This window comes from Vespa velutina, chromosome 14, assembly GCF_912470025.1.
Source record: "Vespa velutina chromosome 14, iVesVel2.1, whole genome shotgun sequence".
In the NCBI taxonomy this organism is placed as follows: Eukaryota; Metazoa; Arthropoda; class Insecta; order Hymenoptera; family Vespidae; genus Vespa; species Vespa velutina.
This window is the reverse complement of record NC_062201.1, coordinates 4,065,187-4,207,101: the sequence shown is the minus strand read 5'-3', so window position 1 is coordinate 4,207,101 and position 141,915 is coordinate 4,065,187. Positions and strand designations below refer to the sequence as shown.

The 141,915-nt window shown below is 30.5% G+C and overlaps 16 protein-coding genes and 4 long non-coding RNA genes across 69 annotated transcripts; 12 read left to right on the top strand and 8 right to left on the bottom strand.

Moving 5' to 3' along the window:
• Positions 1-1,106: 1,106 nt before the first annotated feature.
• Positions 1,107-10,951, top strand: LOC124954028. 2 transcript variants are annotated; one of them, XR_007102417.1, is made up of 2 exons: positions 1,107-1,422; positions 1,959-10,951. It is a non-coding gene; the product is annotated as an uncharacterized LOC124954028 (long non-coding RNA). The 2 variants fall into 2 exon arrangements; XR_007102416.1 differs by having other exon boundaries at positions 1,650-10,951.
• Positions 9,416-19,104, bottom strand: LOC124954029. The gene is made up of 2 exons (XR_007102418.1): positions 14,470-19,104; positions 9,416-11,818 (listed from the first exon to the last, which is right to left on the bottom strand). It is a non-coding gene; the product is annotated as an uncharacterized LOC124954029 (long non-coding RNA).
• A 5,110-nt stretch (positions 19,105-24,214) lies between these two features.
• Positions 24,215-30,056, bottom strand: LOC124954103 (protein O-mannosyl-transferase Tmtc3-like). Its single transcript, XM_047506492.1, has 15 exons — positions 29,222-30,056; positions 28,518-28,654; positions 28,333-28,414; positions 28,157-28,256; positions 27,958-28,073; positions 27,686-27,858; positions 27,343-27,598; positions 27,120-27,268; positions 26,738-27,050; positions 26,364-26,654; positions 26,054-26,236; positions 25,663-25,947; positions 24,751-25,578; positions 24,316-24,484; positions 24,215-24,240 (listed from the first exon to the last, which is right to left on the bottom strand). The coding sequence occupies exons 1-13, from the start codon at positions 29,411-29,413 to the stop codon at positions 24,907-24,909; spliced, it is 2,949 nt and encodes a 982-aa protein (XP_047362448.1). The 5' UTR covers positions 29,414-30,056; the 3' UTR covers positions 24,215-24,240; positions 24,316-24,484; positions 24,751-24,906.
• A 499-nt stretch (positions 30,057-30,555) lies between these two features.
• On the top strand, positions 30,556-35,609 carry LOC124954109 (ras-related protein Ral-a). Of its 7 annotated transcripts, none has more exons than XR_007102448.1 (6): positions 30,558-30,960; positions 31,394-31,540; positions 31,718-31,926; positions 32,215-32,389; positions 34,023-34,158; positions 35,425-35,609. XR_007102448.1 is itself a non-coding variant. In XM_047506509.1 (6 exons), exons 2-5 carry the CDS (start codon positions 31,436-31,438, stop codon positions 34,156-34,158), a joined length of 606 nt encoding a protein of 201 aa, XP_047362465.1. In that variant the 5' UTR covers positions 30,559-30,960; positions 31,394-31,435; the 3' UTR covers positions 35,425-35,609. The 7 variants fall into 7 exon arrangements, 5 of the variants coding, with proteins under 5 accessions (XP_047362467.1, XP_047362468.1, XP_047362465.1 ...); XR_007102449.1 differs by lacking the exon at positions 35,425-35,609 and adding an exon at positions 32,707-32,882 and having other exon boundaries at positions 34,042-34,164; XM_047506509.1 differs by having other exon boundaries at positions 30,559-30,960; positions 34,042-34,158.
• A 284-nt stretch (positions 35,610-35,893) lies between these two features.
• LOC124954106 (stromal interaction molecule homolog) lies at positions 35,894-44,943 on the top strand. 2 transcript variants are annotated; one of them, XM_047506501.1, is made up of 12 exons: positions 35,894-37,439; positions 37,572-38,307; positions 39,143-39,282; positions 39,370-39,489; positions 39,586-39,698; positions 42,329-42,444; positions 42,538-42,707; positions 42,854-42,997; positions 43,075-43,242; positions 43,308-43,572; positions 43,661-43,735; positions 44,219-44,943. In XM_047506501.1, exons 2-12 carry the CDS (start codon positions 38,100-38,102, stop codon positions 44,668-44,670), a joined length of 1,971 nt encoding a protein of 656 aa, XP_047362457.1. In that variant the 5' UTR covers positions 35,894-37,439; positions 37,572-38,099; the 3' UTR covers positions 44,671-44,943. The 2 variants fall into 2 exon arrangements, with proteins under 2 accessions (XP_047362457.1, XP_047362458.1); XM_047506502.1 differs by lacking the exon at positions 35,894-37,439 and adding an exon at positions 38,866-38,993 and having other exon boundaries at positions 38,169-38,307.
• A 1,342-nt stretch (positions 44,944-46,285) lies between these two features.
• Positions 46,286-47,186, top strand: LOC124954110 (gem-associated protein 6-like). Its single transcript, XM_047506513.1, has 2 exons — positions 46,286-46,673; positions 46,826-47,186. The coding sequence occupies exons 1-2, from the start codon at positions 46,504-46,506 to the stop codon at positions 47,166-47,168; spliced, it is 513 nt and encodes a 170-aa protein (XP_047362469.1). The 5' UTR covers positions 46,286-46,503; the 3' UTR covers positions 47,169-47,186.
• Positions 47,187-48,828: 1,642 nt separating this feature from the next.
• On the bottom strand, positions 48,829-53,125 carry LOC124954107 (serine palmitoyltransferase 2). 3 transcript variants are annotated; one of them, XM_047506504.1, is made up of 11 exons: positions 52,997-53,125; positions 52,540-52,737; positions 51,254-51,433; positions 51,040-51,194; positions 50,798-50,943; positions 50,488-50,706; positions 50,249-50,412; positions 49,801-49,962; positions 49,458-49,720; positions 49,182-49,311; positions 48,829-49,094 (listed from the first exon to the last, which is right to left on the bottom strand). In XM_047506504.1, exons 2-11 carry the CDS (start codon positions 52,729-52,731, stop codon positions 48,987-48,989), a joined length of 1,719 nt encoding a protein of 572 aa, XP_047362460.1. In that variant the 5' UTR covers positions 52,732-52,737; positions 52,997-53,125; the 3' UTR covers positions 48,829-48,986. The 3 variants fall into 3 exon arrangements, with proteins under 3 accessions (XP_047362460.1, XP_047362459.1, XP_047362461.1); XM_047506503.1 differs by having other exon boundaries at positions 52,951-53,108; XM_047506505.1 differs by lacking the exon at positions 52,997-53,125 and having other exon boundaries at positions 52,540-52,763.
• LOC124954111 lies at positions 49,404-50,175 on the top strand. Its single transcript, XR_007102450.1, has 2 exons — positions 49,404-49,675; positions 49,812-50,175. It is a non-coding gene; the product is annotated as an uncharacterized LOC124954111 (long non-coding RNA).
• Positions 53,126-54,981: 1,856 nt separating the features above from the next.
• LOC124954105 (reticulon-1-A) lies at positions 54,982-75,249 on the top strand. Of its 6 annotated transcripts, XM_047506497.1 has the most exons (7): positions 61,224-61,539; positions 62,233-62,387; positions 67,228-67,263; positions 72,793-73,000; positions 73,126-73,334; positions 73,408-73,513; positions 73,625-75,249. In XM_047506497.1, the coding sequence occupies exons 2-7, from the start codon at positions 62,246-62,248 to the stop codon at positions 73,677-73,679; spliced, it is 756 nt and encodes a 251-aa protein (XP_047362453.1). In that variant the 5' UTR covers positions 61,224-61,539; positions 62,233-62,245; the 3' UTR covers positions 73,680-75,249. The 6 variants fall into 6 exon arrangements, with proteins under 6 accessions (XP_047362451.1, XP_047362452.1, XP_047362453.1 ...); XM_047506495.1 differs by lacking the exons at positions 61,224-61,539; positions 62,233-62,387 and adding an exon at positions 54,982-57,276; XM_047506496.1 differs by lacking the exons at positions 61,224-61,539; positions 62,233-62,387; positions 67,228-67,263 and adding an exon at positions 54,982-57,276.
• Positions 75,250-75,547: 298 nt separating this feature from the next.
• LOC124954104 (glycogen phosphorylase) lies at positions 75,548-82,002 on the top strand. Its single transcript, XM_047506493.1, has 11 exons — positions 75,548-76,059; positions 78,421-78,522; positions 78,620-78,934; positions 79,005-79,116; positions 79,215-79,534; positions 79,653-79,963; positions 80,049-80,163; positions 80,264-80,446; positions 80,531-80,878; positions 80,974-81,303; positions 81,410-82,002. Exons 1-11 carry the CDS (start codon positions 75,817-75,819, stop codon positions 81,563-81,565), a joined length of 2,535 nt encoding a protein of 844 aa, XP_047362449.1. The 5' UTR covers positions 75,548-75,816; the 3' UTR covers positions 81,566-82,002.
• A 689-nt stretch (positions 82,003-82,691) lies between these two features.
• On the top strand, positions 82,692-87,106 carry LOC124954108 (32 kDa beta-galactoside-binding lectin lec-3-like). 2 transcript variants are annotated; one of them, XM_047506506.1, is made up of 7 exons: positions 82,692-83,554; positions 84,309-84,394; positions 84,517-84,727; positions 84,808-85,005; positions 85,115-85,203; positions 85,283-85,477; positions 85,742-87,103. In XM_047506506.1, the coding sequence occupies exons 1-7, from the start codon at positions 83,471-83,473 to the stop codon at positions 85,896-85,898; spliced, it is 1,020 nt and encodes a 339-aa protein (XP_047362462.1). In that variant the 5' UTR covers positions 82,692-83,470; the 3' UTR covers positions 85,899-87,103. The 2 variants fall into 2 exon arrangements, with proteins under 2 accessions (XP_047362462.1, XP_047362463.1); XM_047506507.1 differs by lacking the exon at positions 82,692-83,554 and adding an exon at positions 84,067-84,215 and having other exon boundaries at positions 85,742-87,106.
• A 572-nt stretch (positions 87,107-87,678) lies between these two features.
• LOC124954000 (protein Fer3) lies at positions 87,679-89,311 on the bottom strand. Its single transcript, XM_047506168.1, has 4 exons — positions 89,097-89,311; positions 88,542-88,696; positions 88,226-88,385; positions 87,679-88,107 (listed from the first exon to the last, which is right to left on the bottom strand). Exons 1-4 carry the CDS (start codon positions 89,142-89,144, stop codon positions 87,955-87,957), a joined length of 516 nt encoding a protein of 171 aa, XP_047362124.1. The 5' UTR covers positions 89,145-89,311; the 3' UTR covers positions 87,679-87,954.
• Positions 89,312-92,671: 3,360 nt separating this feature from the next.
• On the bottom strand, positions 92,672-111,920 carry LOC124954187 (inositol hexakisphosphate and diphosphoinositol-pentakisphosphate kinase 2). Of its 26 annotated transcripts, none has more exons than XM_047506720.1 (30): positions 111,668-111,920; positions 111,449-111,556; positions 106,639-106,839; positions 106,419-106,559; positions 106,170-106,260; positions 105,827-105,993; positions 105,431-105,723; positions 105,151-105,345; positions 104,993-105,079; positions 104,737-104,925; positions 104,540-104,637; positions 104,080-104,217; positions 103,626-103,655; positions 102,797-103,031; positions 102,524-102,732; positions 102,233-102,459; positions 101,994-102,130; positions 101,774-101,888; positions 101,375-101,614; positions 101,126-101,242; positions 100,786-100,961; positions 100,529-100,677; positions 99,681-99,728; positions 97,007-97,357; positions 95,771-96,001; positions 95,199-95,460; positions 94,815-94,906; positions 94,638-94,749; positions 94,186-94,548; positions 92,672-93,985 (listed from the first exon to the last, which is right to left on the bottom strand). In XM_047506720.1, the coding sequence occupies exons 1-30, from the start codon at positions 111,698-111,700 to the stop codon at positions 93,538-93,540; spliced, it is 5,283 nt and encodes a 1,760-aa protein (XP_047362676.1). In that variant the 5' UTR covers positions 111,701-111,920; the 3' UTR covers positions 92,672-93,537. The 26 variants fall into 26 exon arrangements, with proteins under 26 accessions (XP_047362676.1, XP_047362679.1, XP_047362672.1 ...); XM_047506723.1 differs by having other exon boundaries at positions 95,771-95,959; XM_047506716.1 differs by lacking the exons at positions 111,449-111,556; positions 111,668-111,920 and adding exons at positions 107,171-107,335; positions 110,148-110,322; positions 110,448-110,678 and having other exon boundaries at positions 95,771-97,357.
• LOC124954191 (mitochondrial thiamine pyrophosphate carrier) lies at positions 110,682-113,682 on the top strand. 3 transcript variants are annotated; one of them, XM_047506734.1, is made up of 6 exons: positions 110,682-110,957; positions 111,838-112,110; positions 112,206-112,367; positions 112,488-112,640; positions 112,705-112,907; positions 113,013-113,682. In XM_047506734.1, exons 3-6 carry the CDS (start codon positions 112,248-112,250, stop codon positions 113,458-113,460), a joined length of 924 nt encoding a protein of 307 aa, XP_047362690.1. In that variant the 5' UTR covers positions 110,682-110,957; positions 111,838-112,110; positions 112,206-112,247; the 3' UTR covers positions 113,461-113,682. The 3 variants fall into 3 exon arrangements, with proteins under 3 accessions (XP_047362690.1, XP_047362689.1, XP_047362688.1); XM_047506733.1 differs by lacking the exon at positions 110,682-110,957 and adding an exon at positions 111,321-111,767; XM_047506732.1 differs by lacking the exon at positions 110,682-110,957 and having other exon boundaries at positions 111,321-112,110.
• A 357-nt stretch (positions 113,683-114,039) lies between these two features.
• On the top strand, positions 114,040-121,295 carry LOC124954189 (ATP-dependent RNA helicase p62-like). 5 transcript variants are annotated; one of them, XR_007102473.1, is made up of 9 exons: positions 114,040-114,185; positions 114,321-114,410; positions 114,745-114,786; positions 115,280-116,335; positions 116,567-116,745; positions 116,820-116,879; positions 116,999-117,119; positions 118,745-119,155; positions 119,873-120,020. XR_007102473.1 is itself a non-coding variant. In XM_047506729.1 (8 exons), coding segments are annotated over exons 2-8 (1,671 nt in total). In that variant the 5' UTR covers positions 114,045-114,185; positions 114,321-114,408; the 3' UTR covers positions 120,290-121,295. The 5 variants fall into 5 exon arrangements, 3 of the variants coding, with proteins under 3 accessions (XP_047362687.1, XP_047362685.1, XP_047362686.1); XR_007102472.1 differs by lacking the exon at positions 116,999-117,119; XM_047506729.1 differs by lacking the exons at positions 116,999-117,119; positions 118,745-119,155 and adding an exon at positions 120,198-121,295 and having other exon boundaries at positions 114,045-114,185; positions 119,873-120,112.
• Positions 121,296-121,435: 140 nt separating this feature from the next.
• On the top strand, positions 121,436-124,513 carry LOC124954192 (histidine protein methyltransferase 1 homolog). Its single transcript, XM_047506735.1, has 6 exons — positions 121,436-122,529; positions 122,664-122,909; positions 122,983-123,143; positions 123,229-123,479; positions 123,547-123,662; positions 123,765-124,513. Exons 1-6 carry the CDS (start codon positions 122,490-122,492, stop codon positions 123,800-123,802), a joined length of 852 nt encoding a protein of 283 aa, XP_047362691.1. The 5' UTR covers positions 121,436-122,489; the 3' UTR covers positions 123,803-124,513.
• LOC124954194 lies at positions 121,600-122,190 on the bottom strand. The gene is made up of 2 exons (XM_047506740.1): positions 121,880-122,190; positions 121,600-121,743 (listed from the first exon to the last, which is right to left on the bottom strand). The coding sequence occupies exons 1-2, from the start codon at positions 122,043-122,045 to the stop codon at positions 121,673-121,675; spliced, it is 237 nt and encodes a 78-aa protein (XP_047362696.1). The 5' UTR covers positions 122,046-122,190; the 3' UTR covers positions 121,600-121,672.
• Positions 123,670-125,355, bottom strand: LOC124954193 (pyridoxine/pyridoxamine 5'-phosphate oxidase-like). 3 transcript variants are annotated; one of them, XM_047506737.1, is made up of 7 exons: positions 125,232-125,355; positions 125,021-125,165; positions 124,692-124,848; positions 124,525-124,624; positions 124,393-124,446; positions 124,114-124,313; positions 123,670-124,038 (listed from the first exon to the last, which is right to left on the bottom strand). In XM_047506737.1, exons 1-7 carry the CDS (start codon positions 125,235-125,237, stop codon positions 123,873-123,875), a joined length of 828 nt encoding a protein of 275 aa, XP_047362693.1. In that variant the 5' UTR covers positions 125,238-125,355; the 3' UTR covers positions 123,670-123,872. The 3 variants fall into 3 exon arrangements, with proteins under 3 accessions (XP_047362693.1, XP_047362694.1, XP_047362695.1); XM_047506738.1 differs by having other exon boundaries at positions 125,021-125,183; positions 125,232-125,350; XM_047506739.1 differs by lacking the exon at positions 125,021-125,165 and having other exon boundaries at positions 125,232-125,299.
• Positions 125,356-125,789: 434 nt separating this feature from the next.
• LOC124953997 (signal recognition particle receptor subunit beta) lies at positions 125,790-127,715 on the bottom strand. Its single transcript, XM_047506155.1, has 5 exons — positions 127,519-127,715; positions 126,803-126,969; positions 126,561-126,700; positions 126,131-126,463; positions 125,790-126,023 (listed from the first exon to the last, which is right to left on the bottom strand). The coding sequence occupies exons 1-5, from the start codon at positions 127,610-127,612 to the stop codon at positions 126,017-126,019; spliced, it is 741 nt and encodes a 246-aa protein (XP_047362111.1). The 5' UTR covers positions 127,613-127,715; the 3' UTR covers positions 125,790-126,016.
• Positions 127,716-138,336: 10,621 nt separating this feature from the next.
• On the top strand, positions 138,337-141,797 carry LOC124953994. The gene is made up of 3 exons (XR_007102406.1): positions 138,337-138,673; positions 138,752-139,936; positions 140,074-141,797. It is a non-coding gene; the product is annotated as an uncharacterized LOC124953994 (long non-coding RNA).
• The last annotated feature ends 118 nt before the right edge of the window (positions 141,798-141,915 follow it).

Sequence of the window (141,915 nt, the reverse complement as noted above, 5' to 3'; positions counted from 1 at the left end):
ATATACATTCTTTTTTCTTGTATTTTTTTTTAATTTTCTCTTTTTTTTCTTTTTTCATCGAGCTCACTAGAAAGAAAAACTCATTCGTCGCAAAGCAGGAAAGGGATCGAAGGTCGTCCATACATTGCGAACTCGTGAAAAAATGAAGAATAAGAAGAACGTATACATTCTCTTGTATATAAATGGACTTTAATAAAGTTCAACAAAGATTAGCTTGGAGTAGAGAGAGAGAGAGAGAGAGAGAGAGAGAGAGAGAGAGAAAAGTCGATCGATCTCGTAAACGTATATATATATATATAGAAAGAGAGAGAGAGAGTATGAGTTTCTTGTCTAGTAATCGACGCTCAGTACCTATGGGAAATACCATGAGATCGATCGAAACGCGTTTTCCGTTTTAGATGTGCCGCTCCTTCGTTTGTTCATCTATATGTACTTACGTTCTCATATACTGTTCTCCTCGTAGTGGAATTCTTCGAAAAACTTGTCTATTAATCGGTACGTTTCTATATCTGAGGGAAAAAGGAAAAAAAAGAAAAATCGATCTTGTTCGAAACAAAAGGAAAAACGAACGTGTTCGTATGTGAAACGTAATATCGTAATATATCCGATGACAATTCGATACATCTTTTTTCTTGTTTTTTTTTTTTTCTTTCTATTTTTCTTTTTCATAGAACATATTAACGTTAAAATTATATTCTGCGAAATGGTAATGTGAGCAGGTACATAAAGTTTTCGAGTTACGCGTTTTCCTTTAAAATCATTTTAGAAAGATTGGTGCGTTTCGAGGTAGATAGGATACTATAAAAAAAAAGAGAGAGAGAGAGAGAGAAAAGAAAACAATGAAAAAAAAGAGAAAGAAAAAGGAAAGAGTGAAAACAAAAAGGGAAAAGAAAATATACTCGTTTCGACGCCTATGCATCCGGACGGACGTACCGTACCACGTGTCCCACTCTCGCGTGACTGGGTACTGGAAGCACGTGGCCCCCCACTACGCCTTGCCCAGGCCCCGTCGATCGCCCATGAGAAAGACAGAGAGGTATTAGGTACATAGAAGAAAAGAGAAAGAGAGAAAGAAAAGAGAAAGAGAGAAAGAAAAGAGAGAGAGAGAGAGAGAGAGAGAGAGAGAGAGAGGAAAAAGGAAAGAAAGGAGATGAAAACAGGGAGGAAGTTTGAGGGAAGAAGAAGGATAGTTAGAGAAGGGAGAAATAGAAAGAGAGAGATGGAGAAATATACGTTGGCTAGGGAAAGGGGTGCTTTTGTTAGAGGGAGAAAGAAATAGTGCTAGTGTACGAGAAGGGAATCGGATGGAACACGAAGCATAGGAGGAGATTTTGGTGGGGTCGATAGTAGTTGCTCGAATTGTCGAGAATGCTGTTCGTATATAAGAAAGTGGATAGCTAAGTATTTACTCAAAATATCAAGGTACATTAATTGTCTCTTTCTCTCTCTCTCTTTCTCTCTTGCCATTTATCTATCTATCTATCTATCTATCTCTATCCATCTTTCATCAAAAAAAAGTTTTCTTTATCATAAGTAAGCGAAAAAAAAAAAGAGACGAACAATTTGCATTGCAATACTCAAATTACATGATGCGATAATCAAATCGAATATCAAAATGAATTAACAAGTTACCGCTCTATTATATATAGATATACGTATATGTGTGCGTACGCGTGTGTGTGGGTGTTTTGTTTCATTCCTTAGCTGCTGTCACATGTTATTGGTAATGTTTAAAGAATGCTGATGTATAATTATTCGGACTTAGTTACACATTTTTTCTCTATCTTAATAAATGCATAAGTAGTACATATATATATACACATATATATATATATATATATGATCCATTCCTCTATATGTAAATCGTGGAATATTCCTTAGTAATTCCGCAAAGGAAAAAAACATTTGATTCGAATTTAATCTAATCCGCATTCTACTCTGCAAATCTAACCGCACAGTTTCAACGAACTACGACGATGACTACGATGACGACTACGACAACCATGAACGTACATCCCGATGAGTCGGCTTATCCGTTTTCGCGCGTCACTTCTATACTTAGATCTTATACGTTTATAAAACAGGGTACGACGATGAGCGAGAGTCTTGTACAGGTGCTATGAATTGAGAATGTCATCAGCGACAGACTTCGGCACGCGTCAGAGTGTCTTTTCGAGTAATGACAGTATGACGATTTACGCAATCAAAAGTTTCTAATGTTAATAGTTAAAACGGGACATGAGACTAAATGTATACACTTAGATACATATCGGTCGATTGCAAAATATTTAGCTAAACGTCATTGATTAGTCTTTACAAATGAATTCACATATAGATACTTATACAATAGCAATGAAAATATTTTTTCATGATAACAATAGGATTTCGTTAAATCTCTATTATTAAATTTTTTTTGCGTGAATTAACGAAGAAGTGTATATTAATTTCTCTGCAGTCGTTAATCGCATGAAAAATGAAATTATTCACAATCGTGTTAATTAGTTTTATATAAAAGTATTGTTCCAGTATCAAGATAAATATATCTAAGATTTTATCAATGTTGATTATTTGTACGTAAACACGAATAGAGATTGAAATCATATTTACGATAACGTTCTCGTTTAACGAAATAAACATGGCGCAAACGAGAAAAGAATCGAAATAAAAGGGTAAAACCAAGGAAAGGCGTCCACGTATGTAACTTACATTGATAATTTATATGTATGCATACATACATACATACATACATAGATACTTAGATGCTTACGTAAGCAGGTATGTACGTAGATAAGAAAACACGTTTATTCGAGAAACGACGTGTTTGAAGTTAGCTTACTCGGCAAGAGTACGAATCGAATGAGATTCGCATTACGTTTTCTTTTTTATTTTTCTCTTTTTGTTCTTCTTCTCTTCTTTTTTTTTTAAGAGAGAGAGAGAGAGAGAGAGAGAGAGAGAGGAAGAAAGAGAGAGAAAACAACGAGAATCATTTCGAACATTTTCGAAGACGAAACACACGTCGTAATATTTAATCATTGCCGTAGTTACGATACTCGCAATCGTGGGTCAGAATTGCGGAAGTGATTATCGACGGCCGCGAAAAAAAGCATGACGGTGGAACGATCTGCGTTCAAGGTTCTCGCAAGTGCATGTGTATTCCTGTTGAAGAACTTCCCGACACTTTAGCCTATAGCGAGTGTTATTATATAACCTATTGACCTTTATCGCGTTCGCGTTAGAATATTTACTGTGATGATAAGCGAGAGAGGTAAATCGTTTTACACAGTGTGCGAGAAATATAGAAATATTGAAGAAATATTACATATTGATGAATTCCTAAATGATAGGTTACAACTTAGCTTTCATAAATATATATATATATATATATTTTTTTTTTCTTTTTATATCGTGATGTTTGATTACTTCGCAAAGAGCTAATTCATTGTCGAGTATATTCCACATCACATCGGTGATATAAGAAAATTTTAATGAATCATTAAGCTTCAATAAAAAAAAAAAAAGAAAAAGGAATGTATAAATATTTAATCAAATGCGTTGCCTTTTGAATATACACCTACGTACAAATCTATTAAAGTTTTACATGTACTACTAATTGATGTTTTGATATACGTATCGAAAGAAGTCCTACGTTCATTTGGACAATCAATTAAAAGAAAAGCAATGAAGATAACTGGCTTCGATCATAAAGCTATTAATCGATCGTTAACACTAGACGAACTTTCGATTCCTTTTCTTTCAACGCTTTATTCGATTGGTAGATAAGGGATGAAAGGTGTGGTTAAGAGATTAAGGCGGTGGCGGTTTCCTGGCGAATTCGAGAAATAGGCCGTGATGGTAGCGTGCACGAGCGCGCGCGCATACACACACACACACACATACATTTTGCTGCCAACGGCAGTAACAGTAACAGCAGCAGTAGCAGCAGCAGCAGCAGCAGCAGCAGCAGCAGCAGCAGCAGCAGCAGCTAGCAGGAGGTAGGTCGATCCAATTGGGGTTCGGATAGCAGCTCAGCAGCGCGATACCCTCTCCCCTCTGGAGTTTCCGCGGCGATCAATACCTACGGTGCCAAAGCCGAGCCAGTCTCTACCGATTTCCACGAGGAACAAACAAAACGAAGAGAAGGAGGAGGAGGAGGAAGAAGAAAAAGAAAATGAAAAAGAAAAAAAAGAACGAAAGATCCGATGAAGAAATAATTGATCGATTCGCATGTTTAATCCAAAACATTTATTATCGTAATAATTTACGATGTATTAATCTTAATCGAAAATTAAAACAGTCTTTCTTTTTCTTTTTCCGGCTTTTCAATGTCATAGTTATTATAAATCAAAACAATTCGATCAAAATCATGAATTGGCAATTGTGTGCGTGGGTGCGTGCATCTGTCTGTGTGTTAATGGTGATAATAAAAACGGTGTTAAAAGGCATAAAGAAAATCGAATACACTTGGTTTCCGTCGATACACGTTGGTTTTTCCCCTAAGCAACCGGATCCACGCGTCTCCGTCTTGCGCACGCGTTGCGACAGCGCGTAATTACGTCACGCGATCGAACCTTCGTCGCTACGCGGGTTTACATGTTTGAAATCCCGCTAAGAAAAGAGAAGAAGAAAAGGAAGATGGAATATAAGTACCTACTTATATATCTATGTATGTATGTAACGAAAGAGAGTGGCTTTCACAATAATCTTTCTTTTACTTCTGTATCATAGACGCAACACACCTAAGTATCTTCTCTCGCCTACGCGTATTTAAAAGCACTTAACATTTCGATTAGGCCATAGGCATGATTTCGAAAATAGTACGTCGCATAAATTAATCTCCGAATACATAAAGTCGAAACATCTGTTTTGTTTTAAGATTCAAGATGGTGGCGTAGGGAAAGATTTCTCTTTCTTCCTTTTTTTTGTTTTATTTATTTTTTCTTTTTTTTTTTTTTTCTTCTTTTTTTCCTACATAGACAACTCGATCGATTTAGAACCAACAATAAGTCCAACTAGCTAGTTAGAAGATCGAACGTGGATTCTGTTAACGACGTCGCCGAAGTAAGAAAATAGGTGTATGGCCTACTCGCGAATAGTTAGAAACAACGCGCTTAGGAACCACGAGAGAGCATAGATATGCTTGAGAGGAGAGAGAAAGAGAGAGAGACATATATACATAAGCTTGGAGTGTTAGAGCAGACCCGTAGAGGGGAAGGAACAAAGAAAGAGTCCTAGCGACCAGCAATGCGGCACCGGTGAGCGCCTGCGCGCCTCGCTATGTGAGTCAAGGACGACACGTGCAGCTCGGAACGACCTACTTATATTCCCGTAGCTTCGCGCACAATCGGTGTCGGCACGAACTTTCCCGAGCGCGGAAATAGGACGACCGACGGAGGAGTCGGTGGAGTCCTAATATTTCACCGCGATCACCTCCGCCTCCACCTTTCGCCTTTACCTCATTCTCCTCCTCCTCCCCCTCCTCCTCCTCCTCCTCCTCCTCCTTCTCCTCTTCGTCGGGTTCTAAAAAACTAACCCATAGCAGCAAGCGTTGGCATTCAATCTTAGTAGTACACTACAATGTACTGATCGTTACCTCGTAGTTTTACGTTCTTGTGAATCAGGAAGTAGTTGAAGAGGAAGTACTTCCGGTCTTTCGTGAATCTCTTTCGGGCAAGTTCGCTATCCTTCGTTGTCTATCTTCTCTCTCTCTTTCTCTCTCTCTCTCTCTCTCTCTCTCTCTCTCTCTCTCTCTCTCTCTGTACGATCGAGATCTACGTTACGTAAGTTAGAATGTTAGAAGAAAAAAAAGATAAGAAAAGAAAAGAAAAGAAAAACGTCCGCTCGTTAGATTCTCGTAGGAGCTTCGATTCGCGTCATCAGAGACACGATAAGAGGGAGAAACGGTTGTAGAGAGATAGGAGGGAGTAGAGGGCGGGGATGAGGGCAGAGGAGGGGGAGAGAGTTAAAACTGAAAGAAAAAGCAGGACAGGCGTGGGGTTGGCTAGAATAGAGAGAATAGAGAAGAGGCATATAGGAATCGTGATGGGGAGGGGGAGGGCGGCGGGCGGGTGGAGGGTGGGGAGGATTCGAAAGAGAGGTTTCGACGGCAGGAGGCATCGCGCGCAGTGTCCTAGATGCAGAAACGGCAGGATCGATAGAAAAATGGGTCAAACATTCGAGTAGCATTCGGTTGACGAGAACCAACGGCAGTCTGGCGATCGCGCTCGAGACGATCGCTCTGCTCCGTTAAAATTCACTCTCTCTGTCTCTCTCTCTCTCTCTCCCTCACTCTCTTTCTATATCTCTCTATCTCTGTCTCTACATGACGGATACAGGTGACCGTTGTAGGACGTTGAAACGAGTTCGTGTCGTTTGGAATTGAATTAAATCTCTCGTTCGAATAAATTCCGTCGGAAGAAGAAGGAAAAGATAAGGGAAAAAGAAAAGAAGAAAATAAAAAAAAAAAAAAGAAATAAAAAAAATCGCAAAATTCGCCGGCGTTTGTTACAAGGTGGGAGGGGGGGTCTAACTAAACTAGAAAGGTTTTAAGTCTTTGTGGATTGGCGCGCTCGAGGCGACGTTGTTGGATTGTCGCGCGTCGTTTACGCGCTTCCTTCCCCACCATGAGAGCATAAGTAGCGCGTTTCCGCACGCGGTACGGCCAGTTCTCGTTCGACCTTATCGCCGCGAGCTCGGCACGGGCTTCTTGTTTCTCCTCCTTGGCGGGTTGCTGCCCCACCCTACGGTTTTATAGTCCCACCCCCTCTCTTTTCTCTCTCTCTCATTTCCCCGTTCCTCCCTCTTGCTCGGCTCTACCTCCCCACCCTCATATATTCAGTCTCCCCCTTTTCCCCCGCCATTCTGCCTTTCATCTCTCCCACCTACGGTGACACTCGAAGGAAGCGCGCGTGCTCGTCGCGCGCGCCCAGCTCGACCAATCGCGAAGCGAGTAGCAACGGTCCTCGACCAACGAAACTCGACCGCGGATCCGTGCGAGTGCGCGCTTGCGATCTCGTAGTTTCTCTCACCGGATGCCGCGAGCGCGCGCTCATTGTGGTGGGGATAAAGCTGAGAGAGCGGCACGGGCTTCGCGCTCGAGCGCATCCTCGTTCGTCGTCGCTCGCCCTCGGGGTCGGTCGCGTTCCGCGAGACTCTCTCTCTCTCTTCCCCCTTTTCCCTCTTTCCCTATTTCCCTTTTATATTATCTATCCTTTCGTTATTCCTTATTTCATTCCTTTCTTATCTTCCATTTTTTCCTTTCTACTTAACGTAGTTTTACCTTCTACGTTCATTTCTACGTTCGATTCTACATTCGTTCATTCGTTTGTTCGTTCGTACGCTCGCTCGTACGCTCGCTCGATCGCTTGATCGCTCGCTCGCTTGCTCGCTCGCTCGCTCGCTCGCTTGTTCGTTCGTTCGTTCGTTCGTTCGTTCGTTCGTTCGTTCGTTCGTTCGACGTCCGATAACGTCGACGGCCATCATGGTGTGTCCAATTCAGTTCGCGACAATTCTTCATTGCTTTCACCTTTCGGAAAAGCTCCTTCCTCCTCCTCTTCTTCTTCTTCATCATCATTATCATATCATCGTCGTAGTCATCATCATCATCGTCATTGTTCTCTTTTATATTCCTTTATATTTCAATAATTTTCGATACGTTTCTTTTACTGTGTCGCCCGCAGCTAAAACAACAACGACGATGACGATGACGACGACGACGACGACGTGACCGGAAGCTCGCAACAACTTCGACTCGTTCGACCTCTTCTTCTCTCGATCCGTGCGAGAACGGCGATTAATTCTCACTCGTGTTTTATCTTCTTTTTCTTCAAGAAAAAACAAAGAGAGAGAGAGAGAGAGAGAAAAAAAAATATAATTAACTTCCGCATTCTGAAGAATCCGTTACTGTTAAACGCGTCCGGGATTTCTCGTCATCTCGAGAGATATCGAAAGTGGGTCACCGGTTCTTCTTCCGCTTTCGCACGCTTTCGTTCTTTCGTCGATCGAGTTGTTGTTCGATTTAATATTTATTTTTTTCTCATTCTTTTTCGTGTTCTTTTTTCTTTGGTTTTCTTTCGTTTCTTTTTTCTCTTTTTTTTTCTTTTTTTTTCTTTTTTTTTTTTGCCATCCCCTTTTTTTCGTTCTTTTAATTTATACGCGAAAAGAAGAGAAGAGATACGACCGTACGTGTGAAAAAGTGAGTACGAGTTGAAAGTTTCTATCGTGCGAGAAGAGACGAATGTAAATAATAGTAATAAATAAAAAATAATCATAAAAATTATAATTATCATAATAATAATAATAATAATAATAATAATAATAATAATAATAATAATAATAATAATAATCGTAATAATAATAAAAGGGAAGGTATCGAAAGGGGAAGAGACAGTTGCAAGAGGAGAAAAGCGGTTTGCACGCGAGGGGTTCGAGACCCTTTGTGTGAACGAAAAAAAGATTGAAGAAGAAGAAGAAGAAGTAGAAGAGAAAGAAAAAGAAGAAGGAGCAAGTGAAAGGAAGAGAGAAGAAAAATAAAAGGGTGGAAGGAGAAGTAAAGGGGGAAAAATAAAAGTACCAGAAAGAAAGAAGGAAGGAAAGAAAGAAAGAAAGAAAGAAAGAAAGAAAGAAAGAAAGAAAGAAAGGGAAACCATCGACAATCCCACGTCGTGGTAACTTCGTGTCCGTGCCTTCTGGTCTCTTAGTGGGTAAAGATGGCGGTCTTGTCGCTCGTTGGTTCGTTCGCCGAGTTGTAAGAGGGGAAAATGTGACGCAACCCATCATCACGTGATCGAACCGTGGCTGGCCTCTCTCGCTGGGCCAGTGTGTGATCTAACGTTTGTTACGACGGTCGGTCGTGGATCGATCATATCGACCATAATACATAATAAGTATATTATATGAAGAACGAGAACAACTCTAGTAAGATAATGGTGGTTGGGAGTGCGAAATAATGGAAAGAAAGAAAGGAAGGAATGAAGACACGGAGACTGGTCAACATTATCTGTCTTTCTCTGTTCCACAAGTCGATGCCGCGAGACATAACGGACGTCTTCTTAATCCGCGTACGGACACACGCACGCACACGTACACACAGGGGGTGTTCTTCCAACCGTCGGCTCTCGGTCGCTGGGTCAGTGGGGGTGAGAAACTGGCTTGGCTCTGCGTAACGACAGTCAGTCTTTTTCTCTCTCCTATCGGCCTCGCGAATTAGCTCTCTCTTTCTCTTTCTTTCTTTCTACTCGTTTATCTATCTGTCTATCTTATTTTCATATCCATCTATCTATTTATCTGTCTATCATTCTATCTATCTATCTACCTACCTATCTCTCTCTTTCTCTCTCTCTCTCTCTCTCTCTCCGTCACTCCAAAGAAATAACTCTCTTCGGAGCCAACGTAAGAAAGAATCTTAAAAATTGGAAAATTGGTGATCGTTTTTTATTCCCAAAGATACGGACAACAGTTGTTGTAGGTGTTCTCGGACTCAGCAGTGAGAGCCGTGTTCCCCCAGCTGTAACGTGCTTTGTTTTAGTGGCTCTGGGATCATGGAAGACACTGCGCGAGTACCGAACGTTCTGCGATATATTGTACAAATATTTTATCCTTCTAAGATCATGGACTCTTGCTAGTTTCCTCGATGATTAACAAAAGATCAAAAACGAAAAAGAAAGAAAGGAAGATTTTTGAGGATCGTCATAAATACTTCGTCGTTAATGTTACGTGCCTCATGAAGTAGGACGTTTCATCGATTAGATTTCTCCTAATCGTTCTTTATGTCATGCAATCGAAATTTCATATGTGTGATATGAGAAACTGAAAATGTAAATATATCCATACTCATCGTGAGCAAACGTATACGTGATTAAATCAAAGTCCAAAACGTTTGGAAATGTTTGGTGTCGTTGGCAATATTGCACCTGCCACACGAAATATTGCCGATGGCTCGAAACAACGGCACGGCAACAGCATCGAGCAAGAACGGACCGCTTTTGCTGGTATTATAATCGCCGTTGCAAGATTCCCGACTAAACCGCCGTTCACCTCGACCATTTTATACTTTCTAAAGCCGCTTACTTTCGTAACTTGGCAAATACCGTGGTGGCCTCGTTGTATCTACCATTGCCGAGTTCTACACAGTTAGCATTTATATGTGTGTCCAAGTTGAAGTTTTTTTTCCCTTACTCTATACTAGCGTACAGTAATGCATAATTAACATGCGTAATACATACGTATACGAAGAATTTGTTTTCCTTTTTTTCATTTGTCGTTTCTTTTTTCTATTTGTTTAAACGTTTTTTTCTACTTTTTTCTTCTTCTTTTTTTTTTTTTTTTTTTTTTTTTTTTTTTTTTTTTTTTTCTTTTTTTTTTTTTTTAAGGAAAATCTAACGTTGCATCGTTATTAATTTTTTTCCTCGAACGATAGATCATCTGCGCTTATTCATATCTCTTGCGCAATGACTATTGCGCTGTTGTAATATCACTTAACAAAGTACATACGTTTCAAGAATTCATTTCATCGAGATAATTGCAATTAAAACGATGATTGTCAGAGAGAAGAGGAGGAGGAGAAAAAAAAAAGAAGAAGAAGATATATGTATCTACGTAATTTTGTACAATTCCAAGAATAATAGCGGTAGTTTATAATCGATGACATAGCAAACGTTTCTAAGATAATAACGATCATATAAAAGTTACTTTATATAAAAGTATTAAATGATAAAAGAATAGATAACGATTAAAGTGGCGGGTAACTTTATCTTAATAGAAAAGGAGAGAGAGAGAGAAAGATGAGAGGCTAACAGGACTATGGAGGTAAGTTTGGAAAGTTACGGTTCGTCGTGAGTAAAAAAAAATCAAACGAGCGGAGAGAAAGATAGAAGTGTGTTATGTATCTACGTGCATATACATGAGAAATAGAGAGAGAGAGAGAGAGAGAGAGAGAGAGAGAGAGAGGTGTATACAAGTAGAAAAGGGAAGTGGGACTAGCTTGCCTTGTACTACTTTCTTGCGCAGTTACAGGAACAGCGATAGGCATCGACTCTTAGCGCAAGAACTCACTTACATATAAATTCTAAGATGAATTAGATTAATCTACGACGTATATTTTTATATTATCAAAACTATGAGAAATAATTGAAAATATTAAAAACGATAATAAAAAAGAAAAGAAAAAAAGAAATATGTAAATATATAAGTCAACGTTGAATGATAGATACGAGTTAAAATTACTCTTAAAATGTATCATTTTTTTTCCGTACGTTTAGAAAAAGAATCGTTAAAGAGCTATAAAATTCATTGATCGATTAGATTATTGATATATATATATAATATATACATAATTGTTTGAATCCTATTAATTCCGATCATATTTAATATCTTAACAAGTTTAATTGTACTTCGTTTAATAATCCAATAATCCTCGTATTAACGTTTGCGGATATAATTAACTATAAGGGTATTCTTATACTTAAAACAAAAAATGTGATATGTAAACTTTTCTTACGTACATATATATATATATATATATATATATGTATATGCACGCACACACACGATATGTAAGTAGAATCACATTCGTGATCTTTGCTGAACGAACGAGGGAACGAGCGCGTGCGGGTGGCCTAGCGCCATTTTATAGAAGGCCTCAGTTTGCGGCCATCTTTCGCGTAACAACTCCAAATGTTTCCGCCTTCGTTCGTTTCAGCTTGCGTCTCTACGCTCTCCACCACGTACATATGTAGTAGATTTCGTTTTATCCGGCATGTCTAATTTTACACGGTGACCTCGAAACCGTACTTCGTCCGAAACCCACGTTCCTCTCCTCGTACTTGAAATCGAAAAGAAAAAAAAAAAAAAGAAAAAAAAAAGAATATGAAATGAAATGAATGAAGAATCTCTTCGGAAGAAGGAGAAAGAAAAAGAGAGAGAAAATATATAAGTATATCTAAAGTTTGAAAATTGTATATAAGATTGTGTTGAAATAAATCAATTTTTACTCGTGCTCCATGGCGACTTAAAATTTTTCTCTTCCTTGTCAAGATTTACACAAACGACCTTTCTTCATTCACATTTTACCAAGTTAAACGTTTATTTATCTTCAGCTTCATCCGGTCGCACGTTACAAGGTCATCTATATACTTCCGCCTGTTTGATATAATAATCGAGTATAAAAGTGAAACATATTTTGTAAAAATATCTAAATAGATTTTGAATGGAATAAAATTCCAATTTTACGATTAATATATTATTAATATTAGAACTCGCCGATTTGTTCTTTTTCTTTGCAACAAAATGACTACTCGGGATCCCCTTTTTCTTCTTTTTTTTTTCTAAGTACGAAAATATTCAAAGCACCTCCCTTACGAGAGTATATCTTCTTTCTTTCTTTCGTTCCTTTACATTTATCAAATGGGAGATAAGTTCGTCGGTTCAAGGTTAAAGGTTTCACCTGCCTAATGGGAGAAGAGTAAAGAGGAAAAGGGGGAGACGATGGAGTTATGAGTCGAATTGGTTTTTTTGGGGTGAGATTCTAGGCGTCGACGCCAATGCCGTGGATGACATCATTGCGAAACGGTCGTTTCATTCGTGGGGCCGTGTTGGTGGAGGAGGATGACGATGAAGAGGAAGAAGAGGAGGAGGTGAAGGAGGAGAAGGACGGCGGGTGAAGGGGGGAGGAGTGGTAAAGTCTGCGGATGATTCGTGAGAGGTGAAGAGAGCCGGGAGGCCTTGCGAGAACTATGCGAAAAGAGGAAGAGGATGGGTGGAAGGAGGAATGAGATGCGCGCACGATGACTAGAAAGAGAAGGAGTGAGACAGACAGAGGACGAGGAGGAGGAGGAGGAGGAGGAGGAGGAGGTGGCGGCGAAGAAGAAGAAGGGGGTAAGGGAGGAAGCATGTCTATATATCAGTGTGTCTATATGGGTGCTGTTTGTTGCGCGATTGCGCGTACCTACCAAGCAAGCTTCACGTGTGTGTAAGGAAAGGTGGTGGAAGCGAGAAAGACGAGATTATAGATGGAAGAGAAGAGAAGGGGAGGCGGAAAGGGTTGGGGGGAGGGAAGAGAGCATGATATAAGCATGCCGTGGTCAATCCGCGTAGTGGGGCGAAGCGGGCAACCAGGCCTTGAAGAAGGAAAAGAGAACAAAAGCGCACGCTCTGCGACTATGCGCTGCGTAGCGCGCGCTTCTGTAAGAGTGTGTGTAAAGAGAGAGAGAGAGAGAGAGAGAGAGAGAGAAAGAGAGAAAGAGACAGATCTTCGCGAGAGCTCTGAGGAAGAGTAATATATTTTTTTTCTTGCTCTTTTTTTTCTCCTTTCTTCTTTTTTCTTTTCGTTGAACATCGATATGATTTTTCATTCTTTTATAGATTTTTCTTTCGTTTTCTTCTTCTTCTTCTTTTTCTTTTTGATCTTTGAACGTTTTTATTTTTCTTTGATTTTATGAATTTCCATTCGCAGCCAAGAGAACTATGGATGCCTGAACGGAATATTCCGTTCGGAGGGTGGAACGTTTCTCTCGCTTATGTAGTAGAGAATTATATCATAGTGGTAGTGAACGTAGAAGAGGAAGAAGAATGAGAAACATCGCGACGTAAAGGCCAAGCAGGACGTTCATCGTCGTCGTCGTCGTCGTCGTCGTCGTCGTCGTCGTCGTCGTGTCGCCGTCGTAGTTATCGTAGTCGTCGTCATCGTCGTTGTCATGGTTATCGCTGAACGTACGTATGTACGTATCTACATACAATGCGTATGTACAACACGAGAACGTTCGTACTATGCGTAGAACAGACCGCGTTGCGTAATCGCGACGATATCAATTATTAAGCATAGTCTTTGCTTTGAACTAAGTGAGACACCAGTGGCGACTTTCTGGCCACGTTTTGTATTGCCTAAATTCGATTACTTATTCCTTTCGATTTCTTCTTAACTAGAGGCCATTTTTTTCTTTCATTTTTCTTCTTCTCTTTTCTTCTCTTTCTCTCTCTTTTTTTTTTTTTTAACTCTGCAAACGATCGCTCGCTCGCTCGCTCGCTCGTTCATTAGTTCGTCCTCACACGATCTATCCTCTGGGTATTACGTTTTTCCTTTTTTTTTTTCTTTTTTGACTTCTTTTTCCTCCCACTTTTTTTTTCCTTTTTCTTCTTTTAACTTTTTATCAGTAGATTCACGCTTTTCCGCACCGCATCGCACGCTATCGCGCTGCATTAACCCGCAAAGCCGGACGACAACGGCTACTACATCAGCACCGCAAGCTATCGCGGTTTTATTCTTTCTTTCCTCTCTTACGTACGAATTTAGAATCGTACACTTGCCGAGATAAATACTACGTATGAAAAGAGGAAGTTTGACGGCACGATTTTTTGTAGATGAAAAAAAGAAAAAGAGAGATAGAGAGGATAGGACAATAATCTTGAGCGATAAACGGCAGAAGAATCAGAGTTTACGTGGACACTGGAGCAGGGCTTTAGAAAAATCATACATACATATATGCGTATAGGTGGTTTGAACGTTCCCCGAAGATCTCCAAAGTTAATCTTTCATTTTTGATCGTTTCACCTTTTTCTAAATTCCAAAAGGGAAATAATGTTTAGTTTATTTCGAGGAGTATTAAAGGCTTATAAGAGTATAAATCTTGAAAAAGGTAAAAAAGGAGGATGTAAAGCAAAATGTGGTATTCGTAAAGGCGAGGGCGGAACGTTAAAAGGGAAGGAAGCAGAAAAGATGGAAGTGTAAGTGGTAGGGATGGGTTTACGATGCGGATTCATAATCCGCTTCTTTACCGAAAAACCCACCCTAACTTTCACCCTCGCACCATTCCGAGACGTGGCACTTCCAAAGATGGCTGCCATGGCAGGAGGTCAGCGGGTGTGCGCTTAGACCACGCCCTACGACGCGTCGCAGGCAAACCAAACGAAGCTTTCTAAAGGCGATTAGTTCGCGGTGAATCCGAGTGGAGGCCGTGCGAAGCGAAGCCGACGATGTTGACGCGTCAAGGGCGCTTCAAGGACGAAGAGCGCTCCTCTTTTAGGAAGGACGCGCGCGCACACGCCCGCAATCTTTCTCTGTCTCTCTCTCTCTCTCTCTCTCTCTCTCTCTCTCTCCCCTCCTCACTCTTTCTGTCTCCCTTCTTCCCGGAAATCTTCTTCCCTTTCTATCGTCCGCCATTCTTCTAGGGTCCCTAGAGGCAACGCCGCACCCTACAGCCTTTCTTCTGTATTCCAAAAATATCGACGTGACTTTCAAACGCCAAAATTCAACTAATTTTGTACTTTTCTCTTCTTCTTTTCTTTCTTTCTTTCTTTACTTCTTTATTTTTTTTTTTTTTTTTCTTTGACTTTTGAGGAATATCCTTAAGGAATATCCATACGTTTCATTCGACGATCAATTTGTATCTACATAGAAATGTTGAGTAAAGAATTCTATATTTATCTTCTATCAAATACATATAAATAATAGATGTAACAGAATCAATGAGATAAGTGATTTAATCGTTCGATGCGCATTTGGCAACTCTCCCTTATTTCTTATAATACTTGACGCAAGGATCAAAGGTTTAGTCTAAACATTTTAGATACGATAACAATATGATAATTATTATTGGGTCTTAATAATTTATTGGAATGCATTTTGAGAGACATTGAAATTTATACATAAATTTATTTAACAAAGTGAGAAAGTTATTCAAACAATATATAATTATATGTGTATATTATAACGCACGCTTCTCTCTTTCTTTCTCGTTTTCTCTCTCTTGACCACCCTTTTGATAAAGCCAAATGTATATGACGTATATGACGCAGAAACGAGCGTGTTTCCAACTAATCTATTAACTCGGTGACGCCTCTGATCGTTATTTCACACGCACGTTTCTCTTCATACACCTCGCCTCGCCCCGATGAAATCATCCTATTCGGATCTTGCAAACGATTAATCCTTGTGGCATAATTTTTCGAAGTCAAGGAAGAAGTTCTTAACGTGATCATAAGTAATTACGATGAATACCATTTCTGTGTATCACTGTATGAAATATTTTACAAATCAGTATAAAAGCGTCATAAAATAGTTTTCTTTGTTGTAGAAAACGAAGAAAGTTTCGTTCAGCAGTCATAAATAATTACTCCATAATATACATTGAAATATTTCCAATTTAACATTTTGATCGTCAAAATAATTTTACATAAATCAATATCAACCTATCATTAATTAAAATGTTATCAATAGATAGTTATACAAATGTCACTATTGAATAGATTAACATTTCCTTTGATGGGAAACAATGGAAATGGATGATATGGTGAAACGATATTAGGATTACTCAATTATATCGATGACATATTCGAACTATTAACGGCAGTTGGTGAAAAATAAGTACTACGAAATCCGATCAGAGAGAGAGAGAGAGAGAGAGAGAGAAACGAATGTTGCCACGAGCCGTGAGAAGCATGGCGCTTTTAGGAGGGGCCAGGGTGATGCTGCGAAGAAGGAAGAGGCAAAAGATGGGTAGGTGGAGGTGGAGGAGGAGGAGGAAGAAGAAGAAGAAGAGAAGAGGGTAGAAGAAGAGGATAAAGAAGAAGAAATAGAAGAAGGAGAAGAAAGAGGAGGAGGAGAAGCAGAGGATGGTATTTCCGCTGTTGCATTGCCTATCCATTTGGCAGGTTTGGCTGAGGGCATGCGCACAACATGTGCCCACCTACCTACTTACCTATCTGTCCGCTCGTTTCTCGACCGCTTACCTGCTCGCTTGCCTGCCTTCTTTCCTGCCTGCTTACTTGCCTGCCTGCCTGCCTGTCTGCCTGCCTGCCTGCCTGCCTGCTTGCTTGCTTGCTTGCTTGCTTACTTGCTTGCTTGCTTGCTTGGCCGCTTGCTTGACTGCTCGCCTGCCTACCGGTTTGCCTTGATCCCTTGAATAGCCACACACATATACATACACATATACAGTAGGTGGGTTGGTAGGTAGGTAGGTAGGTACGTCTTTCTTACGTAAGCGCCCGTGAGAGAGCGAGTTATTACCACAGGGACGTCAATATGAAAGAGAGATAGAGAGAGAGAGAGAGAGAGAGGCGGAGAGAGGAACAGAGGGAGAGAGAGAGAGACCAACGGATCCGGTACAAGGGACGTTCGAATTTGACCCGTAGATCGACTCGTTTTTAACCCTTCGTCATCATCATGATCTCTTGTCTTTTTTTCCCTCCCCCCTCGCCACCCTTTTCTATTTTTCTTTTCTTTTCGTTTCATTTTTTTTTCCTTTCCTTATTCTTCACAGAAAGGATCTCCAATTATATTTTTCAAATTGTTTTTTTTTTTCTTTTTCTTTTTCTTTTTTCTTGTAGGTATTACGTCAGAGTTATACTCTATAGTTATGTAAATTTATTGAAAATATGTAGATATGGTGAGTTCGTTCAATTGATCAGGATACGTGCGGTTAACAATACGACGACGGAGTACGGATACATCGAGTATTATTATTTTGCTCGTGCGTTTTTCTTTTTTTCTTCTATTTTTTTTTGTCCTTTTTTTATTTTCTTTTTTTCGGACGTTTTTTTTTTCTATCTTGACTAAACTTATTACGGAAGCGCAGCTGGTGGCGTCGGGCTGCATTGTAAATTTATCACCGAAACATGCCTCTGGGGAATTTCGTTTGTAACAGGACACAAATCGTTGCGAAGGTAATACACTGATGAAAATGAGATTCTACGGGTAAAATATTTTAATCTAGTAATTTTTATTTAAACGATTAATTTCTTTCGGGATTAGAACATTTGGCTTTAAAGAGTTTAATAAAATTTTAATTTTTGATTTGCTAAATTTGAATCGTTGACTAGGGGGATTCATAAACTAAATTCATCTGGATCATATCATCGTATTAGATTTTGACTTTACGACGTAACACTTTAACCTACTCCTCAGCGATACCGTTTTACGATCACTGAAACAATAATCGAAGATTCGTTCGTAGTAATCGATGTTAAAACAACAAAAATTACTTTCGAAGAAAGTAGTCGTATAAGTTAAAAACAGACAATTTCCGATAGCACGAACTCTAAGAAGTTTTACATCAAACGCAATTATATTATATCTAACGATATAGTATATAAGATCTCTCGTATGCTTTTACGATTTCGTGTTAAATATTGTAGATGTGTTACTCGCTTAACGACAGAACTTGAAGAAAAAAAAAAAGGAAAAAAAAGAAGAATTCTTTTTTATTAAATTCTAAAATAAATAGTGAATATATCTCGAATTTGATGACACGTTAGTTATATTTGAACGATCGATCCAAGATGGGAAAAGGAAATAAGAAAATTTAACAAAGAAACGTTGAAACTTCGCAATACTTTGGAAGATATCATGCGAATTTTCTTATTCAACATAATTGTCTCTCTCTCTCTCCTTCTCTTTCTCTTTCTCTCTTTTTCACATATACATATACATATACATATATATGTATATATGCATACACACGTATGAAGATGCAAACCGAAAGCAAAACTTACAAAGCAGTGCTTTCGTAGATGCAGTGGCCCAGTTTATAGAGAGCTACTACGAAGGCAGTCTCTGTTGGAGAGTGGGCGGGGAGGATTCGTATCTGTGTCACAGCACACGCGCTCTGTAATCGGAACTTTTCATCGCCGGCGTTCTCTGTGTTCTTGGCCCGTTTGCACTTTGCACGGACGGAGATCGTTCAAATGGAAGATTCAGAGTCGTGCTTAGATCATCGCCAATACACATCATTATGATAGAAGATAGAAAAACGAGTTAAGAAATCTTTTATACAAATCTCTGTCTATCTACCTCTTTTTCTCTCTCTTTCTCTCTCTCTCTCTCTCTCTTTTTTACTTGAATTTTATTTGAAATATTATGTCAGAAATGATTATTCCGATATTTGTATTCTATCATTGAAATAATCATACCGGCACGATGATTTCGATCAACGAAAGGATATTACGAAACAACGAAGGAATAGTTAGAAACAGCAGGAAACGTGAGAAGAGTGTCGAGTCCGAGGTAAAACGAACCGTAACTTCTTACGTGAATGCAAATTCGTTAAATAAGCATACTTCGTAAGGAGTCGGAGCGAAAACTCGTTTTCAAGCTTACTCTTCCCAAACGAAATAACGTTGAACATTTAACGCACTTATATATATATATATATGTATGTAGTATATAGGTAGATAGAAGTATTATTATCGCGTGACATCTTGGTTCATTCGAAAAATACAGCTGTCTCTCTGATATAATACCTATAAGAGAGAACGTTTAGATTGGAATATATACTCACAATATATGAATACTTTCACCTCGATACGAGCTGGTTCTTATTGATCGTCACAAAGTGGTAGAACCTGCATTCGTTATGTCGAAATCGAACTTCTTGTCCAATGAGAGAGAGAGAAAGAGAGAGAGAGAGAGAGAGAGAGAGAGAGAGAGAGAGAGAGAGAGAGAGAGAGAGAGAGAGAGAGAGAGAGAAAGACCCGTTAGACGACAGAGTATAATATAGAGAGAAAACCGATAGAGAACGCAAGAGCCATACGGTTTCTATCACACCCTTACTCTCTATGCATCTTCTATCTTGTAGATTTATTGGACATTTTACAGAACACCGTGCATGAACACCTAATCGACTTAGATTTTCTATCCTATTTATCGTTAGAATAACGTAAATATATGAAAGGGATAAGTAATAAGTAATACATATTATTATAGATATCTACTTGCATATATATATATATATATATATATATATATATTAGATTCTATCTGTAAGAGTTTCAATAATAATCAACAACATAATAGACTTTAATCTTTATCTTTGTATAATTCTTCGTTAAGCGAGTCGATATTTACGACACACTTTTAACATTTCATCAACGTCAATGTAGAAACTAGGAGTATCATCGAGAAGAGACCAAAGATGACGACGATTCGCATGAATTACCGAGATGTCTACCTTTGTCGGCGAACAATACGATCGTGTCAACCCAACGTTATGTTTCGAACAAAAGCTCTGCTTGCAAAGTGCTCTCTCTCTCTCTCTCTCTCTCTCTCTCTCTCACTCTCTCTCTCTCACTCTTTCAGTGTTATGTGTGAATATGTATGCGTTTATGTCTATGTGTGCCATTTTACTTATACCATACGTGGCGCAGGCGCTAGAAATACGCGAATACTTTCATAGTTATGCGTCTGCAGCATCGTAATCGGGATGTTTCGTGCTGCACACATGCGCACACACATATATATATATATATATATATACACACACACATATATTCGCTGTCCTACATTTAGTGACTATAACCACCAAGCCACGGTATTATGAACTAGGCCGGATGACTCCCTCGCGATTCTATGCACGCGAAATTGCAATTCCACGTCCAAGCATTGTCTGCTTGGCCTCAACACAACTAAGTTTAATAAGAAATTTCGCACGTTGCTTTTTCTTCGCATTATTTCATTATATAATTTTCGCTTATCAAAATTGTCAAAGAGAAAAATGATATATACAGAGAATTACTAAAAATCTTTTCTTAAAATGATATTCGTCGAAGGACGATTTAATCTTATGTTATTTTTCTTTTTTTCTCTTACACTTCGAATATTATTATATCATCGTATTCGTCATTTATCAGAATGAAAAAAGAAAAAAGAAAAAAATGGAAAACAAAAAAAAAAGATATAAAAATTGGGAACGTCGCCGGCCATTTTGGTTTCCACGAGTATAAGTATCCATATCCTGTCTTAAAACGGTACTCGTGGATGGACATTTAATCGTATACGTTACCGTTACATCATGAGGGTAACGTTACGTTATGAAACAGTGAAAAAAAAAAGAAGAAAGAAGAAAAAAAAAGAAAAAGATAGACATCGAGGGAAGTCAATGTCAAGGGACATGTTTTGTTAATGAAACTAAAAAGAAAATTTTTAAATTTTGTCATGAACTACTAATTTGAATTTTAAAACGAACGTAAAATATATAAATCTATTAAAGGATCGTTGTAATATTTAATTATATAAGTAAGGAAATAAAATCGATCAGAAATAATCTTAAAATGGATAGGAAATTATGACTTATTGACTCGACATAGTGTTCCACTTTTATCTAAAGTGGTGTCATACGTCAAAACCTTTCACGCGTGCAATGCGACGATGCTTTATGCTCATTATAAATACATATTTAAATATATATATATATATATATATATATATATATATATTCATGTGAATATATACATAAATACATATGTATCTATATATACAATCTCGTGTTGGCGTAAAAAAAAGGACATCGTTTCGTAGCACGCATACGTTTACGCGTGGGCGCGATCACACGGTAACGCGTGCGGTTTTAACGCGGTCATAGTTACGCATGCACGAACAAGCAACTCTTTAATCCCGGTTTCATATAATTTTTTAATGTTACGTATTATTTCTGTTTATTTCTTTTTTTCTTTTTTAATATTAAAATGAACAGAAAACTATGTTTATTTTATAGTTAACAATTTTTTTTTCTTTTAATTCAAATTTATTTATTAATAATTATTTAGTGAAGTTTGAAATATTTCAAACAAGTCAATGAAAAATTAACACTCTTTAACACCATATAACTTTAAAGTTTTATATATATATATATATGTTTTAATCCTCATTTCATTATCTTGCTAAAAAAATAAACTTTCGCACTATGAAGACATCGCTAAAATGATAAAACTATTTTTCTATAAAACTGTTGAATCACCTCTGACACTTCACTTTTAATTAACGAAACGAATGAATGATAATAATATATAGCAAAGTGTTATTGAAAAATTGCTCTGTAGATATACGTACATACATAACTAAGTATATTATGTATATATATGTATCAAAAGTGAAAAGAATCAAAATTTTATTTTTAATAATTATAGTACAAAGGATTGATTGTTATAAGTCCATTATAATACTTTTGGATATAAAAGAAAGAAAGAAAGAAAAAAACAAAATGACGGAAGTAACTTTGAGTTGAAAAAAAAAAAAAAGAAAAAAGAAAGAACTCGTTGCAAATACAAATAAAATGTGGTAATTTGTTGCTTGTATGGTAGTTTATATATACATATATATGCATCATACACATATACATACATACATACATACAGATATATTATATATATATATATATATATATATATAAACACATACTACTATCTCTGGCGCAATTCCGATGCGTGCGTAGTCGGTCTTAACTTGCGTACTCCAGCGTTCATCCCCACCCTTTACCACGCGAACCGAAAGCTAGCGTTTCTGTACGGTTTGTTGCGTAACGGTGCAGAGTCATGCGATAGGATAGGATGTGTTGTAGAGGCAAAGAAGAGGGAGAGGCAAGACGAGGAAGATCGGGGCATATAGACGATACTCTTGTCGGAAGGGGACCCAAGAGAAGCGAGACACAGAGAAGGAGAGAGAGAGATATATATCTATATATATATATATATGTATATATATATATATATATATAAAGAGGGGGCGGTGTCAGCCTTGAAACGCGTACGCGAGCTGCGTGCGTCGTCACAAAACAGCAAGCTTGCGAATTCACATAGGTTTCTCGTTCCATGTTCGATCGTTTCCACGTCCTCAAAAAATCTCTTTCGTTTTTTCTCAATTCTCGTTGACAATAGTTTTATATTATTTTATAATATCAATTTATTTGATATTATCATGAGTAAAATTATATATCATTCTTAAAATAGCTTGTCGGATATTAATTAAATAGATAAATGAAATTAATGGATTTATAGGAGAGATAAATTTTAAAATAGTTTGGAATCGAATTATATATACACACACACATAATTATATTAGATAGTAGTAGAGATAACAGAATTGTAGAATTATATATATATATCTACACACACACACACACATATATATATATATATATATATATATATAAAAAACACGATACACACAATAGGAACATCCTTCTCTTTGTTAAGAGTAATTAAAAATACAATGCATATCTCATTCGACCTTATCTTGCTAGCGCGTTCTTCTAATCGTCGTTATGGCATGCACCATTCAGACTTATCGAAGAGCTTTTCTTCCTCCATTCTGCCCTTGAATGTTCAACACGTAACTCGTCGACCTTGTAGACTCTAACAATAAGAAACAAAAGAATCCTATTAGCTTATTATATAGATATACATATGTACAAGTTACCGCACATATACTAGCGTTAATCCGCTAGAGTTTATTATTTTTCTTTTTATCTCCATATATATTTGCTTTTTACATTTCATGATTATTATTTAAATATAATGGACATTGTGTAAGAGATATTTTTCTTTTATTCATACAATCGACTAATTCTCTCTTTCTCCGTCTCTGCAAAATACAGACTTAAACATTATCGTATTCCATTCGATTACCGTAATACAGAGTAAAAAGTTTACCTGGAATTAATCGAGCAAGAAGGTAAGATATATAAAAGTTGTGTAAAAATTGGGCCAACGTCGAAGAAAATAAAATAGGGCTGAAGGGTGGAGTCAAGAAAGTGAGAGAGAAAGAAAAAGAAAGGAAGGGTAAAGTGTGTAAAGTGAGTAAAGTAAAGTAAGTAAGTAAGTAAGTAAGTAAGTAAGTAAGTAAGTAAGTAAGAAAGGACGAAAAAGGAAAGCTCTCAGAAGAAAAGGTATAGCCCAGTTCGACTCGTAGAACGACTCGATCGATATCGTTACCATGGTAACATGGACAGTGCCGTAGTGCTCTACTACTGATTATTTATGTCAAGGATTCCCCCCTTGCACCGAAGCTCAAAACGAGGCTGAACACAAGCACAGAGAGAACCACCCCTAAAGAGGAGTTAGAAGGGGTCGATCCGACTTGGCCAACGTGTAGCCTTTACCATCCTCGTAATAAGGATTGGTGGTAGGTAAAAAGGGGTGGTAGGTGTAGATGTAGATGTAGGTGTAAATGTAGGTGTAAGGGTAAGGATAAGGGTAGGGATAGAGAGATAGGGATAGGGATAGGGATAGGGGAAAAGCAGGTAGAAGGGAATGAGTTAAGATATAGAATAGTGTGGATATCGTAGGATTCGGGAGACGAAAGAGGAACGGAATGCTTCACTGGTATAGGCTGTTTTCGACCTAGTTTCACCCTTATAAGGCGGTGGTAGCATCAAGAGCAATCGATACTGCACAGGAGGGGAGAGCCATCGTGCGTACGACCAAGCAAACTGAATGTTTATTATTCGAGACGACGCCTGACGTATCATTCCTTAGAATCATCTAAATGAAAGTAACGAACACATGTATATCATCGAGAAAATTTGATTAATGAACATACATTAAATGAATATATACCTTGACCGATCTCGAGTTGAAAAACCATTATTCTTTAGGACAAATTCGATGTATAATTTCACTATTAGATTTCATCGTGATTTATTTTTAAATTTGAGTTCATCGTCAAAATTAACACCGTTCGGGAAAACGTCAGCTCAAAGGAATATAAGGATTAGGGTGCATCATTCTGAAACATCGTTTGTATCACCAATTTAATATCTTCATTATATTCTAATATCATTCTGAGAGATTGAATGATAATTTTGTATAAATTATTTTTTCTAATAGCTTATGATCTTTCTTTTTTTTTTCTTTGTGATATTGACATACCACAATAAATAACATTTGTAAAAGAATATATATATATATATATATGTATGCATATGTAAAGTTTCAATATATTACAATACTACCAAGAAAGTAAAGTAAATGTGAGAAATAAGTAAACATCACCTTTTTTTAAATATATTTTATAAAACATCCTATTTATACAGCATATAAAACAATACTCTGTATTTATTTTATATTCACATGTTAGCTCTATATGGCTATACCATCATAATCCTTCTTCCTGTGTATATCTGTATAGTCGGCGGATTAACATTTATACTATGACAGCGTACTGTCTTCCGTCTGTTGTAAAGTACCTGTATGCTTGGTGCCAGAGAGCAATGGTGCACTCAGATTGAATTGATTAGCATTCATTAATTCAAGTTTTTGAGCAATATCCAATTCCGTGACATCTCTGCTTATGATCTTATTGAACACTTCGCTTGTAGTAGGTTCTATAATATTAGTTGATTCTACTACCTTTTGCTGCTTACTGTCTTTATTCCTTGCTTTTTCAGAAATACCATTCAATACCTGGACAGATTTAGCCGGATCTTCTAAATTTACAATATGATTTTTCAAAGGATCAGTATTGCTTTGTTTATTTCCTATGTGATTATGAACTATTGCATGATTGGCAAAAATAGTATCTGTTTTCCCTAAAAACTGGTTATTTGATAAATCATTATTGTAACTTCTGTCATTGTCATTACTAGTCCAGAATGAATCATCGAATATTTCAGTGTCCCGTTGCTCACGTGGCAATCGACTAATACGAGCTTTTACTATAGCAAGATGTCTGTGTACATAATCCTGATGGGGAGCCAATCTCGCCGCACGTTCCAAACATTGTGCTGCTAATCCCAATTTACCACGTTCTACCATAACTACACATAAATTATGCAATCCTTGTATATTCGTTGGATCCAATTGTAATATTCTGCGATAACACTAGAAAAATATTTAGAAAAAATGCGTAATTTTAATAGTTATCAATACGATACGAATTATAGATCATATATAAATTGTCTTTACATTCTCTGCAGCGTCCAAGTCCTTGATGTTATTTATATAAATATCTCCTAAAAGAATTAGGCCTTTAACATGATCCGGATGAAATCTAACTAATTGGTTCAAGAAGGGTGCTGCTTCGAGTGGACGTTGCTCGTCTGCTAATAATAAAGCCAAATTGAAAAGAGCTGATCGGAAATCTTCTTTCAAGGCTACAGCATTTCGAAACCAACGCTCGGCGCTGCCGCTGTCATGATCATCCATGGCTAACATTCCAAGATTAAAGTGGACACGTTCATTGTTGGAATCCTATTATAGATACATTCGATACGATACAATAATTATCTTTTATTGTTTTCTATTATTTTTCCAAGTTCCTAAAATAATAAATACAATAATTTATTCAAATACTTACTTTCCTCAGTAGTTTCAAAAGTCTTTCTCGTGCTACTTTACGTAATTCGGCACGTCCTAATTCTTGAAGTAATATAGCTGAATTTAATAATGCTTGCTCGTGTTCTGGATCAAATTCGAGAGCTTTGTCGAGATAAGCTAACGCTTGAGATGCTTTTCCTTGTTCCAAGAACACAACTCCAAGCTGAAACAAATATGAAAATGTCTTAAGAAAAAAATAAATAAAATAATGATTATATAATTAATAAATCTTCGATAGAGTTAAAGGTGTGTAATAAAATATCTCGTATATTTAAAAAATTGGTATTTACGTTATAATAAATATCTGGATTATTACTGTCGTAAAATAATGCTCGTTCATAAACCTCCTGAGCTTCTTTTGTACGATTAAGTTTAATTAAAACATCGCCACGATTAATATAGGCTTGCGTATAATCAGCACGCATACTTATAGCTTGCCGATACAATAAATCGGCCTCTTCTAATCTCGTAGCATTTTTGGCTATTAAATTAGCCAAATTGACAAAGACATTTAAATGATTAGGTGCTATACGTGCTTGATAAGATTCTCCTGGCTTTGCCTTCGGTAATAAAGATTTTGCCTAAGGAACATTTAAAAATATAATTAAATATATAATTGTATATAATTTCGAAATGCAATATAATGGAAATTTATTGTAATTACCTTCAAGTATGCATCTTCTGCTTCCTTAAACATTTTAAGATGATTATACGTCCGACCGACATTAATATGAGCACCGATATCGTCACCTTGAACTTGTACAGCCATATTAAAGAAATTAAGGGCTTCTTTAAATCGACCTTGACTTTCCAGTGCATGACCCACATTATTAAATAGCTTAGCATTCCGATCGTTTACTTTTAAGCCGGACATGAATATAGAATATTCGTCCAACCAATCGTAATTCCTCATAAATGTTTTTGTTGAATGGGCGCCCAAAAGTGTTATTAATAGAAACAATGTCAGTTTTTTAAACCTAAAATAAAGTAAAGATTAAAAATTTATATTGATTAATTTTAGTTAATTATCATTAACAAAATATTACTTTCTCATAGATAAAATACTCCATCCGTATCCTACGAGCATACAAAAACCCATAGAAGGAGCATACAAAACTCTTTCAGCAATGACAAATCCAACAGGGAAGAAAAGATTTGATGCAGGTAGAAATGGTAGAATCATCATTGCTAAACTCTGAAAATATATATTATCAAATAAATTAATCTGAACTGAAAATGTTTCTTATTCTTAAAGATTATTATTATTACCATTATAAGAATAACAGACGTTTGTCTATTTCGCGTTAAAGTGGCTGTTGCCAATAATCCTAAGATAGTACCATGTGTGGCTATAGTTGCGAGATTACGAATATCTGTAAAGCTTTCTACCAATGGTATCGTTCCCATTGTCCAATCACAACATAGATCGCTTGGAAGAAAAAGTAATCTTAAATTAACTGCTGCGAGATAATTGTATGTCAGTTGCCTTGTTGGTGTTGTAGCAACTGATGCTGGATTGTCAAATCTAAAATATATATAAAATATCTGTTATATCGAAATAATTATTCAAATATTTGATATTATCGAATGATCTATAAATATTTGGTCATACCTAGTAAATACAGGTAATTTTGAACCCATTACATGTAATCGTAAAATCAATAAGCTAAATGTAACAGCAGTGAGAGCTGTTAAACGCTTTGTACCTTCGCTGGACCATGTAGGAGATATCTTTTTACCATCAAATGCAGATTTTATTGCTAAACAAATATCTGATGCTTTAACCTGAGAATGAAGTAAGAAATTAATCAACCTATCCAAGTTTAAACCTTTATCAACAATATATATATACATATATATATATATATTTTCTTTTTATTTTACCTTTTGTACAACAAAAATTTCATATAAGACACACACAGCTGTGGCTGTTATTCCTTGTTCTTTACATAACATAGCGGTAAATACAAAAAACATAGATAATATCAATGATTTCCATCCTGAAAAAGTATAACATTTAAGGATAATATTCTACATATATAAAAGATTATCATAAGACATATTAAAGAAAATAAAGTTTTACCTGTAGATTTTTTACTTTTGCAACACTTAGTATATGTGATTAAAGCTGCCAGGTAAAATAGTGAGGAAAGAGTTTCAGCTCTTCCAACCACTCCTGTAACCTAATTAAAACGATAAATATATCTTAAATCTTTGCCATCCTAATAATATATATATTCGATATTTGACGTAACTTACTGCTTCTGTATGTATTGGATGTACAGCAAACAGCAAGGAAGATACAAGACTTGCCAAGTCTGATAAAAACATCAAACAGATTCTGAAATTGAAAAATAATATTATGTAAAGATAATATCATGATGAATCATTTATAAATAGATCCTGAAAGTATAACAAATAGTATTGTGATATTGTAAACAAACCTGAAGTATAATAGACACACTCCAACATGTAGAATGACATTAAGCAAATGATATCCCATAGGATCAAGCTGGTGAATCAGGTAATTCCACCGGAATGTGAGAACACAAAGTGGTCTGTATGACTTGTGTGATTGTTCCTATAAATAGATATTCCAATATACAAACGAAAAATAAAAGGATGATATATATATATATATATATATATATATATATATATATATATTCACAAACAAAACAATAATAGTTATCTTGGATAAACTTTGAATAGTAAAAATATAAAAGGGAATATTTTCTTAAATATTCTTGTTGAGAGAGTATTCCCAATGAGAAGAAAATTAAACTAATACATATGCATTGCCTAAAATAAACATAAAAAAAAAAATTTATAATTTACATTGTAGTTAGAACATAGTTTGCAATATTTCTGAATGTCATATATGACATTATATTTATTTCTGAAGATAAGATTAAAGAAGTAGAATAAAAAGTAAGTCAAAAAAATTGCTTTCCAAATTGCACATTTGGATTGCAATGAAATGAACGGACGCCGCGGATCAATACACGAGACACACGCACGCACACATAGATAGAGAGAGAGAGAGAGAGACAGAGAGAGAGAGAGAAAGAGAGGGGAACGCCGAAACGGAGAGATGAAAGGGGTGACCGGTGCGCGTCCATTGAATGATTCTCCTCTTCTATCTCACCTTGTGCATGGGGGTACCCCAGAAGTCGTTGTAAAAGACATTCTTCAGGGGTGTATGCGGCCTTAAATCCCGATTATCCTTAATCGCTGAAATATCGTCGAAGACGAATCCGCAACCGAGGCTATTTAAATAAACGGCAAACGCGGTAAAGGCTATGATTGCCGCAAGTGCTCCCCGCGCAGGCACTCCCATCACAACTAACACATTAATCGGCCATTCGGTTTCATGCGAATTAACGGAATAATACGTTATTACTATTTTTTTTCTTTTTTTTTTCTTTTTTATTTTTTTTTCTTTTTTTTTTCTTTTTTTTTTTTTTTTTTTTTTTTTTTTTTTTTTTTTTCAATGATGATCGATCACTTATTATTATTTCTCCCTAAATATATATATATATATATATATAAAGATGTATGAGTGTGTATCTTTGATGTATGTGTGTGTGTGTGTGTGTATATATATATATTATATATGTATAGAAGATTCAAGCTATTCTTTGTAAACCGGAGAAAAACCGGTTAAATGTCATATCTACAAATGCCATTCGTACAGAATCGTCGTTTTCATATCGCTAATACTCTTCCACCTTATTTGATATATTTAAACACCGCCATATCTCACGTTCATCGAAATCAAGAAATATTGACGCGAACATTATATCCAATTTAAACTTTCCCGTCTTCTGCTTTCGCCTTGTCTTCTTATTTTTTACGCGATTTCCTCTCTTTTTTTTTACGAGAAAAAAGCTGTCGAAACGAACGAGCAAAAATCAATCGCAGAAGGGTTCGGTACGATCGAACCGTCGCGTCACGGAACAACAATTGAAGAACCCAGAGGCGACACGCGAGGTCGCTCGAGATATCGCGAAACAAGTTGCGCGCAAGCGTTCATTTCTTATCATATTACAATTTCAATCTAATGTGATCATCTTCAAAATTCAAACTTAATATCGATAAATTACAAAATTAATTTGTTATATATTAAGTTCGAATTATTTTTTTATATAACAAAAAAAAAAAAAAATAAATAAATAAATAAAACCGATTTGACACGTAGTTTGGGTTAAATCAAGTTTTCATTATCAGGCCGATTTTCATTCGTAACACGATATTGATTCGTTCGTTGAATTTTTCGACGAATTAAAAATAGCTTACAAAAGTTATATCATCTTTTATAAATGAATTAATATGTGACATTAATTATTGTTACTTCTATTACTATTAATAAACGCAATATTGAATCGACATCAATGTCCCGCCCATTTTGTAGTTGACGCATTCTACATAGGTGGCACTACTATCGATTGTTACGAATGCCCTCTGCTATCGTAACATAGTGTACTCGAAATTAAATACAAGACTTGGCTACGATTCCGACGGAATATCATCCTGAAGATTAAATCCTTTTCTTAAAGGGAATTTAATTGATTTACTATGTTATTTATAATTGTTTAATATTTTACGAAGTAAATCATTGTCGTCTGTCAGAAAAATCGTTTGTGATGAAAATATAGATTTAAATAATTTTATACCGTGATATCTTATTATGTATATATGTATATGAAACACAATAACTGTTGCATTCAGTCAGTGAATATACAGTTATGTGACTACTTCGTGGACGATAATATAAGATTTTTCTCTGACAGTTAACGGTGTAACGTAGCATAAGCCAGTGAATTATCGACTGACAAATAAAATCTGATAATAAATTGATTTTCTTAAGGCCCGGTCGATCTAAAGGTAGTTATATTTCTTTTTAATAAAAATTACAAATATAATACTTTAAGTTAGGTTACTAACCGGTATTTGAAACAAAAAAAAAAAAAAGAAAAAAAAAGGAAAACAAAAAAGAAAGAAAGAGAAAGAAAAAGCGTATATAAAAACATACTTCCTGTTCCTTCCAACCTACAATCATAGAGTAGTGTGGCACCGCCTTTCATTACTGGCGTTTCACTTTTAGCTCGATCTGTCATTCGTTTAATTAAACGTGAATCATCCATGGTTACATTTAGACTTATTGCTTTACGATTATATGTAATCGATTATATATCATAGTATAATATATTAGAAAAAATTTAGATAAGTGCTGAATGTAAGTAGAATATGTTTGAATGTTTAATACTAACAAGACTTATGATTATTTTTTTAACTGCATATCACTTTCCTTTTTTAGATACGCTTTAGTCTACATATAATAAAAGAAAAACTATCAATAATGTCAAAAAAGCCTGGAGCTACTCAAGCCATGCATAAAGTTATTATGGTTGGAAGTGGAGGTGTTGGAAAATCTGCTCTAACTTTACAATTTATGTATGATGAGGTATATAAACAAAGTTTTATAATTTTGAAACTGGATTAAGTATTATTTAGATTATCGTAAAACATATATGAAATAAAATAACACGTATATACGTATGGCGTGTATTACTTTTTCAAATATAAATAAATTGATCTGTAATTAATAGCAATGAACAATGATATTAAATATTGAAATTAGTTTGTTGAAGATTATGAACCAACAAAGGCAGATTCCTATAGGAAAAAAGTTGTATTAGATGGAGAGGAAGTACAAATAGATATCTTAGATACAGCAGGACAAGAAGATTATGCGGCGATTCGAGATAATTATTTTCGCAGTGGAGAAGGATTTCTTTGTGTATTTTCTATAACAGAAGATGACAGTTTTCAAGCAACACAGGAATTTAGGTAGAAAATGTATAATTTTTAATGAAGAATTTTGCTTTCCCTCTCTCTCTCTCTCAGCACAAATGATAGAACTCCAAAGATATATATATATATATATACATATATATATATATATACATATATATATATATATATATATATATATTTATTTATTATATATGTCCCGTTATTTTTATTATATTTCAATAATAATACATTTATAAAAATACTATCAAATTTTATCAATGATGATAAATATGCAGATTAGCTTGGCTAAAATTTGATAGAGGAACTTTTCTTGTTTCATAGAGAACAGATTCTCAGAGTAAAAAATGACGAGAACATTCCATTTTTATTAGTGGGAAATAAAAGTGACCTACAAGAGAAAAGGAAAGTCAGTTTGGCAGAAGCACAAGCCCGGTCACAGCAATGGGGTGTACCTTATGTAGAAACAAGTGCAAAAACAAAGGAAAATGTTGATAAGGTAAGAATTACTGATCCTATTTAAATATATTACACTTCTAGTAAATGATAAAGGATACACGGAAAACAGTTCAAGTAACTGTGATATAATAGTAAAGAAACTATTATTCGCAATGTCTGACTATTTAAAATTGGAAATAAATTACAATGACTATACATTTTATTTTCAATAGGATGATTGCATAAGTTTTAATGCGTAAATATAGTGCTGTTCATTAATTCTGCTCGCTCTACTGCCGTACATTTTGTTTTTATATAAATACATTTCTTGAAGACTTAGAAACATAATTCTTTTGTTTTTGTGCCTTCAATTTCCAGAAGCATTTAACTGACCATAAAATGGGTTTATAACCAAATTAATCATAAGGAAATGGGAAGGGAATATTGCTAAGTTCGCTATCACTTTTGAAACTTTACTTTCACTGGTAATACGGAATACAAAAGAACACTACTTATGAATCTTCATGGTGTATCCTAGAGAAAATAATATGAAGGTACAGTAGAAAAGGGTTGAGGGCGTGCATTGATGGACAGCACTGTAAAGTGTACATGGAATGTTTTGTTTGCTATACAGTGTGAATCATACACATTAACTCTTTTTTGCTAGTAGCTTAATTAAATAATTCATAGTAAATATCTCATTCGCAGAAGTTAAACTAACTTACACAAAATGTAATATAATTATGATATTATAGTTTATGTCATTTCATATGTCATTATATACTATCAATATCCATAACATTTCTTACTATACAATGCCACAGTGGTAAAATCATATATTGTGGATGACTAATATTTTTTGTAGTAGCATATACTTACTATTCATGTATGATGTGTTTTTGTAGTATGCAACAAATGCTGACAAAAAATGCAGAATTATAATAGAATCTTAATCTTCCTAAAGATCTGGAGTAAATTCCTGAGCTAATCGCTGGAAAAACTGTATTAATAACTAAAGATATTGGTTAAGTGAAATAATAAGTAAAATGCATTGCATTGTTAATTTACCTTATTAACCTTTTATGCTTCTACAATTATGTTTTCATTTTGACAAGAAATATGCAAAGAACGAATTTCTTTTAATTAGCACTTTTACTAAACCCCCAATTAATAACCAAAATGTTATATAGGTTAATTCATGTAATGTACTATAACATACAAATTCCACCTTTAATATTTATCATCACTATCTTTATATCATCAGAGGAATGGCATGTAGCTCATGATTCATCATTTCTTAGATTAGGTGACATGGAAATTCCACTTTTCACAGAAAAATTGTCGAGATATGATAAGCCTGACACTTGAATCATTTATGATTAATACAATTAAAAAATATGTATTATAATCTCTTTAATTTAATATACATTATTTGATCATATATTATTAAGAGCATGTAAGCACACCGTAATAAGCTCTGCCTGATTTTATATTTATATTACGTATATTTTTGTGAATGTATTGTGAATGTATTTATTATCATTGTTGTGTACGTGCTTTGTGATAAAAACAAAACAAAAAAAATCATAGTAGTGTGTGACTATATTTATATTATACGCACAAAAGTAATTTCTATCATATATCTCCTATGGTTGAAACATAATAATTGAAATAACATTAAAGCTTTGAGACAGCATCATTGCATATTTGCAGGTGTTTTTCGACTTGATGCGTGAAATAAGGTCACGCAAGATTGAAGACAAGTCAGCAAGTAATGGCCGTGAAAAGGATCGTGCCAAGCGGAAGAAAAAGAAGTGCATTATTCTATAGGTTTGCTATTTTTTTCACAGCGCTTTTTTTAAGTTTGAGAAAAAATCAAAATGAACAATATTATAGATAATTTATAAAAGAAATTTATAAATATGCCTTCGTGCAGTTATATTCGAAAAATAAGATATGTTGAAGATAATTAAAAATGATATTTAATGTTATCATCATTCTGTATATTAATATTAATACTCTCAACTTTGTTTTCTTATACATTACGTTTGTAAATTGAATCAAAAAAAAAAAAAAAAAAAAAAAAAAAAAAAAAAAAGAGAAGAAAGAAAGAGAGAAAAGAAAAAATATTTAAAATTTGATTACACATATATAAGTGATAATAAAATGATAAGTTAGATAATTTTATGTGTCTGTGAAAATAATGTAAGAGAAACATAAAAAATAATTTTTTGTTAGACATGTCTAATTTTTCAACAACATATGCCGCCATTTCTTTAAAAATGATATATGAAACATATGATATAACAAAATATAATTACATTGATGTCGTGCAAGGCCTTAATTAGATTTATAGTAGAATGTGTGCACTTTGCTTTTCTAAGTATTATGATAATATATATATATTGGCATAAAATGACATGCTATTGCACTAATCCTGTAGTTCTATGTTTTGTTTCACAAGGCCTAGATTTGATGTGCTTGAAAAAAAATATCTATTTATATAGCATACTTGCAATATAATGTAGAACATATATTAGGTTTCTGCTCTCACTATAATATATATAAATTTATTCTTTTTCCTTTTAAAACATAGTAATTTCAAATTTATATTTATATTCCATAATTATTCTTCTGTTAATTGATAATGTTTGACTAGCTGTTCAATATTTTAATACCCTCTGTTGTATTTACTCTATGGCTTTTATGCTTTCCAATTCCTGTCACATTTTTCATTGCATGAAACAAATCCGTGTACCATATCTTTATTTATCGCAATAAATAATTTTTTGTTGACAATTCAAGGAACCATTCAGTATTTCCTAATGGATTTTGTTAATAAAATCTCAATTATAAATTATTTTTTTTAGCAATCAACGAGATCCCTATTTTTAGACAGAACAATAGCAGAATTGAAAATAATTCTATCAAATAAATTACAAGAGATTAAGAATATAAAATTACTGAAGTGTATAATAATATAATATTCTAATGTTTTCTGACAAAATTCTAATAATTTCGATTTCAGTATTAATATATGTATAATGTACGAAAAATAATATAATAAGATATGAATATTATTTTCATTTATTACAGGTATTTTTTGATTTAATGCGGGCAATAGCTGCTCGTAAAGCGCAAGAAAATCAAGTGGATGGGGATGAACGTAAGAAAAAGACAAAGTGCTGCATCTTGCTCTAACAAAGTAAAAAAAAAAAAAAAAAAAAAGAAAAAGAAAAGAAAGAAAGAAAGAAAAGAAAAGAAAAGTATATAGCTTATATCTAACGCCCAATTTCTGAAACATGCATAAAAGAACAGTATTTATATACATTTTGTGACACTTTACACAGTAATATGACAATTTATAATTTTTATTATAATCTTTATCACCTATTAAAATGTTAAGAAACTACTGAATGTGTATCAAGCTTTAGCAAAACGTAGATAGGCTTATAATTATACTCTAATACTGAAGAGTGTTACGACAACTTGACCTTATTAAGAGACATAGTTCCTATCTTGAAAGGTTTGCAATATAATTAATAGATTGTAGAATTTGTTTGGCTAGAAGACTCTTATAAGTAGTTTTCTATCGAGTGGGAAAGATAAATGAGGAAGTAATAGTAATACTTGACAGTATGTACACATTTGCAAATAAGCATTTTTCATAATTGCAAGCATATCTTGAAACATTAACCCATTAATGCTTAGCAAAATTTGACGTCTTCTTGTTCTAAGAATATTATGAATTAAATTGCATATTTTTTTTTTTTCTGTATTATTATTGCCATTATATAAAAAAAATCTGGCAGCTAGTGAAATACTTAAGGTCAAAATTAAAATGAAGATTTTGTTTTTATAGCATATTCGTTTCCTCTAATGTATAGTTATGTATTAAGTTATGATGCTATTATCATTATTTTATCACAATACATTTTTCATTATAATATAAAAGCTTTATCATAATTTTATCACATTTATCCATTATGTCATTATGCGATAATGAATATATCGCTCATTTTGAGATAAAGGTCCAATATAAATTTGATCGGAAATAAAAACAAAGGAAAAACACATGCACACGTATTATGAGTGGTGCCTGTTATTAAAAGGATTGCTATATAACTTTACTCGTACAACGAATAATCGCAAAATTTTGCCACAATTTTAATTACAGTACTCGTAAGTTAAGAAAATTGTTTTCACTGGTATTACGATCAAGTGTTTTATCTCATAAGTGTTAAAATTGAAGTTAACTTTATGCTTATTATTTATGACCAATAAAATTTTAGTTGATAATATTTATGGACTGATCGTTTGATGTAATTGTCTTATTACATATATATGTATATATATGTATATATGTATGTGTATATATATATATATGGTAAGTACAGATATAGAAGATTAATGCGCATTACTTAAGATATCATATTGGAAATCAAAAGCCAGATGAGCATTCAATTAATATGACTTACTTTATTGCACCAAATGACCTTTGCTATACAATAACTCAAGAAAGTACATGAATGAGTTATAAATTCATGAGAAAATGTTTTTTAATATTTATAACTTTATTAGATTAAATATATACTTCCTATGTTTAAATGTCTACTTCCAATCTTTTCTTATAAACCTGTGTTCATACATAATTGTAAAAAAATATAAATTTCAAATGTACTTTTTAAATCTATTTAAAACTATGGTAATTTTTGTTTTTTTTATATTGCATTCCTGACTAGTGTGCTAGTTCAAAACAATGGTTAACACATATAAAGAAAATATTGAGGAATACGACGTATAGCTAAATTATAATTATAGCCACACGAAGAGGATATATATATATATATATATATATACGTATGTATGTATGTATATATATATTAAGTATTTCGTTGATGACTAATATATTACATCTTTCTCATGATGTAAATACAATATACGCAAATTATCACGCGCGCTCTTTCATGCGCATGTTTTGGGTAATAATTTATCAAAGAGGGCGCTCTTAAACGTTCAATTTATAAAAATATTTCAATGTAGTCACTTTCTCTAGTAAAAAAAAAAATATTATACTTATCTAAGATGGCTAATATAACTGAGCGATAAATGTACGATTATAAAAAATGATATATTTTTCAATTTCTTAAATAAACATTGCGTTTAATCTTTTGCTTGTAATTAATCCTCGTTGTTTAATTAAATTCAAACTAATTCCCGATATATATTTGTTATTTCTTAAGGAACGATACGCAGTGGAATCCTGGCAATTACCAAAGTAGCAGCAGGTGTTGGGATTATGTGAAGTAGCCATATGTGGTACCAATCCGCAAGTTTAAAATCGCATCTTGGTATAGTGGCGATGAGTGAAGGAGCGTATGTACAATAGCCTTGAGAAAGAATATTTTATTCAGGGACACGCGGTATATACTTAATTTATAAAATAATACGGGTACTTAAATGAGAAGTGATTTTGTAGATATATAAACGTATCGGATATATCACTTGTGATGAAGTTAGTTTAATAACGTATAATCGATTGCACTTGTGGCAACGTACTCAACAAATCATCATCATCATCATCATCATCATCATCTCCGAACGATGCCAACATCCCGGTTGTGATAATTGTAATTTTGAGCACATTCACGACCGCGCGTCGGAATTAGACGGGACACAGGGGATTAATAAAGTTTTGATATTTATATACAAAGGCTAGATAAAGCTTGGTGTGAGATACATATTTAATAATAAGACGAAGTTAACCTAAAATGCGAGGGGTCGTGGACGCTGATGTTATTGTACTGATTAGTGTTCAATTATTGTATTGGTGTTGTGATATTATATCGGCAAGTGGCGGAGCTTTAGATCCAAATACGCACATTCAAACCGGGGCTTCCAGTAGCTCCCACTCAAAAACGCCAACTTTTACAGCATCTCTTGCCGATGGTTTGGCACAAGTCGTTCTTCACGAGCCGAGTAAGTTTCTTGTTTTGATCTGGACGTCTTGCTTCATTTTTATTATTCTTTTTCATCTAATGCCAACGCTAAAACATTCATTGTTACAGCATGACAAATTTCAATTATTAATTTTACCTCTAATATCCTTAAAATAATTAAAATAACTGTCGTGTATAATATAAAATTTTACATACGTAATGAAAGAATATAGGTGTATACGTTCGTTGTATTTTAGATTAGGCATTCTCCCAATTATTCACGTTTAAATATATGTACTTAATGATTCAGTATAACAGCGAAATCGTCTGCATATTCGAGAAATTCTAAAGAAATAACTCCAAGAATAATAACTGCTAGTGCATGCATATATATTAATTATACAATTTTATTATACTTGAAATTTTTTTTTAATTTTTTCTTTTTTTTTTTTTTCTTTTATTTCTGATTTATCCTCTACTATCTCTATTGTCAATATTTTAATGTGAATTTCTAAATGTAGAAAAATATTCATACACAATACTCGACACCATTCATAACAATACATGAATATTTATTATTTCTTGTAATTGCTTCTAGCTTGGGTAGTACTATTTAAGTCATTGATGTACATCATTATTACGAAGAATCATAGTATCTTGATGACCTTGTCACACTGTAATTGACTTAGTGGCGACATAATACTTGCTAGCATTTTTTTAACATAGGTATATTCATTTTTTTATCCAACACTAATGTTACATTGTTTGTTTTGATCATGTTTACTAAATTTCTCCTATTTTTTTTTTTTTCCTTTTTTCTTCTTTTTATTTTCAAATTGATAAATGGATGATAGGATATAAAAAATTTCTTACAGCTACTGAAACTTGCAACGATGATATAACTTGTTTAAGAATGGCTACTCAAGATCGACTGGGTTTAGAAGCAATTAAATTATTGCACAGTCAGTTAGACGACGATGCTAATGGAAATATAGATCTTTCAGAATCAGACGATGTAAGATGATGTATTACTTATATATATTTTTATTCATAATTTAATGTATAGTTAAAGTATATATTTAAACATGTTTATCTGTGACAGTTTTTAAGAGAAGAATTACAATATGAAGCTGGTTATGAGAGAAGACAAAGAGCTTTTCATCATAATGATGATATGCATATTAGTGTACGTGAACTTTGGGAGGCTTGGCTAAGATCAGAGGTATGAATATGCAATATTATTTACTTTATATTCTATAATCGAATATACATATTATATTTGTAGGAATACCATTTATAATAACAACTTTCTAATTAGGTTCATAATTGGACTATAGAACAAACATCAGAATGGTTGACTACAAATGTTGAGCTTCCTCAGTATGTACCTACATTTATACAACATCGTGTGACTGGTGCTACATTGCCAAGGTAGTATAATTACTTATAAGCATTAAACGTGTAGGAATTCAAAATTCCATAACAAATTTTTCTGCTTTCATCATTTTGTTAATAAAAAATGTATCATTGTCATTTATTAAAATATTCTCTTCATCAAACAGAGTTATTAAAACTTATGTATGAAGTGAGTGTAAAAATATCATTATGATTTGTTCATATTCTTATATCAATTAGTATTGATAATTTTACTCATTATTTTAACTCATGTTTTTCTTTCATAATTAGCATTATTTTTTTGGTTAATTAATATAATAAAAGATTGTAATTATATTAAGAAATAATGCGTTGAATAATTTCCATTGCAAAATTAAATTTAAAGACTTTGAAATCAAATTAAAAATATAAATTGAAAAAATTTTTTATATTATTGAAAAAATATTCATTGTTTGATTATATATGTGTAAGATATTACATTATAGTTTCATGTTATATTTTGACTTTTTTTTAGGAGTAAAACAAATTTTTAACCAGAAATGTTCAACTGCCGTATCTTTTCTTCCACCTACTTAGCAATACAATAGTAGGAGATAAATAATCTGCCCTTCCTTGGAATACATGGCTATGATAGAAAAATTTTTTAGTTTCAATCTCTCCTTTGAAGCTTATATATGTGATACTGTTACATAATATGTACAATGTATTCGGTTGAAATTCTAATAATCTGAGATTTTTTAAGGACATTGTTCATGCATAAAATATAAATCATGGAGAGTGACTAGTAATTGAATTTTTATAAAAGCGTTATTATTTAATAAAAATATATATATATATATATATAATAACAGAAAGAGAAAGTTAAAAAGCAACATTATATTTTTTGATGTTATTTTTTTTTCTTTTTTTTTTCTTTTTTTTTTTTTGTTTTTTTTTTTTTAAATATCTTTCATTAATTTTGTTAGTAATACTATCACGTGCTTTATAGCATTGGATTCATTATTAGTTCTATTAGTTATGAAACAAAACTTTGCCACATAACAGATAGCAGGAGAGGTGAGTAAAGGATAAAAAGCAACAAACGGTTTATTTTCACTCACACTCCTTTGTGTTTCAATTATGTTCTTTATAAATATGGTACATATTCGATGAAAGAATCCTTTCTTGATTATTATAGTAAAGAAAGCAAGTCTCTCAAATCCGTCGATACTTTCGCCAATATTATTTGACGACATATTTCCTAGACATAGTCTTTTGATGTTTTTAGACGCATTCCTGAGACACACTCTCAGTCTTGCTTATAATATCTAAAGGATACATGGCTGTACCACGGAATACTAATGGATCTGGCTAAGAGGCAAATTTATATGATCGGGTTCTCTACATCAATATGAAGAAAATTGAGAAATGGGAAAATACAGTGACTTCCTCTATGGGTTGTGCCATTTGTAATCGGGGTATGTAACGAAGTTAATTATAGCGATGAATCTATAATTCAATGAAATCCTGAAAGATATGCAAATGATGTTTAAAAAAATAAGGTATCAAATTAGGATTTAAAACAAATTATTTCTTAAGTGTACTATGCACAATATTCGTATAAAGAACAATTTTTAATAAACTTACGTTTCTACATAAAATATCATAAAATCATATATAGTACGTATATTTCTTTTTATCATCAATAAGATGAAGTTGTACTCTCTCGGCACTACGTCAGAAATAATTAGGCAAATAAAAGAAGTTCTTTGTATAAGAGTTGTAAAATTAAAAATACTTCTTTAAAGATCACCAAATTTTATGTACCAAATGATGAATATATATAACCGAATTATAAATATATGTAACAGTATCATCATTTAATTGAAATTATAAGATAGTGATTAGCCACTACTGTTCCATCGAGAGAGGGACGACAAAAGGTATTGGAAGAAAAGATGCGAACTTCTTCAATTTATGTAATAACAAGTTTATATAGTATAATACAACAACAAATATTTGTAATCATAAATTGACAAATATTTGTTGTGTAAGTTGAATAAATTTTTAAACTATGTAAAATAAAGGATAATGGTAAGAATAATATATATATTTAGGAAGTAGAGATATATTTTAATATTCTTCATTTTGCTTTCTGTTTTGAATAACAAGGTAGAATCATTGATTTATAAAGGACAATCTTTTGGTGTATAATTAGTTTTTATTTTAATTATATAGTACATGCATTTATCACAAATTTCAAAGCCATGCAATTCTACAATTATTCTTAAGTTATGTATACCTTTATATTTTTATCAGGAAATTACTTCATATTATTATCAATTTTCCTATACTTTTTGTAATATTCCTAATTTGTAGGAATATATGTTATTGTTAGATTTAGACCTTTTATATCTGTAGAAGTTCATGGAATTTATAATATAATGTTTATATTTTCTTAAAAAGATAGAGATATTAGTATATGCTTTATTATTTATTACACACACACACACACACACACATATATATATATCATTACTAACAATTCATTTTAATGTGCCATTGATTTTCCTTACATATTTTGTAAAAATATATAACCACTCAATAACAAAGAAATTAACGTAATTGCATGTGTATTATTAATATTTTAGACATTATATATATATTTCCTTTTTTGATGTCATTAGATTGGCTGTCAACAATATGCACTACCTTAGTAATATTTTGGGAGTTAAAGATCCTATACACAAGCAAAAAATTGCTTTGAAAGCAATGGATGTTGTACTTTTTGGTCCTCCAAAAGGTAATATTCCTATTACATTGCTGGATAGATATAGATGTATATATATATAAACATGAAATATATTTTATTTCTTCTTGACAATGATATCAACAGATACTGGACATGGCATTAAAGATTTAATATTGATCACGTTATTATTTGGAGCACTTATTGGGTGCTGGTACGTATATCAACAAAAAAAAAGTTCACAGAAGCACTTGCATAGAATGATGAAAGATATGGAAAGTTTACATAAAGCGGAACTTGCATTGGAAGATTTACAAGTACACCTTTATAATAATAATAATAATAATAATAATAATAATAATAATAATAATAATAATAATAATAATAATAATAATAATTATATATTCAATATAATATATTTATGCCCAAATAATTATTTCTAATAGTATTATATCGCTTGTAGAAAGAATTAGAAAGAGCAAGAATGGAACAGGAGTCTGCGACCACTGAAAAAAAGAATTTAGAAAAACGTTTACAAGATGGCAGTTTGGGATTACATACTTCATATTCTGATGTTGAAGTCTCACAGTTAAAAGCAGAAATTGAAGTTAATACAATAACAATGTATATTTATAAAAATTTAATATTTAATTTCAAGTTTTATATTGCAATATAAATTTGCAGATGTTGAAAGTAGAATTACAAAGAGCAGAAGGTGAACTAGAAGATAGATGTTGGTCGCCACCTGCTGGCCTTCAACATTGGTTGCAATTGACTCATGAAATTGAAAATAAAGCATATACAAAGAAAAAGATTTCAGCCGAAAAACAATTGCAACAAGCACGAGAAGCGGTAAGTGAATTATTAAATGTCATCTTTATATCAACTATTTGTCAATAATATGCATTATCTATTAGTGCGAAAAATTACGAAAAAAACGATCGAGTTTAGTTGGAGCATTTGTTTCTACTCATGGAAAGTCTATCGACGAGGTCGATAAAAGTATAGTCGAAGCAAGAACAGCATTAAACGAAGTTACAGTTGAATTGCAAGAACGTGTGCATCGTTGGAAACAAATTGAACTTTTATGTGGTTTCAACATAATTAATAACAATGGTTTGAACTATTTAGAAACTGTATTATACAGAGGAGCATCTAATGGTAGAGGTTTTGGATTAAGAGGTATTAAATGTGTAACATATTACATATATATTATATTTCATTAAAAAATTTTTATTCTTATATTTTATTTATTATTTATTATTTCTAGGTCGACTCAGTAGTCAAGATGATTTAGATGACGAGACAAGTTCAATATATACATCATCGTCTCCTGGTGCTGCAGGTAAGATAGACATGGAGATGCATGAAAACTTAGACTGATTAATTTTGATTCAACATGCAAGTACTACGTACCTTTAGTGCGTTTCGTAGAAATCATATTTTAATTATTTTGAACTATATAAATACCTGTAGTATTGAAAGTTCAAGTTATTCAAATGTTTGTTCTTTTACTATTACTCATAATTCTATTTTGTTCTTGTACAATATACATTTAATTTATAAATGTACAAAAAAAAATATATATATATATATACACATATACGTCATTTTTATAAAATGCAATTACTGTATGGATAAATTAAGTGGATTGTAGATATATAATATCTCTTTATTAGAATAGAATACTAAAATTGATAACTAAAGAACCTGTGTTATATTTACAACTAAAGAACCTGTGTTATTTTACAGTTATCCCTTTGTTTTGATATTGTTATTTTGTGAATTGATTGTAAGAAGTTATGCCATACGGCATTATTATTCACAGGTATATTGGAGAATATGAATTGGAAGGAATCATCTATACCACCTGACTCGTCGAGTGGTGAAACAGGTAAGGACACTCCACCCGAAGTCGTTCATTTTACGTTGGGCGACGGCAACGAAGAAAGTACTATGGTACCATCGATTAAAGAGAAGACCGGTATGATTCGATCATATAGCCAAGAAACCAACATGGCCATAGTTGACGATAAAACAAATTCATCATTCCTATCAAAGACTTCATATTCGGAAAACTCATTAGATACGTCTGAGAAATCGGGCTATCGTGGTGTCATAGCGAAAAGGCCATTTAAAGAACTACCCACTGTGATGTCGATGGATGATGAAACATTATCGACAGATTCCAATTCGACTGCTGACAATGAAGAATTAAAACGTCGACGCAGAAAACTTCATTTTCCGGCATTCAGGAAGAATAAAACTAAAATTACGTGATGTTCAATAGTCCCAGAATCAAATATGTTACAAATTAATTCAAGACATATCCCAGACATGCACTTAAAAATTATAATTAGGTAATATATTGTGTATGTGCCTATCTTCTTAGGTATAGTTTCGCGTGCGGTGTATGTAGTGGCCTTACCGGCAGAATATCCATGTCCGAACTCCAGTGAAGAAACCTTTTTAAGTAAGCGTACGTGCATGGTCTGTATATCGTGATTGAAAAATATGAAAAATATATTTATGCAGAGTCGGACATACTGTCAACTTACGATGTTTTCAATGCATCGACAATTCATTTTTCTCATCAGACCAAAGAGTGAAGCAGCCGATTGGCAGCGCTTTATCTGCTTGATAATTCCAGTTGCAAGTGTGCATAGTTGTGATTAGCAGAGATGGAGTGCAGCCAAGACGTGTAAGGTGCGATTATCCTTTGGCCTATATTGTGTATTAGACGTTCTGTTAATTTCATTGTCATATAATTAAGTCATTCAGATAATTCACAAATTTCGATTTATTCCTTTCCATAACAAGATCAATGTTAAAGTGATTAGAATTTCATATTTTTCTGCAATATACTATTATTAGTATATATATATATATAAGAATGTCACATTATTAGAAAATAATATATATCGCGCTGTTATTTAAATGTCCAACATTGTTACTTAAAACGTTTGGTATTCCTTTTGTCCTATTCGCCAAGCGTTTTCTGTAGCCATAGAATTATTTTTCAAATACCACTGTGAAAAGTATTCAATGTCTGATCAAAATAGATTTTTACATAAAGAAAATCAATTCAGAATGACAATATATGTACAAACAGTTTTTAAAAAATGTTGGAAATATTTTTCCAATAAATTTTAATTAATTAAAATATTTCTGAAATGATAATAATAATGCAAGCAATTTAAATAATTATAAATAGTATATTTCTTTTCACAATGACATTATTGTTCCTAATGTGATCTGTTATTCTCTGTCATGTACAAGTACTTTTTATACAATGATTTTAGAAATGATTATTAATGTATCAGTATAATACAAATGTTTAAAATTAAGGGAAAAAAAACGAGTATTTTTGCTCAGATATGAATATCAAACAAAATTCTCTTCCATGAGATTTGACTTTAACTTTAAATGTTACTTACATGAAAATATTTGAGGTGTAACATCCTAATTTTGTTTAACAGCTGCTATGTATTTAATATGTTATGTGTTACCCTGTTTACTCTTAACTTCGTGTTATTTCCCGTTTTAAAATAAATTATTAGTGATAGAAATAAAAAAAAACCATACAGATTACTTATTAGGTCAAACCCACTTTTATTAAATGATCAATACTATATGCAACAAATTGAAATATAGTAGAATACCGATAATATTTAGAGTAAACAGAATTAAAAGTAATTACTAAAATTGAATAACATTCTGCAAAGGACGATTTCATTATATAATTCATAATTTTTATGCTTAATAATATAATTACAATGTTCAATACTTAAAATATTAATTTATACTTGGTCTTTGTCATTTGATTTTCGCGGGTATGTAAATGTCGGTGCAGATGGCAGCATCATCGAGTACAGCTGTCGCTCTTTACGATATTTTTTTTATAATATCATAAATATTATAATATCTCATATCCTGATTAGATTTGTCATGTTAGAAGTAAAGTTATTGGATAAGTTTATCGTTAAAAATTATAATCTCTTAATATGATTAGATGCAATTAATTCACGTTTTAATAAAAAATAAATAAAAATATAATTTTAGGAGAAATTATAAATTACACAGTGTAGAGGTTAACGAATATATAATACAGTCATGGTTGATATGTGTTCCACAGAAGAAGATTCAAACAAATTTTCTCATAATATATATAAAAATAATCCTTTACTCTTCAAGAGTTATATAGGAAAAGAAGCCAAAGTTACTACAGACAATGGAAGTATACATACTGGTATTGTGTATACAGTAGATCCAGTTTCAGAAAGGTAAAACAATTTATATATATTTATTATTTAATTGTCTTCATATTTATTTTCTTTACAATTTTATGTAGTAGTAGTAGTTATTCATACAATACATTTTGAATCATAATAAATATTAGCCAATAAAATTTTTTCATTGTAAAATTTTTTTATAGCATAGTACTTTTACAAATTAAAGAAGATGATCATCAAAATTTACAAATAGTATTTGGACATGCAATAAAAAATATTGAATTAACTACACAAACAGAAACATCTTTACCAGAGTTATTCCAAGTGTCAATCAATCAACTTTCTTTATCAGACATAATAAAAAGAAAAAATATTGTGAAACAATATTTATTAGAAAATAGATTTCCAGTTACAGATACTAATGATATTTTATATATTGAAGACAGTGTTTCTATAAAACCACCGTATGATGCAGAACATTGTATATCTACTAATACAATTATATTAAATAGAATACAAAATATTCTTCGTAGTATTAAAGAATAAATATTATTTATATATATATATATAATAATCGTAACTTTTTTATCCTAAATATAATAACATTGTTATTGTTTATCTTTCAAAAATATATAAATAAACTTTGATATATATTAATAATAATCAATAATAAGAAATAAATTTTATTAATAATTTTGATTTTTCATTTATTAAAAAAATAAATTTACAATTATCAAATATTTGTGTAATATTAAAATGATATCAACTTATTTATATATTTGTATAATAAATTAGAGGAACCAAAATAAGCTGTTTATATGGCAACATTAAAAGGTACATAATAAAATCACAACATTTGAAATAGTTGTACAATAAATCATGTGATCTAACAAATATCAGTAGGTCTTATATGCAATTAATGATTATATTCTTTATAAAAACAGTAGATTGATATGGTTCATTTAATTTGCCTTTTATCTAAATAAGAAATAGATCTCCAATCTTATTCCCTTATCAACTTTACTTGTCAAAATTGATGTATTATATATAATATTTATATTTGAGATAAAAAAAAATTCAAATCTAATATAACAAGTTCTATATTAAGCAAAAAAAAAAAAAAAAAAAAGAAAAATTGTATATCTTCTATATGTGCAATACATGTTTAAAGGAATAACAATAATATAATAAAAAAGTTATTAGAAGTACTATAACATACAAAGTAATATAATCTCTTACTTTGTAAATAATTCTTTTCAATCTACTTTTATATATTAAATGTCATGCACTTTTAAAATCATTAAATACATATGGAATATCTATTTAATATAATATAAAACACATATATCTGTTTTTTGCAACTTATAAACAATTATCTTATTGTAAAAATTTGAATGCATTTATAGAACTAGATAAATATTAAGTATGTAAGGCAGATTGTAAAATTGCAGTTTGTAAGTACCGTATTTGTTATAAATTACAACATTAATGAATCATCAGTATCTTTAAATGTGTACAATTTGCTTAAGTAGCTCTTTAAGAATATATTATTATTTTTGGTTTGTTATTCGCAATAATACAATGATTTTGAAAGTAAAATGATAAGGATAATTTTATCACAATAATTTGATAATGTATAAATGTATGACAAATAACATTTTCCTTTTGTCACAATAGAGAGATATTCTCATTCCATATACAACATTTGATAACAAAATAATATTAATAATCTATTATTTTTATCATATAATATTGTGTTGATATAGATATATACTGCGATCATAAATATTAAATTTTACGAGATATTCTTTTGAATATTTTTTACATTTTTTACTGCTTCACTAAGACTTACATTACTGATAGATATATATATATATATATGTATATATATATATATATGTGTGTGTATGTGTGTGTGTGTGTAGTTTGTAAAATTTGTGTTTTTGTGTAAATAACATTATTATTTATAAAAATTAATAATAATATATGTGCTAATGCTGATAAATGCTGAAAATATGATTGTGCTTAAAAAAATCTAATTTCTTATTAACAAAACTGATTTTTAATGCTAACATTATAAAATTCTTTTGTGGAATAAGTAGTTTCATAAGCTTTTTATAGCGATTAAAAATTCTTATTTATTTAAATTGATTTTGTGGATTTGGACTAAAAGAATGCTTGTCAATTGATATCTTAAGTTTCGTAATCTAAGTGACCTAATACTTATATTTTTCATTTTTGGTATATCATACAAGCCTTATATAAAGATATATTGTTGTTGCTTTAAAGCTTTTGGAGATATCCTAATATCTTGGAAAGAAAGAAAACTAAACTAATTAAAGATTTACTAAGCTACGAGGTAGGTCATTCCGTTTCACTATCAGAATAATATTCTATAGGATTTGGATCACGGGGTTTGCGCGAATACCTGAGTCCTAATTTATCAGCTAGTTTTTCAACGTGTAATAATACCTGTAATATATGAAAAGTAAAAAAAAGTAAAGCTAAAAGTAAAATACATTAATATAATTATTATACATATCAATGATAATTACTTACATGATCTAATTGTTCTTTCGTGTGCGAAGCAGAAAGGCAAAAACGTATTCTTCCTGCCATTAGAGGTGTTGCAGGAAATCCAACACCGACTGTTGCTATATTATATTTTGTAAAACTACGTACTACCGTCCTAGTACATCAAAAGTATTTTTTATTTGAATTTGAATTTTTGGAATTTTTAGTTATTTTTTTTTTTTTATTTTTATTTTTATTTTTTTTTTTTTTTTTTTTTTTTTTTTTTTTGTTATATGCAACATAAAAATATTAAAACCATACCAAATTTTGGAAAATAAATATACTAGCATCGGCGCTACCGGCGAATCTTCATTTCCATAAATGATAACTCCAATTTGATTTAGTCTACGTCTAAAGTATCTGACATTTCTTGCCAATTGTTTGATACGTTTCTTTCCAGCATCAGTTCCATCCTCGCCCGAGATGATTCTCATAGATGCGATAATTTGTTGGGCGACGGGAGGTGACATTGCAATTGCGTAAGTGTGAGCATGACCATGTACCCGTAAATAATTTATTAAAGTCTGCAAACAAAATTATTAATTATAAGTAGAATATAGTTAAAAAAAAAAAAAAAAAAAAAAAATCATTTATTAAATTATACCTTTGTTCCAGCTATATATCCGCCAGCAGATCCAAAACTTTTCGTAAATGTTCCCATAAGTATGTCGACTTCCCGTGGATCTATATTATAATAATCACAAACTCCTCGTCCATGATTTCCTATTGCCCCTATACTATGAGCCTCGTCCACGTAAAGATAGGCCTAAATTTAATGACAATAATGAGTATTATTAACTCTTTGCGATCGTAATACTTTTCGATCGCAAAGAGTTAAAAACATATAATGATAATGATATATTTCAGTTGAATAATTCAGAAAAATCTCTCTTTGCATATTTCCAACGAACATTACCTAACAAATATGAAATAATCAAATGTAATGTCTTAATATTTATATTAAAATTAATGATAATGACTTATCATCAATACTATTGCACCTTATCCTCTATTCAAAAAAAAAAAATCCTGCTATCAACAATTATACCAACTTTGTACTTTTTTTTCAGTTCCAATATTTCAGGAAGGTGGACTATTGATCCTTCCATCGAATAAATACCCTCAACTACTATAATTATTTTCTTCCATGGTTCACCATTTCCTGGTTGACCATAAACTATTGCTTTTTTTAAATGATCCTCCAAATGCTTTACATCTGCAATAAAATACGTAAATACATATGTAGCTTATCGATCACGTTTTTATATAATTTTTAATAATATCCAATTACTGTTATGGTGAAAAACACGTATTGTTGCTCCTGACAATCGTAATCCAAGAATGAGTGACGCATGATTTTTCTCATCACTAAGTACCAAACAGCCTTTGCTGACAAGGGATGGTAAATTTAATGAATTCGTTGCAAATCCCATCCCAAATACTATAGCATCTTCAACTCCCAAAAATGAAGCTGTTAATTTTTCTAATTCTTCATGGATAGGTGCATTTCCTAACAAAGAAAATATCTTTTAATTGAAACTTAATTTGAATCTATCAATTGATCTTGTTTTTACCTCGTAATATTAAATATATTTTTTTACCTAATTCAAGTCGAGTACTACAACTGCTACAACCTAATTTTTGGAGAACCATGATAGATTGTTCCGCACATGCTCCGCTTGATTCTGCAAAGCCTAGATAATTGTAAGATCCTAAATTTATACAAGATCTTTCAGATCCAGTAAACCTGTTGATTATATCAGATATAAATATAGTATATATTATTGTTACATTAATATTAATGATTCACATATAATCATAATATTTTCTCGTAGTCTCTTACTGGAATGTCCATCCATAATCATGAGTGACACGATCTTTTAATGTAACCATCGCACCTGGAACAGAACATATTGGTCTATTCCAACAATCTCTTACTCTTCTGTAGACATATAAGAGATAAAACTTTTCAAAATTTTCATAAAGTGGCGCATAACCCTGAAATCGATAATGTATTAAAATTTAATTTCTGATTAATCTTTCATATTGTCGCTTACCTGTCGGTTTTGTTCTTGAGCCACTTTTGGTATAAAGAATAATTGATTTATGAAACCTAAAATCATAAGAATGTAAAAACCAAGATGTGTGAGTGCTGCGGTTATAAATGGAACTTTCTCAAACGATTCTTTCAATCTTGATTGTTCCTTTATATCAGTTCTTCTTTGATTCTTGGAAAACTAGAACATTTATAAACATTTATTTTTACTTTTCCTTTCTTTTTTTTTCTTTTTTTTTTTTTTCTTTCTCTACTTTCTTATCAGAGTACATGAACTAATTTATATTGTATTTATAATTGTTAGAAGAATGTCCGTAAAACCTTTGTAAATATAAAAATATAAAGAAATAAATTATTAGAAATTCATAAAGTAAATTATAAATAAATAGGCATCCCGATACATGCACGATATCGTATAGAAAATACGAATGCATAATTATATTTTGGAAAAGAAATATATTTGATAGATTAATTTTTTAATTAAGAAGGCAATATCGATGTTGAGTTGGATGATTAATTTTATCTGTATGTAATGAATAAGCGCTATAAAATACGGAAGAAAATAACTACGATAAAACATGATAACACGGTTGTTGGAAGGTTAGGAATTATGAAATTTTTTTTCTAAAATGAAACATATAAAATGATAAAAATATATATATCTGTTCGCATTAAAAACATGATATAATCATTCACAATATGATTATAATTTAAACGATTAGAATTAATTTTACAGAACTAATCAATCCTTTTTTCTTTTTATTTGTATTATCTTAATAATACAAATAAAAAGAAAAATATTTGTATTATCTTAATAATACAAATAAAAAGAAAAATATTTGTATTATCTTAATAATACAAATAAAAAGATTTAATAATCAAAATTATCAGATTTTATTCTACAATCTGATTGGTCGAATTTTTCAAATAAAATAAAATTTCAACGCAATAAAATAAGATAGCGAAGGTAAAGAAATTATTAGAGGAGAGGAGAGGAGAGGAGAGGGAGGAGAGGAGAGGAGATGAGAGGAGAGAGAGGAGAGGAGAGGATGAACATTTTAAACAAATAAACTCGACGTTGGCAATAAAAGAATAAGAAAGTAAACTAGAAAGAGATTAAAGAAAGAAAGAAAGAAAGAAAAAAAAACGAACGAAGAAATCTTTGTATAAAGAAAGAAAAAAGAAATAAATATATTCTTTTAAATCGTGTCATGATAACAGTGTCGCATAGACGGCCATGTGACATATAGGGGAGACTATAGAGAGATGCACCACACCACTACTCACTCGTGCGTGTCCGTTGCTCCGCATTACGGTATAACCGTTGCTTTTGCCGTTTATCAACGTGTCATCGTACGAGGTTAAACTGTTCTTCATCTGATCGCTATCCTTATTCTCATCCCACGTCATTCTTACAATTGAATCAATGTCCGTGGGTATATAAGATCTGGTCTTTCTTGATGTTGCCATGCTCGTCATCAATTTCTAGTAGAATATATGTAAGTAGAATGAAGTAAGAGAAATTGACAAAATTGCGAGAGAGAGAGAGAGAGAGAGAGAGAGAGAGAGAGAGAGAACGAGAGAAGGAGGGGAGAGAAAGAGGGGAGGAGAGAGAAAACGAGAGATGAAACGAAGGATTATAGAAGGAAAAGACGACTACATAAAAACATTTGTCCAAAAATTAAAAGTACAATTTACCTTTCGTAAATATTATTTCTTAGAAAGGAAAAGAAGAGTCACGTACTTCGTACAGCGAAGAATAGTAGCAGCAAAACCGACCGACCGGTTAACGTCGCGCGTATCAAAGCCCGCTATGCGCTTCTCAGCAACCAAGGCAACAAACGTGCTTTCCTCATCGCACGCATGCGCTTTACGCCCGGCGTTTTTGCACTCTCTCTCTCTCTCTCTCTCTCTCTCTCTATCTATCCATTTATCTATCTTTCTCTCTGACTCTCTCTTTTTCTGTCTTACCCTTCCTCTCTCTACTTTATTTCATGCGATTGCGCGCGATTGAGCACCCTTTTAGTAAATACCAAAATTTATTTTGCGCTTTCTTCTTTACGATCATTTAGAAATAAAAAAAGTCTCAATTTATTTCGATTTTATTCAATATATCCGAAAAAACGTTATTATAATCTATATTGATATTAAAGAAAAATTTCATGAATTATGAAAGATATTTATATAATAATTAATAAGAGAGAAGAGTGACGAAATCTAATACATATTACGCTATAATAATAGAATTTTATTCAAGTATCTTGGTTTAGTCTTATCGACACCCATTTTCTTCAATGTCAGGAACGAATCATGCTACTTCAGTACCACCTTCCTTCCTCTTTCTCTTCGTTTAGATATAAGTTAGTGGTTCTCAATTTTTTCCAATAATCAACATTTTCAACGCAGAATTTTTTCGTTCTAATTTATACATATATATTGTTTATTATCTTACAATTATTTCAATGCATTTTGCATTACTTTAACTATGTATATATATAAATAATTAATTAAATATAAATTAAATATACATAATATAAAAAATATAATTTTAATATAAAATATAATTAATTATAATATATATATATATATATATATATATATATATATTATAATATATAAGACAAAATCAATTTCTATTTTGTAGAAAGTTGAAAGTATTTAATATGTAGGCTGTCTTCTATTATTGGAGTTTTATTGATACTTCTATTATATGAAATTTTACGTGAGAAAATAAGATGAAGATATTGAAATATAGAATATTGTTGTGTAAGACTTGTTATCGGTGTTAGTTTTTGGGAAACCAGATTCTAAGAATTGTTTGGAATAATCCATCGTTAAGTACACGTGCACTTGCCTGATGTATATCTCGACCGAAGTTATAAAACTTTGGTCGATTTCTATTTCTGAACTCACAAAAGATTTCTTTATTAGTATAATGCAAAAATAATAAAGTTTTTCTTTTTAGGAAATATTTTCCTTTTTATATTACCGATATTATCGAATATTCTAACTAGAAAATTATAAGTAAAAATATTATTTTATATTATAACAACATTCGTTAATTGAAAAATAATTACATATGTAAGTGTACATTAACTTGAACGATCTTTTAAATTAATTATTTTAAATACGATGACTCATATAATAACATTACATTCTACATTTTTTATTTGTTTATCTGTGCATAAATAATCGCCTTCGCAGTTGTAATATTAATTAAAGAACATTTTATATATATATATATATCTACCTTTGTTCGGTATGTATAAGTATAAAAATAGATGTATATATGCATACTAAAATTTGTTCGTAATGATAGCATAAAAACATTCGTATTACGCGCGCATTAATGTCACGTACAGGGCGATTTGTAAGGATTTTTATGATTGGTTGAATGAGCCGGCACATCAGCGACGTAGCTAGGAAGGGTAAAAAGCAGGGGGCGTGCTGGACCGATTGCGAAATAAAAGCAAACGAATAATAAATTGAGAAATAGAGAACAAGAAACGGAGAAACATTATTTAGAATAATAATATGATAAATATAGAAGATGAATAAAAATTTTAGAATGTTTACAATTCGTTGATGTGAAAATGTCAACTTTGGTCGTTCTTATTATAGATTTATCTTTCTCTCTCTCTCTCTCTCTCTCTCTCGTTCGCTTACGCACAGTTTTCTCCCACTCATCTTTCCAGTTTTATCCCTACCATTGGGTACTTGACGTATTCTCATTCTCCGGCTGTCACTTTGACGTTTTCTAGTGCAAGGAAAGAGCGCGTGTAAAGGCGATATAACATATATAAATCCGGTGTATGCCATTTCATTCTACCAAACTGTTTCTCGTTCCGAGTCGGTGAGCTTTGAGATACACGCACGTTCGGATACGTGTTTGTAATAAAAGGTTAGGAATTCGGATAGTTAACCGGAAAAGAACGGTTATTGAAGAAAGAGAGATAGAGAGAAACAGGCAGATATAGACAGACAAATAAAGAGAGAGAGAGAAAGAGGAAATAGATATACAAGAGAAAGCTGTCGAAGAAGAACCTCGTACATAAACATTCTAATAAAAGAAAGAGAAAGATAGATAGACATATACACACGCACGCACACACACATTCACACACACACACACACACACATACATATATATATATATACAGATATAGATATAGATATATCAGATTGAAGGAAAGTCGTTCGCCGCCGCACGTGCGTCTTCTTTGGAAGAAAGGATAGAGAAGGACAACGGTCGTTGAGCAGCGCCGTCGGCGTGTATCGTCGGCGCGACGTCGGTGAGAAGGAGTGCGAAGGAATCGAGGATACGCATTCGTGACTTTCTTCTCGTTCCGAAAACATCGCGTGGATAAATTTTTCAAAAAAGGAGGATAAATATACGACGTAAAGTGACGCAATAAATATATCGAATAAAAGGAGTGTGAGCCCATTAAAATCGACTCATCGTAGGCGCGACGCAGGACGTGCCTGCTTATATCCTTGCAAAGGTAAAAGGTACTGGAATATTAAAGAAGAGGAAGAGAGAAGGGAAGAGGAGGAGGAAGAAGAAGAAGAAGAAGAAGAAGAAGAAGAAGAAGAAGAAGAAGTAGAGGAAGATGTCGACGACGTTCCAGGAGAGTAAAATAACAACGGGTCCTCTTATGGAGGAGCCTAAGAAGAATGATTCCGATTCTTCTAAGAGCGAGGAAATGATTTCGACGATTAAACGGGAACACGATTCGACCGATGATTTTGAACGGGTTGAACCAGAGAATTTGTTGTTCGTTGGAGGAGAAGGAGGAGGAGGAGACCTCCTTGGTAAGAAGGAAGAAGGAGGCTCATTTGAAAAAGAGACGAAGGGAGAGGTTAAGGCGGAGGTGGAGGTGGAGATAGCGGTGGAGAAAAAGAAGGAAGAGAAGGAGGTGCTATTGAAGAAGGAGGAGAAGGAGGAGGAAAAAGGTGAGAAAAAGGAAGGGGAGAAGTCGGTAGAAAAAGATAAATCAGAATCGTCGTCGTTGCCGGCGACAATATCATCTACGACGGAACCGCCACGTGTCCAAGATCATCATCCAGGAGACTCGACGGATTTAAAGATTAATACGGATCATCAGTTACCAAATATTACCAAACGTAGTTCCTTCCTAAACGAGGATCAGGAAGGTGAGGAGGAAGAGGAGGAAAAGGCTTTACCCGCCACCCCGCCACCTTCCGCTGATATCGAGAAATACAACTCCATGGCGGATCCGTTTCAACGGCCGGCAGGTAGGACAACTTCCGCGGAAGGGTTCAACCCCAGGGCGGCGACAGTCGCTTTCGTGGAAACCGAACGAGCCGCCGCATCATCGGCACCATCACCTCAGACCTTATCAACGAACAGTGCTGAGAACACCGTATTCCTTGATTTCTTCGAGAATACGAACGACTTAATAACAAACTCTACAATCTCAGATCAAACAAAAATGAATTTTGATCAGAGTTTAAATCCTACATCGAAAGATACGAATGAAAAAGAAGCCGTACCATCTTCCAACCTACTCGATCTTGATTCCTTCCAATCTTCGACGACGACGACGACGACGACAACCATTACTCCACCTGTCCCTTCTACAAAAGTCAATACGAATAATACCGATCTTCTTTCTACTAGTAATCACGAAATTTTCGAGCACGTCGACGACAATATCACGAAGAACGATAAGAAAACTCTTGATGATCGTTGGAACGTTAACGAATCGGTCGACGTTTTACCAACGATCACGAAGAAAGATCAAAACGACGTTAACGTTAACGACATTATCAAAGAAACGATCGCGACCGAATCAACGATTAAGAGGAAGGATCAGAACGACGATAAAACAATTAATTCTGATAAAAATGCCGAATCTAAATCTACTTCGATTGCTACTAAAACATCAACGAACGTGGCGCAAGACATTGGGCATAAGGATGGAAGGTATTTTGATAAATCCAGAGATAAGATCCAAGAAATTGAAATCGCACCAAAGGAAATCTTCAGGGACATGGGACTCGGTAAGTTATATATACATATACGCGTATCTTATCGTTTAATTGTTTTAATACTCTAACCATTGATTGCATCATCATCGAAAATGATTTCGTGACACAGGTGCCGTACATATGTACATACATATTTACTATCTATAAACATTTGTCATGAACGAAGAATCTTTTTTCAAGGATATTTTAACATTCACGTAGAATAAAATTAAAAGAAAGAAAAGAAAAAGAAAGTAAGATGATAACATTGTTAATTTAAGTAATGCGAATATTTATCATTCTTTTTATTTTTCTTTCTCTCTTCTCTTTCTCTCTCTCTCTCTCTCTCTCTCTCTCTTTCTCTCTCTCTGTTTAATTTTTATAAATATAACTATACTTTATCGATAACGTGATGCTTATACTGATAAGCTTAGATAAATGATATTATTCTATAAACTAAAATTTTCTAGGATTAAATTCGAGATCGAATTGCGAAATATTTTGTCATGGATGATGAGTCACTTTTCTAGAGGTTAAAATAAACTTAAAGGTTGATTCATAAGCGAATGAAGTGCGCCGAAGCGTGTACACACATTCGTGTATGTAAGTAGTTACTGACCGGCTCGGCTGACAACGAGCAGTATCAGATAAAGGAGGGGTAGAAGGAGGAGGAAGGAGAAAAAAGCAACGTGCATTTTTTCTTTCACATTCCTTTTAACGAAAGGATTGATATGGGGGAGGGTAAAGTAAGGTAGAGTCGCGTGACAAATATCTAAAAATAAAAATGATTGATTGTCGTTGTGGAAAGGGAAGAAACAAAAAAAATTAAAATGATACATTTACAAAATTCAAACGTTCATTAAAACATTTTTATTTTATAGCAATAGCATCGATTTCAACAGTTCATCTTTTTGGGAAATCGTTTATTAAAAGTTTTACTTATAATAATGAGGTGAATGCCAAATTTTTTTTGTTATTTTCCATAGCGCATATACATACATACATACATACATACATACATACATACATATATATATATACATATATATATTTATATATATGTATATATGGTTAATGTGCGCAGTTCTTCCCTCGATAGTCTGATGATATGAATAATTATTACCGTTACGTATATACATGCTAATCGCTCCATATGCTCATTGACCGCTATTCGTATAAGCTTGCTCTCGTCATAATTTAATTATATTCTTGCGATTAGACTTTGAGGATGAAAAGATTGGAGAAAGAATTAACAACAAGTAAATAATATCTCTATATTTTTTCTCTCTCTCTCATTTTTTTTTTAATAGGGAAAGTACAGAGTGTGTCAAAAGTTTTTTTTTTTTTTTTTTTTTTAATCAATTACTTTTTGTCGAGACTTTTACGTCTTTTATTATTATTATTATTATTTTTTTTTTCAACTTATAAAAACGTCTCTAGGTGCGTAAAAATTTGCCTAAAATGTTGCTTCGAAAAAGAGCAATTGATTTTTAAAATATACGTACGATCACTTTTGACCGATCCTCTAAAAAGAATATATTTGTATTCGATTAAAATAAAATGATTTGCAAGAGATATAGAAACGTGATCGTTTTCCATGTGTGGTCAAAACACTTTAGATAATTATCTCTTTACATTTTTCCCATCTCTTATCTATTCTTTGGTGTAATAATAATTATCGAAGAAATAAGATGAGAGAGTACGTAATGATAGCCTTTGGTGTAACTTAAAACCGTCTTAGTAAGTATTGATTACTACAGTTTATTGATCCGAACTCTCTGCAGTACTCAATAGGAGTATGTGACACACCTTTGTGCCAATGTTTCGTATTATACTCGGACATAATGACGTAATACTATCAATAAAAAGTAATCCACGGGAGGTATAAAATTAAATCTGTCAAGTCTATAATCATTATCAATATGACATCGTCGTATCTTTTTACAGACAAAAAGAACATAATAGAAAAGTTCAAACGGCGATAATTGTGCAAGCTATTGAAAGATCAGAAATTCTTTTCCGCCTCGGAATTTTTTTACACCGTTCTATTTTTTTTTTTTTTTTTTTTTTTTACATCAACATAGGTATCTCTCTTTCTATATCTTCTTGTCAAGTACGATTTTCATAACTAACATATTTCTATTGTCCAATTATTTATATATATATATATGAGTGGAAAACAGATCGCTGGTATTAAGTTTCTCCGAGAGAAATAGATCTCCAAGTATTTTTATTATAATGTAATATTTATAATATATGCCTGTATATCGTATTATTTACAATATAAATTTAATAACAAAGTCGGTTTCATATTACGGTAGTTGATATCGACATTGTAAGTTCCGGTCGATATCATCGATATTCTTTTGTATCAACCGTGTAGAGAGTTCGCAATCGATATAGTAGGTTTCTATATATCGAAGGGGTTAACAAGTGAGAGAGGGAGAGAAAGGGTGGGAGGGAGAAATCTTCTTTTTCATTGTAACTTGAAGCAAATGCGTAATTTAAACAGAATTGCGTGTTAGGTTCTTGCCAAAGAATTTCAAGGATTATTCTTGGCTCTCTAGTCGATTAATGTCAGACATTTAATGTCGGTCAACGTTGGCAGAGGTCTCGGCCAACATTGATCCTCCTAATTTTCATTATTTTTCGGGCTTAGTCATCATTTGGTCTGGAAGCTGGACTAATGATGACCTCGAGAGGGAATTTCTTGATTATTTCAAATTTCCAATTTGCATTATATGATCGGATTTCAAATATTGGCAGCGTTTGAAATAATCGTGGCAGTGAAAATTCTTGAAGACCTTCGCGATATCGATTTTCTTTCGTGATATAATAATATCCAAGGAATTATAATTTTTCTTTTTCTTTTTATCAAAAGTTTAACCTAGAAATTTTTTGTATACTCTCAGTTTCTCTTACTCGTTGTCGGATAAAAAAGGTCTGAGTTTTTTTTTTTTTTTTTTTTTTTTTTTAAATAACAAGTAAGCTCACATTATATTAATCTAGCGCACTTGATTCGTATTGCATATATTCCTTGCAAATTCACGCACAAAAGGTTAGGCTACAATAGGAGGGTTTGTCTTTGGTCGCGTGGGCGCCTACGTGTCTACAAATTGTCATTCTAGTCCCTCCGCCAGCAAAGTACTTTCCGACCCTTCCTTCTTCCCTGCTCACTCATTTATTCATAAAGCTCCCTCCGCTTTTAAAATTAACGCATGCGTTCTAGACAACATTTTTCCAATCGATGTGTACGATCGAATAAATACTACATGTTCGAATTAATACATTTATTATAGTTCTGCATGTTATAACCTATAATAATGTTCTTTTACAAAGAGACATCCGTAAAATCATTTTGTTAAAGATTATACCGATAGAAAAGATATAGGTCGATAATGAAATCGATTCAAAAACACCCGCTAAGAAAGTAGATCCTAAATAGTTCGGAATATCGCCACGGGAGGCAATCGAAGCGCTGTCGGGGAAGGTAATATATCGATGCGCAGTGAGTGAGACAAGTAAAGGTGGAAAAGAACGAAGCAAAAGTATAATAAGGGAAGGGTGACGAGGAGATGGCGGTGGTAACATGGAACAGAAGAGGAGGCGGAGTGGAGGGGAGGAGCGGGGAGGATAGGATAGGATAGGATAGGATAGGATAGGATAGGATAGGATAGGATAGGATAGGATAGGATAGGATAGGATAGGATAGGATAGGATAGGATAGGATAGGATAGGATAGGATAGGATAGGATAGGATAGGATAGGATAGGATAGGATAGGATAGGATAGGATAGGATAGGATAGGATAGGATAGGATGAAGAGAAACAGAGCAAATGAGTGAAAAGAGAAGAGAAGAGTAGGGAGTTCCGCAGGAAGAGAAGGGGGATGGATGTAGGGAGGGGTCGGAGCTAAGCGCGGGTCGATAACAGCCTTCAGTTCTCGAACGACGCGCGCGACTCGGAAGTTTCCTTTTCGACGTATCAAATCCGTGAACGAAATAAATTCGAAGCATTTAAAAAGGCTTGTGAAAGGGATAACGCGGAGAGGGGAGAAAAAGAGAGGAGAAAGAAAGAAAAAAAAAAGAAAGGAAGGAAGCAAGGAAGAAAGAGAGAAAGAGAGAAATTCGGTGTGTCACAGGGTCGTATCTTTCGTAAGAAAGATACAGTAAAAAAAAGCAAAAAGAAACAGAAAAAGAAAGAGTCGACGAGAGCGACGGCGCAAGTACTACGGACTACTGGCGCGTCTCTCGTTTTTTTTTTTCTGCGCCTCAACGTTGAGAAATTGCGTATCAGGTACGCCCAGTCTGTCGACTGTGCCGACTGATTCGGCAGGGGCGCTTCTTGAGGAAAAGAGAGAGAAAGGTATCAGCGCCGCGAGAGAGAGCTGACGAACGAACAAACGAACCGAATTGTTTCGCAGTGCGGAGCGACACTTGCGTCCTCTCTCACTCTTTTCAATATATATACAAATCTATATGTATATATAATATTTGACTATCTCTTTCTTTCTTTCCTTCTCAAAAGATTATTCCATTTCGTTTATTCTCTTGTCGTCGTCGTCGTCGTCGTCGTCGTCGTCACCGTGTCGTGTCGTGTCGTATCGTCGTTGCGTTGCCGTTTATCTTCGACGTTCTTCTTAACGAGTTTAAAGGTTAAGGGACACACAGAAAAGTAACATTGTCATTTTTTTTTGTAGTCGTACGGTGTTTTGAACAACGACAATTACATTACTATTACTACTACCACCACCACCACTACCACCATTACCACCACCACCACCTCCTCCACCACCGCCACCATCAGCAGGACTCTTCGACGCGCAAGTAGTCGTCGAGTATACTTCGAGGAGTGTTAATAGTCGGCTTTTTTTACTTTTTGTGTGTGCGCGAGCGCTCTCTTTTTCTCTCTCTCTCTCTCTCTCTCGCTTTCTCTATCTTTCTCTTTGTTTCTCTTTGTCTCTCTCTCTTTCTCTCTCCGCAACAAAAGTAAGAGACGTAAAATGGATTCGGAGACTGTAGCACCGGCGTGCCCAATGCCGGAGAAAGAAAATTCCGCGCGGAAGAGCAACAACGATAGCAACGCAGTTATGACCAACGTCAATGCTGCTGGCGATCCTTGTTTCTGGAATATTCTTAATCCTAGTAAGATTTTCCTGTAATATCACTTGTATTTTAACTATATACACACACACACACAAACGCATATATACACATTTTTTTTTTTCTTTTTTCTTTTCATTCATTATTATAGACTTTATGGTATATACTTTTTAGTTATTCATCGTTATCGGTCATTGTTGTTCTCATTGTCATCTTTTTTTCGTTTCTTCCTTTACGATTATTCGGGACAAAGTGCAGCGTGACGTCTAATGGAAAATTTATCGGGCTATACAAGATAATTTTCTAATACAATCCTTCATCTTTGTCTTCAAATTTTCTCTTTCTCTCTCTCTCTCTCTCTTTTCTTTTTTTTTTTTTAACCTCTTTATCTATCAGCCGTCCTCGTGGATATAAAAAAAAAAAAGACCCATATACGCCATTTTTAAAGAACCTTCGCGCTCTACCACGATGGAGACGAGAGAAAAGGGTCGGTCGATTCAGCTGCTGCGATTCCGGTCGTTCCTGTTCCGCCGCGCGTACTTTGACTCGTCCGTTATACGTACACATAACATATAAGAAGATCTAGAAAAAGAAACACACAACGAGGGTCATGGTGTTACTAAAGAGAAAATATCTTCTTAATGTGTTATTTACAATCTTTTTTTTTTCCCTTTCTTTTTCTTCTCTCTCTCTCTCTCTCTCCTTTTCTTTCTCTTTTTCTTTTTCTTCTTATGCTTAGTTTCACTTACCATCAATATCTTATCGACCTGACATCTATTCAACTTCGACTCTTTCATATCATGGAAATCAATAATACTTTCTTTTAGAATTTTTTTTTTCTTTTTTTTTTTTTTTTTTATGTCACCCAACGGAGATACGCACACGAATACACGCACATACTCGTTTTATTATTTATATCAATATTTGTGAGATTATTTTCTTTCTTTTTCTTTTCTCTTCTTTTGTCTTTTTTTTTTTTTGTTCTCGCGTCATATCTTTTTATTTCGATAAAATTTTCTTAAATAAAAAGCTTACCACGTAGTTCTGTCCTGCGCAGTATAACGCTCTTGACTCTCGTAGTTGAAGTGTCCGGAATCTAAACTGGGTTATCGATCATTATATTAATTCTCGGGTAAAAATTATTCTAGCCGTCTTTATCGATATTCTTTCGATATTTCTCTCTCTTTTTTTCTTTTCTCTTTCTCTCTCCCTCCCACCACTCCCCTCCCCCTCCCTCTCTCCCTCCCTTCCTCTTTTTTTTAAATCAATAGTCCAACGTTTTCTTCCACAAGGATTGATAATTTTTTTTTAAATATGTACATATTACGTTTTACATAATACAAATATATTTAGAAAGTAAATATAGTAAGTGTTTTGAGAAATTAATTCTCAATTTAGAGATTTCCTAGCCGTTTTCAAAATGGCGTCAGGTAGCGAAGTTCAAGGATCGTGATTCTATATTTTATATTTATTGTAGGTAATCGTCGTACGAATATATCTTTAGCAATAATCATCTTTATCTCTCACTTTTTCTTTCTGACCATTTTTTTTTACAGTTTTGACCGATATTTATAGTTAAAAAAGATAAAATATTTATTGTTATCTTTTTGTTATCGCAGATAAGAAAAATAAATATTTTAATATCGTTTCGAATTTTTACGCGAGATGATCATCAATGTTGCAACGATGCGGAAGATATTATTCTCTATCAATTTATTTTTTCTTTCTATTCTTCGTTATTCCCATAATATGTTAGAGAAGAAGAACATTACAATAGAACGTTAGATCGTGGAAAAATCGAAAAACAATACTAAATGTTTTACTCTCGAATTAATCTTGTCGTGGATTGAAATCGATTATGTAATACTGTTCGCGATATCTCGGTGACAAAGGCAGAAAATGCACTTGTACTTTGTACGAAGTAGCTCGAATCTTTCTACAATAACCTGGATATATAAACATGTGTGTATGCGCCTGCGTGCATGCGTTATGTGTGTATGCGTGCGCGCGTGAGTGCTGCGCGTTTTCAGTGTGCGTGCGTGTGTTGTTATGTCACGATATCGTTAAGCTGTATTAAGTAGTTTTATCGATATCTTCTTTAAAAATGATTCATTGAAAATATTCCTGTTCCTTACCTGTTTTTTTCTTTTTCTTCATCTTCCTTTTTTTTTTTTTTTCAAAAAATTTTTTTTATGAAAATCCTAATTTAAACAACAGGAACAGATAAAGTATCTTATACTATTTTTACGCTCAAGATAAAGTAAGCTTCATTATTTAATTTCTTTGTAAACTTTTGCAAGAGAAACATTTTAACCGGTTTCCAATTTTCTGAACCGCTATCTAAATTTAACTTGTCAGTCAACGTGCAATTTCGAGGAATGTAATACTATATGGGAAGGAAAATCGCATTGTCTGTTCTTTTGTCTGAACAATGCAAAAATTGAGAACTTGGAAACGACGATTGAAAGAAAATGTTAAAATTTTCAATGCATTTCAAAATTCAGTTCATAACGCATTTTATTTTATTACAATTTATGTGTTCAATGAAAATCGAGAAACATGCGAATACATTTATGTAATAACGATAATCTTTAAAAAATAATTATTATATCTAATAATTATGATAGAATTAAGGCTTCTAAGTGATATTAAAAAATCAGTTACTCTTTATCGAGGCTTTTTACAGGCCAATTTCTTTTTTTTTTTTTTTTTCCTCCCTCGATTGTAAAACTACAAGCCTATGAACTTTTGATCAACTCTGTATATATGATATATGTATATGTATTGGGTGTTATGTGTACATATATAATATGATATCTATGCCGTAATTATTATATTTTTTAAATTATCGCCATTTGATACAATTCGAAATTTAATAGGAGAACAGAAAGAGAACAAAAAAAAAAAGAGAGAGTAATAAAAAAGAAAGAAAAAAATAAAGAATACATGTTTACGTTTGGTGACTTGACAAAAGTGTATATATATATATATTTTTTTTTTTTATTTGCTACTACACGACTCTTACGTCAACGTCTCGTAGTTGAAAGATAAGGTTATATAGTCTATTTTTCCTTTTTTTTTTTTCTGAAAGAACGACCTTCGAAATATAGAACCCTATCTACACGTAACGATAAATTCGTCTTTTAAGCATTACAAGCATCGCTTTTAAGACGTACATATGTATCATTATCATCCAAGAGAGAATAGTGCATTATTACGAACATCTGTCTTCTTTATGTATCTATGATCTACGTGATTATAAACTTTCACGCACAGTTTAGTTCACGTGTAAGATAAGTTTGAAATTTGTCAAATATCCTCGATTATATATTAGTTTCGAAAAAGAACGTATAATATATGGTGTTTTTTATTTATTTTTTTTTTTTTTTCTTTTTTTTTTCCAGGAAAGCGTTTTTTTTTTTGACAGGACAGCGCATATGAAGCGTTTTGATAGGAAAATGTTTCATATATATGTATATATATATTGAAAAATTATATAATTTGGTACTACGTACAAGCTGACATTTTGATACATAAAATTAATCAATTATGTCAGTAGAATAATGTTAATAATATTATTCGGAAAAAAAGAAATACAAACGCAGCATCATTTGGATATCTTTATTTTATTATTATTATTACTATTTTTAATCGAACCGATATATTTTTGTTTCATTAGATGGTTAATACTCATCGACTGGGGACACATTCCGCAATGTGGAAATTTTATTTTATATGATATTAATATAAAACCCGTGTGTAAAAAGGATCGATAATAGCATGATATGTATATATAAATTTTTTTTTTTTTTTTTTTTTTTTTTTTTTTTTTTTTTAATAATGAAACGAGATGCTTTAATGCTTTTTTTCCCTTAAAAGAATGCACAAGCTTTTATTAAACAAATATATTTTTTATACAGCGAAGGGATACTACTACGGACACTGCACTTTGGTCTCCGATTATTCGTGGATGTAATCGAAAATTGAAAGTTTAAAATAAAGACATTAATTAATCAATCAATTTAATTAACAAAAACAAAGAAAGATACACATATTCACATATGTGTATTATATTTTAAATAATTGAAATTTGTTGTCGTTCGTGTAACAAATAAAATATTATTCATATGCATTTTCATTAGTTCGATTATATCAATGAACGAATACATCGGAATAACATCATAAAATAAATTATACCTAACTTCCTTTTCGCATAATCTTTTATCGAATTACCGAATAAATCGAGATTTAAATAATAATCATTATTCGAACGATACTCGTAATAAAATGAAGAAGCGTGCACGCACAATGAACAATGCACTGAATTCTAAGTAATTAACAGTTCTCTAATGAATGACTATTATCATGATTAATAGCATTATGCGTATATAAAAGAATGAATCAAAAGTCTCTAGATAGGACAAAAGTTATTCGATGATTTTAAAAATCAATGATACTTTTTTGAGACTATTTGGACTAATTGTTTTTTCCTTTTTTCTTTTTCTTTTTATAAATTGTAAAATTATAAACTTAGCTTGTAAAATTAAAATCCTAAAGGAAAACCTTAATAATTTCGAAAAAAAAAGATTAATTGATTTTCGAAATCAAGACACAACTTTTGACCAGTCTTAAGAACTTTTGGACCACTCTTATATAAACTTACATATTTTATCACTAAATAATATTTCACCGCATTTTCATGGATCTTCTCATATTGATCAGTCACACAACAACAACAACAACAACAACATCATCAACAACTATAACAATAAAAAAAAAAAAAAAGAAAAAAAAATGACCCACATCACATCGAATAACATTTGAATTCTAAATGGTGTTGGAAAATATGATGTTAACATATTTCTAATTGTCTTTTTTCCAGACGCATGGTTTAACCCCGAAAGACTGAATCCGAAAGGTAAGAAAGCAAGAATGCGCGAAGGTATTTGAACCTGTATATAAATATGTATGTATGTATGTATGTATGTATGTATGTATGTATATATTTACGTATTTATTGAAAAGTAGATTAGAGATATATGTAAATGTATATATGTTCCTATTTATATATATATATGTTTTTATATCCTATCAAAGTGTTCTCTGCGATATTTTATTTATAATTTTTACGACATTTGGATGGACCATGGCATTCGATCTGGTTTTTTTATTTATTTTTTTGTTTTTAAATAGGAAGAAAAAACCATGATAAGGGAGAACAAGAGAGAAAGATACAAAATTTGACTTTAGAATCTATTTTTAGATCTGTCAAGTTTTAACAGATAATTGACGGAAAAAAAGAAAAGAAAAAAAAGAAACAAAATTCTTGATTATTTTTAGTTGATTTAATTTGACCTCTATACAGCTTTCCTAAATACTTTCCAATAATTGTGATATCGATAATTTTACGAGAGAAAAAAAATAATTTATCGTGTTTCGATTATTTGTAATAATTATACAGGTGGCGAGACAAGTGTTTTAAAAAATGTGATCTACAAAATTTTCGAGTACTCCTTTATCGAGACTCCTTAGGTTAATTTTTGTTTTTATCGAATTATTAAACTACAAAATTCCTAGGAACTTTTACCCTATTCTATAATATTAATCTTTTATAACTCAATATTTTCATTATATTTGAAAAGAAAATTATATAATTTATCAATATAACAAATATGCATAAAAAAAATCGTTAACTTTCCGATACGAAAAAAACAAAAAATTAACAAGCAAAAAAGAACTGACAAATGAAAATAAAACCGAAAAAAATATATATAAGATATATATATATACGATATTTATATATATATATATGTATATGTATGTATGTATGTATGCATGCATACATACATACGTGTATCTATAAAGACGCATATATGCGCCCTCTTACGTCGTTCGCTCGATCTCTCGGATAAAACTAAATATAACGTGTGGCCAGGTTCGTTGGCTCTAAGCCAGATTTTCGAAGGCTTGTCTCTCTCTCTTTCGGGGAGATTTTTGAGTCGGCTGGTTTCCTTGGCCCGGTGTCGTCAAGCCGAGTGCGTCTTCGCGTAATACCGTTCGCCCACCTAATCCAAGGATCGATACGATTTTATCGCGACCTCGTGCGTGTCTCGATTGTCGTCTCTTTTTCTCTCTCTCTCTCTCTCTCTCTCTCTCTCTCTCTCTCTATCTATCTCTCTCTATCTCTGTGTATGTGTATATATATATGTCTCTCTCTCTTTCTTTTTTTCTTTCTCTCCCTTTCTGTCTGTCCGACTGTCTGACTGAGTTGCGCCTTTTAGAGCCCTTCTTTCTCGTCCTTGCTTCTCCTCTTCCTCTTCCTTCTCTTTCTTATTCCTCGTTCAATTTAACAACGTCTCGATCTATTTCCAAATTGTGACCGTAGTTATCTACCTCAACGTTCTTTCGTAATTGGTCAATCTGGTTGAAACAACAAAAAAGAAAAAGGAAAAAGAAAAAAGATTAAAAAAAAAAAAAAAAAAAAGAGAGAGAGAGAGAGATAAAGTAACAATCATTGAACATTCTTTAAATTTTTCTCTTTAACGGAGTTGGATTATTATTTACGCGTGGATTATTTACTTTCTACGAAAATATGGCCATCACGAAGAAAACATGTGAGTAATTCTTATTCAATGAGAGAGAACGTTTAACATGTTTAATTCATTATACTCTTAACATGAATTTTCATTCATTCGTATTTAATATTAAAGCAATGACCGGTACGTCAAAAAAAGATAATTTATAAATTGTAACGACGGTGTTTATTTTTATATTTTTATATTTGTCGATCGAGAGAGATTGGAATTTGAAATGAATTATTAGCGAAAGATATTGGAGAAACGAAACGCCTTTTAACTTTTTTGAATTTATTAAAATACATAAAGATTTTAAGGAGTTCGTTCGTTAAAAAAAAAAAAGAAAAAAAAAAAGTGTTTTCGATTTAAAAAGTATCGAACATAATTATATTTAATTAAGAAGAAGATAAAAAAAAATTACTAATTAAATGATGTTGTTCATATTGTGTGAAATATAAAATTCGATAATGTTTGATAAATAATATTTCTTTAAAGAACTATTTTTGAAATAATCCTCAAGAATTTTAGAACCTCTTACATAAATATTCTTTTTTTCTTGGAACGTCCCATAAAATAGATTTGTTCACGTGTTAACACACACGTTTTAATCTTATGTTAGAATCTGGAAGATTGTGTATATATATATATATATATATATATATATATATATATATGCATCTATATGTACACGTTCTATACATACGTGTATATGTATGTAGGTCTCTCTCTCTCTCTCTCTCTCTCTCTCTATTTCTATATATATATATATATATAAAAGAAAGAGAAAGAGAGTATACATACTCTCTACATTATTCATGACGTACCGTAACATAGGTTGGTTGCACTCAAGACGATAAAACGTCCACCTTGAATGAATTCATCCCTTAGCCAAATAACAAAAACAACCTAATATTACATATATATATATATACATACACGTGTATATATAAGATATATATATGAAATATTTTTTATGTTTATATTTTTATATCCATGTTCTTTTTTTAATATTTATTATACTTAAAACACTTACTTTTATGTAAAAACATAAAATAATAAATTTGTTGAATAGAATTCTCTCAAACAAAAAAGATAATCATTTCAATAACGTATAAAGGAAATCTAAAAAAAGATATCATTAATATTCTACGTTGAGTACAAATCGAATAACGTTCTTTTAATAAGAACTCGGTGGTGGTTAATTGTTATGCATCAAGAAGCATTTGAAAATATCGGTACAGTAGCCAATAAAGGAGAAGGAAGATTTTTTTTTGCAAGTATAGAGAGAGCCAAAAGTTACTAAGTGGTTTCGAAAATCAATTTTTCTCTTTTGTTGAGACTCTTTATAGGCTATTTTTTTTTTTTTTTTTTTTTTGTAGATGGTAAAATTCCGCAAGTTTCGTTTGTAAAATTAGAAGCTTAATATTGTGTCTAAAAAGCCTTGAGAAAGAGTAATTGGTTTTCAAAATCAGTTAGATAGATACTTTTGACCGGGATTGCATTTTTAACTACAAATCTCAAGCCATTACGGGGTTTTAAAATGTTTTAAGCCTGAAGAAAGGAGTAAAGATAAGAATAATATTTCGTCTACGTGATAATGACATCGTTTCCGATCATTCACCGCACCTCGTTCATCGGTCGATCGTTGACTGCTAAAAATATTTCTTAAGTAGTCTCTACTCACATTTACAGAGACGAGTTCAACAGCTCTCTCTCTCTCTCTCTCTCTCTCTCTCTCTCTCTCTCTCTCTCTCCTCTCTCTCTCTTTCTCTCTCTCTCTCTCTCTCCCTCTCTCATCATATTATGGATTACGTCTGGTTAAAGCAAAACATGTTAGAAGAATGGTTGAAAATGTTTGATATAATTTTGAATAGTCTAGGGATGCATGTAAATCATTTGTATATATGCATCAAAGATTTGGCAAACGTTGAAAGAAAATCTCTGGCTTCTCGCTGGTCCGAGAGCTACAGATTTATTAGGAGTGTGGCAAAACTGAATCATCGCCAAATGAAATTGCGAAATTCTTTATGCCTGGTTCAGGACGAGAGAGAGAGAGAGAGAGAGAGAGAGAGAGAGAGAGAGAGAGAGAGAGAGAGAGAGAGAGAGAGAGAGAGTGTGCGTGTGTCTAGATTACTCGCCAGCTTATTCCTACGTTCTAATTATATTTATTATTAGAATTCTACGTATTTGGTGATATTTCTTATAAGAATAATATGAAAAATGTTAGAGAGAAGTTGAAGGATTTGTAGAAATCTATTAGGATTTCGCTTTATGTAAACTTTAAGAGAAGAACATGATAATATATATATATACAGAATGACAAAAATATATATTCAATTTCTATAAACATGTTATTAAAAATAGCTAGGAAACTTTCCCTCGGTAATATATTATAAAATTGGAAAGTTCTTATTTTTGAAATATACAATGTGTCGCGCTTCATAGTTAACACGGTTACCGTGGAAATCGGTGATGGCGTTGTTATCGTTCGGACCACGCGGCGGCCCGGTGTGATATATTCTCTTCCGTAATCGCGCGTGCGCTCGCATACACAACGCACGTAGCATTTTACGACGTCTTAAAAATTTCTTGTGAGAAAGTATACGGCGCTTCGATAATGACAAGAAAAAACGTATATAAAACTTCGGTGAAAGTTTTGCCGAATGAGAATGAGAATGCCGGTGAGTTTTATTTTATTTTTTTTTAAATAAATAAATATATATATATGTATATATATATAAAATGTTGACCCTGTTATATTTATCGCAACAGATGCATCAAATTAACATATGGTCGAAAGAACACGCGACTTAAATTTCAATCATTTTAAAACGATAATATTAAATTATTGATATATACGTATTTAATATAAATCGTTTTGATTTAATATAAAAAAATATAATAAATTCTATATTAACTTAAAGAAAATTTGAAAATAAAATACGAATCGTTCCTCGTAGCAATTCGTCGTTAGGAAGCAGTGTTTCATTTAAATAAGTAAAACGACGAAACTGAAAGTTCTATGAAAGATCTCTTAACATTTTTTTTTTTTTTTTTTTTTTTTTTTTTTTTTTTTTCATTCATTTTATATAGGTTTAAATAATAATTTAATAAATTTTAACTTGGAAGTTTATTCTAATCTCTAGATTATTTTATTATAATGATCATATAATTACTGTGAGTAGGAATTGAGAATAGAAAAGGATTGGATAATAGAAGAGAAAAACAAAAGAGAGGAAGAAAAAATGAGGTATAGTAGAAAAAAGAGAATAAAGGGGAAGACTGCTAAGGGTTATTAGACTGTAACAGAATAACAGTTACGACTCATCCTCTTCAACGGGGAAACTGACTGTTCAATGCAACTACTCGTTTAACGCTTTTATGTCGAGGAAAGCATTTCACCGAGATAACGTTTCCGTCTTTTATGTGATTTATTTTTAGTTTGTAGAAGTATTTCTAATAGAAGAGGATTCACCAAGTCCATTTATTACTTCATGGTAATAACGATAATAATAATAATAATAATAATAATAATAATAATAATAATAATAATGATATTTGATAACAAAATAAAAAAGCAAATAATTACTTTACACAGGGTCTAGTTTTTATTTGCACCAATCTCAATGAACATTTTATAATTACTATATTTAATTATATTTAATGTTAATTGTATTGACATGAATGAACAATTGAAAAGATTTGATATTATATAAATAAATATTATCGATGTTATTGTTATATGTGAAATGTGTAATAGTACAAAAGTAGCAATGTGATTTGTAAAAATAAATAAAATTGATGTGTATCCTAATTTTATGAGCCTATAGTAATTGTAATGAAATAATAAATGTAATTTCCTTTACTTACAGTGGCCACTCTTATCTACTGGCGCGATCCAAAGAAATCGGGAGCTGTCTTCGGTGCGACCTTAGGGTTGCTTTTGTCGCTGGCCTACTTCAGTCTGATCAGCGTACTTGCTTATTTATCATTACTCATTCTTATCGCCACGGTAGCCTTTCGTATTTACAAAAGTGTACTTCAGGCTATCCAAAAAACTTCAGATGGACATCCGTTTAAGTAAGTTTATACTTCGTTCAAAATTTTTAGATTACGTTTAAAAAGATTTTGTAATAATACTTTTGTCTAATTCTTTTTTTTCTGTTTTCTTTTCTTTTTTTTTTTGTTTTCTTTTTTCTTTTTAGATATGTTCTTGACTTAGATCTTACATTACCCACCGAAAAGGTGCACGAACTCGCGGATATTGCGGTAGCTCATGTAAATGCAACTATCAGCGAATTACGCAGACTCTTCCTAGTAGAGGACATCGTCGATTCGCTCAAATTTGGGGTTTTACTTTGGTGCTTCACTTACATTGGCTCATGGTTCAATGGAATGACTTTAATAATAATTGGTCAGTGGATAAAAATTATGAGTAGTTTGTTGGAGCTATGAAATTATTACACTTTTACGATATTGTGTTTCAGGTGTCGTCGCACTTTTCACGCTACCAAAAGTGTATGAAACGAATAAAACACAAATCGATGAGAATCTGGCTCTGGTTAAGGGAAAAGTCGATGAGTTTACTGCCAAGTACGTGATTGAAAAAAAATGATCTTTTTTTTTTCTTTTGTTTTTTTAAGAAATATGTAATATAAGAAAGATGTATGTATATTTAACTATTTTCATATTATTTTGTGATAGGATTAAAGCAGCCATCCCTCTAGTTAAAAAACCTGAGCCAACGAAAGAGGATTAAAAGAATCGCATACACGATGAGATATTTCAGCAAGAACGTTTGATAAGAACAGTAAGGATCATAATGTAAAGGCATAAGAAATGCAGAAAGTGAAATGAAAGAGAGTAACAGCGCGTGTGGATAGAACAATATGAACGCAAAATGAAGAGAAATTGCAGAAGCTTGATTGGTTGAATGTATGCGCTGCGATTGCTTGAAAAAAAAAAAAAAAAAAAATGTAGGAAAGCGAAATTGTGAACAAGAATGTCACATATGTTGAATCTTTGTCGGCATGCGTTAAAAAAAGAGAGAGAAATTGCTCTTTTTAAGAAAAGCTAAAAGAAAAAGAAAATCGACCAAAGATTCAACGTTCATGCATTCATTGACATTTTGTTCACAAGTATCTTTATTATGAAAGACAGAAAGGTATATAATGCTTAGCAATTAATCAATCATTCATTAACTATGATACAATGGTGGCATATTTTAACTAGCTGTAATAATGCAATCTCTATGCGAGGATACTTTTTAGAAATCTGTTTCGTCGTAATCTTTAACTAACGTGTTTCATAATTATCGCAAATTTTCGATATCCTTCTTCACTTTACGTCCACTTGTTTTTGGTACTACTTCACATCATTGATGTAAAGCTATTGTAAGCGTTAATATACATGCTTAATGTATATATACATTATATTATGTGATTTAATATCAAGAACAAGGGGTACTGTTGTACAACATATGATAGTTTTAAGTTTTCTTTTAATAAATGAGTTTTTCCTTTTCTTTTATCAAATGATTTTGAAAACAAGAATATAATGTGTAACAGTTCCCCTTCCGCAGTGTCTTATGTTGTTTGTTAGCGCGTTTAAAAATCGAGAGAAATTATAATGCAAATTATACAGTGTATATTATGTCTAACGACGTTGACAGTTACATAATATTATCATAATTACCATTATTAATTATAATTAAATTTTTAATATATGTATATATAACAGGGTAAACCTATCCAATTCAGTGATATTAAAATTTTCTTAAAGAGATGAAAGTGTATGATTTATAAATATGTGATAACAAAAATTTAATATTTAATTATATAGAAAAATCATGTAATTATTATTTTTAATGGAACGCATTAATTATCAAGAGAGAGAGAAAAAAAAAAGAAACGTTTATTAAAAATAAAACTTGTCAATTTTTGTTGTTTGATCGATGCAGACATTCTAACTATGATGGCTGTTGCGGAACTAGGTAGGTTTCCCTGATATCTGTCTGCATGTATATGTATAATGTGAAAAATACATTATATATTATATGTGTATAATGAAAAATGACAAACATTTAATTGTAAAATTGTTGCACGATAACAGGAGGCGGAACACGTTAGACAACAAAAAATAAAAATGTCACTTTATATTATATCATGGTACCTATCTAGGCCAAGACCACATGTTTGTATTAAAAATTGACAGCAAAATGTTGACAATGTGAAATGTAATACGCGTATCGCTTCTTGAAGTTCCCATTATTGCATCTGCATCCATACGATTAATTTATAAATAAAATTACATTGAATAAGATATATAAATTGGATTGTTTCTATTCTCTGCCGTGTTTTTGAACATATCCATATCCAATATTTCTTTAAGGAATATGAACAAAAAAAAATCACATTAATTTTGAGTATTCAATATTTATTTAATTAATATTCGATATAATCGTATAATATTTGATAAAAATAAATTTAGTTTCTTCGATCGTCGAGTCAAGGCGATGAACTTTTGAACGTGGAAGCTCTACGCGTCGTCGTTTGCGCAGACGCAAGAATTTAAGGTAAAGCGCATGCGCGACCTTGTAGAAGGTGAATATGTATCTCCATTTGTTTGGCAATATGTTCTATTCGCCCTCGGCGAGCTGCACGGTGTTCTTGTGCGTTTCGTCAAGAGTGTTTCATTCTATCTCTTTCTCTCTCTTTCCCTCTCTTTCTCTCTCCCTCTCTCTCTCTCTCTCTCTCTCTCTCTCGCTCTCTTTCCTCTTGCTGTCTCTTTCTCTCTTACACGCACATATCAAGTGTAGTGTACAATTCTTCAAACATTCTTTCGGTCATTATACGAACGAATTGAATAAATTTATTGATTGAGAACAATTAAGAATCATGTCGCACGTTGATGTGGATCACGAGAAAAGAAAACAAATCTCAGTACGCGGTATCGTCGATGTTGAAAATGTCGCGAATTTTAAGAAAACGTTCAACCGGCATCTTCATTATACTTTAGTCAAAGATCGTAACGTAGCGACTAGCCGAGATTATTACTTCGCTTTAGCACATAGTGTCAAAGACAATTTAGTATCCAGATGGATTCGAACTCAACAATATTATTACGAGAAAGATCCAAAGGTAAGTCTATAAGTATTAATGGTTTGCTTTCTTCTTGTCTTTTTTTTTTCCCCCTTATGTTTTCTTCTCACCTCTTCTCTTCTATTTTCTTTTATTCCTTTTCTTTCCCTATTATATAGGATTGGCGGGATTAATTTTATTATTAAAAAATTTTTTGTCATTGTACAATCTATTAGTATATCAAATAAAGAAAATTTATTGTATTTAAATAATAAATTCTCTTTAAGATATGATTTAGAATTTTATATTAAAAATGGTTTGTTGTAGAAAAGTATATTATAACTCAATACATTAAGTATAAGATATGTATTTTTAACTGTATAAGTTTCAGTTGTGTTTCTTATATTGATACTCAATTTTGTGACTAACAATAGTATTCTAATGAAATTTATTCTAATGTTTAGGAATTACAGAACTCGACAAATGATTTGTTTTTTGGACTCTTATACGTTAAGTGTATCATAGAACACAAATCATATTTATAATAATAAATGGTATAATCACAGTCATAATAGGATGAATATTATAGGTATAAATGTATATTAAGTAATTATCTCATTAAGATCATACGCTTAACAAATATAATACAGATTAAATGTATTTAAAACTTCTCATCGCAATCATTTTTCTATCCTCGTTGATCTGGTAATATGTGATACATGATATTGAAAATGTAGGTCAAGAAACAAATATAGTAATGCTAATGTAAAATAAACTTATCAATTAAATTATTTGAAAAACGTATATTGCAAACATAATATTTTCGTTATCAATAATTATCAAATAATATTTATAATATTTATATGAAGAAAAATGAAAGAACAAAGAAAAACAATTAAAAAATTTGAATGTATGATTTGAAAAAAAAAACGTGTCGCAACATTAATCATTACTTCATATTTGCTGTTTAAAATGAACTTTGAGATTCTCACATAATCATTGATAAATTAGTGATATAGCAAATACAGAAACAGAAATACAGGATCTCTAATATGCAACTTAACATAATAATAAATCCGAATAATTATCACAATATCTATTCTGTTGATGATGTGAAAGTAATGCAAGAAAAATATATTGCAACATCTATTTTTGGGCATGCTGTGTCCCTGTGTACATGAAGATTACATCACTCAAGCATTGAAAGCTTATCATATTAAATTCTTCATGTTCAATTGAACTATTTTGATCGTTTCTAACTCATATACATTTATTTTTTATCATGTATCTCTTAGTTTTATTATATTTGTATTTTTCTTTTTCTTTTGTTTCTTTTTGTTTTTCTTTTGCAACATCTTACCACAGATATGTTTGCAATTTGCACATTGTTGCCAAACGATTAATTTCAATATAATGCCAAAAATTCTTAACTATATAGTTTCATAACTTTTGGATATAATCCCAAACAAATTGAATCTATAGATTTTAGAAATTCACGTGATCCATTCGCGGTACTTTTCCTCGCTCTAGTCGAGATTCTCAAATATAATAAAATATATAAGTGTGATCAAATTTCTAATTTAAGATATCGTTCAGACAATATGTAACTTAGTAAGTTAAAGGAGAAAAAGAAAAAAAAAAAAAGAAAGGAAAAGAAAAAGAAAAAGAATCACGAAGAAATAATATAGAGCACGAATATAATTCATACTTTAACAAATCTTTAGAAAGAAGAATTAAAAGTTGTATTTTTATCTGGTATTAAACTTATTGTAAAATAAAAAGTTATACAACAATAGATTATAATCTCGACCAATAGATGTTCCAATAATACGATATTTTCGTATTATATTTTAAAATCGGTCAGTGACCTCATCCGCAAGATAAATTTATTTTTATCTTATATTATGCCGTGTATATTTTAATCTATCACGTGTAAAAATGTGTTTCATAATGTGTTGTGTCAAGAAGTAATCTTCAATTTTATTTAGATTAATAAATAAAATAATATGCAAAAATATTTGATATTACTTTAAAAAAAATTATTCATTGACGTATTTTAATGGATAACTTTGACATGACCTTGAGCAAGTCAGGAGGCATCTACGTGACCTATCATATCGAATGTTCATGTCTTTCGAAGTAACTAATTATCACTCATTATAGATCACTATAGATCACTTCATACGGATAAGTAATCTTACAATTAGTTGATTCGTTATAAATCTAATTTTGTTTATCGTTATTTTATATCTTGTTTAAGTTGATCCTTGATCAAAAAAAAAAAAAAAGAAAAAAGAAAGGAACAAAAGAAAAAACAACTCGTCAATTAGATAAATGATTAACTGCATGTTATTTGTCACATAGCAATAATAAATTATTGATCTAGAATATAATTTTTCTTTTCTTTTTCTGTTACTTTAGAGAGTATACTATCTCTCTCTCGAATATTACATGGGAAGGGCATTGCAAAATACGATGATCAATTTGGGAATTCAGGGTGCGTGCGACGAAGCTATGTATCAGGCGAGTGACGCAATTTGCATGAAAACAAAAAATATTTTATTTATTTAAGATCGATCTAAAATTTCCTATCTTAACATTTTATTATAATATTTCACAGATGGGCTTGGATATAGAAGAATTAGAGGAATTGGAGGAGGATGCTGGACTTGGAAATGGAGGCTTAGGAAGATTGGCTGCTTGTTTCTTAGATAGTATGGCTACTTTGGGCTTGGCTGCTTATGGTTATGGAATAAGATATGAATATGGTATATTCGCACAAAAGATAAAGAACGGAGAACAAAGTGAAGAACCAGACGATTGGTTGAGGTATGGTAATCCTTGGGAAAAAGCAAGGCCAGAATTTATGCTTCCAGTTAATTTCTATGGACATGTTATTGACACTCCTGAAGGCAAAAAATGGATTAACACGCAGGTTCGCAGGTTGCAAATGATTTTACACGATCGTATAATTAAATTATTGTTAATTATATATTAAATTTTAGGTCGTGTTTGCAATGCCTTATGATAATCCAATTCCTGGATATAAAAATAATGTGGTTAATACATTGAGATTATGGTCTGCTAAATCGCCAATCGAATTCAATTTGAAATTCTGTAAGATCTCGATTAATTTCTTTTTATTCATTTTTTTATTTGAAAAAACGTCACGTTATTAATGATTTAAATTATATTACTTTCTTTTTTTTTTTCAGTCAACGACGGTGATTACGTTCAAGCTGTTATTGATCGTAACTTGGCAGAAAATATAAGTAGAGTCTTGTATCCTAATGATAATTTCTTTGAGGGAAAAGAGCTTCGTTTGAAACAAGAATATTTCATGGTTGCCGCTACTCTTCAAGATATAATTCGTCGTTATAAAGCTAGTAAATTTGGATCGAAGGAACATTATAGAACTGAATTCGATGCTTTCCCTGATAAAGTAGCCGTTCAATTGAATGACACTCATCCTTCGTTAGCTATTCCTGAACTTATGAGAATTCTTATTGATGTTGAAGGACTATCGTGGGAGAAGGTAGCCGAGACAATTTTTATTAGATATTCATTCTTAATTGGATAGGATATTTTGTGTTTTTTATTAAATAATTTATATAATTTATATATATATACATAAATGTTTATGCATCTTTAAGGCATGGGAAATAACAACGCGAACGTGTGCTTATACAAATCACACTGTTCTACCAGAAGCACTTGAAAGATGGCCCACTAGCATGTTAGATAGCATTCTTCCACGACACTTGCAAATTATTTATCACATAAATCATTTACATCTTGAACGAGTCGCTGCCAAATTTCCAGGTGATATGGATCGTCTTCGTCGTATGTCTTTGATCGAAGAAGAAGGTGAAAAACGAGTAAATATGGCTCATTTATCCATTGTTGGTAGTCATGCTATCAATGGAGTTGCACAAATACATTCAGAGATCTTGAAAGATAGTGTGTAAGTGATAAACCCAATGAGTTTGGCATTAATGAATTGATAAAAATAATACAAGAAATAATTTATTTTAATTATTCTTATACAGATTTAGAGATTTCTATGAATTGACACCAGAAAAATTCCAAAACAAAACCAATGGTATTACACCTAGAAGATGGTTACTTCTTTGCAACCCAAATCTATCCGATATTATTGAAGAAGTATGTATATGTGATTTTTTTTTTTTTTTTATTATAACAACACTGGATGTAAATGTATAAACGTTTTTGTTTTTTTTGTTTTTCTATTTGTAATTTATAGAAAATAGGAAGCAATTGGGTTGTACATTTAGAACAATTGGAACAGATTAAACAATATGCCAAAGATCCAGGCTTTCAACGAGCGATAGTTAAAGTTAAACAAGAAAATAAATTACGTTTATCTCAAATGTTAGAGAAAGATTATGGGGTTAAAATAAATCCTGCCTCGATTTTTGATATTCAGGTAAAAACAATATATATTCAAATTTAATTGATTTACATTAATGTTATCGTTGAATTTACTAATAAATATATAATCCAATGTTAGGTGAAACGTATCCATGAATACAAACGACAATTATTAAATTGTCTTCATGTTATTACATTGTACAATCGTATAAAGAAAGATCCGTCCGCACCGTTCGTACCAAGAACTGTTATGATAGGTGGAAAGGCAGCACCAGGCTATCATCTGGCTAAAAAGATTATCAAATTGATTTGTAGTGTTGCAAATGTTATCAACAACGATCCTATTGTAGGAAATAAATTAAAGTTGATCTTTTTAGAGAATTATAGAGTAACTTTGGCCGAAAGGATTATTCCTGCTGCAGATCTGAGTGAACAGATTTCTACCGCTGGTACTGAGGCATCAGGCACCGGAAATATGAAGTTTATGGTAATAATGAATAAATCAATTGAATATATTAAATTTCGATTTACAAAATGAAAAAAAAAAAAAAGAAAAAAGATCAAATATACTTAACGTTTTAGCTGAATGGTGCCCTTACAATTGGCACTTTGGATGGAGCTAACGTAGAAATGGCCGAAGAAATGGGAAATGATAATATTTTCATTTTCGGCATGACCGTAGACGAAGTTGAAGATTTGAAAAGAAAAGGCTACAATGCTTATGATTATTATAATAAATTACCAGAAGCAAAACAATGTATCGATCAAATTCAAGGAGGTTTCTTCAGTCCTAATAATCCAGATGAATTTAAAGATATCGCTGATGTGCTACTTAAATGGGATAGATTTTATCTTTTAGCAGATTTTGAAAGTTATATTCGCATGCAAGAGAAAGTCAGCCAAGTATATCAGGTAATTGTAATTTGTAATTTTAATTTGTCAAACAAAACTAAAAAATAGTGTTGTTAAAATTTCAATATCTGTTATGGGATATGTATTGAAACGCCATATATTTTAGGATGAAAACAAATGGGTGGAGATGGCGATACATAATATAGCATCTTCTGGAAAATTCTCTTCCGATCGGACAATTGCAGAATATGCCCGTGAAATTTGGGGCGTAGAGCCAAACTGGAACAAATTACCAGATCCACATGAACCACGTGATATCTAATTCGTTTGATATAATCAATCTAATGAATGTTCTATAATTTTTTCTGTACTTCTATAATAATCGATAAAATGTTATGATAGATAATAAAACAAATTTCAATACTTGAGGAAAGAAAATAACACGATCAATTATCTGAGGAAGGTAAATAATATAATTAATATTTAACAAATGTCTTATCACGATAATATAAAGATTCTATGCATTACATACAAATGAAAGACTGTTCGATCTATAAAATAGAAAAAAATCTATATTGGAATTTGAGAAATTTATCCAATAAAAAGGTTCAATAATTGTTTATCACATAATTTAACACAAAAAAAATTATGAACAGAAGTATATCAAACGAATGCAATATATTTTTCTATAACTACATTTATTTTTATTATGCTACTGCCTACTGTCAAATACTCAAATAAAGGTGGCTAAGAAATAATTTTAAAGTAATCTCATAAATAATTATAAAAAAAATATTATGCGCATGATTTTGCTTCAATTTTGAGAGACATGGTCTCAATGTGAAAGTCTTTGTGTCTTTGTGTACTCTTAAATAATTATATATTGATACTATTTAATCTCTAATATCATTTTAATCTGATATATTTCATGTTGTGTAATAATATATATTTGTAACTTAATGTTCTTTGTTGTAAATAACAACTTTAAAAATGTTCCTAGTCATAATAAAATACTAAATGAAAAACATTTCAATAATGAAAACATTTTTAAAATTATGAAAGTTCAAAATTTATATAATAATATAAACGATATCAAATCTATTATTATGGCAGAAATTATTTACATTATACGCATGACACAATCATTTTTCAACATCTAACAATATTTTATGGTAGATTATTAAATTACCTTTTTGTAATTGTTATTAATATTTATAGTGAACATATGTAAAAGACATATGTTATGTTTTTATTAACAGCAAAAAAAATATAAATGACATAAGAAATAATCTGATATACTTTAAAATAATACATTTTATTATATTATATTGTAACAGCTATGTATATATATTTTATGAAAAACAATACAATACTGGTGCCAATTAAATAAAAATAAAAACTCCACTACTATAAATTATATATACATATGTATTAGGTATAATCTTACTTATTATATAAAAAGTAATATTGTTCTATTATAATTGTTATATTAAAATAAAAATATTAACGGTACATGATATAAAAATAAAATGCTCCTGTTTAAAAAGGTTTAAAAATTCGCGGTATAAAATGATCGTACAGTATAACCTATCACATCAGACATTTTAACAAAAAAAAAACCAATGTGATGATTAAAAGATAAAATATCTTGTGTAAAAGCTACATTGATAAAAAAACATTTATTTATATCAAAGAAAGTCGACGAAGTAAATTTTTTTTTTCGAATCGATTGAGAACAAGTTTTTAATAAAACGTAGAGGCATCTGCCTAGAGTGAGAAACTTTTCTTCGAATATAATATCTATTAATAACATTTTCTTGCCATCCAGTGTACATAAGTAAGTATTGAATTCAACACAGTTGTTCCTTGATGTTTCATACTGTACTTACGCAATGCATCAGTCCGATTCGAACGAATCGTGACAAGAAATTAGAAGCAAAAAGAACGCCTCTAGTACGTCACTATCACCAGCGCGGGATTACTTATACCGGCATTCGAAATTATTAAAATCGATGAGTGAAATTCTCGTGGAAAAAATAAATAATATAAAAATTGTTATCGTTTCTCTCTCTCTCTCTTTCTCTCTCTTTCTCTTTGTATCTTATTAACAAAATTCGGGAATAAAGATTTTAAAAATCGTCACATCTTCACGTTTTGGAGTTACCACATCGCCTATTGCAATTTTCTTCGAAGTATATAAAAGATCGTGTGACAGAGGTAAAAAAAAATGTCAATCGATTGTATTTTCAAACACACCAAGGAAGATGCTTTCAAGGATTTCATCTTTTTCGACGAGAAAACCATACCAATAGTAAGTTCTCTTTATATTTATATGTACATTTATATATATATATATATATATATTATTATAATCTACGTACAATAAATTTTCGATTACAAGTACAGTCTGGTCCATAATTAAACACGAATTAAATTGTTATCTTCGTACGGTATATATATATATATATACATCCACATGCACACATTTTCTTTTATCTTAAATATGCGGAAATGTATTCAGATTTCTTCTCGCTAGATGTCGACCTTTCATTTTTCTCTATGTTCTATATTACAGTCGGTAAACGGACGTTCTACTGTTATCGATAGATGAAGAAAAGTTATCGATTAATCGAACTTTGATATATCGATAATTTTTCCTCAAAAAATATAAATATATATATACATTCGAGGGTTATGGTAATATAAGTTTTCAAAAGAGTTCATTAGATAAATTGAATTCTTTTTATAATGAAAAAAAGAAAATTCGAACGTCGAAGAAGAATAATAATTTCTTAAATTCTTTTGTTGCATTGTGTAATAGAAAAAAAAATGTGATTGAATTAATTAAATAAAGTCTTTTTTGTCTAAAATAAAAATGGAACGTATCAAAGGCAGAGGAAAATGTGTCGAATTTAAAATAATATTAGAAGCAGATGTCTAGAATTATCATTCAAACTTTGACAGGTTTTTACGTAAGGAAAAAAACAATATACATATATATGTATATATTAAACAAGTAATTAATTTAATGTTAATTATTAATTTATTATTATTTTATATTTTAGGAAGAGGTAAAACCTGTCATATTGCAGCCATTGAAGCCAACATCTGCTATCATTATAACAGGATACATTCCCGTTCATGCAATAAGGTATTATCTATATGTGTGATTAGTTTTTTTTTTTTTTTTTTTTTTTCTAAAATATTCTTTCTATTTGTTTCTTATAAATTATGTATTAAAAAACAAAATCAACAAATATTTCTTTGTGATAGATTTGCAATAAATTTAAATTGCAAAACGAACGGAAACATAGCATTGCATTTTAATCCAAGAATAGATAGAGGCTATGTGGTAAGAAATACTAAGATCAAAGGTACATGGGAAATCGAGGAAACATGTTCTCCAGTCGGTCCATGTAATTATATATTTCGTCGAAGTTCTTATATTCATTTGATGATATTTTGCACGGAAGATGCATTTCAGGTAACATCAAGTATTTGTATAAGTTTATGTTATCTCCTTTAGATTAGAATTATCTATATTATTATCGTTTTTCTTTATAGATAGCCGTCAATGGAGAACATTTCTGTGCGTTTACATATAGATTTCCACTTAGCGATATTAATCATCTTCAATGCGAAGGACATATAGAAGATATAAGATTTAATCAATTATATCTTAACGTTTATCCTGATCCAAAGATTTTGAAATCTTCACGTTCTTTAAGTTTGACAGTGGACTGTCCTCTCGTAGAGTTTCTTGTAAGCAATAGATATATTTTTCATTATAAATAATTAACAAAAAAGAAATTTATATATATATATATATATAGTAATTTAGAAAAAGACAAAATATATTTTTTAAATGTAGGAAGTTCCGATCAATGTAAGAATCGGCTGTGAATTTAAACTCGGTACCAATTTATTTATTAGAGGAAGATTAAAATTACTTCCCCATTCGTAAGTCTTATTATTAATTTCTTTTTTTTGTGTAAGATTTCTTATTATTATAAAAATCTGTCCTTTTTTTCTCTTACAGATTTTATATAAATTTACAAAAAGGTGACACTATTTATCCTCACCCAATAATTGCTTTGCACATAAATCCACGTTTCCTTTATGGTAGTAGCGAGCCTTACGTTGTCATGAATTGTTGGGTCGATGGTAGTTGGAGAAATGAGGAAAGACACGAAGGTCATTTGTCTTGGATGCCGGGCCGTGATTTTTTACTAACGTAAAAGATTTTTTTCATGTAATACATAGGGTGAACCAAAAGTTCCAAAGAAATTTTAGAAATTAATTATCTCTTTTTGCAAATTTCCCAGGGTGTTAAGCTTTATTGTTTTATAATCTGCAAAAAAAAAAGATTACCCTGAAAAGTCTCGAAAAAGAGTAATTGATTTAAAAAATCACTCACGAACTTTTGGCACGCTCTGTAATTTTATCACAAATTTTTATAATGTATTATTATTATTACTTTTTGTTTGTTTGTTAATAGTATACGTTGCGAGCATGACAGCTTTTCAATATGGCTGGGAAACAAAATAATAAGCGAATTTAAGCACAGATTAAAACCATCGGTCATTAATACTCTACGAATATCAGGCGATGTTGTTCTTCATCATTTGGCGATCGATGATGTCAAAAAAAAATGAAATAACGAATGACTATATTATAACGATACTTCTTGGATACCATAATTATTATTCAAAGAAGAAACATGACGTATTTACTTGTCTCTGTTTCTTTTATGAAACTTTTCGAATGTTGTCATTAATAATGTAAAGAATGATACAATGTTTTCTGATAAACGTATGTACTTACTACGTATCATTCTTAGACAATATATCGTTTTAAGTTGATTTTATTAAACTCGTTGATCAAGTTAGAAAAAGACCTCCCTCTTCACTTTTCCATTTCTCGTAATAATTCTTTATGAGATTGATATATATCTCTCTATCTCTCTTTCTCAAATTTGACAAATTATGAATCATTCTTTTAAAGAATTTTGATTATTAATATCAATGATTGTTAAGACTCTACAAAATGAGAAGTTCTTTCTTTCTTTTTTTTTTTTTAATTGTAATGTGATCACGGGCGCTTAAGAAAAGTTTCTTAAAACAACTAAAGTCCTTATAAGTAGGATAATTAACGAGATTACATTTTATATTCATTTACACTAATTAATTATACCTTTTATATGAGATAGGTAACAAGAAATTTTTCTATACCTTTTGTAAAACTTTTTTAGAAATTTCGTTAGATTTTAGGAGTGAAATATTTGAAACTTATTCAAATAGCACACATTTGCTTACTTATATTATATATACGTGACATTTTTTGTAATTATTTTTAATTATAATTCGCAATGTACTTTTACGATTTATACAAGGCAATAAACTAATTGAATATACTGCAATAAAATATTTTCTCTTCGATATTTTTTAAATTTCTTTATGTAGATATTATTTTTATTTGTTCAGAAAGAAAAAAAGAAAAAGATTGCAGGTGGTTACAAGAGATTTTCGATTTATTATTGCACAATAATTCTAAATATTAAGAACTGCATTTCCTTGTCACGCATTCGTATTTAATACTTTCGTTGACAATTGAATTTAGTTCCCTCCTTACATAATATTATAACACCCTATATAATCTATGTACGATATCATGAAAAAAGTTGCGCACACATTTTCTTGAAAATTGAAAAATTTGAGTGAGCACAAACTTGTTTCGATGTTATCTCAGATTTTTATTAATAATATAATACATTACATTATATCACTTTTACCTAAAATATGGAAGACGTATTTCTCGAGTTTACACTTTGACACAAATTGTATTTTAAATTTGTGTGCCGTGTTATTAAATATTAATGTTTATTAAAAAACAAACAAAAATAAATAAATTAATTAATTAATATCTATATATTCCATGTAGGATAAATATTAAACAAATAAATTAGAAGAATTAATAGGAGACGATGTACGCTTATATATAGATAAATATTTTATACGAATATATAAAATTAATATCTTAATTAAATCTCTCCCCCTCTTTCTCTCTCTTTCTCTCTCTCTCTCTCTCTCTCTCTCTCTCTCTCTCTCTCTCTCTCTCTCTCTCTATCTCTATCTCTTTCTTGTCGTTTTAACGATAGATCTGACGTATCATTTAACTTCATTAACACTACATTTGTACCCGCTTCTTGATCAGTGTCGCATAATAATTGTGCACTGCAGAGAATTGAGAAAATTACTTTGTCCTTATCTTTTTAAATTCCTGTACAATATTAATATATTATTATTATTATTATTATTATTTTTATTATTATTATTATTATTATTATTATTATTATTATTATTAATTATTATCATTATTAGATATCATCATTATTATACGTCATATTTGTCGAAGTAGAATAGTAGATAAATTTTTTTTGGTTCGATTAATATCGATAATGAATTTTTCAGCTAAGTAGATATTTAAATACTTAATACTTTTTTCGAAACATACATATATATATATGAGTCGAGTTATTAATCGGATATCATCAAAAATGAATTAAGTTAATTATAGACATAGAAAATAAATAAAAATTTGTTCTTTTCTTCTTCTCTCTTTTTTTTTTTTTTATATAAAATTTTCATAAAAACAAATTAAAAATATCAATGGAAGACACGTTCTATCGTCGTTCGTCTTTGATTAGACGATTTAATTAGGCAAGTAATATTCACGTGGTATATATTCTGGTTTTGGGCTGCTAGGCTCGATTCCTAATAATTCTCCCATGAATGCTATATAAGTGATAGCCAAACGAAGCGTCTCGATTCTTGATAAACGTTTCTCGTAAGCGAACGTTGGCACCTGTTTGATAAATATTATGTGAACGAAATTTTTGATGTAAAACATTTTAAAGGGGCGGGGGAGGGCTGAAAAAAACAAAAGAAAAAAAGAAGAACAAGGAGGAGACAGCTGAAATTACCTTTCTTCGTAATTTGTCGAAAGCTTCGTTCAAGTTGAACATTCTACGTCTTTCACGAATATTAGCGGCTCTTCTTTGAGAAACTGTAGCCACCCTACGTCTTGGTTTTTTTGTAGTAGATGAGGGAAGATTTGGTGATCGGCCATTTTGCGTATAACGACTAAATAATATAATAATATATCAATTATGTTTTGCAACATAAGTATCAGATACTAACTTCGTTTATATCGATTTTCTCGATGATAGATATGATAGATAATAAAAAGGAAAACTAATAAATTATTTTATTGATTGATTCAGTAAAATAATGACATACCTTTGATGTAATAAAGCACAGGGTTGTCTGTACAAACCGTGTTCGTTGACGTGAGAATGTGTAGCCGGTGGTGGCTGATATAAAACGGAACTGTCCCACATCGGATAGCTTCCAAGTTCGCTACCGACGTACTGTGACATTTCCTGTGTGATTACCTATGGTGTACAGAGAAAGAGAGAGAGAGAGAGAGAGAGAGAGAGAGAGAAAGAGAGAGAGAAAAAGAAGATCCTCATAAGACTTTTATCTTTCTTGTTGCTTTTAATAACACTTTGTTAACGAAAAAGAAAAGAAAAAGAAGACCGATCTTTTGCGTCACCATGAACAAATATAAGAACTATTTCGACAATGTTAATTAGATGATGACAAAAATAAAATAAACTTGAGAGTTATTTAATAATCAAGTATTTGAATATATTAAAATGTAACGATATTTGGAATGTACTATAACGTAAAAAAAAAAACAAAAAAAAAAAAAAAAGAAGAAATGGAAGAAATAAAAGGAAAGAACAAAAAAAAGAAAGATGGAATATAAAAACAACACAATTGTTCACTCACTGGTCCTTGATTTCCATTTATCTCCCACAACGGTTCGGTGTAGCTCATATCCCGTTGTCTGTCCAAGGATAAACTTGTGATCGAGATTACGCGTTAGAAAAGAAATGAAAAAAAAAAGGAGTGATCAAAACTTATATCACTTGCAATAGACCAATGCTTCGTAATTGGAAGCCTCCCGTCCGGTGGTCCGTCACCGTGTCACGAGTATCTTTCACGTTATATCCGAAAAGTGCGAAATAACATCTTTTACACCGTGTGTGAATTTCGTATCCTCCTTGAAACCATACCAGTGGGCGTGGCCGAACCATGAGCGGGATGTACGTTTATTGGTTAAGAACTTACGCTTGCGTAGTAACTCGACGTTTTTATTAGACCACGTTCATCCTTTCAACTCTAATACGACGTTTGCTATTGGTTAGGAGTCGAGTAATAGGCGTGTCGATTATTATTGTTCTTATTTCAATCCTTCGCAATAAAATCGAAGAATTTTCGGTCTGCAAAAGAGGGATGAAATATCAGTGGGAATTATCGATCGTCTAATATTATTAGAAAGATGGACAGTGATTTGTCAAAGATCTTGTTCTTTTTTGTTTTTTTCCTTTGTTTTACGTAATTAATTTCTAAGTATTCTATTTTCTTTTTTTTCTAATTCGATCTTAGCAAAATATTCTATAAAAAGTTATAATATATAACGCGTTACAATTAATTTAAGTAACGTGTGAGATTTAACTATATAATATTATAATAGGATTTATTAAGTGGTTGATTTAGCAGTTTTTCCGAATGAACGGACTGTAAATCTTTTATATCGACATCTGACATGCCACGTGCGTCCCTTTAAAATCTTTTCAGTCGAAGACCAGTTCTAAATTGATATCTTAAATCAGATATAATATTACATATTACATAGAAATATTATTGGTATATAATTAATATATCTATGAAACGTGTTACAACCCAGATATAAATAGAATATAGAACAATTTAGATATAACGATAGTTAGGTGAATATTTATCAAATAAATAAATAGTACAAGATTGAAGCTAAAATTTTAAGATCGTATTATTATGATACATAATTGATCTAATTTAACAATTAATGTCGACTCGAACGTATATTTAACATGTGTAAAATATCTATTTTATTTTATTTTTATATCTAAATTAATAAATAAAAATCACTGAAATTGATTCTAATTCTTTTTTACATCAAAAGTAAAAGATAAATTCACTTTTGTCAGGTTCGTTTACGCGGATAAAGCGATAACAGGACACGATTTAACAAACGGATGAACTTCTTGAAGGGCACATCAAGCACGTGCAACCTTCGTCATTTATTCGAGGGGAATCCATGGTTCATGGTAAAGTAAGGGCAATGCAACATATTGTTGTCGAAGAACGATCGAGTCACCGTCGATCTCTTCGAAAACACAAAGGGGAATATCCGTACGAATTAATTAAATAGATATTAGCGGACTCACTTGACATGAGCTCGTCCCTTTCCAATATGTATAAACATAACGACCCATTTTACCGTATCGAATCGCGTTAGCTCGGAAAGTGCTTGCTTTTGTTATGGGGGTGCATATAATTAACAATTCGTGTGGTTCTTTCAAATAACTCACTGCATCTATACTATACTGTATTAACGTTTTCGTTACGCTTTTGCATTAATTTTATTAACAATGTGTTTTTTCATTGTTTGTGTTCATCGTTTATGTTCATAATTAAATTAAAATCATTATTAAAAGATGAAAATGTTCAAATCGATAATATTAAATACTAGTAATAGAAATTTTTTTAACAAAAGATTTTCCATTTGCTTTTCATCTTAAATTATCAGAAAGAAGATATATAAGATATTAATATAATTTTGCGAATGAAATAATGAATCTCGTTGCACCTGATTATTATTAAGGATTAAATGAAACGATAGATCATACATAACGTGTTTGAGCTGGGTTTCATACGTCTTCAATGTCGGCCCTGGTAATATGCACTATATCCATAACTGCAAGCTGACGCTTTGGATCAATGCTACGAGCGTCGGCGCCGAAAAGCCTCGATCCGAATTCTGATGTGCGTTTCCAGAACAAACGATGGCAAATGGAAACTCAAATATTAACGTATTTGTTTTTTACCAAACTTTTACGCACCTTTTCTCTACTATCTTATCCCTCTCTATAAACATTGTATGATTTACATATAAAGAAATCTATTATATTTTCTATTATAAATGACATACAAAATATATAGTGGCCATAAATAATATTTTGAGACATCTCGAACAAATATTTATTATTTGTAAAAAAAAAGAAAAGAAAAAGAAAAAAACGATCCGTAAGAAAGAATCGAAGAAAATTTAGAAAATATTTAACTTGGATATTTGTATATCTAGAAATACATCGAATCAGATAATTAAATATTTAGAGAAGAAAAGTCTCAAAATAAAAAAAATCTCTTCAGATATTTCTATTGATATCTATAAATACATCGAATTTGAATGAGACATTTGGAACGCGTAACTGGATATTAGCGGATTATTATTGGGTAACACCCCTACAATTGAAAAAATTCGGATAAATCGGGACAAACATAAGGGACGATGTAAACGAGACGCAAGGACAATCGCATAAGTATACCCCGCAGTGCACGTGTTCCTTTGATCTGATTTTCTTGCTACTCTAACAATAGAAACAGAGAACCCCGCAAAAGGGGTCACGCCTCTGTCCGAAATTATGCGACTTCGTCATGGGGGTTTTACCGTTTCGATGGTTATTACATAGATTCGTTACAGTATCCCGTTAAATAGGACGACATCAATACCAACTTTTCACCTAATTTTAGTTACGATTTAAAGATCCATATTTTAGATCAATCAACGTACCTATATATATATATATATATATTCAGGGATATATTTCAAAGAGATGAAAAAATGAGAATACATTTATTTATTTATTTATTTATTTATTTATTTTCCTCGTAGATATTTTATTTCATTTACATACATATTTTGATATTCCTCTGATATTTTATTATTATATTTTACATCTATACAAATACGCGTTGAAGATGGTTCACTATTTTTTTTTCTTCTTTCATCTAATATTAATTGAAATAATTGTTCACGATTATTATAAATGGCGTTTCTATGCATATTTTATTAATATCATTGTTTATTTTTTCTTTTTTTTCCATTTAATTCCGAAGCTTAGAAATAATTTTAAGTCTTCTAAAAAATTAAACTAATAAGTATAGACATAATGTGTTAAAAAAAAATAAAATTTTAATTATAAATTAGTTAATTAAGATTTGTTATTAACGAAGAGAAATTTGTTTGTTAAGGCCGTTTACATATGGTGAACTATTGATTATATATATTGATAAAATAGTAACTGAAATATCCATATAATAAATTAAATATTTACTGTAAGGAGAAATCAATTCCATGCTATCTAATCACAGATATTACTTGTACGCCTTAAGTACTGGACTGCAATCAATTATCTGCATATTTCCACAGTTTTAAATATATATGGCTATACCTATATATATATATATATATATATATGTATATATATATATATATATTTTTTTTTTATGCTATCTAATCCTTGCACTTTACTTTACAATAAGAAGTTTAAAACATTTATAACAAAAATATTTTATTTCACATCTCTCTCTCTCTTTTTTTTCTCTCTCTCTCTCTCTCTCTCTCTATCGTTTCATATTTATTTCATTTATTATGGAAATCTTGTTTTAAAAGAAGATTAATAACAAGATGTAAGAAAAAATATTACTGCAAACATTTAAGCGCACAAGGATTTTTACATTCTAAATAAATATTTATAAATACATAAACGCAGTTATACGAAAATAATAACGAACTAATATAAGTTATATTTGATAAGTATTTTTAAGTCATCAAGAGATTAAGTCATTAAGAGATTCTTTTCTCTTTTCTTTTTTTACTGTTTTTACATTAATTACCATTCTAAACAATAACAATATAATGCAACGAAATGTAACAAGACTGATATCTGATATAAATCATATACTTACGGAATTGTTTTAAAATTTAAATGAAAAATTTTTATCGCAAGAAATTATTACATATATAATATATTTCTTTTTATATACGATAATTTTTCACTTTTACTTTGGTGCAATTAGGTGGGATTAAGTACTCATATGTTTTGCATGTATTATTTAACATTCATCAATTTAAAATCAGGAGATATTATTTATATATCAGATAATATTCATAAAAGTATAATATCTATTCGTTTAATGATATCTATTAAAAGTCATATAACATAAAACACATATAGAGTATCCAGAAAAATATAGAGTTAAAATTATTACTCCGTTTCCTTTTATCCTATTAAAATTTTCTAGAATTATTGATAAAATATATAGAATACAGATATTAGAGGAACTATTCGTTCTTTTTATCCTGTATGTCAAATCCAATAGTTACACTAGGGCTATCTGTTAAACTACTAGCCATAGTTAGGATCGGTTCTTTTTGAGTTTCTGTACATGAGGTAGAAGGATCTGACTTGGTTGAGCTTAATTTCCATTTCTCCAAATCTTTATCCGTCATTGCTGAGAAGGAGCTTTCTTTAGATTTGACAGATTTAAAACTGAAATTTGTATCAGATTTAGCAACAAAAGTTTTTGGCGTAGACACGCTTTGCGATCGTGAAAAATTCTTTCTTTTATGCCTGGTCTCTTTATTTCTGTGAGTTGGGCCTCTCTCTGTATTAGTAGTTTCCATTTTTTGCAATGTAAGTAATTTATTCTTATCCGTAGATGAACATGCACTGCTAGGCTCTTTAATTCTAACATCGTCGTCTGATATTTCCATACTCTCAACGCGAAATCTAAATAAACAATAAAATATTTATTATTTTTATTTCATTTATGAATTTTCTAGGACAATTTTAGACGCATAAAACTAACTTAATTAAATGGAACATTTTCGAGTGTTATATGATGTTTAGCATCACAGCACGTAAATTAATAGATATGTATGTGAATAAAAAAAATATTCTGCATATAAAATTTATTAGAGAATATTTACCTTCCTATTTTTTTATAACCAACAGTTGATTTTGTCGCATTAGGATTTTCTACTTGTTCGAATAACAATTTAACATCCTGCTTTTTCTGTGCTTCGGTTTGACGCAACGTTAATGTATGTTCTTCGTCGTCATCAACCGTATCAACAGGAAGATCATCCGATGAAACAACTGTCTTTTGAGTAGTACTCGTATAAGATGGACCTTTACGGATTTGACCGTCTTCGTTACTATAATAATCTGTATATGAAACACTACCACGACCTTCGTGATTCTCTTGATCTATATTCATACAAAAATCATTGAAATCAAGATCAAGACCCGGAGTTGTGGGAAACTTTGGGGCTCCGCTGTACGATGGTGCTCTATGTATATAACATTAAGATTTATTTATCCTATCCTGATAAAAAATTTATCTACGATATTTTAAATATAAATATTTACACATACTCACCCATCGTTACTGATTAAACTGATAGACATACTGCACTCTCCTGTTGATGTTGGTGCAGGGGATGATGGTTCGGAAGATAGAAATGATTGTGGTTCGCTACTCCATCCTGTACCTAAAGTTAATGTTATAAAAAATAATTATTCTTTTATGATTGACATTATAAAAATATATACTTACTATTTGGACTTGTGGGTGATGGTTGATTTCTGATGTCACAGGTATCTCCATCACCACAGGATTTGTATTGAATTGGAGTTGGTGTGATATACCTATTACAAAAATATGTAGTGGCACAAATACATATTTAAATAAAATAAAATAGAATTATATATATATATATATATATATATATATATATATATATATATATATTATACATATATAATATATTAATACATAGTTAAAACAATGTAAGTAATAAAATGTGTATATAACTATAGAATATAAGAAATGCATCGTCATGATTAAATACATAATTGATATATAATATTACATAATTCAATAAAATAATATATATATATGAAGTAACTTAAATAAAAATAAAAAAAATTCAATACTCACAAGGGTACATTATTTAATTTCTTACAGTACCTGACGGCTTCCAAGTCAGAAGATTGGTACTCGCGACTAATGCCTCCTACATTAAGATTCGGATTGACTGAGCCCCCAGGTGATGGATATTTTGGAGGTGAAGAAGCAGGAGTTCGAAACAAAGGTGCACTCGTCATCATTTCAAGAAATGAATCCAATTGACGCAAAGACAATGCATTATGAAGTGTTTCCAATGGTCTTATCGGAGGAACGCCGCCAAAACCTTCTATTGCTATTAAAAGTAAAAAAGAAAATATTTCGTTATATATTTTATATCACATCTTTCATTACATGTAGTATAAGTTTTCAAATATTAAGTAATATTAGAAAACATTTGATCAACATCAAATTAATTAATAAATAAGTACTTATCCTATTGTATTCTGTAGGAAAAACTTAATATACATTCTAGAGCACATAGTAATACTATTAAATAAAATTGTTCTTAAAATTATATATATACTTAGTATGTATATATATATATATATATACATATATATATATATATATATATATATATATATATATATATATATACTTACCAGCAACATGTTGCGGAATCATAGCATGTGATGGAATCATATCTTTAAGATTCGGAGCACTGGAAGATCCACTGATTACTGCAGTACTGAAGAGACTGTTTGCTGAGCCCGTCAATTTCTTGCTAACGTTATATCCCAGCAGCTTGAAATAACTCATCTGTCCGGAGATACTGTGACGGTGGCGCCTTGCTGTGCAGGTAGGGTCAGGTTGAATGATCGAAGGTCGTGTGTCTGGGGATGAGAAGGATCGTTGAGGCTGGAGTTGGGAAAATGGTGCACGTGGACACTTAGGCTCATGGTTATTTGATTTGCAATGAGAGGATTCATGGTAGTGACTATTGTTACTGTGAACATGACCATGCAGAATACCATTGTCTATCAAGTGCTGTGAGACATTTTGTTTTTTTGTATCAGAACAAGAATATCGCCTGCGATTCTGAGGACAATGGGATATGGAAGAACTATTGTTGCCAAGGTAATTATGAGGATCAGAATGAGATACTAAAACTTCTAAATTAAATCTTGTTATTATGTTTGGACATGAGTTTGATCTTCTCAATACATAAGAAATAGATTCCTCTGTTGGTGTTCTTTTAATTTCATTCAACATTGATAAATCCGTACCATGACTATCTCTTCTTAGATAGTGTCTTTGTGAAAAAATACAATTACACTTGGATGGTGATTCAGTAGGAGATTGCGAATTAGACGTTTGTTTATCTGGTGAAATGGGAATTAAATAATGCTTCTTATATATTTTCTGATTAGAGTGAGATGCAAGATGGACTAAAGAACACGAAGGATTTAGAAACTGACCACGATTTTGTGCGAGACTATCGGTCGAAGAAATTATGTCACAACAAGAAGAACATTGTGATAGATTTGGCGATAAGTTTTGCCATATATTAGCCAACGTATAACAGGAACAATTAAAGAATTTATGAGAAAGAGATCGTACAAAATAGGTCCTAAAGTTAGAACGTTCTAAAGGTGGAAGATCTCTGCTCTGTAAAATCAACTCAGAGACATTACAATTATAACAAAGACATCTCGTAGGGCAAGGTGATAAAGATCGTGACCGTTTAAAATCGTTAGTATTTTCAACTGGATTTGTAACATTAACAGTCGAAATTGTTGTTCCTATGGGACATAAATTATTATGAGAAGAGAGTGATAAAGAAGAAGAATTAACCATTGACGGAGATTCTGACATAGGATCAAAATCATTTGACTCACCATCCACTTTAATATTAGGTAGAATTATCTCTGTATGGAAACCTCCATGTGTTTTCTTGTTTTTCAATTGTTCCTGATTCACAGAAGAAAGATGATAGCTATCAAGATCTGACATTAATAGATCTTTCGGTGGAGATGGTGCACTTGTGTTTTTTTTATAATTATAATTGATAGGCGAAGCTAAAGGAATATCATGTACGGTTATCAAAGGAGGTGAAATTGGGATGGAAGTTTGAACACAAGGAATAGGTAATTCTGGTGAGCTAACTGAGTGTGGTAAAGCTATAGGCTGTCCCAGGTACACAGGCACATTCAAAGTGTTTTTATAGTAATTTGAATGTTCTGTTTTTTCTTTTTTTTTTGTTTTTGTTTTATACAGTTTTATTTTAATATAAATTTTTTGCATGATTGAAAATGAAATAATATTAATATGAAGTCATTAAATTTTATTATCAAGATTAGAGATGATGATGTTGCATTAGGACAAGGTACAAAGGAGGGAAAAAAGAAAGAAATAGACAATTAAAAACCCAGCACCAAAGAAGAAAGATAGATAAGCATTACTGTTGGCAGCAGTCTTTATATATGTATATTTAAATTGATAATTAATAAAAGATATTGAAATTTTATATTTTTTATGTTTATAAATAATTGAACTATTGATATTTGTCAAACAATTGAAATATTTGATATTTGAAAAATAATTAAACTATTTGATATCTTCTTTATAAGCATAATCAGCCGTAAATATTGTTTTTCTTTTTTTTTTTCTTTTTCTTTTTCTTTTATCAGAAGATTCACTGCCAAAATTAAAGTAAAAAAAATAGTAAGTGTAGTATGTATGCATGTCAATATTATGACACATAAGAAATACGATAACCATGCAACCAGCAAGCCAACCAAACATCAATAGTTATAATCAATAGTTATAATCAATATAATATCTACTACCATTTAATTTATTTTATAAACAATTTTTTTTTAAACTATAATAAATAATGATTCGTATCAAATATAGGATTGATAAATTATATAAATTTTTTAATTTACGAGAAGATACATAAATTGACCCAATAATAAAAACACAATTGTTAATAAACAAAACGTTAGTGCAATTATGTTTGAGAAGAGATATTAAAAGGAGACACAAGATAACAAAAATATAATTAGTAATAACAAAGACAGTAACAAGCAACAATTACGATTATGCATAAGAATATGATGGCAATTATTATAAATTATTAGAAATTAAAAAAAGAAAAAAAGAAAAAAAAAAGAAAAATAAAAACAGAAGAAAAATATTTTCTTCTTATTATAAGCGTTTTTTTTTTAAATTATTTTCATTAAATTATATCATGCCGTGTACTGATGATGTCTATTCATTTTATATAATAGAGCTGTATTTTATGTAAATATAAAGCACCATGAATAAATATTATATGGTATAAAAGTTATAAATTAATTTAGGAATCATTTATGAAATTAGGACAAAGGAATTAGGAAGACAACTACATGAACCACAACACACTATGCATGCATGGTTCAAGTAGTTGCCTAAATGAATTAGTTGGCTTCCACGCGCACAACTATCACTGAGCAAAGAGTTATTTCGAACTGCTGCCTACTTATTCTGATAAAATTTATAAGTGAACAGCACCATACCACACATTAAGAGTTATACTATAGTTGTACTCTAATTAATAATGTAGAAGTTCTCATACTGAAAATCAAAATCTTATGTATATACACAATAAATATAGATGTTTCTAAATAAAATATATAACATAAATAAAAAAATAGTTATTTTAAAACTTAAAAATAATTTATAATTTCTTTTTTATACGTGTACTTATTCCTATATATGGAAAGTAAAAAATAATATGTTAAATTTTAATATAAATCTAATGGAAAATGTGAATGTATGCATGTGTAATATATAGTAAGTATGTAAAAAAAAACATGATATCATAGTAAATGTAAAATCAAAGTATGTAATAAAAAATAAAAGAAAGTCCTTCTACAAGATGTTTAATGTAATTTCCTTTTGTTAAGACTACTGCATGAGATATTTTAAAATTAATTCTATTGTTTGCAAAACCTACCTGTATGTGCAGACATACTTTTTTTTTCTTTTTTTTTTTTTCTTTTTTTTTTCTTTTTTTTTTCTTTTTTTTTTTTTTTTTTTTTTTTTTTTTTTTTTTTTTTTTTTTTTTTTTTTTTTTTTTTTTTTTTTTGAACAACTTATGAATGTTCTATTTAAAGTAAATTATTTGTCATAAAATTAATAATGTCTAGCAGAAGATTCTTTTCTATTCTTAAATCTATTGTCTGTATGGCATATGATCTATATAATTATAAACAAAATAATACATAATTCACAGAAAGAATATAATATATTAAGATAGATCATTAAAAATAATACACTTTAATATTTAAATTATATTTGAATATGAAAAAAAAAAAAATAACAATTATATAAATTTCATTCATTTTATTTTCCATACTCAAATGTAAATTAAATATTAAAGTGTTTTATTTCTAATGGTCCATTCTTATATACAACATATATTGATAGAAAATGAAATTGTTGTTCATTAAATGTTGTTGTAATGACTATACTAGTACTATACACAATGATTTACGAAGATAACGAGAGGAAGGTAAAATGACATACCTTCTTTGTTGACCGCGTCCAAGCTCTGATACTGCAGCTTGTCCGCAGCTACAAAATAAGACATAGGAACACACAAGACATTGTCACATCAATGTCAAAAAATGTTATATAATCCAAAAAAATAATTAAAAATAAACCTATTTTATTTAAATTCGTTTCGAATAATTCCTGATATTTTTTCTTCTCAAATATTCGTTTTATATCGTTAAGAATAGAAATAAATCATCTCTGCCTAATATGTATATATCTAATCTATAATTTACGCGTACGATATACTATCTATTATTATTATTATAGAAATTGATTATTGATTATGTAGCATATATAAAATCAATATTGTAAAAAAATTGTTAATTTTATTGATACTTTATATAATATTTTTTTAATGTCTTGATCATTATAATGAACTATTATAATAAAATCTATTTAATTGTAATAATTATAGAGACAATTGTATGATTTGAATTTTAAAATATCTATATATAATATTTATAATATATATATATATATATATATATATATATATATATATATATCATATTATTAAAAATACATAATTTACAAGAAATTTTCTCTAATTGATTTTAAATATAGACAACATGAGTACACACAAAATTTGTGATGTGCAAAAACATGAAAAATGTGTAACAATTAATATTCATGCAGTAGTTATATATCACAAATTCGTTAAATTTTTTTACCATTAAAAGAGCATCGCACTATTATTGTGATATGAATGAAAAATTGATTATTCAAATATCGGTAGAAAAAAATTTATAAAAATTGATCGTGAATATCCAATGTTATAAAACAAATTATACTGCAAGCATTATATTAAAAAAGCTTACCCTTTTCGGCCTTTTCTTGATGTTGATGATCATAACTTCGAGCACGTGGTTCCACCATAACACTTGCTTCTCTTTCACGTCTCTGTCTTTGACTAGCTGCTAATTGACTACCAAGTCTTGCGGCTTCATGGCCAGCGACTGTTCTTGAACTTTAAAAGAACAATCGTTATTTCAATTAAAAACAATGATGAACATTTTCAAGGATAATCATTTATGTATATATAAATTAGAAAAAAAAAAAACAGAAGAAAACCAACTTGATAATACGCATTACATGCCTAATCGGAATAGGTGCGGAACTTTGTAAAAATCCACTATCATATGGTTCATCCATCATATTAGGATCCAAGTCCATCATATCGATACCTCTACTAGTTGTAGGGCTATCTAATGTTGAATCTACGACATCATTTCCCACAGTAGGAGAAGTTTCCTTCAAATATTAAAAAAAAATTTTATGATTACTTATTTGCAATGAAATATCTATAGTTGTATAAATTGTCTTGAAAAATAAAGCACGAATTGACAGTTTTTATAAATTAATTCTTATAGTAATAGGATCTTATGAACATCCTATACATGAATTAAATAACATACAGTTTGTATTTGTGGATTTATTATTTCATCCTCTAGAATGCTTAATTCAGTGTCTTCCTCTTCTATGCGTGTACTGCATTGTGATACACTATCCTGTCCAGAGCCACCACTTTCTCCCTTAAATTAAAGCAGAAAAGATACGAAATTATATTGATACTTTTTTGATGATATTAAAAAAAAAAGATAGATAGATAGATAGAGAGAGAGAGAGAGAGAGAGAGAGAAAAGAAAAAAAGCAATGCCATTTACCATGTTATGACTACTCTCATTGCGAGAATGTGGTCTAAACCCTGGTCCAGGTGGTAAATTTTTCTGAACACAACAATTAACACCAGGACTGAAATGTAGTTCAACGTGAAATCGTTCTTCTGAACTAGGATCTTTGGTTGGATCTTCATACAACATAACTACAATTTGTGACATGTAATTTAATTCAGAAACCATGCTGACATACTCCATGGCTCTTCTCCATTGTTCATCTTTTACTACCTATTATTATAGGAAATAGAAAACATTTTATTTTTTTTATTAATATTATTTAAAAAATTTTATATGTATATATATATAAATATGTAATGGATGTTAATTTAACAGTGAAATATACATATACACAAACTTATTATTTAAGCATGCATACGTATCACTTACATCAAGCAAGCCACCATAACGCAAGACGGTAAGCAAAGAGTGTACGTGACTTTCGCTTGTAAAATATAGTCTCGTACGTACGTGTCGACCAGGACTTGAAACACCATGGGAATATCTATAAACAGTAGAAATTATTATAGAAAACTTAATCAAAGTTATATAATAATTTTTATCAAAATTTTATATATATATATATATATATATATATTCTTTCATATACCTTGGATTTAATCTATTAACTGTTTCTTCTCCTGACTCCTCAATATTTCTCTGTAAATCAGCTCTTATTTTTTTTAAAAGAGGCGTACAAATACCTTGACCTATTGTAAGCTTTTCTTGTACAGTTAATCCATATTCCTATTACAAAAAAAAAAAAAAAAAAAGAAAAAAAAATGATTCAATATATATTTATAATAGTAATATATAATTAAAATAATATATATATTTTTGAATAGTTACCTGAGGTATAACAATATCTGCAAGATATTTCGCATAAATATATAATTCTTCTGCATGATCAAATTGTAAGGTATGATTATTATGCTGTAAGTCATATTTAATACAATCGTAAATATCTGGAATTTTGGATATATCAAATCTTTTGTTTTTTGTACAAAAGTCTTTTTCTATTTTTCCCCAACGACGTCCCATTAATTCCCACGTTTCTCCATGATAAAGTATTGCATCTGAAATAATAAAAATTATTTATCTTGCAAGCAATATTTATAAAAAAAATGAAAGTGCATGTACCTTTTGTCTTCGGATCATCCTTTTTTATGCGTACAATATCCATAAGTTTTTGAATCAGTGCATGAACATGTTGACAACATTTAACAGGATTTTTAACAAAATCCATGGCTGCATTAATACTTAATGCATTTCCTGGATTAATTTGTTCTCGATCCTCACGAGTGAATTCTCTGTCTTGTTGTAATAATTCGTGTAAACGAGTTTTAACCCTGCAAAATATATTTTATTTATTAGTATGTGTATATTATATAAATGATAATATTATGAACTTACATATTTTGATATTTGCTACTATCACAATCGTTATCAAGCAGTCCATTTGTGTTTGCACTTTTAACCATTTGCACTAAAATTGGCGTAAGTTCACCCTCTAATGCAAGTAATCCCTTTGCAAAAGCAGCTGCAGTCATCTGAACTCTTCCTTCATCACTAGCATATATTTTTAAATCATGACGAAATGTAGAATGAAGACGAAGTAAACCTAATCCTTGAGCTCCAGCATATTCACCTATATAAAACATAATTGATTCATTAATGATCATGCTTTCAATAAAATTGTTGTACATATATATATATATATTTTTTTCTTTTTTTAATAATCATATTCATAGACAATGATCATATTTTTTATTTTATTACTGAAATATACTATAGTTTGATAAAAACATGAGTTATGTAGTTAAATCATACACGAACCATTATGTTAAAAAAAAATTGTATGTAACTAGTTCTAATAACAAATTTTGAAGTATGTCGATTTTAAAATATTATTATAAAATAATTAATTACATAAGAATGGTACACGTAATTTAGATGACCATATGTGAATAAAAACCAAATACTCTGTGTTATGAAAGAAAAGCATTTAGCATAGTTATATACTTCCATTATTAAAACACATAATGCTGAAAACAATGCCACGTAATAATAATATTTATCTTATTGTATAAATATTTTATTATAAAAAAATTAAAAACATATTCTTTATAAGAATATTCTATTGGTGGCATTGATTTTGCGGGAAGCTATTTCTAAGCATAACAATTATATGTAATATCTACATACAACTACAAACAAGCATGGGTACAGAATAAAAAGTTACCGTGATTTGGTAACATCTCTGTGTCTTCCTCTGAAATAATATTCAAAATTATCTATGAATCAATATTTGTATCATAGAAAAATATTATCTCTCATAATTAATAATGAAGGCATTAGAGTTATAGTAATTAATATATAATATTTTATATACATATATATTTAATAATGTTTTATGAATTGATATTAATGGTGAATATAGAAAAAAAAAAAAAAACAAAGAAAAAAATCGATGTATAATATAACTACTGTTCATGTAAAAAAGTTAAATAATATAACTATGTACACACAACAAACTTTTTCAACATTTGCTTCAATCCAGTAATTCCATATTTATATGAGCATGTATGGCTAAAGTGCAGGAAAATAATAAAAATTCATAAATAATATTTTCGATATTATATATTCAACTTAATAAATAAGCATATATGATGAGCAAATGAATATACGATACGAACCACTAAGGTGTCTACCTTGACCACCAGGGTACATGCAGCGAAATATTCTTCCTAGTTCTTCGGCTTGAATACGTCCAGCTGGTGTTAATTCACCGCCCCATTTAAGTATTAGAACAAGAGATGGTTCTCCTAGTCGATCTAATATATAAAAAAAAAGAAATTTATAAAGTAATATTGATGTTCTATTGATTATATAAGACGATATCAAAGAACTTAAATACGAACTATTTGTACTACAATACATAAAATTATTTCAATGTTTATATATCACTTTGTTAATAATATTTGAGCTAGTGATTATGATATTTTGTCTCTTTCTCTCTCTCTCTCTCTCTTATATATTATTCTTAAAATTGTTTTGATTATCTATACCACTTTCATAATCACGGACTTATGTAGAAGAGATATAAAAACGTATAATATTTCTACCTAAGTGACATAATGAATAAAAGAAGCATACTATGATTGTTACCATCGTCGGAAGAACTTCCCCTTGGTCTTCCACGTGGTTGATACTTCATTTGTACTTTACGATTTATGCCAGAGAAATGACCATACCTACATAAACATTATATTATAAATTATAATTTCAAATAATGATTATAGAATCAAAATTCTTTGAATAGAAAAAAAAGAAAAATTTATACTATTACTTACATTTCTAGTACACTTTTTAATTGTTCTAATTTTCCTTGCTTCTCTTCTAATTCAGGACCTGCTGCACGATGCTGTATTTCTGCTAACAAACTACGTGCAGTATCCAATATTTCTTGTAATTGTTTTGGTCGTTTCAATTTTACATGACCATGTTTGTAACCATCATACTTTGCAAATATCTCGAAAAATCTGTCAAATTTATTTGTTTATTGATACTATTGATACAATGTTAGTGATAATATTATGATATACTTACTTAGGATGACGAACTTCTACTTTCATTTTTTGCTTTGGTGTTCTATCACCATGCCTTATGACTGCCACAACGCAACGTAATTCCATCCTAAAAAATTAAATATTTATTATACGTCTATATATTTATTGTCCATAAATATAATTAAAAATAGAATGTACATTTTGCCAAATGTAGTTGGTACTATAGGTGGATCATCTAACTGAAATGGTACACTCCATGGAATATGTAAAGTTGGTGCTAATTCTCTTAATATCATATTTCCCAATATCTTTGCACAATCATCATAATATTTATTGGAATTTTTTACAAAACTAAATCCATTAACATCACAAACAAATGACTGTCCATTTGCTCTATAAATATTACAATTATTATTATAAAAAAAAAAAAAATAATGAAAAAATATTTATATGATAAAATATTTATTCGTATAAATACCTTAATAAATCAAAACCACAAACTGTTTGTTTAAAGGCCAAGCAAACTTTTCTACTTATTAATTTCTCAGCATTACTCAATATAACAGGATAACGAATTTCTTTGCCTTCTGAATCTCTTTCAACTTTACCATCTAATGCTGGACTTTTTCTAGCTTCTGCATGTGCATAATCAGGTCCAACAGTATATACTTTTACATCTGTACCATCAGTGGGCATAAAATCTTCATAAATATAAGAGCCTGTTTTCCGAACTCGAGATTCTGGAGAGTACACACTACTACGGCTTCCTATCTATATTAAATATATATAAAATATTTATGAATTATTAATATGTATTATAAATTAAATTACATCAAGATTGTTGAATTATATATATATATATATATATACGTACTTTTCTAAATAATCTTTGACTACCTCCACCAGCAGATGTTGGATAATAAATATAAATGTTATGATCTTCAGCTGATACAGGCTTCTCCACGAAAGGTTTGTTAAAAATAACTCCATTGACCTCAACATGATCCTCGGATTCAACTAACTCGTGATCTGGAAAGGGTTCTTTGTTTTTTGCATGTCAAAAACTGTATATTTACATATAAATACAATATAAATAATATTAATAATGCATAATAGTATAAAATAGGATAAAACAACAATGGTAACAACTTAAAAAGAAAAAATAAATTTAAAGCATGTAAAAGTAAAATATAAGCACTAGGTAAAATGTTACTCACGTTTCGGATCAGCAGAATCTCTATCTAATACAGCATACCGTGGAATTTCTATACCCTCACTTTCCAGTATAGCATAGACTCTTCTACGATCCTAAATAATATAAATTCTATTAAAAGATTTTTTAAGAGAAATAGAATACATATGTTTATTATTATTCTTTATCAAATAATTTTATTTTTTATATTAAGTTTATATAATAGAATTTTATTTGAAGATAAGAGATTTTATAAACATATATATTTACTTACTTGAATGTCATATTGCATTGGAAGATTATTAATTATGAAAGGATTTCGAAGATCTGCATAATTAATAGCTTTATCAAGAGGAAATCCTTTGCTATGAAAACTTATTAAACAATCAACTATAGGCCAATCTTCTACTGATTCCTATGAAATAAGAAACATATGATTTCACTTATATTTATGAAGATATGTCTTGAAAAATATGTAAATTAAAAAATATTACTTTTAAAATAACTTCTTCTGGAAATACAACAATCTTAATATATTCAAACTCTTCAAGTCGTGTTAAAATTTCTTTCATCGGTTTACTCTGAGATTTTTTAGCCATTGCACATATGCCAACCAGAACTTGTTTCCCTTCTCCTTCAAGATCAGTACCTCCCATACACGCATCATCATTACCACACCCTTCTGACAGTTCGGCCTATAACATAAAAATAAATATTTAGGATATTTTAATATATATATAGAAAAAATACTTAATTGTAAATTAAAAAATAAAAAAATACGTAAATATATGTATATGGATATATGTATGTGCATGTTGTGTGAAAAGCAAGCAACGTTATTTAATAACATTTCAGCATAGCTTTATAAACAGAGAATGGTTCTATTATATAAATATATTTAAAAACATAATATCTATACATTAATATAAATATTAATACATTGCTAACTGTACTACAAGCTTGTTTATTATCTGCCAATGCTACTGAAATAAATTTTCTATAAAGATTGTCTTAAACAGTGCTCACCCAGTACGCCTTTAGACAGGTCAAAAAGCTGGGTTCGTCACCAGTATTTTGATCGAGGCTAGTTTCATCATATCGTGGACTATTACTCATTCTATTATTTATTTTGATTATTCTTTTCCACTTAATTACATAAGAAATTTACAGGTTGATCACATGTGTTATTGCCTACATAAAAAGGAAAACATATGTCTGTCACAGAACACTATCTGCTTTCCTTTCAAACTTTCATGTGCATGTGCAATGATTAAAACATGCGATATTACTATAATCTAATGATTTATATTTTAGTATATGTTAAAATATTAATCTGATTAAATCACGTAAGTATTGATAATTTATACATAAAACATATTTTAAGAACAAAATAGAAATATATTGAACTGAAGGACATAGAAGGTTACTAAACAAAATAAGTATTACTATAAGCTATATCAAGTATATTTTATAATGTGTATATATATGTATATATATAAAGATATATATATATATATATATATATATATATATATACATATCTTCTATTTTTTCATTTAAAAGTAAAAAAGTAAATATAAATAAGAATACCATTAAAATCAAACAATAATATATTATATATTAATAATATTATATATTAATAATATAGTAGTTTTGTTTAAAAATGGTCTTATTTATAGGAACATGTACATCTTAAAATTAGTATAATGCATTGATATGTGATTGAAATAAGCAGAATCTCATTATTAAATTGCATATTTGCAACCTACAAAACATTCATCGCAGTAACAGCAATTATCCAAATCAGTAACATCTTGAATGCCTGATATTGATTCGGCGTCTATTCCATGGTTGTAATAACGCCATTTTTTTAAACGCCACCAATCCTTTAGCCACGTCCATTCCATTATTTTTTATTCAGAAAAGCTTTTTCACCAATCCACAGATAATTTTCAAATATAGTATTTTTTTCCAAGAATAAAAATTTTATTTCTTGAAATGTTTGGATACTATTCAACAATTCTTGCGTTGTTAAAAAACTTTTTTATATATTTGTAACACACACTTAAAATAAGTTATAATAAATTTGATACACATAGGTAGATTGAAATTGACGTGTATTGGAATGTTTTGTATATTAGCCAAAAATAAAAAAAACTATATATAATAAGTATTAAATCATAAAACAATATTTATTTATAATAGTTTCAAAAGTAAATAGTTTCCACGTTTTAACAAATATTAAATTGATAATAAAAGATAGTTTACTTGGTTATTTACTCACTCACTATATGTATAGTTAGAACAGATCACTATCATATGACTTCATTCTTCTGAGAATTGAAGAAAGTTTTTGTATTTACTTTATACCTTTATCTATTTATTATTATTATCTTATTTCTTTTAATGATTTTATTTTATCAATCTTTAGTGTTATATTTAAGTTTCTATTTTATATATGTCATTAAAAACAGTTATTTTTAAACTTAATTTAATCAAAAAAAAATTTTCCTTGTTTTATCTATTAATTTAATATAATCTTTATAAGTTAAATATTACTTCATTTTAATGTAACTTTAAAAGTTGTATTAAAAGCATTCCATAAATTTTTTTTAATAGACATGATTGTAAATATAACCATGTTATAATTAAAACATTCGAACACTTCGATATTATTACGATTGTCGAGAAGTAGACGGTAGATCGTACACGATCAATGTAGTACTAATCCATGATTCAGCTAATAACACTCTTACTATTACTATAGTTCTATTTATCATTAGATGGTAATGGTGTGTAAAATACAACAGAATGAATTATTATGTAAAATGATAGCAGATACAATTTGTAATTATACAGTTGAGTACATATGGCAGATGCTTTATGAAAAGTATACTAATAATATTTTTTAATGAGATGAAGATATGTAACTCATTTCTTCTATTGTTTAATAAATGAAAGAAGCACAAGTACCAACGAAAGAAAAAGAAGTCAAATGATAATAGATATCAAGTATATTAGAAACATAAATCTTGGAAAAAATTATATTTATGTATTACTTATGATTATGAATTTATTTGTGTTGCATTACACACATATAGATTAAAAGTTCTGGAAATTTCATTATGTGTTATTCACAATTCATGAAATGAACATACCGTTGAAATATTGCAGTCATCAAATCTCTGCATTACTAAACTCATAGATCTGTTTAATTTCATTTTAAAGTTTATAATCATTATAAGCTAATGAAGATTAAATAGTCATTTTATATCTAGTTTACTTATGAAGCTTATCTATACTTCTCTTATAAGTAATTAGATAATATTTTTCGGTAAGAGATATCTCTTTATAGAAATGATAACATCGATATAATATTTTTATAGATTGAATGTTTCTAACAGACATTTAATATATTAAATAATTTCTGATCTTTTACAAGTGCCGGGATATGTATACAAATGCTTTAAAATAACTGTCTTAGTAGGAAAACTTTAACTACATTGATACATGAATATTCTTCAAATAAGTAAATATGATAAAGGCTTTATCTATCTTTGCTAACTATACAAATATCATAAACCTTGGTTATTAATTCAAAAGTACATAATACACACTGATAACAGAAAAAATAAAATGAGATACGTATTTTAACATGCCACTCTTAAAAACTGTGTATTATAATTAATTTAGTATATAACAGAAAAATAAAGTTACACGAATTATGATTTATATATATGTATGCTTTACTGTATTGAGATAGACAAAGTTAATGTTATATATATATATATATATATATATATATATATATATATATAAAATTTTGACTTTTTGAAACTAATAACATATAATTCTACAAGCAAATCAAATGAATTAAATATGTTACATTCTTTTTATAATACATAACATATATTAGTAGACATCACGCATTTAACAATTACAAGAGCAAATACATGTTATAAATAATGCAAATTTAAATTATAATCGAAATAAAAAACTCTACCATCATTATTAGCCAATATGGTTCTGCTTCATTATCAATAATGTATACTTCAGGAAATACTTCAGAAGTTGAAACGATAGACATAGAAGGATTTATAGTTTCCATTGTAAGAATAAAGTTGAATATACAGTTATTCATACATATTATAGATCATACATCAATTCATATAGATTTACTGTAAAAAAATATGTAATTCCAATTTGTTTATAAATTTAAATCTGTTGTTTTATTACAATGTTTAATATTAAAGTTAGTGCATGCATAGATAATAAGTTAATTAGAGATTTAATATAAAAATACCTGATAGAAATAAAAAAATAGATGATATTGCTCAAAAAATATTGATAATATAATTGTAAAATCAATTCATTTAGTTTCTATGTTACTATTATTTGATAAATATATATATGATATTTGTACTGTATAGCAGTTTTCCATTAGTAAAATTTGATATCTTGATAATAATAACACTATGGAATACACTATGGAAATTTTTTTCAATGAATACTTTTTTATATAGCACTATAATGAAAAAATGTAAAGACTTCAACTAAAACCACGCATGAACATGCTATGCATAAAATAACCAAAAATACAAAGTGAGTAGTGGGTATTCTATTTTTGGATGATTGGACACTCCCTAAGTGAACACTGTTCATTATGTTGTGAATTTTCGCTGTGTAACAAGCAATAAATAATAAAAAGATCTACATACATTAAAAAAAATATATTTTTATATAATGTTTGTTATAAGTGTTACATATAAATATGGAGATTACATTATTAAATTATCTCATGTTTTTACTCTTTGTAAGTATAAATATATTTTTACATAAATTAATTTACAAATTAGCATTATATAAGTTTTATTCTTTTTAATACCTATATACTGAAAAAACTGAATGCATAAAATATATTTTTAATAATTTAATACCAATCTAAGATGGCTGTTTATATATTTTTATCTTATATTTTCATATTGTATACTTATTTTAATCCTCAATAATAACAAATATAATATTTATTTATTTATTCATTTGATATTAAGATATTTTAATTTATAATCTTTAAACAAATAAATATAATACTAAAAGACTAAAAACACTGTGACATATAAAAAAAACATGAAATGCAAATAATAAACAAATTTATCTATTACATGCGCAACAATAAAAAACAAAATTCTACTATAGTAGTGATTAAAATAACCACATTTTTTCACAATAACCACATCATTTTTATTAAGTGAGATTATCTAAGTGAATATTAAAATTTAGTATATCATAATAATTATTGCTTACTCTTTTTGATGATCGATAAATAGAAGATGCAACAGGGCCAATAAGATTAGATTGTACAGAATTGATATCGCCTACATAAAATATAGGTCGGCTTGCACTCCGTAGACCCTATAAAAGAGTTATTGAAAAAAACATTATATTAATATTTTATTTTATGTTAAAAAGATATATATTTCACTGAAAAATTTGTATTGCAAATATATGTTAACATTTACTTGCCTGATAACCATGTTCCAATTCAGTGTAAGACATGTCAGATGAAGTTTCATTGATAAAAAAGACTGCACTACTTATCTTAGATAATTTAATTATCAAATAAGTACGTTAAACATCAACTAACTCGTTTTACTTATTTACCGAAGATTTTACAGTATCTATTTCGTTCGTAGTGGGACCACCGGTATAACAATGGAATTGCCAATCAATGTGGATGCGTTCCACAATTAGGTTATGTTATACAGAATGTGTCTTTGTGATCACATAAGAAAAAGAGAATATGAATAATACATATGACAAAAACAAGTACTATTAGTTTGAAATAATTTTAATTGAAAATACATTTATTTAATTGATGATAATAAATATGAAAATACTATAATATATTAATAAAATATCCTCGTTTTTATTTTTATTATCTGGAATTACAGTAATGTTTATAAACTGTAAGTATTGTAGTCTAAAAATATTTAACAAAAGTATTATTCTTTAAAATGGAGAAGTGATAATATATTATTTTTTAATTTTTAATAAATACAAGAAATTAAATTAAGAATCATGGCCATTATATAACGAACATTTAATGATTACATTTTCAATGGCTAAAGAAAATAATAGAGATCATGCTATTGCGGGAGCTATTAGTGGATTTCTTACACGTTTCACTTGTCAGCCCTTGGATGTTGTAAAGATAAGATTTCAGGTAATATAAAGATTATAATATTATGATAATATATAAATATTCATATCGTGCGTATATATATATATATATATTTTATCTCATAAAATCATTAAATTATTTACATTTTATATTTTTTTATAGTTGCAAGTAGAACCTATAGGGCAACATCATGCTAGTAAATATCAATCTATTTTCCAAGCATTTTGGTTGATATTAAAAGAAGAAGGAATATTTGCATTATGGAAGGGACATATGCCTGCTCAATTATTATCTGTAGTTTATGGGACAGGACAGGTAAAATATAATGTTAAATATAACTAGAAATTATAATTGAAAGAAAAAATTGATGTCATTACAGTTTTATTCTTACAATGTAATTATGGAATTTTCTGATAAATACTCATATTTAAATGAAAGGAAATATTTGACAAATTTTGTGGCTGGTGCAAGTGCTGGAAGTATCGCTACCATTGTATCTTTCCCTTTTGATACTATTAGAACAAGATTAATAGCTCAATCTTACAATTGCAAAGTATATAAAGGTATATTACACTCATGTAGGTGAGTTTATTAAAACATATTTAATTACATTTTAATGTAATTAAAACAAATTATATACGTAATCTATTTGTTTTAATTTAACATGTGTTTATGTTTTATTCACAGTACCATTCTGCATAAAGAATCACCAAAGGTCTTTTTTTCTGGAATATCACCAACTTTATTACAAATTGCTCCACATACTGGTTTACAATTTTTATTTTATAAATATCTTGTAGATATCTATAAAAAGTATTTTAAAGAAACTGAAACGAACTTTTACAATTCTATGATATCTGGTAGTATAGCTGGTTTAATGGCAAAAACCGTTGTATATCCAATGGATTTAGCACGAAAAAGACTGCAAATACAAGGTTTTGAATATGGTAGAAAAGAATTTGGTAGATTTTTTAAATGCAAAGGTTTGATAGATTGTTTAAGAGTAACGATAAAAGATGAGGGTGTAAAAGGTTTGTTTAAAGGTTTATTACCAAGTCAATTAAAAGCTGCATTGACGACAGCTTTACATTTTACTTTTTATGAACAAGCCTTATTAATTTTAAAGAATATATGACAATATTGATTTGAAAAAATAGATAACTAATGTTGTGTAATAAAATATGAATGAAACATTACTATTGTTACACCGTAACAATGCACTGATCAGCAACGATGCTCTCAAGATTTGATCTTTATTTTATTTATTATTTTAATGGTACAAATATATAAATAAATTAATAAAAAAAAAAAAAAATTACGATCAACTATTATAATTTTTTTTTTTACCGATCATTTACTGTGCTATTTTTTATCTTATAAAACAATTAAGGTAATCTCCAATACTTCACACATGCATATATATATATATATATATATATGTATTACGTCCCATAAGTTAGTCACGTGTATATAAAATATATAGACCAATCAGAAAGATGAGACTATGATAGATTGTTTTGATTGGTAGCAAATACGTATAATCATTGTATCATAAAGCATTTATTATATAAACTATACATAAATTTGTAATTTTTAATTGACACTTAGTATACCTTTTTTTTTTATACGTAATGTAGCTTTATTTTAATCATGGATTTATAAAATGTACTAGTTGTGAATTTTTGTTAATATATAAGACGTAGAAAGAGATCAATATATGGAAAGTATGCGCTAACGATGCATTTTGAAGTTCTGCGCAGTTCTTGTTACCCCCTCTACTATCTTTAGGAAGTAGAATCCTAGGTGACTCATATCCGGCATCTGCCTGGGTCGTTCTTTCTGTCCCTGGTAGCGGTACGGGTAAGTTTGCATTCTGATAATTGCAATTTTTTTTTTCATTTATTTTATTTTTACTTTTTTATATCCTTTACCCTATTATAATCGCATATCTTCTAAGTATTAACAAATCATTACATTTTCATTATTTATTTATAGAAATCTTTGCCGCTTTTCAACGAAAGAAAAATCTTCATAAGAATCACTAATATTTCGGGGATTGAAGCATCCTATCAATCTATTAAACATGTAAGTAAAAAAATCTCATTTAATTACTTCAGTCTTCTTGGTGTTGGAATTTTTTCTTTATTAAGAACTATAGTTTAGTGGATTATACAGTGATTCATAGAAGCCTTTTAATACGTTGTGTAATTCTCTGGAATTTTCCATTATGCGCATTGCCTATATTTGCAATGCGCGAATTTATCGAACCGTCCATAATGGAAGTATCCATCTTGCCCTCCAATGCTATGAAAAGAATATTTTGGAAGATATTGTAGCACTTTCAAAATGGTTGTCGATTTATTTACTTCTATATTTGGATTTATTTTTTTTATATATATTCAAAATATCTTCGTTTAAGGATACGAACAAGGAGCACTATTCTTGGATTAATAAAACTTGGGTTAGTATTCTACTAATCCTTATTTTATATAAATTTTATACTTAACAAATTAAATTGATTGTTAAAAATGTCCAATAGAAAAATTCTGATTATGTGAGATATAATTTCTTTTTCTTTTTTTTTTTCTTTTTTTATATTTATATGTAACGATTTCAGAATTCTGATTTCTTATGTGCATATAATTGTCAAGTATAAGCTTTATTTTTAATATAGATATATATAATATAAAAACGAAATAATTTTATAACCCTCTTATTTTGGCATGCCTCCATTTTGTATTTCAATGGAGCATGAATGCTTGTAAGAGGAAGAGTAAAATGTGAATGAATGCCTTCGGAGTCCACACATTAAAGTCTGGAACCGTTTTCTCTATGTTCACTACAATTGTATAATTTACTAGTAAATTTGAGTTTTTTTTTTTTTTTTTATAATATCTTTTATTTCTCTGGAATAATTTATTTAGATTAAATAATGCATTTAATTCATTTTTTAGGACTTATGGATCTATGTCTGGTGGTTACCGTAGTAATAGTGTGAGCCATCGTGGAGGAGTAGGCCAACGAAATGGATATGGAGGTGGAGGATCAAATAGTCGTTTTGGAAGTCGTAATGGAAGTACAGGTGGAAATAGTGGAGGTGGTATTGCTGGACGTGGACCACGTAATGCCAATGTAGCTGGAACCAACCTGAGAAAACCAAATTGGGATTATGAGAACTTGAAACCTTTCAAAAAAGATTTCTATATACCACATCCAAATGTACAATCACGTCATCCTCGTGAAGTCGATTTGTTTAGGGAAGAAAACAAAATCACTCTCAAAGGGGAAAAAATACCTAATCCTATTCAATTTTTTGAAGAAGGAAATTTTCCTGACTATGTAATGCAGGCTATTAGAAAGCAAGGATTTACAGAACCGACTGCTATACAAGCTCAAGGTTGGCCAATTGCTATGTCTGGGCTAAATATGGTTGGTATAGCACAAACTGGATCTGGAAAGACATTAGGCTATATATTACCTGCTATTGTACACATCAACAGTCAACAACCTTTAAATAGAGGAGATGGGCCAATCGCTCTTGTTTTAGCACCAACTCGTGAACTTGCTCAACAAATACAAAGCGTTGTCAATGATTTTGGATCATTATCTTATGTAAGAAATACTTGCATTTTTGGTGGTGCCCCAAAAGGGAGTCAAGCACGTGATCTTGAACGAGGAGTAGAAATTTGTATCGCGACACCTGGACGTCTTATAGATTTCTTAGAACGTGGTACAACAAATTTACGAAGATGTACATATTTGGTATTGGATGAAGCTGATCGTATGTTGGATATGGGATTTGAACCTCAAATCAGAAAAATCATAGAACAAATCAGACCAGATCGACAAGTTCTCATGTGGTCAGCTACTTGGCCAAAAGAAGTAAGAAATCTTGCAGAAGAATATCTTACGGATTACACTCAATTAAATATTGGATCATTGACTTTGGCTGCAAACCACAATATTCTTCAAATAGTTGATGTATGTCAAGAACACGAAAAAGAAACAAAGTAAGTAATTCATAATTTCCTGAAGTTTCTGTTTTTTCTCAATGAAAAAAGAACCCTGTGATATGATGATATTAGTGATGAATATGAAATTTTTTGATTGCATTCATATCATTTTACCTCTAAGAAGAACTGACCCCCACAGATTTTATTTTTGCGAACAATATATGTTTATATAAATAGGTAAACAAATAAAAAAGATTAACTTTATTAAAATATTTGAACAAATTTTAGATTGGGAACTCTACTTCAAGAAATTGGTAATGTAAATGATGATGGTGGAAAGACTATCATTTTTGTAGAGACAAAAAAGAAAGTTGAAAATATCACAAGAAATATTAGGAGATATGGCTGGCCTGCAGTATGCATGCATGGTGATAAGTCGCAACAAGAAAGAGATTATGTTCTTAGAGGTATGCTTTTTTTTGAATATATCACTTTAATTTCTTGTATAACAATGTATACAACATAATGTATAATTTTATAGAATTCAGAAACAAGAAAGGTTCTATTCTTGTAGCAACGGATGTTGCTGCACGTGGATTGGGTAAGTGATATCTTTCTTCTAGTTTTTCATTTTCTCTGAAAAACATTTTTTGCTATTTAAAAAAAAGAGAAAAAAAAAACAAAAAAGTTTTTATAACTATTCAATCATTCCGTGAATAGTAGAGGATAAACAGAGGGAGGTGGCGATGTAGCACAGACTGGTTATATGAAGTGATGCCTCACTGTTCAATGGATAAAGTGAAATAATTATTAATATGAACAACATATTATATATTTGTAGGTGCGCGCATATATTTATAGTACTTTAATTACAAGACAATGTAATCATATGTTTGACATAATCTGAGAATGCTGCTTATCAACAGTAGGATCATATTTAAAAAAAAAAAAAAGAAAAAGAAAAAATCAATAGCGTTATAGGAAAGTTATAAACCGATAGAGTATTTGATAAAAGTTTAGTGTTATGTGTTAGATAATAGCAAAATAATTTTTTTTTTTTTTTTTTTTTTTTTTATACTTATAAGGTAGTAAATATAGATCCTGCTATTAACTGTGGTATTTTCAGAAGATACACATTGTGTAAAGTACAAGTATATGATATATTCTCAAACTTTACATAAGCTTTTAAAAACCAAAAAATAGAAGGCATTAGTTAGCTGGTATTTTTTAACAATATTTTTAGCTTATATCTCTCTTTACTTTTTATAAGTAGATGCAATATAATAAATGCTTTTAAGTAATAAGGATAGAACATTTCAAGTGTAATCAACTGGTTTCTTCATTCTAGTGATGCTTTGCTTCTTTTCAATGTTTTAAGCATATATGTCTTTCTCAAAATCGTTTTTTCTTTTTTTCCTCGGAAAATATTAAGGTCCTTCTGTTTTAATAATCTGACCTTAATATTTCCTAAGAAAATGATTATGAGAGAGGGGGTGAAATCGGTATGGTCGATAATTTTGAAGAAATTGATTTCTTACACATTAAATGATCTATCTTGTGTACATGGTGAGTTTTAAATCGTTCATGTAATATAATTTGTCTATATTTATATACTAGTAAAAATAAGTATATAAGTTGACAATATTCTTTACATCTTATATATGAAACTCACCATGTATTAATATATTCCCAATCGACACACGTACATACAGCTTTACTGTTCTTCATTTCAATATTTGTACATTGAAATTTATAATTTAATTTTATATGTACAAATTATAATATTTTTCAATCGATTTTGTAAGTGCAATTATACCAATTATGTCTAGATTTTATTCATAAAAATTTATGGGATTAGTAGATTGCAATTTCTCACTATTAGTATATAAACTAATCCTTTGTGAGATTCCAATGAAAAGAACGTGAAATTAGTGTATAACTAAAACAGTTCTTTGGAAAATAATGTACGTGTAAAGCATCTTACAAAAGAATATTTTTCTCTTTTTTTTTTTTTGTTTTTTTTTTTGTTTTTTTTTTTTATAATTTAATTTATTACTCTCTTGCAATATTATAATTTACTTATAAGTTATCTCAGTTATTGTTTATCGTAATGCTAGTTGAAGATTGACATTCGAAAATTTTAAATATTAATTACTTTTATTTCTAATTTGCACATAAAGTAAAAGTGTGTTTCCACCAGCATAGCTGTCGAATATATTTGCTAATGCAATCTATTCCCATTGTGTTAGTTCTGAGAGCTAAGACGAGGATATGATGGGCTTGTGTCGAAGACTTGAGAACAGTTTTAATGCGACAAAAAAAAAAAAAAAAAAAAAAAAAAAAAAAAAAAAAAAAAAGAAATAATAAAGAAAAGAAAAAAAGAAACAAACAAAAAAAAATGGTTTTAGTGATAAGTGTGGGCATCTTTTAATTTATGTTAATCAGTCTGGTTGTCTTTTGTTTCAGAGGCACATGGTGCACAGAATACGTTGAGTGTGCGATGAAAACGATCTCGTTCCATAAAGAAAAAACATGGCTCACTCATAGTACGTGCGCAATTTTGCATATAAAATACTTGTACTTAATGTGCCTCTGTGTACAGCCTGTGTACCACAGAAGTATAGTGGTGCGCGGGCGTTATCGCGCTGGTTGGTTGTGAGATAAAACGCTGGTTTCCATTTTGGTACAACCATCACACTTCATAGCCAATGCTCAGCCGGTGTCAGAGACAACAATCTATTGATTTTGCTACTATCGCTACTCGAAGGTGATGCTTAGGACACAACACTCTGTGATCTGAACTTGCATTCAAGACTACACACCCCCTGGGGCATTTTGTATGCAGTCATACGGAATGCAATGTTCAGCAGTAACTGGGTTTGTATTTATTATAATGCAGCAGACTTAAGCGTTATAAAGTACGCATTCATGCGTAATTTATAAACTAAGCTAATTTGTATCCTTTCATTTTATGACAATAATTCCGAAGACAACAATATAATTTTTATTATACATTTTTTCTCTCATTATTATATTTTCTTTCTATCGATTTTTACACTTCAACTTTTTGTATATAAATACTTCGTGATGTCATATTATTTTCAACTATCATTGAAATTGTCTTTACTATGTTGCGTGGAATTATTGATTTAGAAAGCATATTAAATATTTCATATTTGTATAGATCAAAGTAACTTTATTTTGGTCATTGTTACACAGAGAAATTCTATTCCATTTTCATTTATTATATTTTAACGAATGATTATAGGTGTTTGTTTAGCTGCATATGTATACAAAAATATGTGTATATATATATGTGTGTGTGTGCATGTATATATATATATATATATGTAAGGAACAAATAATATAAGCTGTAATGCAAGATAGAAAGAAATATCAGAGACAAATCTACAATTTTTTTTTGTGTAGCTTTCGCATTTGTATTTCTACATATTACTATTTTATACAACAATTTTGATATATGAAAATTCAGGAATATAAAAAGAAAAACTTGTTAGAATTGCAAAAAAAAAAAAGAGAAAATGATGCGCATCAATTGTTTTTACCTTCTTTATAATGATTATTTTTCTTTAGATGTTGACGATGTAAAATATGTGATCAACTTCGATTATCCGTCGTCGTCTGAAGACTACATACACAGAATTGGAAGAACAGGCCGTTCGCAAAGTACAGGAACGAGTTACGCATTCTTCACTCCACAAAATAGCAGACAAGCTAAAGATCTAATTAATGTACTTCAAGAGGCTAATCAAGTCATCAATCCAAAATTGGCAGAATTAGCAACGAGAACTGGTGGTGGCGGTTACAATCGTAGTGAGTGTCTTAACAGAAGATGATTGATATTATCAATAAAATATTTTTAAAAACAAATAATAAATTACGAAATTAATTATTTTAGATCGTTGGGGATATGCAGCCCGTGGAAGGGAAAACACATTCTCTGGAACACATAAACGTTTCGACAACTCAAGGAACAGTTATAATAGTTGATTGGACAAATCTATTTTCTTACATGGTATTGAACGATCGACTATCGGAACATTTAGTTTTACGTACAATTAAACCTTAATTTTTGTCATTAGAAAAAGTTCATTCTATGTTAATACCAGAGAGTGTACGGAACATTTATTATTATTTATCTGGCCAAACATACATCTTTCTTTGTTTTGTAGTTCTACTAGCGATGAACATTTCGTTACTTTTAATTTTTACGTACAGAGAGTATCTCTGTACATATCTGTGATTGATAGGAAGAAAGAGAAAAAAAAAACAAAGTAAATTTTATTTTTTACGATAATAATGTATCGTTGCTCATCGTATTTTTTTTGTTTCTCTTTTTCTCATGAAAGTTGAGACGTGTATAAGATATATACTTAAGAAATTCATGTTAAAAAAAAAAAAAAGAAAGAAAAAAGAATAATTAAAGATGATAATATCAGGTATAGAAGAATAAGTCAGGAAACAAAAATGTTATATTTTATTAATAAACATTTTATTTTCACTTATTTGTTTGGGAATAAAATTACGTAAAATCTTTCTGGACTTTTTTCACCAGCAAGATATTTGATAAATGAAAAAAAAAAAAAAAAAAAAAAAAACACCTGATATTATCCTTTTTATAAAGGTTGTAAACACTCAAATCTCTCAATATGTTTTACAATAGTTTCAAAATTTTTTTTATTTAGTACCTTTGAAAATTGTTATAACACGTCTCAATTGTAGGATTGCATGGTATATAGGGGTATAATTTAGTAAACTCGTCAGTATTCATTCCAATTCTTTGAAATGATCAGACACAACCCTGATCATAAGCAAAGTTCTTTTTTCAATCGTATGTTGTGTGAAAGAACTCCAGAGAAGAAGTCATGATAAAAATCATTGTAATTGTCCCGTTCGATTAGAAAAGTTTTATACAAATAATGTTATCGAAGACAAATTATTCAAAAAAAAAAAAAGAAAAGGTAAAAAAAAAATGAAAGAAAAAATAAGAAAACTTGAAAAAAAATCCTTCTACTGAATCAAATGGTATATTCTCCCATGACATTAAAATTGATGTTTTTCATAAATGTGTTTATTTAATTTTCTTCTCAACTAAATAAAGCACTATATAAGATTATTGCACATTGATGTATCTCCCTATGTTGACAACAATAAAATTTAAACAAGTTGAAGGAAATATTTCAATGTTTTTTATCCAATTTTATTAAATCTTAATAGGTCTTTGTTCTAGAATGTATTATAATTTTATATAAAGTAAATACGTTAATATACTAAAGTAGGAAAATAAGTAGCATTTTGTGTATGTTACATGAACAATATTATAATCTGTTCATAGTTTTAATATTTTATCTTATATATTTAAATATTTATCCATTATCTATGATTAAATTGGTTTCGAAACGGTGGTAGATCCATTATTCTAGCAGTCCCCAATAAAACCAGTGCTGAAAATAAAACAAATAAGTTAGTAATAAGATAACCTCAAATTTTCGATAATTAAAATATGCGCAAAAATTGATTGATAATATAAAACTTCCGAAAAAGAAAATATTAATGTGATAATTAATAAAATACACATACCACTTGCGATAGTATACATTACTGTTTTTCCTTTAGGTTTTTGTAATTTCTTTGAATGATAATAAACGTAAATGCCTGATCCAATCAGACCACCACCACTAATAATTCTGCAAGCCAAACAATCTCGATCTCTATTAGTTATTACACTGTTAATTGTGCTTGACATTTTTTATAAAACATTAGTTTAAAATAAATATTACTTTTTTACCAAATGCTTATGATTTTAATACTTTAAATAAATCTAAATTGTTATAAATGAGTAATGTTAGAAGTGTGTTACAATAGGTTATGTTATGTTTGACAACTTTCGATATATCGAAAATATCGTTTTCATGAATCTGATTTGCACGATGTAAGTGTGCATCATATCTGTGATTGGTCATATTCTATCAAATTGACTTCACAATATATTAATTATAAACTATCGATACAATAAATATTAAATGATATTAAATTAATTCTAATTAATATATAAGATTTATATTGTTTTAATTTATAACAATGCTAGTAAGAAAATATTGAGAATCATCTGTTATCATTTAACTTTGTAGTATGTATAAGAAAACTTTTTCATAAAGATTTATGAGTAAATAATAATAAAAAAGATAAGATGTTCAAATTTGGATTCTCTGAGAAAAATGATGCTAAAGGTATTCATTAATTTCATTTTATGATATTTATAAAAAAATATATAACTTTGATATGTTTGAGGTTATAATACTATTTCAATTATCGCCGCTATTTTCATTGGCGCTATAATTTAAATTTTTATTATATTTTGTAGAAAATAATACTAATAAAGAAAAATCTGTTCTTAATTGGATAAATGCATCTAGAATAGAAGTAGCACCATTTGATTATAATCGAAATTATGAACCCGATGAATATGTAGAAACTAAAATCTTTGATGAAATTAAATTCAAATTAATCCGTTCTGACAAAGTACTATGCAACTTAATAGGAAATAATTCTATCAATATAATCGAAGCAGAATCACAGCATTCCGATCTTATACCTGCAAAATATGAAGGTATATATAATTAAGTTATAATTTAAAAAAATTATATAATACTTATTGCAAATAATTATTGCAAACTGTCAAGGTGGTTTGAAGATATGGGAATGTACTTACGATTTAGTTGAATATATAATTCAAGAAAATATAAAATTCGAAACTAAATTGGTGCTAGATTTAGGTTGCGGTGTTGGAATTATTGGATTGATAGCACTTTTGAAAGATGCCCTCGTCCATTTTCAAGATTATGTTTGTATACTTTTATTATTTCTCTTCTTTTGTTATGATATAAAATATTTAAAATGATGTATATAATATTAAAAGATTTTTGCAGAATGCAGAAGTAATTACATCGGTTACTATACCAAATGTTTTTTTAAATTTCAAAGACAAGCAAAAAACATTGGAGAAGTGTGAATTTTATTGTGGAGATTGGGCATCATTTACGATGCTTTTTGAAAAAGATATTAAAAATGGGGATCAAAAATATGACTTCATTTTTACCAGTGAAACCATATATAATCCTGAAAATCATAAAAAATTATATGAAGTGTTTAAGAAGAAATTGAAACCAAATGGCATTGGGTAAGAATAATAACTGACAATTTTTATAAGTTTTAAATGATTGATATCAACTAAATAATTCTTTTAGACTCATAGCTGCAAAGACATATTACTTTGGTGTAGGAGGAGGAATGCGCCAATTTGAAACTATTGTAAAGGAGGATGAACTGTTCAACACTGAGGTGGTTTGGAGAAATTCAAAAGGTTTTCATTAATTGTTTAAAAATATATATTTTACTAATAATTATAATAATCTTTTCTCCTTTTATAAATAATATAATAATATAATATAATTGTATATTTTAGGTCTACAAAGGGAAATATTACAGCTATCTTGGAAATGAAAGGAATGTAAATTCAATCTAATAAAATTAATCACATTGGAAGAAAAATTGCAATGCCATGTTATAATTATTAAGGTGATAATCTTTCATAAACCCATCCATTCTCACCTGTATGAACAAAAATATTATCAATCTTTTCTCCGGAAATTGGTCGTCTGAAACGAATTCTATCGTGCAAACGATCGCTTTGCCCTTGCCAAAACTCAACTGATTTTGGTTTAACTATGTAACCACCCCTAGAAAAAATCGATTAATTGATTGTATATAACTATACAGGAAGATTAATAGAGAAAATTTGTAAATGCCATTACCACCAATTTGGTCTTTTAATATCATCTTCCGTATATCGAGCAAGTAATTCCCTTTCTTTCACAATAAGAGTATGCCTGCTAGCAATGACAGTACTTTGTTTACTGGACATAGATCCTATCTTACTTGGAAATGGTCGGCTATTAAAATATTCATCGGAATCATTAGCTGAAGTTTTTTCAATAGTTCCCTCTATACGTACCTACAATATTATTCTATGTATAAATCAATAATGTTAAATTAATATTTTTATTTAGAAATGTATAAATTGTATATCATACAGCTCGGTGTAATGGTTCCCAATAGAAGGTCATTGCAACATTGGGATTTTGTTCCTAAGAATCAAGTAAACACGATTTTATTATACGATCTATACTATAATAATAGAAAATAATAGAAGGATGTAAACTCACTATTTCTTTACCCTTTCTGCTGTTATAATTTGTATAAAATTTGAAACCTTCCATATCAAAATGTTTTAATAATACTGTTCTTACAGACGGAATGCCATCTCTGAAATAATGATTAATTTATTATATGCTGCATTACTAATGTTTCATATATCTAAGAGTTAAATTACTTAGTTGCTGTTCCAAGAAATACCGCATTTGGTTCAAGAATATGTGGTGATTCGCATGCTTCATCAAACCATGCTTTGAATTGTCCTATTGGTTCTTTACTTACCAAATTTTCTTCTATAAACGTTTCACTTCTATTTTTGTATTTCATTCGCATATCTAAAACACATTCATTATAATAATGAAATAATGAATAATCTTTATTAAACTGTTAATATATAAAACTATTTAAAAAAAAAAAAATCTATCAGTTATCGATGATAAAAGTATATAATTTAATAGGACGTATCGTAATTAGTGATTATAATAATTCTAAACAATTAATAAATACCTCCTATATCAACATTATGTAATATACCCGACATGGTCTGTATTGTTTTTTTTAACACTTCAATGATAATGCTTTTATGCATATACTGACAAATATTCTCGTTACTTAATGTTCCAATCGATAAGCTGACCGAGACTGATAAGTTCTACAAAAATAAACCGTTCTAATGGAATGAATTTGTTATACTATATTACAAGTATCTTATTATTACTTTCATCACGTTATTATTCTTGATATCTTTTCATCGTAACAATTTAAATAATTCGTATGTAGTCAAGGTTAATATTTGTCTTCTACCCGTTATCTACGTAAATACAGGACCGTATTATGTGCGAAATGGTACCAGGGTAAAGAAGAGTATTTTCAAATATTTCTTAAAGAGTAATATATTTTTGTATTACTCGTCTATTTTATTAATATTAAAATGTAATCTCGAAAAATTATAGTATATTTTATTTTTTTTTTTATTAGCGAGTACATAATTTCAATATTATATTTTATATATATATATATATATATATATATATATATATATATACAAACATATATAACATAGTATGTACACACAGAGGTCATTTTTATTACTATTTTATTTACTCAAAGCATAAGGCTACATTTTTAGAATACAAATATTAACATTTATTAATTTATTAATTTAGTGTACAAAAATTAATATTTATGAATTTAGATTTTTCATCATTCTAATATAATTTTTACAAATCTTTATAATTTTCAAAGTTACTTGATTTTTCATGATATGTTAGAAAATATTTGAATGGCTCAAAATTGTTATTCAGTTATAAATGTTTTATTACCTTTTTATTTAAACCTTTTGAATAACACTAGCTTGTTTTATCGGTAGTATTATCATTTTTTTTAAAAAAGAAAACTATAAATATTTTTATTTGTTATTTCTATGGATTTATTTCATGGATATTTAACTTTATTCAATGGATTATTGTAATAAAGTTATGGATGAGTTAATTAAATGTAGGATCAGTTTCTATGAATAAAAAAATATTTGATATGTATAACAAGTTAATAAAAAAAAAGCAGTTACAAACAAATAATTTATATATTAAAAAAAAGATGTATACATAGGATATTCACATAACATTTTGTAACCATGCATCCAATGCTTCCATTTGAGCAGGGGTTTCAGGATCTTTGATAAAGGCACTTGATTCTGCAAATTCTACTTTTGAATTGAGATGATTGAATTCAAAATCTTTGTTAGATTTTCCAAGAAAGACATTTGAGGATGTCGCATCTGTAGCTTCCAGTTGATTAGTTTTAGTTAATCTTAAAAGATTTAATTCTTTTTCTAATAATGATTTTATCACAGTACAACCTTTAGCCATTGTTTGATCTTGTTTATTGCATAATATTAATATTGGCAATTTTTTGTGCCCATCTATATCTGACAATAAGTTGTATAAATACCTAAATAAAAACATAATTTATAGATTGTTCTATGAAATATTTATGTTAATTCATCTTTGAAATATTCAGATTTACATATAGTACTCTTGATACTTACTCTGCCACATCCCTAATATTTTTTTGAAACGTAACAGAATCAATGACAAAAATAATTCCTTTCGCAGATATTTTATATTTATCAAAAAATTTGTAACGTAAACGTTCATCTCCAGGTATATCCACGATCTTTAATGTATTCTAAAACAAAAATTAGCAAAAGTTATTAATCTTTACGTTTGAAACTGCTTTTTAATTTATATATCCTACTGCCAAATATGAGAAAAATATATGAATACTTACATTATTGATATTTATATCTCCTATATTTTCCTTAACAGATGTATGAGTTAGAATGAATTTGGAACAAAGCAAACGTGCATATATCAACGTTTTTCCAGAATCACTAAGTCCAGTCAATATAATATTCTGACCAACAGATCTTCTTTTACGCCATATAGCATATAGTACTATTGATAAAGATAAAATTATATTACTTTTGATAAAATTTAAAAATATATGAACTTGATCATTAGACAAAATTAAATGAAAAATAAATGAAATTACTATATCAAAAATTAAATGAGAATGAAATCTAATTAAAAAGGAAAAATATAATCACATTTAGTTATTTAATTAAATTATACTCAAAATATATTTATTATATTATTATGAACTCAAGAATAATATCTTGAATATCATTATAATAATATATTTTCAATAATATATTGATTTATTTTAAATAATTTAAGTTACCAAAAGTTAATATTAATGATATAAATAATTTTGTATAATAATCGACATGTTTTAAAAGAATCATGTCAATTGTTTAATTGATAAAATGAATTGAAATATCAAATTGAACGAGTGTTCATATCTATATGAATAATAAAGTTAAATATAGCAATATCATTTTTTGTGACATTTTTATAAAAAAAAGAGATGAGAATATATAAAAATAAATTAAATTCTGTTTATGGCATATGGTTAGGCTAATCTAAAATTTTACTTTCAATTACCTAAAGTTATTATGATAGCCAAAACTGCCGTTAGTATGCCTATTAATAGTGAATTTGTATTATCTTGCTGTAGAGGCTTCATATGTTTTTCCATTGTTAAAATTATTCAATTTTTATCTTAATAATTTTTAAACACATGTGTTGATACAACCTACCAGCTATCTTTTCTATTATGAGCAGCCATTGTTGTATAATTGTTATTATCGACGCTTGTGTCGATATTACAGATTTCAAACGATAAAAACGTAATTCTATATTATCGATAATGATAACGAATTATCCATCGATAAAGTCGATAAATACTACTACGCGATTCGTATACATTGTGTACGTTCGTGTCATGTGATATTACGATAGATATAGGCAAAATATGAATTACAAGTGTAATAATGAAAAATTGTCCCCATTATGAGCTTGTTACGTCGGTATATAAATAATATAATTTTAAAAATTGTATTGCGTAATCTAATAACCGAATTAATGTATGACAGAAATTTTTGAATATAACATGACTATTTTTTTTTTTTTTTTTTTTTTTTTTTTGGAAAATAAATAAGAACAAATAGTAATAATAAAGAAATAAGAATGTTTCAATGCATTTTTCGAAGAAATTATTTTATAATTCCATCATACTTAATGCTTTTATTTATCGATATATAACTTAAAGTAAACTTTAAGTACATTAATGTTTAATTGAAATTAGAAAGATTTTGAAAATGCAGTGAAATATGCAGCCATTCGCCCGATAGTATTTGCATTATATAATCTGGATTTAGATTTCGAATATCGCAAATATTATCGACCCAGGTCTCACCACGTGGAGGTTGCTGCATCTGGAGACCCTATTCTAAATCCTATACATCAGAGACTATAAAAATAATTGTAAAATTATCGAAAGTATTAATTTATAAGTTTTCACTTTTAGTCGTTAAAGAATTTCAAATATTCACTCGTCGAAATATAAAAGAGAACTAATTGGATAATTAGTTAGAGTTAATAAAAAAATCCGTGTATTTTGAGATTCAACGGTAGATTGATTGTTTGTCATCTATAAAAAGTCGGTCAAACTTTTGTTATTGTTTACATAACTGACCGCTAAACTACTGTCCGATAACTACTGAATGATAAAGAGTATAAGAATAGAAATTTGTATATTAATGAAAAGATTAAATTATTTAAGCTTATCTTTTTTACCTTACGAAGTTTCACGTTTGTTCGCATCTCTTTATAAATATCATCATTTGTTATATATCATGCGCGGACACAGAGAAAAGTAATAAGAAAAAAGTCAAGAATTTTATGCGAACGAGTTTCACGGCTATTGGGTCGTCGTGGCAAATTTATTGCTTCATCCTCTCTCTCTCTCTCTCTCTCTCTCTCTCTCTCTCTCTTTCTCTTTCTCTCTTCAGATTAAGATTCGAATCTCTTGGGAAGAATTTCTTGCGGACGTAACTACTTGTCAGTCAGTAAACGTAGCTGTTATGGTCAAGACACTTCAGCAACTACTCGTTGCTTATTCGACGTCCCTCGAGAGTTTGAGTCAAAGTAGAAGAATGTTTTTACGGTAGTAAGTAAGTACGTACATTGGCTAGATCATTCAAAGTTCGATCCTCTTTCGAATCGAATGATTTATTCGATATATCCTATCTATATCCTCGATCCTGATATTTTATTCGATTATTCATTAAATAACACGAAGAACAACATACGAATACATTCGTATATATATAGAAGATAATAAATATCGAGATCGTGAAGCAAAGTATAATCGGTTTGGAAATATCTTTTCTTTTTTGATATTCGAGTTTTCGAGAGTCCTGGACGAAATGGTCTCTCTCTCTCTTTATGATCAGAGGATCCTCGACAATGGACCATTAACGTAAGGCAGTTTCCAAGGGCCTGTCCATATATTTTTTCGAGCTTTGTCCTGCTACCAACGAACGAACGAACGAGAGAAAGAGAGAGAAAGAGAGAGAGAGATGGTGGTAGAAAGGGGTACATAAAAAATCAGGACACTCGAGATCTGAGGCTGCTCCTGTTACTACTACCGTAAAAGAGATCGAGCTCTTGGCAAAGGAGGTAGAGTAGTAGTCCCGCACGCTCGATCGGTAAAAAAGGAAGGGGGTGTGATAAACTGCGGTAAGAAAAAGAGTCTCAAGGTAGAAAGAGACAAAGTTAAATATTCTCTCCTTTTCGAGTCGAGTTTCTTCTTACAAAGAACGAAGAAGGGAGAACGAAAGCGTAGGATCGCAAAAAAGGACCGCCCTACCTGTACCTCTGTGAACGCTCGACGCGAAGAATCTGCAATTATATCGCGAAAAAGGAAGCGAATGTCCTCCGACAAACTGTTTCCTGGACCGTAAACAATCCTGCCAAATAAGTCGCCGCACTTATAAATCCTCTATCTTCGAGATACTTCCACTACTACCACACCCGCGCTTACTTTTCGATTCGTTCTTCTTTATATATATATATATATATATTTTTTTTTTTTTCGTTCTTTCTTTCTTTTCTTCTTTTTCTTTTCTTTTCTTTCTCTCCTTCGTTATATGTTTATGCGCTCGATATCATAATCTAATTATTCGACGAGCCCTTTTAATTCTTTCGTAAGGAGATCTATGTCATGGCTCGGATTTATATGAATGAAATTTATGTCGAAGGGAATGTTTGAAATATTCGAGGGATATTCGAAGGAAAGAAAATGATAGAATGTATCTTTTAATACGAGCATATTGCTTAATAAACGTCAAACATTTTCTGAAATTTATATTCTCTCTTTATATATGTATAGGGTTACTGTTAAAAGATATATAATAATAGTTTTTTTTTATACATTATTTTTCATTTTTCTAATTTTTATGGGAAATTCGCAATTCACGTGATCCGATCTATAAGGACATAAAGAAAAGAAAAAAAAAAAAAATACGAAAGAATTAATATTGATTAATAAACGACATTTAAAATGTTACAATAGCTTTTTACAAAAACAATCAATGAGAGAAGATATTTATTAATATAAATGAATTGCACAATAGATATGTATGTGTCAGGACTTTTTAATATCTAACAATTTTCTCTATTAATTATTTTGAAGGATATAAATAATATAATATCTTTATTATACAACTTTTCACGTTTCTCTTTTTCAATTAATTATTGACTTTCTATTGTAAAAAAAAAAGAAAAAGAAAAAAAGAAATATCGAAGAAAAGAAAAGAGAAAGAAAAAATAAATTTGCCTTACTAAAATGTAAACGTAATCTAATCACAATATCTGACAAGCCCTTTCATAAGATGATCGTATACTAGTACCTTGCACCTGGTTAACACTTTAATAAATTTACTAATGTATTCTTGGGTACATAGAAAGTAATGGCTGGAAATTGAACTGACTCGATAACTACCAATCCTATATCATCGTTCTTAAACGTTACGATACTTTTAAGTATCCCTTTTGATCTCGCGAATTCGTGCTCGATCTATGAAAGAAGCAACTTTGTAGCGTAACACCGTCGTAAAAGTTTCTTTTTTATTTTCATTCGCTTTTTCTTTTTTCTTTTTTATTCGTCCATGATACATAAATCTCCGAGGAATGAATACGACCGTTAGAAATATAAAACCGGCTGCTCTCTCTTTTTCTTTCTCTCTTGAGAGAGAGAGAAAGAGAGACAAAATGGTTGAGCCATTAAAAATAGTTGATTCGTTCACAAAGTAGTACAAAGATGAATGCATGAATCGTTTTCAGGTGACATTGATGATGGTATCCTTTTAATAAAATGTTACAAATTCGTCGCAGAAAGAGAGAGAGAGAGAGAGAGAGAGATGGTAGTTTATGGGGTTCGACTAAGGTACGAAAGGTTCTTTACATTTTAAGTACTCCTATCTTTGCTTTTGTGGGGGTTTATATCTCTACAGTCATTCTTAAAGTTGCGACGATGACGGTTAAGCATTCAGGATGGATTAAATAAATCATAATTCGTATTAAACTTCCGATATGTTTAAATAGAGTTTCATTTTTATAAGAGGAAATATTTCTATCATGCATATATGATGAATGATAATATGAACGATCGGGAATTGGCGTTTTTTCAAAATTTCGATTGGACGTTAGCAAATGATTTTTAAAGACAAATTGACCATTCAAAGTTAGGATTAAATCTGAGAATACAATAACGATACTAGTTCTTTCGTTTTTAACATATATATATATGTATATATATATGTATGTGTCTGAACAATTGAAAATTTGTATTGGTTTTAATTTTAAATAAGACATCGTAGAAAATTTTTCGACGTGGATTGACAAATAGAGAAGCTTAAAAAAAAGATCTGGGAATCTACTTACATGTTGGTTTCCATCTACCGTGAGAAAAATCTGATTTTTTTTTTCTTATTCTTTCCACTTTTTTCTTTTTTTTTTTTTTAAGTTCTTCCTCTTTTTGCCGCCAAGATATTCTTATCCATGGAGGTTGGGTAAGGACTCGAAGGTCCAGTGTGAGAGTTAGGATCTTGAAAAGCCGTAAACCCTTAAAGAACTTCGATCTGGATCCCTCCTTTCTGTCGGCATAGATCCCCGTTTTCTGGAAATTCTTACGTTACCTGCCGACTCCGTTTCAATGGAAACTTCATCGGCCACGAAATGACATGAGGGTGGTAACCAGGATGGTAACGACGATGGTAAAGGCGACAGCCTTTATGTGAAATTTACAAAGGAAAGGATTCAAAAATTTCCCCCTTTTTCAATCAAACTTCCTCGAGGAATCGAATGACGAAAGCTGATCTGATTTCTTTTGGTTAATCGGCTCTATTTGAAAATATTGACGTGATATCCAATTTCAATCGATCCAAATATTGATCGATTTATCTTTCTGTATGTTTTTCTATTTTCATCTAAATCAAATCTTTATCACTTTATTTATAATTCTTAAAAATTAAGTCATTAATTTGGAATAATTAAAAGAAATGAGGTTTTAATCAATTATCATTCAATCGTTTTCAAGTAAATTTTATAATTATTATCTTTTACATAGACTATATTTTCATTGCTTTTTCTTTTTCTTCTTTTTAATTTTTTTTTTACATATAGAAAAGTTTCTGGGGATGGAAGAAATAAAAAAAAAAAAAAAAGTATTTAATCTTATTTTTCAATATTGATACTGAGATCAAATGCTATACGTATGCATGAGGAAAAGAGGAAAAAGAAGAAGCAAAAGAAGAAGCAGAAGAAGAAGAGGAAGAAGAAGAGGAAGAAGAAGAGGAAAAAGAAGAAAAAGAAGAAGAAGAAGAAGAGGGAAAATGCGCATAGCTTTTTTCTTTCATTTTTTTTTTTACACAATCAATATAAAAAGATGTACCAGCTATAGCGTTGGGTTCTCTCAAAGATCAGAACCATGGAAAGATCAGTTTTTTATATTCTTACGGACGAGAGAAACCCGTTTCGCTATCCCTTTCCGCCTCCGCGATTTCCGTGCCACGTATAAACCCCCAATTTTCGCACAAAGGAGAGTCTTCTTGAGAAACCTTATAAAATGGAAGGCACAATAAAGCCTTTGTCCGCATGGACTTACCCCATCCGTCAGATTGAGTCGACCGATTTTTTATTCTTCTCCCTCGTTCTTCTTTCCTCTTTTTTTTTTCTTCCTTCGGTGACGGGGGTAGGCACGGAGAGGAAGGATGATGAGGACCTCGTACATTGCGACGATTTCTTCCGAAACGTCCAAAAATCGGGATAGCTATTGTTCGAAGAATATACACCCGTTTTCTCTCTGAACAGACCGAAGATCTACCTTTATCGTACATCTGCTTCTGATGATTTTTTTTTTTATAAAAAAAAAAAAAAAAAAAAAAAAAAAAAAAAAAAAAAAAAAAAAAAAGAAGAGGAATTAGCTAAGTCGAACGAACCTATTGGAGTTTTCAATGTGATTTAAATTCGAAACGAGATGGATGATAAGACTTATCGACATGTTTCCAATTAAAACTATTTCTTTTATAAAAATTAACATAAAATAATTTAATTGAAATGATTCACCAATAAATAAATCGTTTCACTTCGAATAGATAATTATTTTCTTTTTTTTTTTTTTTTTTTTTTTTTTTTTTTTAAGGAAAGGATTGACTTCTCGATAGGTAGCATATAATCAAAATATTCATTGGAAGAGTCCAAGTGAGAACAAAAAAGAGAAAAAGAAAGAGAGAGAGAGAGAGAGAGAGAGAGAGCTAGTAGAAGGGAATAACAGATCACAGACAGGAAATCGCGATAGTCGGCACGCTGAGATATACACGAGAGGAGCGGGCAACTTTATAACATTTCACGAACCGGAAATGCAATATGGTTGGCGCACGTGGGCAGTCTTAACACACGTATGTATATACACACGTGTAAACACACGTGGGGTCTCGTATGGTAGTCGTACAGTAAGTCTAAACGTAAAAGCGGCGGCCGATGTTTCGCTTATCTCTCGTGAAATGAATAAAAGATGCTGTGCCCCGTAGCATCGCTTACTCATTAACGTCTGCAACCATACGATCGCAAGTAGGTAACGTAGGAATTTAAAAAGGGGTGGGGGGAGAACGTGAGAAGACCTATTTCTGCCAGAACGAATGAAAGAGATAAATTAATAATTAATCATTTTATGGTAAAACGACACAAATACGTAATATATTTTTAAGGAGTAATATTTAAGTTACTCCTTTTATCTGTACTATTTCATTCACTTGAAATACCGTTTATGATCCTACAATCTCTAATCTATCACTATAATAATGACAATAATAACAATAACGTTATCTATTCTACTATTACTTTCTTTTTCTTTTTTTTCTTTTTTTTCCTTTTTTTTTTTTAACAATAAAGAAAAAGAAAAATTGTTAGAACGAATGGAATGCATTCTAATGTGCACATATCCTGTGGGAATAAGTATAATAATATAAGCGTGAGAAATTATCCGAGGATCTTAGTCACGATTGAGATTCATATACCGTGATAAATAATGATAAGCGAATGATTCTTTATATATTCACTGATAATATTCATTTATCATTAGATAATATTCATATTACAAGATGACGTTGGAATGACTGATGCATCCATTATTAGAAAAATGCGAAAGAAACTGATGTCTACCAGGAGGAGTTACAGTTGTTATATAAAAGGAAAGTTGGATTTTGATTAGAAAAAAAAAAAAAAAAGAAAAAAAAAGAAAAAAAAAGAAAAAAAAATAGCAAAGTGGCAAAGTTGTTCCTTGGACTTGTAATCGTGCTAAAAAGAATCTACTATACTATGTCATCTTGTTACTGGTTAATGTTGGTATGATCAGTTGCTTCTGTAAGAACGAACACCAACGAAGATGACAAGGATGACACCAGCATCCCGAAGATGATAATCCAGAATGGGAACTCAGACGTTCGTATCTTGTCGGTCAAGAGAAAGACAGAGAAAAAGAGAGAAAGAGAGAGAGAGAGAGAGAAAGAGAAAGAGAGAAAAAGTAAAGTTTCTCGTCAAAGAGTTTCATTCATCTGCGCGGCAAACTTCACTCGTGCGAACACGTGTGTCCCGACATTGTAAACGAGGATTTATGCTCTTTCGGCGACGTTTCAAGGATCTCTCTCTTTCTCTCTCTCTCTCTCTCTCTCTCTCTTTTTCTCTCTCTTTCTGTCTCTCTTTCTCTTTTCTTCCCTCCTTTTTTCTTTCTTTTTTTCTCACTCTTCTCAAGCTCCTCTTCTCAACGCTTTATTGCTTCTTTATCGAGTTCACGTTTAATTACGTGAACGTCGCGAGTTAACGAAACTTGGAAATTTACGGCTTACCATGATTTATATTTAAGGAAATTGGAAACAGACCTTTTATTCCGTATTAGTCCCTTTTACGAGTTCTTCATTATGGTTTTTGTTCCTTTCTTTTTTTTATTTTTGTTTTTTTCTCTCTTTAAGCATATAATTAAAAAATCAGATCGCTTTGAGTTACGACTTATGACTTTTTTTTTTTTTTCTTTTTTTTTCTTTTTTTTTTTATTCAAAGACGGGTTGGTCATCAAAAATGGCTCTTGATACTTTTAATATTTTTATATATCTATAATTTATATCGGAAATTTGAACTTCACAGTTAATCGCATTAATTGTCAATTTGTTCTTCAATTAATAACTTTTATCGAATAAGTATATGACCATTTTCTTTTTTTTTTTTTTTTTTTATATCTTCATGATCGAAATATTAATTTAAGGATAAATAATATTAACATATTTTTTTTATGCATATACTTTAAATATACATACATATATATATTTAAAAAAAATGTTCTCTTCGTTGTCATTCCGATGTTCGCGATAATCCAAAAGCTTCTTTCGAAATCCTTTTAGCCAAACACAAAGGACACTCTCGTTTTACTACTTACTTCGCATATATTATCGTGAAGTTTTATCGATCTCACAGAATGAGAGAGAGAGAGAGAGAGAGAGAGAGAAAGGATATCGTCCTTTTTCTTGACACATCTTGAACGTCAAATAATGTTGCTTCGTTTGGATCAAAATGGAAATTGAATCTTCGAAAATATGACAATAGTATCATGAAGAGAGTGTATATATTTAAATCTTATCGTGCTTTTTATCGTGATAATAATCATTCAAACAATTTTCTTTTCTCTTGCGAGCGTATAGTCGAGCTAGATTACTTCTAAGTTATTATTCTATAACTTCCAAGTAAAGTACTCGTATATACTATATGTATTCTAAATTATTTCTGATTGCTTAGGTAGTTTTAGAGAGCTAAGTAAGACGATCGTATTAGATATAATTTTTCAAGATGACTAACATTTTCAAATAGTTGTTACTGTGTCAGAGAGAGAGAGAGAGAGAGAGAGAGAGAGAGAGAGAGAGAGAGAGAGAGAGAGAGAGAGAAAAAGAAAGAGAAAGAGAAAGAGACCGGTATATAAATCGAAATAAATGTTATTGGAGATTACCACTTTAGGCCTGTCGCGTCATCGTTCGCGTAACTTGATCGTTATCTTCGAGTGAAGTGTATGAAACAAATCTCTCGATATATCCTCTCTTTGCTTCTCCTACCATCATAAGAAATTTATCGCTCGTCGAGAGATCGTTACATGGGGCAGGGAGAAACGATTCGAATTAAAGGTCGATGTTGCGTGGGTGGACTACTTAACGGAGTCTGGGAGTGAAAAGAGAAAGAGATAGATAAAGAGAAAGAGAGAGAGAGAGAGAGAGAAAATGAAAAACAAAGATAGAGATAAGTAGCTTCTGTATTTTATCCTTGATGAATGTTCCCTCATACCATTTATGGTATAAAAAAGTTAAGCCGAAAGTTTTGAGACGATCTTATACGACTTATCTTTGATATCTGATTCGAAAAGATTTCTTTATATATATATATATATATATATATATATATATATATATAGGTATACCTATATATATAGTATATATATAGGTATACTTAGAAGTTGATTCGATCGAACGATGCCGCATTGCAACAGGAATCGTATTATATACATACGTAGGCGTACGATCGTCGTATCGAGTAGTCGAGATCGTTTATTTCACATATGTGCTAGGCATATTGCACATTAAGACTAGTTAAATAAATTTACTATGAAATATATTCAGAATTTTAAAACTCTGGATCGTTAGTATTTTAAATATATGTGTATTTAAATATATCTCTAAGGTATACTTAAGATATACCTTAAATCTTTTCTTTTTCTTTTTATCTATCTCCATTGGTACTGATAGTTTTCATATTAATTTTGTATTGATAATTAATATTAATATATTTTGAAATTTTACTATTTAAATGGTACGAATAATAATATGAAAAGTAATATTTAAATGATAATAGTACCGATACTATTAGATTCTTAAATAATATTTGTATATCAATGTACAAAAATATTTAATATATATAATAAATATTAAATACTAATCATTGTCTGTAATACTTACGTTTTATTAATATTATTAATTCTATCAATTAATTCATTGATAAATATTGTTGAAAAAAAATAGATGAATTATTGAAGATCCAGGTACTTATAGTTCTTCCTTGATACAATCATCTAAGAATAAGCTTGTTTAGTTTCGTAAGGTTTTCCAACAAATAGCAGGTGATATTTTATCGATAGCCCTTGAGAAGCAGAAGAAGCAGAAGAAGAAAAAGACGGAGAAAAAGGAGAGGATTGAGAAGAAGAAGGTTTTATTCAAAAAGAAATGTGGTTAAAGAAAGCTACCACGGTCTTCACGTCCGTCAAACACATATCGAATCGCGAGAGACGACGATGAGGATCTATTGTTGTCAGATCTTTCAGAGTCTATCTCACTTCCTCTTAGTCTCTCACTTCTTTTCTCTCTTTTTTCTCTTAAGGCACTTGAAAAAAAAAAAGGAAAAGGGTGGGCCTGATCTCGATGATCATCCTTCGTTAAGTGGATTCTTCGAAGAGGATGCTCTCTCTCTCTCTTTCTCTCTCTCTCTCTCTCTCTTTCTCTCTTTTTCTCTCATCTTGGATAACACGGAAATGTTTATTATCCATCAAAAAGAGATATTAAAAGAGCTACGAAAACTTGCTTTTGTTCCTAACGTTGTTCATCCCGTACAACGAAATGAAATGAAAGAAGAGAATGTATGATATATATATATATATATATATATATATATATATAGATATATGGTTGTGTATGTGTGTGTGAGAACTTTCAAATTAATGGATAGAGGAACGATGGAAGCAGATGTCGAGATGGCAATTAGGGTTAAAGCCTACGCCTTCCTTCCTTCTATGCCTTTTTCTAGCGTGACAGTTATTTTGAAACTTTCAAAGTAGAGACTTGTGCGTGTTTGGACCTAGATTTGGGATCATTATCTGAAGATGAGAATGATCATTCTTATTTCTTTCTTTCTTTTTTTTTTCTTCTCTTGTTTTGATTTAGATTTAAATCAAGCTCAAATACGATTTCATTGATTAACACGTTGATTTAATATGTTCATCGAGATTAAGAATATAAATTTCTTTTGAAGTTTTAGATAATAATTATGTGATTATATTATAAACGTAAAAATGTTTGAAATTTATAGATAGAAAAAAAAAAAAAAATCAATTTCGTCCGTTCGATTCATGAGTCAGTGGGATCGTCAGTTGCTATTCATCAGTCGATTGGTAAAAAGTTTCTCTCGCGGCTCTCAAGCCTTTAATCGTCTATTCCATAATGAAATTCCACGATGACGTTTTGTGTAGGAAATGAGCTACGTGATCGTCATACGTTCACGATCAAACCAGCAAAGATGTCGATCGTCCTTTCGAGGCTGTTGCTGTCTATTGTAAGCCGCCCAGACTTACAAGTGGTGGGAATAAGATTCGTGATGGAATTCATCCTGACTCTGTCATTGTTTCAATAATTTATCCTTAAGAAGACAATATGCGATGGGGGCGTACGGGAAGGTGGGAGGACCGGGAAAGATTTACATCATGTTTCTTTCATCTCATAAAAATTATCATAGATAATTAATAATAATTTATTTATTTATTTTACATATATCTATTTTGGCGATGACGTTGAATCATCATCATCATCATCATCATCATCATTTCTATCATATTTTCTTAACTACATATACTTAATTATTAATTTATATTGTTTCGGTTGTCGATAAATTTTTCAAGTCATTGTCTATGTCTAGAAAAAAGAACGAACCATATTCCTACGTGATTGATTCTAAATTGGTTCGTTCGATTAGCCGCACCTAAAAGAGGAACGTTAAAGAAATGTTCTCTTTCTTGTCTTATCATCTTCAACGTATGATTTCAATCGAGATTACAAAATTGGGTCTAAAGATATAATCGATCATATTCGATGCATACGCCATAACAACGTTAAATATATCATATGAACATTAATTAATATTTATTATTGCGTTTTATGAGACAAACAAGGAGAAAAAGTATCAAAGTTTGAAATTGCAAAAAAAAAAAAGGAAAGAAAAGAAAAGGAAAGAAAAGGAAAGAAAAGGAAAGAAGAGAAAAGGAAAGAACATTCGAGAGATATTTCATCGACGAGAAGACATCTTCGCGTTCCTATATCATTCCACGAAGTTCTTCGTGGAGGACTCAGAAGAAGTTAAAAGAGAAAACGCACGCACGTCGAAGAAGTCCGCGGACGCGGAGTGAGGCATAAAGCATCGACGAAACGATCGTAAACCATGTGATATCATCTTCGTCGTTGACCACCAGTTGGGGGCTTTTGTCTCCTTGTGAGTTGTGCCTTTGCATTGTCTTTCGTTTGTTCTTTATGGGACCCCAAATCTTCCAACAGTCTCTGCCAATACATGTTGAAACGATCGAGTGTGTTTAGTGTAACACTGTACGGGATCATTTATGGCATTCGATAACTCTATTTGAAATGAAATTTTGATGTTGAGGAATGTAATATTTTTTTTGTAATTAATTAATCTTAATTTTTTAAAGAATATGATCGCCAAAATCATTAATAATTTTAATGATAATAAATATATATATATATATAAATCATGTATTCTCAATTATCATATTTAATTTCACAGTATATATGAAAGATATGATATTGGAAATCCATTTAGAGGATTGTCAAGATAAATAGATGGAGACCATTCGGTGTTTCTTATCAGCCGTAGACATCAGCGGAAATTCACATTTCATGGGAGAAATTATGTGTTCTCTCGGAAACATCAACGACGAAAAACGAGAAGTAAGAGAAAGAGAGAGAGAGAGAGAGAGAGAGAGAGAGAGAGAGAGAGAGAGAGAGAGGAAGAAGAGGAAGAGGTTCAATCGGCGGTACATTTGAAAGTTAAATTCCACCGCTCGGAATGGGAATTTCTGTTGTGGATGGTAAAGAAGAGGCACACGCTTTTATTCAAGATCCGCGGCAAACTTTACTCCACCAACATCACCCCAACCAACAAGGTCCAGCTTGCAATCTCTTCTTCGTTGTCGTAGTCGTTGTCGTACGCGTTTCCATCAATCCGTCTTGACATGCAAATAATTCGTGGAAAAAATCGTCCCTCTGTGCGGTTCACGATGCTACAATTAATCACGTAAACGTGGTTAAGGCGCAACATCCTATCCGGCTACCGAAGTCACAATTTGTTATGGCTGACAAGGTCCTTCGTTTCAGAAAAAGAAAATGGGAAAAGAGTGAAAAAGAAAGAGAAAGGGAGAGAGAGAGATAAGAAGGGTGATAAAAGAGTAAGAAGGGTGCAAATGTATTCCTAAATTTCGATTATTATTATCATCTTAAAATCTTTTACCATCTATAATAAAATAATAATTTTATAAAAGAAATAAATGAGATTTAATAATTAGCCTTCTACACTTATCACTTTTTATCTCGATGATAAATCTATTATAAACGTTATCATATATACTGATGAATAATTGTTAAAATTTTACTAAAGTAATTTTTCCTTCTTCTTTTTTTTTTTTGCGTTACATATCCATCCGATTTGTATGTACATTGTATAATTCATATGAAAGAAGCGATTGTAAGGAATAGAACGGTGAGAGCACTTTCTAGTTCGTGATTAGATTACACGTGGCGGTTCGTTGCACCGACACGGACACGATGCTGCTTCTCTCTCTCTCTCTCTCTCTTTCTCTTTCTCTTTTTTTTTATCTGGGAGTATAAAAAAGAGAAGAAAAGAAAAAAAGAAAGAAAAAAAAAAGAATCTTTGAAGAGAACGCGACGATCCATAGGATCGACATTAGTATGTGTGTATTTTATAGAGAGTATACATGTAACATTGACCCGGACGTGGAGACTGAGTTTGTGCTACCGTGTAACATGGCTCCGTGTGCATGCCTACTTGGAATCGAATGCGCTCGTGCTCCTGCTTTTGCTCCTCCTGCTGTTGCTGTTGCTGTTGCTGTTGCTGTTGCTCCTGTACCAGGCACATGAAAATAAAAATCACTCGGTCCGGTGTGTAAAGTCTATAAGCGCACGTGTAGCAGAAGCTATCGTGTCCTGGAGATTTCTTGACTGTGTATGAGTCCTCGGTTTATATATGAGAAAGATAGAGACAGAGAGAGAGAGAGAGAGAGAGAGAGAGAGAGAGAGAGAAGAAATAAGAGATTTGCAAGGAAGAGATAAGTACGAAAGAAGAAGGAAGACTGAGGATAGTCACGTTTCTTCCCTCTTACATTTTATCCTTCATCGCTTTCATGCTGATGATATAGCAACTTGGTATAAATAGGATAACTTTTTAAAATATTTTCTAGTTCATAATAGAGGAGGAAGAATATATATATATATATATATATATTTTTTTTTTTGTTTTGTTTTATTTAATATACATACTCCTATTTTCATATTACTTAAAACTATTATATATAGATTGTATATAAATTATTATTACGAATATGATATTAAA

Bases quoted from the DNA above. Each gene is read 5' to 3' on its own strand.
- LOC124954103 (XM_047506492.1), bottom strand. From the start codon at position 29,413: ATGGGAGTGCCTGCGCGGGGAGCACTTGCGGCAATCATAGCCTTTACC. The intron at 28,655-29,221 runs GTGAGATAGAAG...ATCTATTTATAG, and splicing joins GGGGTACCCCCATGCACAAG to GAACAATCACACAAGTCATA. The intron at 28,257-28,332 runs GTAAGTTACGTC...CGTTTTAATTAG, and splicing joins ATCCAATACATACAGAAGCA to GTTACAGGAGTGGTTGGAAG.
- LOC124954109 (XM_047506509.1), top strand. From the start codon at position 31,436: ATGTCAAAAAAGCCTGGAGCTACTCAAGCCATGCATAAAGTTATTATG. The intron at 31,927-32,214 runs GTAGAAAATGTA...CTTGTTTCATAG, and splicing joins CAAGCAACACAGGAATTTAG to AGAACAGATTCTCAGAGTAA. The intron at 32,390-34,041 runs GTAAGAATTACT...GCATATTTGCAG, and splicing joins CAAAGGAAAATGTTGATAAG to GTGTTTTTCGACTTGATGCG.
- LOC124954106 (XM_047506501.1), top strand. From the start codon at position 38,100: ATGCGAGGGGTCGTGGACGCTGATGTTATTGTACTGATTAGTGTTCAA. The intron at 39,490-39,585 runs GTATGAATATGC...CTTTCTAATTAG, and splicing joins AGGCTTGGCTAAGATCAGAG to GTTCATAATTGGACTATAGA. The intron at 43,736-44,218 runs GTAAGATAGACA...TATTATTCACAG, and splicing joins ATCGTCTCCTGGTGCTGCAG to GTATATTGGAGAATATGAAT.
- LOC124954110 (XM_047506513.1), top strand. From the start codon at position 46,504: ATGGTTGATATGTGTTCCACAGAAGAAGATTCAAACAAATTTTCTCAT. The intron at 46,674-46,825 runs GTAAAACAATTT...ATTTTTTTATAG, and splicing joins GTAGATCCAGTTTCAGAAAG to CATAGTACTTTTACAAATTA.
- LOC124954107 (XM_047506504.1), bottom strand. From the start codon at position 52,731: ATGACGAGCATGGCAACATCAAGAAAGACCAGATCTTATATACCCACG. The intron at 50,944-51,039 runs GTAAGAGACTAC...TATAATCAACAG, and splicing joins GATTATGGATGGACATTCCA to GTTTACTGGATCTGAAAGAT. The intron at 49,095-49,181 runs GTAAGTAATTAT...CATATATTACAG, and splicing joins CGAAAGAACAATTAGATCAT to GTATTATTACACGTTGAAAA.
- LOC124954105 (XM_047506495.1), top strand. From the start codon at position 55,863: ATGTCGACGACGTTCCAGGAGAGTAAAATAACAACGGGTCCTCTTATG. The intron at 67,264-72,792 runs GTAAGAAAGCAA...CTTTACTTACAG, and splicing joins CGAAAGACTGAATCCGAAAG to TGGCCACTCTTATCTACTGG. The intron at 73,514-73,624 runs GTACGTGATTGA...ATTTTGTGATAG, and splicing joins GTCGATGAGTTTACTGCCAA to GATTAAAGCAGCCATCCCTC.
- LOC124954104 (XM_047506493.1), top strand. From the start codon at position 75,817: ATGTCGCACGTTGATGTGGATCACGAGAAAAGAAAACAAATCTCAGTA. The intron at 76,060-78,420 runs GTAAGTCTATAA...CTGTTACTTTAG, and splicing joins ATTACGAGAAAGATCCAAAG to AGAGTATACTATCTCTCTCT. The intron at 79,117-79,214 runs GTAAGATCTCGA...TTTTTTTTTCAG, and splicing joins CGAATTCAATTTGAAATTCT to TCAACGACGGTGATTACGTT.
- LOC124954108 (XM_047506506.1), top strand. From the start codon at position 83,471: ATGTCAATCGATTGTATTTTCAAACACACCAAGGAAGATGCTTTCAAG. The intron at 83,555-84,308 runs GTAAGTTCTCTT...TTTATATTTTAG, and splicing joins ACGAGAAAACCATACCAATA to GAAGAGGTAAAACCTGTCAT. The intron at 84,395-84,516 runs GTATTATCTATA...TCTTTGTGATAG, and splicing joins ATTCCCGTTCATGCAATAAG to ATTTGCAATAAATTTAAATT.
- LOC124954000 (XM_047506168.1), bottom strand. From the start codon at position 89,144: ATGAGCTACACCGAACCGTTGTGGGAGATAAATGGAAATCAAGGACCA. The intron at 88,697-89,096 runs GTGAGTGAACAA...TGTACACCATAG, and splicing joins TAAATGGAAATCAAGGACCA to GTAATCACACAGGAAATGTC. The intron at 88,386-88,541 runs GTATGTCATTAT...TATATTATTTAG, and splicing joins TGTGCTTTATTACATCAAAG to TCGTTATACGCAAAATGGCC.
- LOC124954187 (XM_047506700.1), bottom strand. From the start codon at position 111,700: ATGTCTTACACTGAATTGGAACATGGTTATCAG. The intron at 103,656-104,079 runs GTTCGTATCGTA...ATATTATTTCAG, and splicing joins TCAAGGTAGACACCTTAGTG to AGGAAGACACAGAGATGTTA. The intron at 94,750-94,814 runs GTAAGTATATAT...CATTAACTTTAG, and splicing joins ATCACCCACAAGTCCAAATA to GTACAGGATGGAGTAGCGAA.
- LOC124954191 (XM_047506734.1), top strand. From the start codon at position 112,248: ATGATTACATTTTCAATGGCTAAAGAAAATAATAGAGATCATGCTATT. The intron at 112,368-112,487 runs GTAATATAAAGA...ATTTTTTTATAG, and splicing joins TTGTAAAGATAAGATTTCAG to TTGCAAGTAGAACCTATAGG. The intron at 112,908-113,012 runs GTGAGTTTATTA...TTTTATTCACAG, and splicing joins GGTATATTACACTCATGTAG to TACCATTCTGCATAAAGAAT.
- LOC124954189 (XM_047506729.1), top strand. The intron at 114,787-115,279 runs GTTAGTATTCTA...TTCATTTTTTAG, and splicing joins CTTGGATTAATAAAACTTGG to GACTTATGGATCTATGTCTG. The intron at 116,880-119,872 runs GTAAGTGATATC...ATTTTTCTTTAG, and splicing joins TGTTGCTGCACGTGGATTGG to ATGTTGACGATGTAAAATAT.
- LOC124954194 (XM_047506740.1), bottom strand. From the start codon at position 122,045: ATGTCAAGCACAATTAACAGTGTAATAACTAATAGAGATCGAGATTGT. The intron at 121,744-121,879 runs GTATGTGTATTT...TTTTATTTTCAG, and splicing joins AATGTATACTATCGCAAGTG to CACTGGTTTTATTGGGGACT.
- LOC124954192 (XM_047506735.1), top strand. From the start codon at position 122,490: ATGTTCAAATTTGGATTCTCTGAGAAAAATGATGCTAAAG. The intron at 123,144-123,228 runs GTTTGTATACTT...AGATTTTTGCAG, and splicing joins TCGTCCATTTTCAAGATTAT to AATGCAGAAGTAATTACATC. The intron at 123,663-123,764 runs GTTTTCATTAAT...TGTATATTTTAG, and splicing joins GGTTTGGAGAAATTCAAAAG to GTCTACAAAGGGAAATATTA.
- LOC124954193 (XM_047506737.1), bottom strand. The intron at 124,314-124,392 runs GTATGATATACA...ATAATATTGTAG, and splicing joins GGGAACCATTACACCGAGCT to GTACGTATAGAGGGAACTAT. The intron at 124,039-124,113 runs GTAATGGCATTT...GATTTTTTCTAG, and splicing joins ATTAAAAGACCAAATTGGTG to GGGTGGTTACATAGTTAAAC.
- LOC124953997 (XM_047506155.1), bottom strand. From the start codon at position 127,612: ATGGAAAAACATATGAAGCCTCTACAGCAAGATAATACAAATTCACTA. The intron at 126,701-126,802 runs GTAAGTATTCAT...TTTTTGTTTTAG, and splicing joins GAGATATAAATATCAATAAT to AATACATTAAAGATCGTGGA. The intron at 126,464-126,560 runs GTAAGTATCAAG...GTTTTTATTTAG, and splicing joins AATATTAGGGATGTGGCAGA to GTATTTATACAACTTATTGT.